Consider the following 144,179-nt stretch of genomic DNA (forward strand, 5'->3'; position numbering starts at 1 on the left):
AGCTCTCAGGATCAAACCAATTTTATCAAGGAATATCTCTCCTGAACAATTTGGGTTCCTGAACGGAAGACAAATTCATGAGGCAATTGGGGTGGCTCAGGAGGTCCTTCACAGTGTTAAGATGAAAAACAAGAGGGGAGCGGTGATTAAAATTGACCTTTCAAAGGCCTATGACAGGATAAACTGGACATATATCCGCATGCTCCTAACGCACCTAGGTTTCAAAGTGGACTTCATCAGATGGATCATGGGGTGTATAACGGATATCAGCTATGCTATCCTCATCAACGGAGCCGCTACCTCTTTCTTCAAAGGACAGAGAGGGCTGAGGCAAGGCTGCCCCCTGTCCCCTCTGTTATTTCTCCTAGTGGCTGAAGGTCTAAGTCAGCTGATTCATAAGAGCAAAAGGGAAGGTAAGATAAACGGTATAGAGGCAGCAGTAAATCTGTTCATTTCTCATTTACTCTTTGTAGACGATATCCTGATTTTTACTAACGGCTCCCCCAATGAACTTAAGGAATTAAAAATCATCCTTGAGCTATTTCTGAAAGCTACAGGAATGCAGATCAACTCCAGGAAATCTCAAATTATTGAAGAAGGCTTAAACAGATTTGAAAAGGAGCAGTTCAGTCTTCTCTTCCCATATGATATGTGCAACATGGGCTCTCCTTTCAAGTACCTGGGGTTCTGGCTGAAGCCAAATGATTATAGAAAGGAGGATTGGTCTTGGTTAATTGCAAAGATTGAAGCAAGAATTAGTCATTGGAGCTTCAAATGGCTATCCAGAGCAGGGCGCCTGACTTTAATAAAATCTGTGCTTCTTGCCATCCCAGTTTACTGGGCAGCTTTAACCTGGGTTCCAAAAGGAGTTCTGGAGAAAATCAGGAGAATATGTAGCAGATTTCTGTGGGCAGGGACCAAAGAAAACTCGACTCTCCCTTGGGTTGCATGGGAGAAAGTGGCGAGACCAAAGGATTGGGGTGGTTGGGGGATTAAAAGCCTCCCAGATTTCAGACTTTCTTTGGCTGCCAAATCAGGTTGGCGCCTTATAAAGTTGGAAAACCTCTGGACAAGAACGGTAAAAAGAAAATATATCGATCCAACCCCACTGGAAGACTGGATCAGGAACCCAATCAAGACCCAAAAGAATGTTTCTGCAATTTGGAAAGCCACTTTGGAGTCTTTTAAGGTGGTTGAGCAAGGTTTAGCTTGGAAGATCGGGAATGGTGAAAAGGTAAAGATTGGGAAGGACCCCTGGGTTGGCTGTAATGGCAACTATGCCCTCTCCCCTGAACTGGTTCAGCACATGGAAGAAAAAGGTCTCCGCTTCCTCAGCCAAGTGGAGAAACCAGGTTTCTCAACCATTTGGGGGCAAGCCTGGAAGAATGGAGAAGAGCTGGAATTGGAGCAAAGATGGTGGATTGATTGGAATGCCTTCACTCAGGAACTCTTCAGGTCCAATGTAAGGCTAAGCGACAGGCAAGATGAGCTCATCTGGGCCCATGCAGACACAGGGGAATACTCACCAAAGAATGGGTACACTTTCCTTATGACAAGGAAAGGTTGGGGAGATCCGGAGTGGTGGTCGAAACAGCTTTGGAAGCTTAAGAGCCCCCCAAAATCTAAAATCCTTTTCTGGTGCATCTTAAGGCGCAAGATCCCAACTTGGGATATTCTGCAGTCCAGATTCATGCACGGGCCTGGGAGATGCACCTTATGTAAAACAGAAGATGAATCCATTAATCATCTTTTTCTTAAATGCCCTGAAGCACTAAAGATATGGTGTGAGACTGGAATTTTACTGAACAAGAAGCTCGTTTGGGAAGGCAACAATATTCAAGAAGCATGGCAGAAGTGGTGGAACGAGCATCCGGATGGGAACCTGCGCAACCTCCCCCTAATCATCAGTTGGGGGATTTGGATAGCTAGAAATAGGAGCATCTTCCAAGACAAAGATACCCCTATTGCACTCACTGCAGTTCAGGGAGCTGCCATATTTTCTAGCATTCCAGAACCTAAGGAATCCTCCTCCCAAAGAACTGTCCCCGAAGTACAGATCTCAGAAGGAATCCCTTGGGCCTTTTTCGATGGTGCTTCTCAAAATAACAAAGCAGGAGCGGGACTTGTCATCCATGAATCCCCATCATTCTCTCTAAAAGCTTCTGTGGGGTTAGGAACAGGCTCCAATAATTTTGCAGAACTGCTTGCCCTTAAACTCCTCTTATGTTGGCTCATCCAAAGGCACATTCTCTCTATTCAAATTTTTGGGGACTCCCAAAACGTGATCAGATGGGTAAACGGTCAAAGTACATGCAGCAATCAAATCTTAAAACAAATTCTGGGAGAAATTCAAAGACTGAAATCAAGCTTTAACAGTTTTTCCATAAGTCACATCTACAGGGAAAGAAACGACATGGCGGATAAGCTCTCAAAAGATGGTCTACAACAGGATCTGGGCTGCTGGCAAATAGTAGAAGACGATCATGGACAAATCAGCAGATCGATCCAGCCCCCTTATCATCCTATCTGAGTTCTGTGGTAAGAAATTGTTGGTTTTATCAAACAGAAAATGCGTAAATCCCCAAATTCTACAGCTACGATTCTGTGGCTTTTTTAAATCTTTTCAGGACGTTTCTGTGGCTGGCGTTTTGTTTTCCTCAATTCCGAGGAGTTCCTTTTCAGTTTTGCTCTCTTATACGTTCTTTTCTATAGCCTATATGTATGTACACCCGGCTTTAAAGAAACACGGGTCAGCTCAATTCAGAGACATTCACAGTTTTTAAACGGATCAGTTCAGCAGGCTTAAGGCAGAAGATTTTGCATTTCAGTTTTGAAAGAACTCAGAATGAACAGCGATGCTTTGGCATTTACAATGTAAACTTTTTATATTCTTAATAAAAAGTTTTGTTTTTTTCCTTGGAAAAAAACAAATATTGGAGAAAAATTAAATCAAATTAATATGTGAAAGATTAAGGAATCTTATCAAGTCAAATTATTCTCAGTCAATCAAATGTGCCAGTGTAATAAATGCAATGAAAAATAAGAATAAAATTAAATAAGAAACGAAATAGAAAATTGGTTTTTATGGCATTCAAGTCCAATGGGCAAGTAACCCTAGATAACATGTTTTATTAGCATTTAAACCTCCAACAAATAAACCTGAATCTGATTAAAAAATAAATGAATTAATTAATTTTAAAAAAAACAAACAAAAAAACAAAAAACAAAAAACAAAAACAAAAAACAAAAAATAAAAAACCCTTAATATCATGTATTCAAAACATTTAAATGATTTATGCATCCAATATTTTTTTATAATCATGTTATATCAACGATATTGCACAATAAACCTATAACTATAAACCTTAAGTGAAGGAAAACTCATAGAAATAAAATTAAAGGAAATAATCATGATATATAAGTCAAAACCTCATAGTCATAATGAGAAAAACCACTGCAACAATTTGTTGGAAGAATCACCGCACTTCTATAGAATCCGTAATTTCCACCCTGGGGATCCTAGTTACTGGCTTGTAATGTTTACCAACACCTGCGGGTTTTGGTGTAACGGCAAACCTCCACATGGTATTAGAGCTTGGACCCGGGTTCAATTTCCCCAAGTTGCATTTGAGGGGGGGTGTTGGAAGAATCACCGCACCTCTATAGAATCCGTAATTTCCACCCTGGGGATCCTAGTTACTAGCTTGTAATGTTTACCAACACCTGCGGATTTTGGTGTAATGGCAAACCTCCACACAATTGCATTATGGCTAAAAAAATAGTCATCATCTCTAACACGTTATTATCTAATCCGTCCTCTGAAATTGACCCCAAAGGAATGCTTTCTTCTTTTTTATGTTGTTGAAAATTAGTTTCCCATAACTATTTATTTATGTTGTTGAAAATTAGTTTTCCATAACTATTTAAATAAAATTATATTAATAATAGCTATTTCAATAAAATTATATTAATAATAACTATTTTAACTAAACGAAATATCTGTTTCATCCTTTGTATTAATTTTCGCTCAAATCTTACTTCAATAATCGTTTAGAGCATTTGTTATTTATTCTCTACATAAAATAGAAAAGAATAAAATCAGTTTAAACATAAATGAAATTGCAATCAAATAAATCTTTGCTCCTCTATGAATTTGTTCTCAAAAATTCATTTCATGTATCACATATTAATTTCCAGTTTTGGTATGCATATATAAACTTTTAGATTTTATATATAGATTCATATGAACCAAATTATATATATATACTTTGTTTAAAACATATGGAACAAATAAATATATATATACTTTGTTTAAAACATATAGAACAAATTTCATACGATATTGGACACGTGGAGGAGAAAAATCTAATCAACAAGAGACACGTGGACGACTTTTATTGGTATCATGTGGTAAAATGTCTCTTGGTTAAACTTTAACTTCGGTTCGAAAGCCTTACATATGTGCGATGTAATACAGTTTAGGTTTTAATTGTTTGTGGGACAAAGCATAGAAAACAACAATTAAAAATATGTTGTCGACCCACGAAATATGTTTAAGAAATGAAATTTTTCGTCGAGTCATAACTTTGAATTCGTGGAAGGGGAGGTCACATCTGAGCTCATAGTTATATGTTTGAAGTAACATCTATATCAATTCATGTTCACATTAAAGGTAATGTAATTCACGTTAATTCTGAGTGGAAATATATGTTATTTGGATATTTGTTTATTTAATATATTTAATTTTTTTTTTTTGGGTTTAATTTTAATTTGATTTTTTATTTTTTATTTTATTTTATTATTTTTAGTGCTTTAAAGTTATTAAAATTTTATTTTTATTTGCTGTTTTATAATTTATTTATTTTTTGTAGTCCAGAGGAATTTTTGGGGGATTACGATATGTCTTCTTCTCCATAGTCCTGGTCACAATAGGGGATTTGAACTTGGGTCTTTTGAGTTTCAACGATTTTACATTTATCGTATTAACCAATTGAGTTCCCCCTCCCCCTCCTTGTATTAACCAATTGAGTTCCCCCTACCCCTCCCCCTGCCCCTCACCCCGTGGAATTATTATTTATGATTAGAATTTTAATTATAGATTTAATATAATAATTATTTTAAATAATAATAATAATAATTCCAACGTTATGGATATAAGCATTTTAGGCTATGAAGATTCAAGCACGAAATTTTGATCATAGGAATATCATAGGGAGTCATATGGTCAGGGAAACACAAGGCAAAACCCATAGAAAGAGCCCAGTTCTAAAGGGGGTTGAGTTTAGCGACAACATGATTACAATGCAATATTTCTTGGAGTGTTATTGTTTATTAAAATACACACATCAAAACCTCATGTACAAGTTTAAAGTTGAAAATGATTTCTTGGAGTATTATATGATAAGAGAAGAAGTAAATGAACTATTGGAGCAGTGTTTCGAGGATACGGCATTAGTAATTTTCAAAGACTTTCTTTTAGCTAAGGGGCCTTCAAAATTGGATCTTTGATATGCAGACCTTCGGGTTGAGGAGACTTTGATTGAAGAAGGCTTAATTATGGACATTTTATTCCTTCTCTACCATGAAGCAGTTCATATTTGTGCAATTGATAGATGGAAAAGTTTACTTGGTGTTTTTAAGGACATTATATCTAGTTGTAAAAACATTGAAAAACTTGTTGTGACATAAGAAGAGCAGAAATATGCAAGAAAATGTATATAAAATGTAAATACAAAATGTAAATTCAAATGATATGTGATGTAAATGAAGTAAATTCGAATTTGTAATGGAGGGAAAAGGTGTTGGGAGATATTTTTAAGGAACATTAAAGTAATGCCTCCAGCTTATAGGGTTAGGTATTATGTAAGAGGGTGGAAGTAAGGATTCGAGAGAGTCTTTTTGGGTATCTTTAGAAAGTGTGTTGCAAAAGGGCTTTTGGGAGGAAGTAAGAAGCTTGGGAGGCTATATAATCTCCCTCATGCCATCGAAGGGAGGGTTGTCTACAATGTAAATTAATTTTTTTAATGGAGGAATTTGAATTATGGTCTTTAGCTACTTGCAGTGGTCTATTTTGTGCTTCATATATTGTTCCCTTTTATCGTTCTTCATTCGGGTTGTTTTAATTGTAGCAATGTGGTGTTAATGAGTTTTCTTTCCTATTTTGTTATTCATTCACTTGTCATTTTATAGCAGGGCCATAGTCAACTAGTTGCAACAGTTGTATTTGTTTCAGCAATTTATCATCTTGTGCCATGGTTCTATTTACAGAAATGTGCAATTGCAATTTCCTGTGATTATGGTATTATATGGTTTCGGTTGCAGTGATTTCCTGTGTGTTTTGTGTAGTATTTTGTGAAATATGGCTTGCTGGGGTTATGTAGTTCTATGTAAATTATGTTGATAGTATCGTTTTGATGCCTCGGCATTTCTACATCTAATTTTTGTGTTTGTAATTAGGTTTAAAGTACAACAACATTATGTGAATAAATTTGGTCTATTGTGTCTATTAGTAGTAGAAAACCCTAGTCATTTGTAGCCATTTGGGTCATTTTCTGTAAATGTTATGCTTTTCTAGTGTTGGCTTTTTTTAAGAACAATGGTGTATTCCATGTTTCTAGCATTGTTGGTGCACACCACTGTTGGTGCAGGGTACTATCAGTGCATGGTATTGTCAATGTGCAGTGAAAGCACTAGCAGTGACAGCATTGTTTGTGTTGTTTCCACAGTATGGGTAGCATGTTTGGGGTTTTGCAGTCGTGTTAGTGTCCATGTGTTGAATTTATTTTGTTCTTGTCTTTTCAATATATATTTTCTCTATGCTAGCCCTCCTAGACAGACTGTCTCAACAATGTGCACCAGTCAGGAAAAGCATGGTACCCATCTCTAGTCGAGTGGTAGCAATGATGGACGAACTTGTGGTTTGAGGGAGGTTGTGGCCCTGACCAGCCTGCAAATTCAAGAACAACACTAGTTTCTTGGTTACAAATTGTGTAAAGAATTGTGTCGAAGGAGCTACAACCCAATCCAGAGTATGCATCATCCAAATGGGATCTGGGACAAATATATGGGTAGTCTTCTTTAAGACCCCCAACAAGTGATGCTAATTGGTCCTGCACAAACCAATCAGCACAATGTACTTTCAGTGGTCCTTGAGAAGCAAAAAATGTAGAAAGAGAGACAAATTTTTGCAGTAAAGACCCTAGCCCAACATAATTAAAGATATCCAACAACACCGGCAAGTGACAACAGATAGAGTATCTGAGCAGGTGCATCGGACAAGGATACTATAACAAGGGAGAGTAACATGGAGCTAATTGTAGGCTACAATAGGGAACAAAGTAAAGTAGAGAAGGAGAAATGAATAGGGTCTTGCGAGCTAGAGGTTGGAACACACAAAAAGGAAGCAGTGCGCAAGGAGGATGCATAGAGTAGATTAGAGTTCAGGAGCAGTTTGTAGTTCATCATTCAAAGGAGGATTTCGATCGTGCAATAGTGCAAGTCACCATGGATATTTGTCTGTAGCTAGCTTGTGGACAAGCCAGGATTTTGTATCGAGGGCCTGTTGGAGCCCAAATGCAACTTTGGGTTAATTTTGGAAATTTAATGTAAATGTAATTGTAAAATCCAAATGTAAATGTGAAATGGAAATAAAATGTTAAACACACACATGGCAAAAAGAGTATGAAAGATAAAACATGAGAGTACATTTTTTATTAACAAATGATAGACATTTATAGTACATTATGTGACCCTTGGGTTCCACATCCCAAGGTCTCTTGGACTTCCTTAGTCTATTTCGCTTCCACACTAACCCATAGAGGATTAGGCGTCCAACATTCCCCCCTTAATCCGAAGGGTTATGTATGAGTCCAAGAAGAGATTTGTAATACAAAATGTGCAAAAATGCATGGCAGCACTAGGCTGAATGTGCTCTCTGAAATGTTGGTGTAAAGGGCAGTGGTTTAAGGATGACCACCAACACTGGAATGCTTAGTGCAATTCCTAAAACTCTTCCAAAAACTGGCAAGAAGCTGAAGTCTTTTGCTAGAGGAAGTGCTCTTGATGTTTTGAAGTGGGAAATCTTCAACCATGAAAGGGAGGTCTCACCCCGCATAAAAGGGAGAACTTCAACCTGAAAAGGGAAGTCTCAACCTGTGATGGTTTAAGGATGACCAACAAATCTAGAATGCTTAATGCAATTCCTGGAACTCTTCCAAAACTGGCAAGAAGCTGAACTCTTCTGCTAGAGGAAGTGTCCCCAATTCTATTCCTAAAATTCTTCCGAAATTGGCAAGAAGCTTAAGTCTTCTGCTAGAGGAAGTGCCCCAGATTACCATCTGAAGGCATTTTAGGGGCATCTTTGTCTCTGGATACAACTCTGAAACTGGTGTGGCAGTTTGTGGCTCAGGCTCACTTGATGTGATTTTTAAGCTTGTAAATGACCATCATTTCCCCCCCTGTCAGATACAAGGTGAGATGATGGAGAAAACTCAACTGCAAGACTGTTCAATACTCTGGAACAAGTTCTGACATGTGACTGGAATATCTTCTTGGTTGTTGATGCCCATTGCCAAGAAGCAATCCATCCAAGATGAATCTTTGTTCTTGTAGGAGGTTTGTTTCTGAAGCATCTGTTTGAAGAATGGCTGGTTTTATGATAGTGCTTACATGGATGAAGATCAAAACAATGATCTTTCATATGGCCAACTCGATCACAGTGTTGGCATTTCACAATCTATTGTGGCTGTTGTGGAAGAGAACCAGGATCTGAAACAGCTGAAGGAGAACTGTCATGAGGAGTAGGTGAAGATGAACTGTCATGAAGAAATCCAACACTTTGAAATTGGACTAGTTTGGAGTAGTCTGGAATATGAAAGGACACATCCTTGTCATATCCAAGACCAATTTTGTGCTTGTTGTGGACAAGCTCTTCCCAAGGTCCGATGATGGGCTTGGGAAGTGCAAGCTAAACGTTTGCATCTGCATGTAATCTTGTTGCTTTATTGGGTACTAAATCTGAACGAACTGTAACATTATTGACTTGTTGTTGATGGGTTGTTGTCTCAATGTTTTGAACAGAAACAGGGTCAGAATGATGATTCCTCTGTTTTAATTCTTCTTGCTGAAGCTAAGATTCAAGCTGTAAAAAGTCAATCTTTTCATGTACATCTTGTAAACAACTATGAATATTGGTGAGAAAATCCTTGTTGATTTTGATTGTATTATCCATAGTAGAGAGTATTAGATTGTCTAGTAACTCTAATATTGCACCAATTGGAGCCATTTTTAACCTCAAAAAATAGTAAATCAATGAGGAAAAAATGAACACCAATTGCTCTTTTATATAAACTTATGGCAGCAACTTCAAATCAATCTCTGATATGAACAACCTTTAAGAAAATACACCAATTCAATCTACAAAGGATAGTCTTACCCTGAAAAAATTTCCACTGAACTCCTAAATAATGCCAAATTGTTGTAACTTTAAAGAATATTAACAGTCCCCAATTTTTCACATAACAGGTGGCTTACAAACATGTACATAATCTCATAAACTGCAAAGTTGAAAGCACATAAGAAGTGCCTTACATTTGCCAATTTTGAAACGGCAGATGATGAAGTGCTTACCTCCGAAACCCTGGGTGAAACTTTGTTACAAGTTTAAGTGCTTACAATATCATCAACTTCTTCATATAAAATAAGCAAGACTATAGTGAATGGCAGAACTCGAAAAACATGCATCCTAAGTACAAAAACTTAGCACATTCGGGAGGCCATCATTGATAAGTTTTGGGTAGCAGAGGCCCCGCGTAACGGTTTTGGGGCTCAAAGCCTGCAATTTTGGGTAAAGGTATGGTAAAGACTCTGTGAGATGCACGGAGCGCGAAGAATAATGAGTCAAGTCAAAGGGTTGTCTACCCAAAAATAATGTAAAATAAGTCGGCCTGCCCATGATCCGCGAACCATGGAAGTGTATAAATAGAGCAAGGCTCTAGGGTTAGAAGTCAGTTTTTGGTATGTATTTTGGATCTCGAATGTAATGGGTTTATGAAGGGAGAAGTCTTGAAGCATGTGTAAGTCCGAGTCAAGGGTGTTGATAGATAGATAGTGGCTCTACAGTTGTGTGGGCAGAGGCCTGGTAGAGTCCGCAGCTATGTGTACAGACCCCTGCAGCTGAGTGCGTAAGGCAAATATGGTTGTATTGACGAAAGAGTTGAATAAAGATAAGTTGATTCTGAAATACTATGTTGATTCTGAAATATTGTGGATCTGGTTAATTTCTGGTTTATATCTCCGTTTGATCTGTGCGCTTATGCTTATATTTTGAGTTTAGGAAAATCTATAACATTTATGGGTGTGCACATTGGTTATCTCTATTAAATGTTTGCTTAAAGATTGTAAGAAGTAGATCTGATCTATAACAAACTCAGTATTAATAAGTAGTAAGGATTTGCCTTGGTCTGGATCTACGTGGACGTAGAGTGGCGTGAGGCCACAGAACAGTGAGCGAACCCTCCAGACCACATTAAGACATCCCAAGGGTGTGGAAACCTGGTTCCAGTACCCTCCCCTACTACCTCAGGTGAGACCTCAATCCGCGCTCCGCAAACTATTGTCCAAAGGGCCGGTAGCTGCAGGATTTGTTTGGCTAATAACTCTTCCAAACCTGGGTCAGGCCCCAATAAGCCAACAAATGGTTTCGTTGCCGGGACCGAGAACTACCTAAGGGATGTCTAATGTCGAAACACTGGAACCCTACAAAGAAAGAGCTTGAATATTGGTTGGATCAGAAGCTTCATGAATTCGTGGTTCAGGAAAACAGGAATCCGCGGATATCGGAAGAAAGGTGGCTGGATCGTTACATATACACAGAGATCCACGAGATATTCTTCGTGTCATTCTCAATAGAGTTGTATGAGTGGATCGCGAGGTTAGCTAACAACGTGGAAAGGTGTAGACTAGACCAACCTATTGTGTGGATGCCGGAATTGGTGCGCAAGCTAGAAGCATTTGAAGACAAAATCGCACGCGCAGTAGATCACTAGTTGGATCGGATAATAAGAGGGTTTATTACCGAGTTCGCGATAGACACAACTGTGAGTTATAGTGAAGCAAAAAGGCGCTTTCTCCAAGGACTGTGGGATAAGTATATCAAATCATTGAATACTTAGATTAAAATGTTGTTGTGTGAAAAACAAATAATGTGAATTCATTAATGTTTGGTCTAACGTGGAGTGGAAGAGGCTACCAAGGAACTAAAGGATTAGAGAACAGTCCTTTGATTTCTATTTCGTGAGAAAGTGAGGAAGAATTTGCAGGGTTCTCTCCAAGAAGTGCAGTCTAGTTGATTAAGCAGTGCATTCCACTGATACCACCACCATCCACGCCATCACCTACTTCGCCTACATCAAATCCATCTTCACCAACCCCTCCTCCGCCACCACCGAAGGTTGGAATGGCGAGTGTAGTCAAGTTGCCAGTATTTAAGGGTGTAGGAAATGAGGAACCAGGTCAGAACTAGTTTGTGGTCAAGACTATATGGGAAGCCCAAGGCATAACGGATGATAACATCAAAAAGGCTACTTTGGTTAGCACGTTGTAGGACCATGCGTTGACATGGTATATAAAGTACTCAAGCGATCATCCGAATGCAGGAATAGTGGTGATCTAAGATGCGTTGAACAGGGAATTTAGTCGGCCAAAATCAGAGATGCAGTCGGTCATTGGGTTCAAGGAGATCGCGATGCCTGTGCAAACCCGTGGGATCTGGACCAGAGATTGAAAAGCACAATCTGTGAGGCTAAAATGACGTTGATGGATGCGCAGCGCTGCATGTGGTTTGTGGTGTTGTTGAGACCACATCTGAGGACAGTGCTATCACAACAAAATATCTCAACCCAAGCCAAAGCATTAGATATAGCAATGAGGTTGCATGAAACTCCAATATAGGATCCGGAGTTGGGAGTTCATCAAATCCACGCACAAATACAAAACCTGTGCTTAGAAATGCAAAGCTTGAAGTAAGAAAGGGCACCCCGACCGGAGGCACGTACAGAGGTAGGGTGCATTAAATGAAAAATTCAAGGACACGACAAGGACCACTGCCCCATCTTTGTGAACTATCTGGCAGGAGGGGGCCCGATGCCATTAAAGGTGGAGGTACAAGCAGGGCCAAGTGTGGCACCCGCGCTTTGGTGCGTCATTTGTCAAGTAGGGGGAAAACACACAACAGGCAACTGCCACCTGTTGCAAAAGTATACCCAGACCCTGCAGCAGCTGTATTGCAACTTTTGTATATCAGTGGGTCACGACGAGCGAACGTGTTGAAGTTACGATTTAATGATGGAAAGGACCCTAGCATATCGAGTGCAAACTGAAGTCATTGGGCCACGCGGGGGATTTCAAGGACGCAGACAAGGAAGAGGAATGGGGCCTGGGCCAGGGCACAGATAGCTGATATGTTATAACTATAGAGGGCTGGGGAACTACGCTCATGACTGTACAAATCCAACGAGGATATCTTGTCCATACTGTGAGCAGTTTGACCATGAAATGGTAGAATGTCTGACGCTTATTGCCCAGATGCACGAGAAGGGGGTATTGCAGCCTGCTCCGACTCAAAATGTCCAAATGATGAGGTCAGAACCCCGTGAAGAGGATCCCAACATAAATATGGTACTAAGGAGCAGCTCAACCATAGGAGGAGATGCGAGGAAATAGCTTGGAGATGATGGGAAGGGTTATGATGCTCTTATAGGGAACTTGACTTGGAAACAGAACAAGTGAGAGGGACGTCTAAAGAAGCTCATAAGGGCTTCACGGAAGTCTCTACTCTAGGTAATAGGGATCCAGTTGATCTGGGAATGGATCCCTCTATGCTTACCACCTTTCTAGATACATGTATGAAGTTGTTACACGACAACAAAGCAGTTAAAGGACTGCAAGAGCTGATCACTAGGTGCGCAAGATCAGGGGAGCCGCACGTCATCTGGAAACTGAGAAAACACACCTTGTGCACTGGACGGGAGATGTGAATGATGGTGCAAATCAGTGAGTACGAGATGGATCAGGTCATTCTGGATTTAGGATCGGATGCGAACGTGTTTCCTAAGCAAACGTGGGAATGCATGGGTAGGCCTACACTACAGTGGTCTCCAATTCAACTACGGATGGCCAACCAGTAGAAGATCTTACCGATGGGAAGATTGCAAGGGGTAACAGTGGACATTGAAGGCCTTGGTACACAAACAGACTTTGAGGTGATAGAAATTGTTGATGACAGCAATCCCTACCCTACATTGCTAGGGATAGATTGGGTCATGAACATGAATGGGGTCATTAACTTAAAGAGATGAAGGATGACATTCGAGAAATAGTCTCTACGTGTAGTAGTTCCATTGGACCCCGCTGAAGGTGCGCGCTACACAGAACCTGTGTGCGAGGAGGACAGCGATGATGAACTGGACTACATCTACCAGATAACAGCGCAAGACCAGGTGAATCCAACAGCGGTCGAGAGGATCTCATGGGAACGCGACAGTTCCTGCACATTAGATTCTGATGAAGAAACCAAGTGGTGGTAGAACCAACTACAGGAGGTCACGACATTAAATTGTAATATGATGATTAGATCACTGCGAAATGTAACATCCCAAATAAGGGAACTGCCTATCGAAGGGGGCACTGCGCGCACGAAGGAAGCTATAGATCACTGTGAAGAGATGCGACTGGAAGGGACACGGCCCAACACACTGTGCGCGACAGTTGCACTAGGGTGGAATACACATCAGGAAACTCAAAGGGCTGGGCGCGAATATAGAAGACGGTCGCATGTACAAGTTAAAGGAAAAAACATTTGGCGGTCGCAGGAGGTGCAGATACAGGTTGTGCGAATACCCACCCAATCAAGAACTAAAACTCTGAGTCGGCCGTGACAGCAGGAGAAGCGATGCATTCCAGTTGTTCACACCTACGCGATCGGGACTGTTGGGTGTGGAGCCTGATTATCTTCTGTATTCAAAGGTCTCAACCGGATGTATACCCCAAGAAGACTATACACCCCTCCAAACGGGGGGGTGCGGGGGGGACTTGTCCCCCCCGCGGGGGTTCAGGGGGGGGGCTAATCCCCCCCGACTGGGGGGTCCAGGGGCCAGTGGTCCCTCGGCAGGGGTTCAGGGGCAGCACCCCTAAAGCTAAAAATAGATGTAAAATTGCCTTGTAAAAGTCTAGTAATTTCTAGTCAATCTAGGTCGTTCATTAGGCAGATGATCTAATGGTAGAAGTTATGTTTAATTTAGGGTTTTCTGCCATAGAAGGCAACCCCTCACTATATATGAGGCCATTGTATTGCGTCTATGTATATCTGTATTTTGAGTGAAGAGGAGAGAGGAGATTGAGAGCGAAGAGGGTGTTACAGCGGATCTGTTGTAGGTTGTATCTCTTCAGTTTGCTGGATAATATAATAAAAGAAGGACTGGTTGTTTCTCCATGGATGTAGCCCAAAGTGGGTGAACCACGTATATCTATGTCTCTCTTGTTTTAAGCATTTTCGATTTTTATATTTCTGCAATATTTTATGTGTTCCATTGCTCTGTAATATATAATTTTCTAACAGGGACAATAGTGGGAAGTAGGTGCAGCATTCGCACATGAAGACAAGCCCGTGAGATGAAAAGGGTTCGATGGAATTATCAAACCAGTAGCAAACAAGGGAGGGTGAAGGTGATGCGAAGGGATGAAACGTAACAGACTGAAGCAACTTCCCTGATTGAGGTCATAAACAAAGCAATTCGAGGGTTGCTTGAGGCCATTCAACACGGAAAAATGAGACTTCGTGAGTTAGAGGAAGCAGGGGCCAGGCTAAGAAAGAAAAGTGCAAGGCTAGATGAAGAAATTGACACAATAAAATTAGGAGTCACACAAACAGACCACGCGAAAGAGCCACTGAGGGGATTGGACCTGGCCGGCTCTCCTACACTACTAGAATAGGTCGTGACCCTACTATCATGGTTGCGGCTGCACCCTAGGGCACAAGGGAGCACAGACTGTAATACGCTACTGGACTCAGCGGAACATGCAGGGTGCCTGAAACCCAGGCTAGTAGGGAAGAGGAAGGCTTGCACGAGGGGTGCAACCACCTAACTATCTGTAGGAGGCCCAGTCTCAGTGCTCCACGCAGTTGAAAGAGGTTGCGGGACTATAAAACAGGCTGTAGGAAAGCTGCGTGATTTGGCCATGGCGCACAAGGCCAGTCAAACGCATAGGACACATCAGCATACCAAGGGCTACGCTGTCGCAGGGGAAGGATGGAAGGCGACCGTTGCAGGTACTGTTCATGATAAGATGTCCCATTTAAGACACCGAGGAGCAAGCGATGGGAAATTAAGGCATAGGGGTAACCACCAAGATCGCATTAATGAGCCATGAATAGGGCGAAAGGATGAATTTGAATTTGAAATTGTATATAACAAGCAAGGGAAGCGGCACACCACAAAGCCTGATCATTCGAAGAATAGGATGCCCTAGGTTCAAGCCGAGATGGATGACACGCCAATGGAAGAAAGCCCGTGGTTTCAGGCAATGCCAAAGGAATTGCGAGAGGCATTCCTCAGGTCGATAACCACCAAGGAGGTTCCACAGAATCCTACACCACAGGCAGCCAAAATCCCTAAATCACCTAGGATGTCGCGGACCAAGAAGGACCCCCAGATACCAGGACCAGTAAGGAGGTTACCATGACATCTGCGATTTAGCAAGCTCACAATGGAAGAAAAGGGCAAAGCTGTTACAATTGAAAGCGACGAGGAGGAAGAGGGACCTCCGACCTATGTCGAAGAAATAGACCCAGACGAGGAAGGTGAAGCAAATATCCAGCTAGTCCAACGACCCAAGTATGTTCCTCCAAGCAAAGGGAAGGCTAAGGTCCCTACAAATCTAGATGACGTTGAAAACATACTCATCACCTCGTCTCTTCCAAAAGGGGTTTCACTTGAAGGCACAGTGACTAGCCGTATTTCGACGATGAAATTTGAAGACTGGGACCTTGCAGATACAGAAAAATTTCCCCATTTGGCGACTAGCGAACTGATGGAGCAAAGCACGGAAGGGACAGTTACGACACTTCAGCTAAAGGAATGGTTGCGAAAGGTGGAGGAAGCCAGGGTGCTCTATCTTTTGTCCATCCCCCACTTTCTTCGTCCCCCTATTACAATATTGGTCATCAGACAACTGCTCTGTCTGGTACACGATGGATACTTATGGATAGATAAACCCATCCACATCACGGCAGAACTCATTCATAGGATCTCATAGCTCCCCTGTGAAGGAAGAGACCCCAGGGAAATCATTGATAAGAGTGGCGATGTGACAATGACAGAAACCCTGAAAAAGAAATACAAGCTGGAGAAAGGGCAGCGAGGGTATACTATTGATAGTATTTCGGACAAAGCGGTCTGCATTGCTACCCAGTTGTTGGCAGGCAAAGTGATGTGGAAATGTCGTAGCAACGAGGTTCCAATGATAGTCGTTGCACTAGCTGAGCAATGCGCAGCAGGGGAACGATTCAATTGGGCGCAATTCCTCTATGACGAGTTTTTGACCAAATGTAAGTAGGTCCAAGAGGAGGGAAAGACCTTTCACTATGCGTGGCTGTTGTTGTCCATCGTGCTAGTTATCAGTGAATTACCCAAAGATAGCCAATTTCCCTCTTTGGACCAGGATTGGCCAGAAGCCGCCAAATATGCGTCACTCTGGGTGACCAAGGATGCTGCAAGAATCCAGGGCATCAAGATTTTCTGGATACTAATGGACGCCAACGTCTGACAATGGATCACCCAGCAACCCCGTCTGTCCAACGAAATATATGACAGTGTGAAGCACATCACCGAGTTTAAAGCAGACATGCACTTTGTCTACATCCGGGCATGCAAGGACCCCGACCAGACGTGGACCACACTTCCTTTCATTTCCATTGAAGCTATCGATGCGGTATTGGATACCTGGCCACCAGAATGGCGCATACCAGATGCGGTGGGGTGCGATGAGGCCGCTATCCAAAAACAAAAGGTTGAAGCTAAGCACACAACACAACAAAAGAGGAACGAATAGCATGCTACAAAAGTACAGGTGGCCAGGGAGGCGGCACAAACTTCGCAAGGCAAGGCACCAGCAGGAGGGTCTGTAATGACAAAGGATGGAAGTGGTCTGAAGGTGCCCACTGAGACGACCACGAATACAGGGATGGAAGAAACACCGCCAACCACCACGGGTGTGCCCTTAAAATGGCCATAGCCGACAGAATAGACAAAGTCGCGGAAGAAGGCCAAGGCATCTAAGGGGGACGGAGGAATGACCACATTGACTGAGGGAAACCTAGGTGACATAGGGGACACAGTTCGCAAAGTCACCCGGGAAGCAATCGACGAGGCCATGTTGGAGCAACAGATTGTGTTGGGGGTGCTCCACGTGCAGATACAGGAACTTGGGACACGGGCATCGCAGCCAAGAACCATCGCTACTCATGGACTTATGGGTATGTCAACCACTGAGCATCTGCTAAAGGCCCAAATGGCTCATACTATCACGATCCCAGTAGGAGCATTGATCACAGAAAATGCAGCGGACAAAGCTGTGCTGGGCCAGCTTATGGGGCTTGGATTAAATTTTTCTGCCCTCCTGGGTGAAAGATTGTACTAGCTCCAGGACAACACAATGATGAAGCTTCGCACCAGGGAAGGATGCATGGAACAGGTACTCAGTGAATAGAGAATTAATATAGAACAATTGAGCCTCCAACGGGACGAAGTCGTCGTATAGAGTTAGCAGTTGGAGCAACTTGTAGAGGAAGCATGTTCGCGGGCCCCCGAACTGGAGATTGCGGCCGAGTTGCCTATTGGCATACGAGTCCACAAGCTAGCTAGTGGGTTCCATGAAGCAAAGGAGGAGGCCACGAGGATTCATTTGGAGCTCAGCTTGTAGATCGCAGAGCTGAAACTACAAGTACAGCTTTCGACGCCACCAGAGCAGCACAAAGGGATCATTAAATCCGGGAGGGAAACGATCACACGTGCCATGAAGGAATGTGCCGACTTGTTGGATTAGTCGCTTATTACGCTCACTTCACGCTAGGAGGATCCAACCTTACAGCGACTGGACATGGAGGTAAGGGAGCTCCAACAAGCCTATGATAATGTCAGAGGAACCGCGCAAACGGTTGCTATTACACAGTTCTTGGCTAAGATGAGGGAGGCCCAGGTCCTAAAGATACAAGCTGATGTTGCTCGACAGAAGGAAGCAGTGATTAAAGAATGTCTCCAGCCATGGCTTGATGAGGCATTCACGGTTTCCACCACTATCTAGCACAAGGTGGCACACATGCAGGAAGAATATGCACCCGGTGATGCAGCTGAAAAAGAGACTGATATCTCGATGGCCCGCGTCGAATAGGTATAGTGGATGGCGGAAGAGTTTGTTGCAAGTACAAGTGAAGTGCAGAAGTTGCTGACCGACCTCTACGTGAAGATTGTCACACCAGCCGAGTGACTCGAGACGAGTCATGATGATTGTGTTGGGGGACTGTTGGGTAGAAGAGGCCCCGCGTAACAGTTTTGGGGCTCAAAGCCCGCAATTTTGCGTAAAGGTATGGTAAAGACTCCGCGAGATGCATGGAGTGTGAAAAATAATGAGTCAAGTCAAAGGTTTGTCCACCCAAAAATAATGTAAAATAAGCCGGCTTGCCCATGGTCCACGGACCATGGAGGTGTATAAATAGAGCAAGGCTCTAGTGTTAGAAGAAAGTTTTTGGTATGTATTTTTGGATCTCGGATGTAATGGGTTTATGAAGAGAGAAGTCTTAAAGCATCTATAATTCTAAGTCAAGGGTGTTGGTAGATAGATAGTGGGTCTACCGCTATGTGCATAGAGGCCTGGTAGAGTCCGCAGCTATGTGCGTGGACCCCTGCAGCTGAGTGCACAGGGAAGATCTTGTTGTATTGGCGAAAGAGTTGAATAAAGGTAAGTTGATTCTGAAATATTGTGGATCTGGTTAATTTCTGGTTTATATCTCTGTTTGATCTATGCGCTTATGCTTATATTCTGAGTTTATGCAATTCTATAACATTTCTAGGTGCGCGCATTGGTTATCTCTATTAAATGTTTGCTTAAAGACTGTAAGAAGTAGATCTTATCTATAACAAACTAAGTATTAATAAGTAGTAAGGATTTGCCTTGGTCTGGATCTATGCGGACGCATAGTGGCGCAAGGCCACAAAATGGTGTGTGAACCCTCCAGACCACATCAAGACATCCCAAGGATGCGAAAACCTGGTTCCAGTACCCTCCCCTGCTACCTCGGGTGAGACCTCAGTCTGCGCTCCGCGAACTTTTGCTAAAAGGTCCGGTCACTGCGGGATTTGTTTGGCTAATAACTCTTCCGAACCTGGGTCAAGCCAACAATAAGTGCTTCTTGTGGTGTCTCTGTTAGCCCTTATAGGAAATAATCATCTTTTCTCCACGAAATTAAACTATTGATCTTTTGTCCAAGAACATTTATTTTAAGCGCATTTTCACAATAGCAGAGAGCATTTTATATACCTCATTTTTAACATATTCATGACATTGATACCTTCCAAAATTGCTTGTAATGGTATATCAGGATCTGATTTGAGCTTCCTTTCTTCAATTAATCAGAGTAGAAGCCAAAACTAACCAACAAAATATGCACTGCCATTGTAAGATAAATCTCACTAGCAAACATTATGCGTGGATGTGTGGATTATTGCTACCAAGCCCAGCACAATGATATGCCAAAAATACCCATCTGTACCATTTAAAAAACTGTAAACTATGCAACCAGCTTAACCTGCTTCACTAGTCAGTAAACTTCTCAATGGAATAGGAAAGTTCTAGAAGCTGCTTTGGATCAACTCTTGATGGTGTTTTTGTCAGAGAACATTGTGTTGTAGTTGTCTTTGGAAATGCAATAACATCTCTGATAGAGATTTCACCAGCCAAAAGCATAACCAACCGATCAAGCCCATAGGCAATACCTCCGTGAGGTGGAGCACCAAAATCAAGAGCTTCAAGTAAATAGCCAAACTTTAACACACTGAGCTATTAACACCAACACATGAATCAATACACAATACAAAGGGTCTGACTGCTTTGACTCAACGCATATATGACCAGCATATAATTATCAAAAGTAACTCAACGCACAACATATAGTTTCAGAGAATGCCCAGGTTCGACAACAGACACAAAGAATAAGCATGAGGCAATGCAGCACATGCTCAAATAGAGTTGGTGTGGAGCATTATATGCCGGGAGGATGTAACTAGGGAAACACAGTTGAAACAATATCAAAAGTTTGAAGCAGAGACAATGTTATAATTTTAAAGACAATGAAATTATGAAACAATATAATGGATATCATCGTTCTATGAGGCTTGTATATGAAGACCATGGAGCACCACGCACAAGGACTATGCATCGATGCGCTATTCGGTACTGGCAGAGAAGGCGAAGAGAGGTCCATCGATGATGTGCATTGCCCCGTGCGAGGTGGTGGGAGGGTCCAAAGAGCAGGTTCTGCTGACAACTTGTGCACTGGAGATGGTTCACACCACTTCCCTCATACACGATGACTTGCCATGCATGGACTATCGATGGTTCAATACCATACACAGTTCGATGGACTATCGATGGTTCAATGGTTCGATGGACTATCGATGGTTCAATCGCACGGCTTCCACAGTTCAATACCATACACAGGACTCAAGAGTTCAATGCAGCATTCAATGCATTACAAGAGTGAATTAGCACATACCAATTGCATCCTCCGGTGTAGCCTACAAACCACCAAAGCAACTTATGAGAAACGCTTCAAAACGCTTCATTTCCTTCACAAATTATTCCTCTTCCCAATTTCACCAGCTATGTTCTTTAGGGTTGATAAGTCCTGAGATGCCTGCAATGAAATCCTTGTAATAAGTTCACTTGTTGTCATGTCCAGAGGAGAATCATACTCATCATGTCCAAAAAGCTCGTTGCTTGATATGCCCGATGACCTAGAAAACTTCTGCAAGCAGACATGAGTTTCTGTATCGACTGTATTCTTGTTCTCGCCAAAGAATTGCGAAGATGATATTGACTTGGTATTTGCAAATTTCTGCCTTGCCTCATTACTTTCAAGCAACCAGTAGCTCTGCTGAAGTCCCTACCAAAAAGGTGAAGACAACCCGCAACAAGAGCGATGAAAGTTTAATGGCGCACACACTATAAATTGGTTATCACAGAGAAATGGCTGAGTGAAACAACTGAGCATATTCAGAATGGCAGGACAGAAATGGCACAAATAACGCTGAGTGAAGGAGTGTTTCTCTGCGCAGCAATGAAATTGGGGAATATATGGACCAGAAGGTCAGAACTAATTGGCAGTGTGGCAGAGAAGGCACAGATACGTTATGCAAAGGATTATCAGACCTCAATCAACTCACATGAAGGTTGTCCAACTCGACGTTGAGCTTTAATAGCAGGCAGCTTTAATCATAGTTTTCGATGCATTCAACGCACAAACGAAGAGCACCATTTAACACCAATATAACTCCAAGTCAGCACACAAATGAATCATTGAGCCATACACAAAACCAATTTCTTTTCTACAATAGAGCCTTAATCTTCAGCACATACAACACACATATTAAGAGCAACAACCATCACAAAAAGTAATGACCCTTCCAACCAACGCTCAAGTCTGACAAACACAGAGAAAGACCACAAAAATTTGTGGCTCAAATATGAGCATGGCAGGATATCGTCTGCTATGATACCATGTTAAGCACACACATGGCAGAAAGAGTATGAAAGATAAAAAACGAGAGTACATTTTTATTAACAAATGATATACATTTATAGTACATTATGTGACCCTTGGGTTCCACATCCCAAGGTCTCTTGGACTTCCTTAGTCTATTCTGCTTCGACACTAACCCATAGAGGATTAGGTGTCCAACATTAAATGTAGATGAAGTGTAAATGCAGAATGCAAATGCAAATGGCATGTGATGTAAATGAAGTAAATTTGAATTTGTCATCGAGGGAAAAGGTGTTGGAATATATTTTTGGGAAACATTAAAATTATTCTTCCAACTCATAAGGGTGGGGATTATGTAAGAGGGTGGAATTAAGGATTTGAGAGATACTTTTTGGGTCTCTTTGGAGAGTGTGCTTAAAAAGGGATTTTGGGAGGAATTAAGAATCTTAAGGAGGCTACACAGCTTCCCTGACACCATGGAAAGGAGGGCTCCCTACGATGCAAATTCTTTTTGTTAATGGAGGAATTCAAATTCCAGTCTTTAGCTACTTGCAGCTATCTATTTTATGCTTCATATATTGTTCCCTTTTATCTTTGTGTAACCCAATCTTATGATAATTTTTCAGTTATGATGCAGTCCAATTCATGGCCCTCCTTCAAATGATATGCATTTTGCACACTATGACAATTCCTGACATCAATTTTTGGTAATGAAGATGAGAAACACATAGTCTTTTCGTATTCTACTCTTCAACCGTGCATTTTCTCTGATCATCCAACTCGCATAGCACACAACTAGAGTCTTTTTCCCATTATAAAGTTGATTATAATATTACTTTTGGCATCACAGTCATTTCCTGCTAGTTGTAGAGCATTAGAATGGATCCCTAGTCTGTGCTTAACGCCTAGATTATATGTTCATTATAAAAGTCATAAATGTTATGTGTTTTCCATGATTGTGTGTTGAATTCCCTAATTGAAGACGATGTGAATATGAAGCCTGAGCATATATTTTGCGTGTTGTTGGAGGCATAAATATTTTGAACATTGTGTTGAAGAACGTGTGTGAGTTGTGCGTTAAGACCGTGGGCTCTCTTTGACGGCCTAGCCCATGCTTCTTTATATGTGCATTTACAGGAACGTTAAAACTCTGGTTGTCATTGTTTATAGAGTTTTGGGTTAGATTTGTGGTGTATTCATTCATTTATTTCACAAAGTTTGTTATATATATCTCATTCTCTTTCCATTGACAACCTCGAAATCGTTGTCTCCAACTGAATCACAAATAATGAACACTATGCATGCTCAAATATGAAGAATTGGATGTTGGATTTCTTAGCGTGTAGCAGAAGAAGCATTTAGAAATCACCATCACAATTAATGTGAAGTCCACATGGAAGATATCAAGAAATGGAAGGAATCGATCCATGAACTTGCAAGGATTACTGGTTTACTTTTCAAACCAAATATAAAACCTAATCTTTCTCTCTCACCAAGATTCCAACGATTTGGAGCTTTGGACACCTAATCCTTCATAACAGTAGACGCCAAAGAAACTCATAGCCAAATAGTGCATTGATTAAAACTAGTAGTACATTGTGAATGGATTGTTGAATGTGTATGTACCTGAGAATGAGTTGAAGCAACATTGAACACTCTTCAAACCCTGCATCGATTATGGTTTATGCACTATGACTACATTGAACAAGAATTAGGGTCATTCTTTTGAACCACTAAACCATCTAGGATTATTTGAGTTGGAGTTCAAGTTCAACAAATTAGTCGATGGTGTTTCCATTCCACCTGTTATCACTTAGAACTAAAAACTGATACATGTAATTTTCTATCCTAGCCCGATGACAAAGGTCTGTGCTAGTTTAATTTCGTTTTAATTTTCTTCCCGTAGGATTTGGAGTTTTTAAAAGAGTTTTTAACTCAAGTTGTTCTCAACTCCCATTGGTTCCCCTCTACCCATCATTGTTCTATAGCCACCTCTTGTTTTATGTGAGTCACCGTGCCTTTTCGTGATTTCGCAGCGCTATTCCAATTCGCCAATTTCGCAGCGCAATCATAACTAGGCAGTTTCGCAGCACTTCATGATTAGGCAGTTTCGCAGCGCATCATTAAAATTCAAAACTAACAGCGCTGTGAAATCATGGATTCGTACATTCCGCAACGAATCTTTCCCGAAATGTCAAGTCCGTTAGGTGAGTCGTCAGCCATGTCTTCTCATGTCAGCTCATATACCTTTCTTATCACATTTTAACGCTCATTGCCACTATCACCACCACTAGATCTGTTGATATGCACCAATTATTACTCCCAAGAAATTTTACCGTGCATAAACCATAATGATGGCCGTAAGTCCTGCATGAATGACAAATCTGCAAGATTATATCTTGAAAGGTTTTAAACGAAAGAGTTTAAAATTCAAGCGAGGCTGATAATTCAAGCGAGGCTGATAATTCAAGCGAGGCTGATAATTCAAGCGAGGCTGATAATCAAGCGAGGCTGATAATCAAGCGAGGCCGAATTAAAAAAGAAGCTGAATCACAATTCCAACCGGAGCTGGTAGTCTTTGTGTGTGAAGATTTGGAAGGATCCATGGAGAAAAAAGAGCACAGATCCGGCAAATGTCTAAGGACTGAACCCGAAGGCCTGGATATAACGCTGAGAAATGAAGAGGTGAAGAAAGCGTTTAAAAAGGCCGGGTGCTGGAACTTTTGCAAAAAGTTACAAGGAGGACATGCACAGGTAACTAAGGAATTTTCACTTAACTTCACTGGTTTGAATTCAAAGGTAGCCATGTTAGAAGTGCAGGTTTCTCCAGAAGTGATATCTGCTATGACAGAGATCCCAAGAGGACAAGAGGAATGGTTCAAAAATTTCAAATTTGACATGAATCCTTGCAAGGAGTTTTTGAAGGATGATTATGTAAATGAAGATTTAAGTAAGGCAGTGCCCAGGAATTATGTCAAAGAACATTATGCTCTCTTACTCACCTGCATACAGAAATATTTGACTTGTGAAGGAAGGTATAACAAGGTTTATTCTTACCATTTCAAGCTACTTTTGCATTTCACCGGGAAAGTCTCCATAGACTTACCTTTTTATCTGTTTCGTAGTTTGAGTAAGATGTGTGATAAGGTACAACTGAGGAAAGAGGACTGTGAAACCTCTTTGTTTCATCATGGTTTGATTAAACTACTGGTTTTAGATGGGCTCCAAAAGATAGACAGGGATTGGAATTCATTCATTTTTATGGCTGGCTTCAAAATCCAGACTGGCCTCACTCCTCAACCTGTTAGAGAGGCTACAACAGCTGAGCTCCAAACAGAAGTAAGAGCTAAAAGAGTTCCAAAGTCACAAGTAAGAAAACAAGTGAAGCCACTCATCATCCAAGATCAACCTCAGCAATCAACTAAGGAAAAAGTTCATGGTAAAAAGACTGTACCTGAAACAAGCACATCTGGAGTAGTCTCGAGGGTAAGAGCAAGAAGCCAGATAAATAAGGAGAAAGGTAAAGCTATAGCAGTCGAAGAAAGTCCAGTGTCCAAGGCAAGTTTAAATGATTTATTACAGGCTATTGAATTCGAGCAGTCTCTACCAGTTCAAATCGAATTGATGCAGTCAGAACAAGAAAGCACCAAGAAATCCAAGGCCTCAAAAAAGCTTAAATTTGATGTGCCAGCTGAAGAATTCGTTTTTAAACCTAGAAGACCTATGACAAGGAGATTCTAGCAAGTACAGGAAGCACTGCCAAGAACAGAGGAAACAGGGGAAGAGACACAGAAAAACGCAAGCAAAACAGTCATCACATCTCAAGGAGATAATATAGTAGCCATAAAGAGCCAATTAGAATCAGCTAAATATGAGATTGCCAAATTGAAGAAAGCCGCTAGAAAACATGCAGTTATACACGCAAAGTATTATAAAGCTCTATGGAAAGGGAATGAAACCCTAGAAGCCCAGTTGAATTCAGTGGTTGATGGCCATTCACAGTTTCACACATGGACAGTACCAGCAATCAAAGAAGCCAAGTACATCAGAAGGATTAATATGCAACTGAGAGCTGGGAATAAGGCTATGAAGAAACAAATTGAAGATTTGAAGGCACAGCTAAGCCAGCTACCAGCTAAATGAGTTTTCATTTCAAGTAAGGTTTTGTTTCCAAAATTTTGACAAATTTTCTTAAACTTATCTTTCTGAGCAAATATAAATCCCTGTTCGACATGTGGAAAGTTTAAGGGAATTTTTGGCAATCAAATACTCGGCTAATAAAGGTCTCGGGTCAAAAGCAAGCTGTTTTAAAAAAAAAAAAAAAAAAAAAAACTCAGCAGTTTCGTAGCGCGCTACGAAACTGCTGAAGGTGATGATTTTTACGCAATTCAAGCAGTTTGAATTATAAGCGGGAATTTTGGAAGGAAAACGTCTAAAGGGCATGCAAGACATCATCTGAAGCTGTCAACAGTCAATTATGTCAAGACAGGTGGACGCTTAAAAAAGGTTTAATATTCAAATCCAATTTTTGTCGTAAAGTGAACACCTTTACCACAGTTCAGGATATATCAAACGGTTTGCCTGCAAGAAACTTTTGCCTGCACACATGTTCATGGGAAAAGCTTACAACGCATCAAGGACGTGGCAGTCTTCTACATTTTGGGGTAATTAAAGGCTAAAGGTCATGCTTCTGTGCATTCGAATATTTTGGGGAAAACTGAAGCCGAGAAGCAAGGGTAATCTCCTAATATTTCTGAGCAGTTAAAAAGATTCAGCATCCAAGGTCAACATGGAGCATTAAACACCCATCTCAGCTAAACTGAAAGAGGGCCAGATGTCAAAGAACGAGGAGAAGCCATCATACATACAATATGGAGTTAGAGTCATAGTTGATTTAAATCTCTAAAAAAACTCCAGTCAGCACTTTGTTGTATTTATTAGTTAGTTAAATGGTTGATAGGTGTCATTAGAAATAGTTTTCGAATTCCCCTCATGCTGGAGGAGGAATCTCGATCAGTTAGAATAAGAGTTCTATATATAGCTGAAACAGCAATGTAATGAGGGTTGGAAAACTTTATAACAGAGCATAGTATTTGGCTTATGTAAAGACTCACTTTCAGTAATATAATTTTGATTTTACTTCTCAGGATTCATGAAGGATTTCTTATATTCAGAATGTGTGATGTTTTCCTTTTCTTAGTTTTGTTTACAGTGGTATGGATGTATAATCACTCAGAATTCATTGAATGTGGTCTGATTTCCTGTATGCATCTGTAAACTGTGTGGTTCCATATGAGTGTATGTTCTGAATATTCAAATGCTGAATGCCCTGACTTCCATGTAAGGTCGAGATCTTTGTTATATTGAGGTGTTGTTGACTCCATAGGCCCAATGGATACTTTTTTAATGTATTTCCAGCATTCATGTTTGTCGCAGTTGTTCTACAAGAGTTAGCCATCTTATTTTTTAATCAAAATCATTATTATACCCAGAGAGAGCCCTCTCAGGTTGAGGAGGCTAAGCCTCAGCCTAAAGTAGGTTTGAAATAGTTACTTAGAGTCAACCTGACCAGTAGCCTATCAGGGTCTGATTTTGAGATAACACCACCAATTGCATCCTAGCATTGACATTGTAGTATGAAGGAAGCGAAAAATTACTAAAGTTGCTCTCACACCTTGAACTCTTCAAATGAACTTGTTTGATGACATAGAATAGAGAAGTGTGTGTTTTTTCAAGTCCATCTTTTGTGGAGGAATTTATTTGTCAGCCGACATATAGGAGAATCATTTTTCAAGGACAATATTTATTGCTTGTAAAGGACTATTGATTGAGTAGATTTCCTTCTTATTATTAGGAACATTTTATTTTTGAATAAAATTGCATTGCGAGCTATCTACCCTTATAAGTACATTCATAGTCATTTGTTGACCTGAGCTGATTGAATAATGACGAAAATTCATGGCCTATTAAAGTTACTGAAAACTCTAATCATGTCCAATGCTGGCAACATACTCAAAATTAATAAAGTCTCTCTTGCTGACATTCAGAACTGTTTACAATATGCACAAGAAAAGATTGATTTCTTGTAGCTTAAATCACAGCTACAACAAGATGAATTACAAGAGAAAATAAATCACTCTGAATTGTTTTCTTTTTGGAACAATCCAATGTTTGAGTTTGAGATAGATTCCCTTCAGGTGCCAAAAACTAATCAAGTGATTGAAAGAGCGGATTTGCATGCAAGTGTAGAAATTCAACCTAGACTTCCTAAGCCCATCATCAAAACTTGGGAAGGGATTGCTGAAAACAAGCATAAAACTAGTCTTGGATGTGATAAGGAGTCATCCTTTCATACTCCAGACTACTCAAAACCCATCAAATTTTAGAGTGATGGATTAATTCAAGATGGTTCATATTCACCTGTTCCTGCTCCTCCTCCACAACAATAGATTGTGAAATGCCAACATTGTGACAAAGTTGGTCATGTGAAAAATCATTGTTTTGATCTTCACCCGTGCAAGCATTGTGTTCAGTGTACTCATTCTTCACACAAATGCTTCAAAAACAAACCTCCTACAAGGACAAAGATTCACCTTGGATGGATTGCTTCTTGGTAATGGGCTTCAACAACCAAGAAGATATTTCAGTCAAATGTCAGAATTTATTCTAGAGTATTGAAAATTCTTGCAGTTGAGTTCTCTTCATCTTCTCACCTTGTATTTGACAGGGGGAAGTGATGGTCATATACAAGTTTCAAAGATGCATCAAGCGAGCCTGAGCCATAACTTGAACTTGCTGCCTAAGCATACAACCAAAGATAACCATACCCAAATTTAGAGTTGTAGATAGAGACACAGAAGCCCCTAAGCATGCCTTTGGTTGATGGCCTTCCCTAACCACCATAGGTTGCAGGTCTCCCTCTCCAAAGCATTAAGGAGAAATTCCTCTAGCACAAGACTTCATCCTCTCGCCAGATTTGGAATAGTATAGGAATCACACTAAGCGTTCCTTTGGTTGGTGGTCTTCCTTAAACCATCACAGTTTATAGACCTCCCTTTTTCCAGGTTGAAGGTTTCCCTCTTCAAACCATTAAGGAACACTTCCTCTAGCATAAGACTTCAACTTCTTGCTAGATTTGGAAGAGTTCTAGGAACTGCACTAAGCATTTCAGTGTCAATGGTCATCCTTAAAACACCACCAATTGAGACTTCGAGTTCTCCCACCTTATGCCATATTTTCAGAGAGCACATTCAGCTTATTGTTTTCATGCATTGTTTTATTTTTGTATTATAGCTCTCTTCTTAGACTTGTATATACCCCTTCAAATTAAGGGGGGGAATGTTGGACACCTAATCCGCTAAGGGTTATGGTGTGAAAGTTGAAGAGTCAAAGGGAGTCTAAGAAACCTTGGAAGACAAGTCCAAGAGTCACACCAATCTATTATAAATGTACATATTTTGAATAATAAATAAAATTCATGATTTTAACACGTAGGTATTTCTAATTGTCTTTGAAGGAACAACCTCTCTTGCTCTCAATATGTCGGGATCCCTCTTCCACCTTGGTGATGTGAATATTGATAAATTCCAATGAACATATTCAAATAAAATAAAATAAAAGATGTAAGAGATAAAGGTTTCCTACGCTTAGAGGTGAATCAAGTAATTTCGTCGGGGTACTGACTATCCTCATTGACAGTGAAGCAATGCTTGTGTTCTTGTTGTGACTTTGTCGAGGTATTGAACAAGCTCGCTTGTAGCAAAGCAACACCAGATATGAAAACAAAGACTCTATTTATCTTAAACTTGTAATTACATATTACCCTTCTCTTAGATCAAAACAAATGCAATATGGCAAGCTTTGTGAATGTGTTCAATAGAGAAAGGGAATAAAGGAGATTATATATATATAACCAGGTCAAATTGGGAAGCCATGGAAATCAACACAATGAATCAATACTTCCTGAAGGACTAATATTTTGTGCTCAAAGGTTGACCTAAGCAAAGAAGTTGGAGTTCATCCGGTGTTTCGCCAAGTGTTGGCGCTGTGACAAACACTCTCAAAAAATTTTCCTCCATTAGAATTTTGGAGCCTACGTGTGATCCCATGGTTTGTCACCCCAAGTTGTTCATGTTCAATTCATGATTGGTTGACATTTTTCTTAGTTTTAAATAATATTTCTAACACATTATTAGCCTTTGATGCATTCATGAGTGCACTTGTTTCAACAAGCTTGAAAGTCAATGCCTACCCTTGCAAATAGACATTGGGAAATTCTCCATAACATTGTTTGCACAATCCCTAGAAGCAATGGTTGGGTAGTCTTTAGAGATAGTGCATTGTGCGCTCCTTCAGGACCATGCACTATGCAATCCATGTTGATAGACAATGCGCAGCTTCAGTCGACATATTCTTCATTCTTAGTTGCAATTGTACCATTACTCGGATGAGTTTTCTCAATTGTGGTTTATGTGCTCTTTTTCTTTCACAAGTGTCGCTTTCACTTTTGCAACTAACATTTATTCTTGCTTTCACTTTAACAAGTGTCACTTTTGTGTTCTCTTCGCTATAACATGTGTCACTTTCACTTTGTTTAGCTTTTACAAGTGTTGTTTTCATTATTTCTCACTATCGCAATTATGTTTGTATTTTTACGTGTGTTACATTTTAGTGCACCACTAGAGACCCCTCTAGCACATTCTTCTGGATTATTTGATCATATATATCATAAGAATATGTGTTAGACGTTCTTCCGCATCTTAGCGCACTTTTTGGTTACAGTCGGCACTCTTGTAGTAACTTGTATTCTAAGTGTCACAATGAGATGTTTCAATTCTAACACTTAGAAATACATGTCACTTTGTTGTCGTTTCAAGGTATGCATGTGGTTTCAAGTTTTTGTATCCTCTTGGTGTGTGTTTTTTTTTATCTGAGTGTGAGATCACCGTTTTAGGACTTGTTTGCAAGTTTCATCCTCTCTTGCCTAACTGGTCCAACACTTAGCCATTTTGGAGCTTTCACTCTCTTCGCAACCTACTCAATCTTTGACCAATATTCCTACCCTTTGGAATTGCACATTGCACAGTCCTAAGCCAAAGTGAAACATCCCCTACATTTTGAAACTGTGCACTGTGCAGTCCTAGAGGGTAGTCTCTCTCAATCAACATATTGAGCAACCTTGAAGCCCAAGCCATCAATTTAGTTTCCTAACCTTGACAACTGTGCAATTCTTGTTCTCTCTTGCCCTAAATTGTGCATTACAAAGTTGCAATGGGCTGTGAGGCCTCTCTATGCCACTGAATTGTAGGTTTTAACCTTGTACAGAAATTACTCGCAGATGAATTCTAAAAATAAAAATAAACAATGACGAGAATATAAAACAAATAACATATATTTTCTCCAGGATCCCAAAACTGGGACTACCAGATTGATTTTCATTATATTCCTTTCAATGTTACAATACATATATATACATGTCAAAGCATTCATAAAACCCAATCCATTAACCCTGGATTAGAACATAATTATAGTTCCCTTGACAAGATCTACAAAATACCATGGGCAGAGAACATCATGCCCAAAACCATGTTCAAAACCCATGCAAAAAACCATGGGTAGGTCCGCACACCTAATACAGGGTCCAAAGATTAAGTTCCAAGGTGCTACCCTAGACATCATACAGGTGGGATGCGCCCCCTTCTAAGACCCCGCTGCTATGCCAGACGCAACGAACATGGGGGTTTGTAGCCCCCCCACAGGTGTGATTAGTTTTGGAAAGAATATAACACACGCCCAAGATAGCTTTCCCAATTTTGTAGTTTCTTAAGCCCTCCCTACAGTCATTGCACAATTCCAATGATAAATCTTGCCTTCTTGTCTCTCTAAGTTGCCCAACTGCAAAGTTCTCTTCATCAAGTGAGCCTATTAGAAGGCATTACATAGTTCTAGTGAGAAAGGGATCATCTCTATGTCACTAAAGTTCTCAACTGCACAATCCACTGAGCCTATCCCTCAATCACTATGTATTGCATAATTACTGTGACTAATCATGCTCCTCATGTTGACTGAGATCCCTCACTGCGCAATGATTTTTCCTAACTTGGACCATACTATGCATTGTGTAGTTCCAGTGTATAGTGGAGCCTTCCTTCAGTCCTTGTGATGCCAAAATACGCAATCCATGTCTCTTCCTTCTTGGGCACTCCTCACAACAATTCATCAATCAGCAAGCTCAAGACCTTTCCTCGTGGACCCCCTCATTGGACAAGAATATTTGTCCTGCCATATGGAATTTCATATTGCGCAGTTCCAGTCAGTAGTGAGGCATAAATCAGCCCCTACAACCCTCAACTGTGCAATTCCCAACCTCCATCTCTCAAAATCCTTTCATGTTGTCTCATCTCAATCAACATCTTCCATGCGTAAGAAGAGGTAGAGTAGGTGATTTTTGGACTAATGTTTGATTTTCATGAGTGTTCAAGATCTGCAAGTATCATCATCACAACATGACAGGGTGATGCTTAAGATAGATCATCGAGGAGGGGCCACCAAGTAGAGGCTACAAGAGAATACTTGTAAAGAAGTAACAGAGGAAGAACCATCATGAAGAACACAAAGGAACCTTGGATCGAGACAAAGAAGCTGACTTGGAAGGTTTCAAAATTCACCTATACCCTTTGGAGGGTGAAAATGAAGAACAAGCAAATATATATAATGAATAAGTCAAAGTCAAAGTAGTAGAGAGAGCAGCTTGGCATTGCCATATCATCATGAATTTCCATGTCACCATTAGAAAGGCATGGCTTGCACAAGTGTCATAACAATGTCATTTATGTCAATGTATCACCAAATCATTTATGGATGTAATGATGTAATCTCAAATATGAGAAAATGTAAATATGTGGAAGTCCAAGAGTTGCATGTGGACAAAAGATTCACTAAGAAATGTCCAAGAGTCTTGTAGAAATTCAAGGGGCACTTGGAAGTCCAAGGTTCATGAGGGAAGCTCAAGAGTCATGGGGATATGAAAGGTCATTCCTCTTGTTATAAATACACCATCATAACTCAAGAAAATGGATTTTGGAGGCTTGGACTTTTGAGGGCTAGCCTTGGTTCCTCTAGTTTGATATAGGGGAGAAGATCTTTCTTTGGAGGAGTAAGTAGTGACTTAATGTTCCACTATTGGGGCTAGTGTGGCAACATCGTAATTGCATATCTTGGCACTTTCACTTAATATATGAAGCTCTTTGAGCCTATGCACTTTCTTGCATATGCCATGAATGATTGTGATACTATTATTTCATTGTTTACGGTGTATGTTTATGTTAACACATACTATTGAAAATGAACTATTTCGTTGGCTTTGGTATGTATCTTGTTAAATGTGCATTGAAACTTACTCTTATGATAATTTTTATATTGTGAACTACTTTGCAGGTTAACTAACGATACTATTATGCTATCATGTGTCTCTTTTAGGATAATACTATTAATTTTCTTCTAGAGGAACACTCTCTCTATCCTAGCCGTGAAAGCACCTTATATACATTTCAATTGTATACCTCATAATGTCAACTTAACTTTAATTCAAAGATTGTTTGTATAATCTCTTATGTTGATAATTGAAGCCAAGGCAAACATTTGAGTTATAGTGGCTAGGCCAATACTCTAGATGGGGCTCCTACTCCAAATGGTGCGAGGTTTAGTTGGGACTTCATATAGGGGAGACCCGCTACTATTGGTGGAATCCAGCATCATCAGTAGATTTGACGCTAGAAAGAGGGCCAGACAACAAGCTGAGCCCCTTGAGTCTGCTTTGAATCTTTCATCTTGAATGTCTCATTCCTAAATCATAATCTCAAGGTGTTTTTCTAAAAGATTAGATCTTAAAATCCCCGCGAGAATAAACAATAACTTGCCTCAATTTAAGTTTGATGGCGAGGGTGAAGTAACTGCCCTTGGACACTTCTTTCAATTAATTCATTTTTTTCTCTCTGATGGAATTCATTGTAAATGTGTTCAGAGATGTTTGTTCATCCTTGCCCTTGAATGTCTTATCAAAAAATGGTGTCATACATTACCAGTCACTTCCATCCATTCCTTGAAACAACTTGTTAAGGTGCTTCGTGAAGACTTTGATAGGCATGTTTATAAATATGTATATGACATGATCAATCAACTTAGAATGAAATCAGATGAAATATTAGAGGTTTTCATGATCGATTTCTTCATATTTGAGATGTGGATTGGGATTTCATGGCTAAAAACTTTTAGTATTTGGTTCAAATCTCTTTGAAACAATTCAAATCAAAATCCCTGGATGATTTTTCTCTTCCAATTTATATCAATCATGACACATCTCTAATCTCAGAGGAGGAACCTACCACTCCTTTTATTCCCTCTCCTCCTCCTTTCGATGTTGGCATTGGGAAACATGAAAATCGAATTGTTTATTCATTTATCCTACCTATATTTTCTTATTATGGTCAAGGTAACATCCAGGGAAACTTTGAATGTTATATTAATCCCATGAAACCTAGTTTGAAGGTTGATCCCTTGATTTCCCTAAACCACTTTAATGTACATAACCAAAATATGAGATATAACATCATTAAAAATGTTATTTCTTCAAGGGGCACTTGTCATCTGTTATCATCTACATCTCATGGCCCTTTATACCTTGATTCACTTGATCAATCTGCTCCACCATCTAGTCCCTTAGATACTTCTGATTTTCAATATGTTGGTTCCAATTGTGATAAGATATAAAATGATCATATTTCATAGGTAGAGGAGCATAAAGGTGAATATACTTTTGATCTCTCTTCCTTGTTTCAAATCCTCCATGTCAAAATGATGTTCCTTCATTCTCGGCTATTTTAGAACTTATTCATCTCGAAAGTTAATCAAATGAGATCCAAAAACTTAACTAGGAGAAAGCCTCAGGAAAGTATCATTATGATGGTCATCATTCCATCTATATACATGGTGATGATTGCCTAGGTACATCGGTCAATCTTTCGATTTATCAAGAATATTTTCTTATGGGCACCTCTTCTTCAACCTGCCATTCCTTGTGTCCTGCTTGTAATTAATTAACCTCTAATCAAGACATGCATTACTTTTCAAATCTACAATATGATGAGCAAGATTTTGAATTGACACAAGGTTGTGAGACCACACCTGATGAAGACGAGAACAATCAAATAATTTAGCGTCCATCCCATTCCTTGCAATCTCCTATTTTGAATGAATACAACTCTTCAAATTAGGTTGCTCATGAGATTTATTCGATTTACACATATCTAGATTTCAATCAAAAGAGTCTTATGACTTGAGTAATTTGTTTGTTGAGGTTGTAAAATCTGATCAAACCAGTAATGTATATGGTTGTCATCTGGATAATAGTGACCTTTTTTATTTAACTGATAGTAATTGTCCACATGCAATTTTCAATCTAACTCTTATCGCACTTTTCAAAGTTTTAAAACTTCTCAAGGAATCGAGACACTTCAACTTTCATTTATGGTTATGTCAAGTTCTTACAATCCTGATGAGATCCCCAAACTATGTCAAATCTAGATTTCCTCACAAAACTCTTTCCTTCATATTATTTCACTAGATGCAAACTCATTCTTGATGGATTTTGGGTTTATTAGAGACATTTTTTCTAACCCTTCAAGATTGGGATTTCAATCAGATAAAGGATTTTTCTATAATTAATTCATCTTCATGTATGCCTCTTGCATTTAACTCGGGATTGGAATGTATATATTTCATGGATGCACACAACTATGAAGACTATCATCTTATTTATCATGATAAATACCATCATTGGCCAAAGAGTTCGTATCTGTTAAGTGAATTTATGAACGATCAACTCCTAATATTTATTGTGAATGTCGTGAAGCTAATTAATTTTGTCCTAGCCCCATAAATCCTTTTAAGTAGCATTCAGTGCTTGAATCATTTAGTGGATCAAAACCCCCAAGTTGATATGGATATTATATTTTATTTGACATATTCTTCTAATATTTTGTCTGCATGTTGTTTTAATCAGTTTCCCAGATTTACAAGGCCAACAATTGCTTTTAATTCCCCAATCATTCATATTACTAGTCTAATATGGAATTGGATATAAAGGGAACTGATTGAGAATCAAGGATCTTGTATGTCAATCCACAAACCTAATCATAACACTGGGTCTAACAACTATCATTTTTATAATAATTTTCCCACTAGTATATTAGATGATAGTTACTTCATATCGATTGATATTGTTCAATCCATTGTTCTTTGTGATTTACCATTTCACTATTAAGATACTTGTCAAACAGTCGAGGCACTTCAACCTTTGCTAATGGTTATGTTGGCTTCTCACTATCTTGACAAGGTTTCTGAATGAGATTAGACTATCTTTTCCTTGCAATATTCTTCCCATGATTCAGATGTATTGGTTGAAAGTTCATTATCCCAAGAGTTTCAGGTTTTTCAAAAGGATTGTTTTGGATTTCATGATTGAATCTATGATTGGCAGGAAACTGTTGAAAAGTGTGCAACAAGAAATGCTTGTTGAGAATGCAACAAGATGATGGAGCTTAGTGGAAAGGAGTCGCCTTCACTAAGTGGTCTCGCAGGCAAGTTTCGGCGCAAAGTATATTTTTAGACATATGGATCATGGTCTATGAGTTGCAGTTTGTTGTTTATGAATGATTGGTCATGTTGGGAAAAATAGATGGACTTCTATTTTTGGATCACAGCAAGAGTGATCAGAGTCTATATTTAGACTTCTAGTCAAAAATAGAAAAGTCAAATATTATTGTCTCATAATAATATTTAGACTATAAACTTTATCTTATCCTCTTGGAGCACTTCAGTTTGAGCTACAAATGTGGCACATGCATCTGTCAGGAGGAAATACGCTTTCTTTATGGGTCAGTTGAGCTATTGCATGCAGGACATCAGTTAGAACTCATGTGGTTGAGTTCTGTGGCGTTGGATGTGGAGTTGATGGAGTTGTGTTCAGTTTGACTTAGTTGAACTAGTTGTATTTAGTCTAACTGGCCAATATACTAAGTGATGGGTTGTGTGAATTAGTAATTAATTAACTCACTAATTATTAACTCATAATGCAACTGAAGAATACATCAGTTAACTCAGTGCATGTACAGTTCAGTGGAGACAGGTGTTAGAGGTTGAGATTGCTATCAGTTGTGCATGAGATTGTGCACATGCATGGGATTGAGTTATGCCAATGATCTCTACGTAGTGTGGGCCAATACCAAGTGAAATATAGCTTTTTCTCACGTGATTTACAGTGTGGGTGATTTTCACAAGGTAAATAGGAGTTTGGATCAGCCATTCTCATTCATTCTCTTGCAAGATTGTGCAGTGGAGGCAGGCAAAGCAGCGGGGGAGATTTGGAGATCAGATCTGAGCTGTATTGTGTGTAACAGGTGGAGATAGTGTTGGATACTTGTGAGGAGTATTATACTATGTAATGTTACATGTTCTCAATCATTAATATACAGATAGTGTGGGGTTTTCAGCTGTAAGTTTTCCCCGGGTTACATACTGTGTTAATGTGTGCATGCGATTGATGTTTCATTGTTTTTGATGCTGCTAAATTGATGATCAACATAGAGGAGGTTATGTATTATGCATGTATTCCGCAATAGTGTATAATTGGGATAATCTCTGTGAATAAGTGTTTCATTATTCAAAATTTCTACAGAAACGCCCTACATAGCAAGCTTTATCACTAATAATACACTTCAATATTTCTTGATGTTTGCTAATAAGGACAACACATATAAAGGTACATTGACGAGAAGCCTCCAAGGTTTATTTGGTTGTTGTTCTAATAAAAAAGGAAAAGTTGCAATTTGGTTAAAGATAGTTGTTACAGCTCATCTTTATGCTAATAGGAAAGACCTTCGATCTTTTGTGAAATCTATTCAAGTTCTTATCTTATCTTTTGCACATTGTTTTATATCAGTTTTAATTCCTCATATCTTTCTGTTTGTAGGTTGGGAGAAACTTTTATGGCTACATTGGAAATTTCACTATACTTAACCCTAACCTTCTAATTGGTTATATTAGGAGCAAGTTTGGTTGCATTGTAGTTTTCTTTTACATTGCGTTCATCTTCCATTTTTCCCCACATATAATTTTTATATTTTCTTTGCCTTTGCTTCCCATCTTGCATGTTTCTTTTCTTTTGAGTCCCACATTTGCTTATTATTTTTGCTTTTGTCCCTCTTTCCTTATCATGTCTTTTCTTTTAGTTTTGTTCAATAAGACCATGCATGAAAATTGCTCTCGTTTGGCTCAAAATATGATGTGGAAAAGTTTTGAAAAGGCATTTGTAATGGCAAGAAACTCTTAGATAATATGTCTTCCTCTTCTTTGTTTGAGGCTACACATATTTTAAGGTCAATGGTGTCTAAATGGAAAATACGATCAATTCAAATGAAAAGCCTTAAGGAGAACTATGATGCCCACATCCATTTTAACATATTCACTCCTTGACTCAATATGGTAGTTCAATGGTGTTTTCTTGCCGATTCAACCTATAGAGAAGGGAAAGGGGAAAATCAATAGCAAACATATCAATTTCAAATGTATATCTAATTGTCTATGAAGGAACAACCTCTCTTACTCTAAATAAGTCAGGATCCCTCTTCCACCTTGGCGATATGAATGTCTATAAAATGTCAATGTGTTGTGCAGGCAATCCTTTCTACAAATAGAAACGATCTCTCTATTCTTATGGGAGGATCTAGCAACAAAAGAAGACAAATATATGTAATATTTCCTAGTTTATACCATAAAACACAAAGGATGATAGATGACCTACCTCACTCTGATGCTAACATTTGTTAGTGTCGCCTTGATTATTTCATTTCCAAGCTCAATCTCCTCTTCACTTATGGATGAATACCTGCAAAGAAAATCACGTGGAGACAAAAAAATGCATACATAGCAAAATTCATTCCAATATAAACCATGGAACATATCAAGGAGTATTACACTAAATGAGCAATAATTGACACATTTATGGAAATAAAACACATAATGTATTATTAATACATGGTAAAGGGAGCATTACAACCACTTGAGCTTTAATGTTGGAAGCCTCCTTTAGGTGAGTTTCAAAGTCCTAGCCTTAACTTTCAAGCACTCCTTTCTCCTTAGCAAAATGGGCAGCAATTGGGCATAGTTCAACAATAAGAAGGAAACCAATCATTAGCCAACCATTAGTGGACGGTGGGAAATTCATTTATAGGGAAGGAGAAGGAGTTGAGGATCCATGAAAAGAGGGAGGAGTTCCACATATCAAGGGAGAGATCCATGGAAATAGGATCTAGGGCCAGGAATGGGAGGTCTCATTCCAATCTTCATCTACTTGAAACCACATCATTGTTCTCAAGCTTTCTAGTAAGAGAAGCTTCTCCTCCAATTTGGGAAAAACTACCTCAAGAGGACTAGCACGATTTTTCTTGATAAAAGTAGTGATGGCAACACGAGTCATGTGTAATTCCAAAGGTAATGACATGTGTACCAGCACGGATTTACCTGATAAAAGTAGCGTTGGGCTTGCAAAACAAGGTTTTTGACAAGCTCTTCAAAATGATTTCAAGGCAAGTTTTCTTCCTTTTCTTCAAGGATGTTCCAAACATGTTTCATGGTGAATACATTGTTTGCGACAACTTTCATCACTTTGTGACATTGACGACACAAAGTTCGACACTTCAGGATATGAGACTGGGAGTGTGACAAAATACTATATAATAGATGCCCCCTAAAGCATGAAGTCAGAACGGGAAGTGATGGATGAAGTGCTTTACAAGCAAAGGCAAGGACTTAGAGAACCACCATCAGGAGACCTACAAATCACACATAATACAATATATCTGACATCTCTGATGTAAGTATGCTTAAAGTGTAAGCATCTAAAAATACATGGATCCACGACATGGACACAACCATCTGTATAAAAAGGATCATGTTTACAATCATGAATAATTAATAACTCCACGTAACCTGGATTTATCAAATGAAACCCAGGGTCTTCATCTTTGTCTTGATCCAACCAAAGTACGAATCTCACCATGCGAATAAATGGGTTGTAGGCAAACATGTTAGAAACCACCTGATTACTGGCCAATGATGTAAATTGTTAACAGGCACGAGAGAAACCACCAATGATGATGATGATGGCTCTCAAGGTACACCAACACAATCCACGAGTGTGAACAATGAAGCTAAATTCAAACACCCGCAAAATCATTCGATCGAAGGCTAGTGATGTGAACCAATCGTCGAATGCGAAGAACCTGCCATTGAGGCATGCAAGCTCAAAGGTACTGAAAGGAATTTTCTAGATCATCTTACTAGATAATAAGTTTGAGTCGATAGGAAGTGATCTATCGAAGGAGGGCCATAATGTTTCCCACATCATTGACACGAAACATAGGATTTTGAAAAGTTGGAAAGAGTGAATCAGGATTGATGCAGAGAAATTCAAATGGGATATAAGTGGTTTGAACTTGCAGGTGGGACTTCTATTGAACATATCGGCAACATGACTCCAGAATTTGGCTGCATTTGACTTGAAATAGGATCAGAGGCCATGGTGACAATAAGGTATAATCATATGAGAGGCAAATGGACCCCCCAAAGTCAGGAAGACAAGTGACAAAGTGAGGATGTCCCAAACTCAACATGAGATACAGATAAGTGTCATGTTCAAGTGTGACTTGTTTCCTTTCATATAAAGTACAGGATATATGTTTCTTTCCATTTCCCCCCACTATTTCTAGCGAGTACCTCTTTATTTTTAATCTCAAGATTGAAGAGGATACCATATGCTTGTCATATAATTTCATCCTTCGAATGAATCCATCCTAGTATTTTTAACGAGTCCTAGGAAGGAGTAGCTCGGTCTCGTCATGGTGACAAGTCCTCCATCATTTTGGTTTTACGAGTCCGATGGAGGGGTAACTCCACATCTTTTTCATGTTTAGAGAGTTTGAAAAAGAGATGAAAAGAAAACTCCATATGTCCCTTTTCGTAGATAGTCTCTTAAGTCCAAAAAGGTAGAAAGCAATACTCAAGAGAACCTCTTAGCCACTTTCGACTAAGGTATTCCTTTTTCGTAGCTAGTCTATCTCAGTCCGGAAAAGGGTTAAACTTATACTAAGTATATGTCTTTTCATTTACTTTTACGAGTTTGAAATGACAAGTGCTTAAAAATATTTTCACATTTTTGTAGTCTGAAAATAGTTGAAAGGGGGCTCCACCTAAAGGTATGAGTGGTATAAAAGGATAGTAATTGGTTTTAGTCATGATGGAACTGCTCAAAACATGTAAAGATAAAGAGGTTGGCTAATAAGACCACTCATCGCAGATGTTCCTCAGGAAAAAACAACCAAGTGGAAGTGTATGATTGGTCAAAGAGATGGTGATGATGGAATGAAAAACAAAGGCTCATCTAGCAAAAACAGGCTGATAAAAACGAAAATCACGAGAGATAAAGTGGGAATGGTTTAATTTTTTCACAAGTTTGAAACATGGGAAACTATGCTTGATGATACTTGGAGATGGTTTCATTTTTCTACAAGCTTTAAACATGAGAAAAAACTATGCTTGGATTTGGTTTCATTTTTACACAAGCTTGAAACGGAGACAAACTATGCTTGAGATTAGTTTCATTTTTACACAATCTTGAAACAAAGAAAAACTATGCTTGAGATACGTTTGCATGCCCCCAGCATAATGAATCAATTTGGGGCACATGCCCCCCAAGCTTCATTTCATTCACCTAAGTAGAACTAGTTACTAACATGTGGATGGAATGAAGGTCCACTTATGAGATCAAGTGAAAGACTTGACAGGGAATAAACGATATCTAATCAAACACTCGAATTAGAAGGGGATTTGTTTAATTTTTTTAAGAGATTTACATGGGAAAAGAACCATGCTCATGACACCTTGTTTCATTTTTTAAAGAGCTTGACACAAGTAAAGGAACTCTCCTCTGAAAACATTGATTCATTTTTTAAGGAGATTGACACAAGACAAGGAACTCTTCTTCGAGAAATTGATCATGGACCATAAGAGGCCATGGATTCCAAGAGGTTCTCATGAGGTGGGAGAACAACACTTAACAAGCAATACCTGTCAATGGATCTAATGGAAAGAGTAGGCTCTAATACCCCTGATACATGATTCTCTATATCACTGACTAGATCATTAGTAGAAGCAGGCATGGAATAGGTGACCACATAATTAACCTATGGTGGGGAAGATACCACTTACATATAAGGACCATTTAGGGAATATGGTTGATTCAGAGTCAAATTAGGACCAACGAATGAAAGTTGATCAATGGTCGTGATCCTTCCTTCATGCAAGAAACATATCACACGAAAGGGAGAAGAGGCAAGAGCTCCCATGACATAAACATAGTCATGACCAAGGAGTAAATTAAAATTTGAAGGGCCTTAGACAATCATGACATCAATATAGATGATTTTTCCTCCCAAAGTAATAGGAAACTTAGGAAGGATCCCTAACAGTTGATTGGTTCCTTTGTTAAAAGCCAATAGATTCTTGGTAACAGGGACAAGCTGCGGAGAACCTAAAGTTTGCCAAGTAGTTGAGGACAGAATACTAATCGATGTGCCTTCATCTATGATTTTGCTAGGTACAAGTATATTATAATCTTGTACTACGAAAGGGCACGTAAGAAGGAAGATGTTATCCTGCCAGTCGACTCCAATCAAAGGAAATGGCCATACTACTTGGAGGGGGTGTCATGGGAATGGGAGAATTTCCCCCTTATGTTATGGAAATGGGAGAATTTCCCCCTTGTGTTATGGGAATGGAGAATTTCCCCCTTGTAACATTGGAATGAGAGGATTGTCCCCCAATTCATCAGAATATGAATAAACAAAAAGAACCTAAGTGGTATGAAGTTCACTCTCTACCAGAAAGGAACGATCAACTGAAGGTGGAATCGAGTCAACCATTTTCTCAACCAATGGTTGGTTAGGAATGGGCTCATGGGATTCAAATTTAGAGAGAGTGGGATTGACTAGAGATGAATTATGATGAATCATTTGATCAACTAGTGGAGGATCAGGGGAAAGCTTTCAATAACTAGTCGGAAGATGAGGCTGAGAAGTTGTAAGGTTATCCAACACTTTTGAGGCTTTATCCATATAAGTAAAAAGGTGAATAAGATGATTCCTTCACATAACCTACACGGAAATTTGAATTTGCCCTTTTTCCCATGGACCTTACTATCACTAGTTGAGGGCTTATCACCAACATGATCTCTAGAGGATGATGACAAAGGTTGATGTGAGATTGTGGACCACACTTCTAAAACCTTAGGAATACTAGTACAATCTCTAAGAAGGTGGTCACACTTACATAACCTGCAAGGGAACTTCACTTTGTGGGTTCCATTGGAAGGTTTATCCACACTAGTTGCATCCATAACAATGGTTTCTTGGTTGGTCCCTTACTTATTTTTCTTCTTCTTAATATTCCTTTTCTTCTTCTTCTTCTTATCCACCTAGTTAATAAGTTATAGGCTTTTACCAAACGAAGAGGAAGAAGGCCGAAAAGGTGAAGAAGGCAGACAGTCGACTTTAGGATCAACATGAGGTTGAGGTTGTTCAAGTGGAGGAGAACTTGGTTGAAAAGTAATTTGGATATTCAGAACCGTAGGGGTTGAAAACAACCAAACTAGCAAACCAATGGTAAATCTGAGAAGGGACAACATTTCCATATAAGGAGCACCAACATTCCAAAAACAAGGAAAAGGACCAGGATTCTTGTCATAGGGGTTTCCTTAACTGGTAGACTCAAGAACTATTGCTATTAGCCTCAACCTAAGATCTACTAAGGAGTTATTTCCACAGGAAGGATGTTGTTCTGCGGTCAATTAATTGATTTTAGAAATTAAAGACACAAAAAAATAAAGAGGGGTAACTAGGAAAAAGGGTTTTCCAAGCAACCGTGAATTGCAATATACACCTTGGCAAACCAAGGACTTAACGTACGACAACCAATCTCCCTTAATAATGTGTTCAGTGTATCATGATATACAAGGCGACAAACTCGATTACCTATGAATGGATAGAAACCTATAGGCGACTCCCAAAATATACTCAATGGTATCCGGGAGTGCAATCTGTAGTAGTGTTGTCTAATGCGTAACTGTTCGATGAGATCATTCCCATATACTTTTCATTTGTGTAGCATCGTTCGATATACCTGAAGGTACGTGGAGAACGATCTAATACACTTCCATACGTGGAACAAGATTTCAACCCTAGGATGCAACGCTAGCAAACAATGACAACTCCTATGTTTAACGACGTTGGAACACATCTCTAGCCTAGACCTCTAGATGTTTTCGTTAATGTTCCAAATGCTCCTTAGGTTAATTGAGATAATTTTAAAGTTGATCTTGAATTATGTTTCGGTTTCAAGGCTCAAAAATCGATGTCACCTGAACACACCTATGATGCAACTAATATGAAAAAAAGACTCTTTTCATTTTTTATGAAAGCTATCTAGTGTAGGGAAGAAGTGCAAACATTGATGCAACAATCAAATATGCAACCAACAATAGCTTCCTAACTAGATCTTTCAATTCCACAATTCCAATGCAACAACCAAAAAGTAAATGAATTTTAATTTACTAAAATTCACCTACATGAATTTTTTCTTTTAAAATGAATGAAGATGCACTTATCAACTTTCAACACCAAGCAATGTAATCTATGCTCAATGACAATCTCAAAAACAACTTTCCAGTGCAATGTAACCTAATGCAATTTCTAGAAGTAATGTTTAGTTTTGAGATGACGACTTATCTAATGCAAATGTGATTTCTTTTTAGTTTCCAAAAGGACTAAAATGCTTATCAGACAACAAAATAGTAACTAAAGAACTAAATATTTAACTAAAGTTTGTTTTCACTACTTAAACATGTAACGGACTTTTTCAAACCACAAATAATCTAACAACAATAAGTCAAAATTCTATGCACACAGAGCAGGAGAAAGACTTTAGAGATCAAGACATTCCGGGTCTTATGTCAAAAACCCTAAAAAATCTCATTTTTTTGGATCGGCGCTACTGTAATGGTCAAAATCCGCGCTGACAGGGTCTTCAACGCTACTGTAATGAGCAAAATTCGTGCTGGCAACGCTCTTTTTTATATAAAAAAATTTGTGCTGGGAGAGAAAAATTTAGGAGAAAACAAAGAAAGATGAACAGAGACCTAGATTTGACACTCTAAACCACACACCACTCGAAAATGTGGATCCACAACCTATCAAATTTATAGACCACTAAGAGGTTGGCCAAACTTATAAAACAAGACCAAAAACAAAAGGAGGTTTGAAGGGTTATCTATTCCCCAGCGGAGTCGCCATTTTAATGTGCAGGATTTTTGTGAACAAAAATGATCCCTTTAGTCATATGGGAGGATATATCAACAAACAAAGCCAAATATATGTAAACTTTCCTAGTTTATACCAGAAAACACAAAGGAGGATAGATGACCTGCCTCACTCTGATGCTAACATCCATTGGTGTCATCCTTGATTCTTTCGTTTCCAAGCTCAATCTCCTCTTCACCGTTATGGATGAATAGCTGCAAGGAAGACCATGTGGAGACAACAAACACATACATAGAAAAATTCATTCCAATATAAACCATGTAACAGATCAAGGAGTATTACACTAAATAAACAATAATTGACACATTTATGGAAAGCAAACACATAAAGTATTATTAATAGATGGTAACAGAAGCATTACAACCACTTAATCTTTGATGTTGGAAGCCTCCTTTAGGTGAGTTTCCAAGTCCTAGCCTTAATCTTAAAGCACTCCTTTCTCCTTAGCGAATTGGGCAGCAATTGGGCACAATTCAGCATTAGGAAGGCAACCAATCATTAGCCAACCATTAGTGGATGGTGGGAAATTCATTTATAGGGAAGGAGAGGGAGTTGATGATCCATGGAAAGAGGGAGGACTTCCACATCTCAAGGGATAGATCCATGGAAAGAGGATCTAGGGCCAGAAATGGGAGGTCCCATTCCAATATTCATCTACTTGAAACCACGTTGCTGTTATCGAGATTTCTAGTAAGAGAAGCTTCTCCTCCATTTTGGGAAAAACTGCCTAAAGAGGACCAGAGCAGATTTTCCTAATAAAAGTAGTGCTGACAGAACAAGTCATGTATAATGCCAGAGGTAATGACATGTGTACCAATGCGAATTTACCTAATAAAAGTAGAATTGGGCTTGCAAAACAAGGTTTTTGACAAGCTCTTCAGAATGATTTCAAGGCAAGTTTTCTTCCTTTTCTTCAGGGATGTTGCAAACATGTTTCATGGTGAATACATTATTTGTGACAACTTCCATCACTTTGTGACACTTGAGACATTGACAACACAAAGTTCGGCACTTCAGGATACGAGACTGGTATTGTGACAAAACACTATATAATGTAATGAGCATATTGAAATAAAATAAAATAAAAGGTGTAAGAAGAGAAAGGCTTCCTACGCGTAGAGGTGAAGCATGCAACTTCATTGGGGTACTAACTAGTCTCATTGGCAATGAAGCAATGCTTGTGTTCTTGTAGTGACTCTGTCGAGGTACTGAATAGGCTCATTTGCATCGGAACAACACCAGAGATGAAAACTAAGACTCAAATTATCTTGAACTTGCAATTACATAGTACCCTTCTCCTAGATCGAAACAATTGCAATATGGAGAGCTTTGTGATTGTGTTCAACTAAGAAAGGAAATAAAGGAGACTATATCTTTAACTAGGTCAAGTGGGGAAGCCAAGGTAATCCACACGATGAATCAATACTTCCTGAAGGACTAAGACTTTATGCTCAAAGGTAGACATAAGCAGATAAGTAGGAGTTCTTCCAATGTGTCGCCAAGTGTTATCGTTGTGGCAAACACCCTCCAAAATTTTGCCTACATTAGAATTTTGGAGCCTACATATGATCCCATGATTTGTCACCCTAAGTTGTTCATGGTAACTTTGTGATTGGTGGATGTTTTTGTGAGTGTTAAAGCCACTTTATAACACATGCTCAACCTTTGATACATTCATGAACGCACTTGTTTCAACAAGCTTGGAAGTCAATGCCTACCCTTGGAAACAGACATTGCACAGTTCTCCAAAACAATGTTTCCACAATCCCTAGAAGTAGTCTTTGCATAGTCTTTAAAGACAGTGCATTGCACACTCCTTCTAAACCATTCACTACGCAATCCATGCCAACAATAAGTGTGCATCTTCAGTCCACAAATTTTATCATTCTTGGTTGCAATTGTACCATTACCCGGATAAGTTTTCTCAACTGTGATTTTGCGCACTTTTTATTTCACAAGTGTCGCTTTTGCTTTTGCGACTATTTTTTTATGATTTATTTCACTTTAACAAGTGTGAATTTTGTTTTCTCTTCACTATAGCATGTGTCACTTTCACTTTCTTTAGATTTTGCAAGTGTTGTTTTCACTTTTTTCTTACTATCGCAACTATCACTTTAATTGTTTGTACTTTTACACGTGTTTCATTTTAGCGCATCACTGAGGCCCCTCTAACACATTCTTCTAGACTAGTTTATCACATATATCATAATAATATGCACTAGATGCTCTCCCATAGCTTAACGCACTTTCTGGTTGCAATCAACACTCCTATCATAACTTGTATTCTAAGTGTTGCAATGTGACGTTTCAATTGTCACACTTAGGAATAAGTGTTGCTTTGTTGTTGATTCAAGATATGCATGTATATTTCAAGTCTATGTATCCTCTTGGTGTGAGTTGTTGTTATTTGAGTTTCAAATCACCATTTCAAGAATTGTTTGCATGTTTCATCCTCTCTTGCCTAACTAGTCCCACACATAGCCATTTTGGAGCTTTCATTGTCTTTGCAACTTGCTCAAAATTTGACCAATATTCCTGTCCCTTGGAATTGTGCATTGCATAGTCCTAAGCCACAATGAAGCATCCCATACCTCTTGAAACTGCACATTACACAGTCCTAGAGGGAAATGTCCCTCTATCAACACACTAAGCAACCTCGAAGCCTAGGCCATCAACCTAGCTGCCTAACCCTAACTGTTGTGCAATTCTTGTTCTCTCTTATCCTAAATTATGCATTGTGCAGTTACAGTGGGAAGTGAGGCCTCTTTGTGTCACTAATTTTCCCAACTGCGGAATTGTCTAACCCTTCCCTTCAGTCATTACGCATTGCACAATTCTAGTGAGTAATCCTACGTCATGATATCTCTAAGTTTCCCAACTCCACATTTCTCTTCATTAGGTGAGACTCTTGCTACGCATTGTGTAGTTTTAGTGAGTAAGGGATCATATCTATGTCACTAAAGTCCTCAACTGTGGAATCCACTGAGCCTGTCTGTTAATCACTGTATCTTGCACAATTACAGTGACTAGTCATGATCCTCATGTTGATTGAGATCCCTCACTACACAATCCTTTGTCCTGACTTGCTCCCTACTATGCATTACATAGTTCCAGTGGACAATGAGGCGTTCCTTCAGTCCTTGTGATGCCTAACTACGCAATCCTTGTCTCTTCCTTCTTGGGAACTCCTCACTGCACATCATCAGTCAACAAGCTCAGTACCTTACCTCCTGGACTCCCTCACTACACAAGAAGATTTGTCATGCCCTCCTGTACTGCACATTGCGTAGTTCCTTTCAATAGTGAGGCATCTTTGAGCCCCTACAACCCTCAACTGTGCAATTCCTAGCCTCCTGCTCTCAAAACCCTTGCATGTTGTCTCATATCAATCAACATCTTCCATGAGTAAGAAGAGGTATAATAGGTGATTTCTGGACTGATGTTGGCTTGTCATGAGTGGTCACCATCTGTAGGTATCATCATCAAAACATGTCAAGGTAATGATTAAGAGAGATCATCAAGGAGAGGCTACAAAAGAATACTTGTAAAGGAGCACAAGAAGAATCATCATGAAGAACACAAAGGAACCTTGGATCGAGACAAAGAAGCTGACTTGGAAAGTTTCATCATTCACCTAGACCCTTTGGAGGGTGAAAATGAAGAACAAGAAAATATATTTCATGAAGAAGTCAAAGTCAAAGCAGTAGAGAGAGAAGCTTGGCATTGCCATATCATCATGAAGTTCCATGTCATCATTAGAAAGGCATGGCTTGCACAAGTGTCATAACAATGTCATTTGTGTCAATGTGTCTCACCACATGATTTTTGGATGTAATGAGTGTAGAGCTGTAACAAGGGTCTCTTTCACCTCTAGTTATGCCACATTAATAAGTCAATCCGGGAACGCTTTGTTATTGCAAAGAGTAACTCAATCCGAGGTTATTCGTCAGAGTAATGCTTAGTAGTACAGTGCCTAGAAAATACAAGAGTAAACGGATGCTAAACTTATGACTAAATTGCTCTAAAAGAATAAAATCACACAAAGCATCTTATCAGTCAAGGGTACGGAAGCGATAACCCATCCCTCTAGAAACTGATGGAAAGGAAATTAGAGCATGGACCATAGGTCTGGGAGCTAGGCAGCGACTGCTGAGGCTCACTACAGCCTTAGACCTTCTCTCACACCAAGACAGCAAATGCAAGTAAATGGAACAGCAGGAAGTGAAATGGAACAGCAAACAGGAAATGGAACAGCAAATCTGAAATGGAACAGCAGTAAATGGAACAGCAATAAATGGAACTAAACCTCGCGAGTCCGAACTAAACTTGTTCTATTGAACCAAACTCACACTCTGTAATAAAATAGCAGTCTCCTCTCTTAAAGCAATTTCGATGGATTATACTTTATGGAACAGTATTCACAAATGAATTATGGAACAGCAATCATCAACCATATATACACAACACGCTTAATATAGCAATCTGATGATTAACGCGAATATGACTATGCTTCCAAATAGAATAACATTACTTCTGGATTTCAATAATTGAGATTTCAAATGAATCCAATACAGCAATATTCAATATGAAGGCTCTGTAATAGAAACAGTTGGCTTAGATTGTTAACATGCAATCAACTCTGAAAAGATTCACTCATACAATGCAGAGTCACTACATAAATCTCTTGAAAGAAAACATTAACGAATTAATCGTAATAGAGCATGGAATAGCATATGAAAAACATGTCAGATTACCAAACTAAAAAGATAAACAAACCACACAGAAACCAAATTATCATGATACAAAAGCGAGTGTCCTTCGGAGCCGGGCCCTTAGCTTCCAACGGTACACTGCCTTAGATTACTCCAGACGCGGAGATGAAATGAACACCAAGTCTTTTATATTAATGCATCAACAAATGTACATCAAGACAAGTCTTAGTGAGAGTCGATGATCAAAGTTGAGTCTAAAATTCACAGTTACATATATGAAAAAAGGTCCCTTTTGCTTAACGATGTTGTCCCTTTTTATAAAAGTAACGGCGGAGGTATCTAGGTAGCAAAAATAAGCAAAACAGCGATCCCTCGGGATCAAAGATCCTGAGGGATTCGCCAAGCCGTTAATCCTTTACTTTTCTTCCCCTGTTCTGCCGAATCGATAACCCTTCTTTCTTTTCAGGGTCGTTCTGCTTCAATCTGTTCGATCTCGTTCGCATCTGGTTCCCTTCTAAAGGGACAACAATTATTCCTCCTTTGTCTTTTCCTTTCGAATGGCAGCCCTTCGTTTCCACCCTTTCCTGCATGGAAAAATAACAATTATCAGCGATTAAGCTTTCCATACTAATTCTTGCACATTCTATTAAAATTCTTTATTTCTTTAAGTTCATTATGCAGAAAGGGTTACAATTGTTACTGAAAAGTCACTAAATTGTTCGTCAAAAACATACCTTTCCAGTGCTCCACACACCCCCCTGCTTACCCTATTTCATGCCCTCATGAAAACATTATAGTTGACATGCAAGGCGGTAAGAGAATAGGCTGGAGAGGGAACCTCGTGTGGAGGCCTACAGCCGTGATGAGCAACTAGATCATCAAAGAACTGATTTGTTTGACCTTCAGGCATTTCATACAAGGCCTGATATCCGGGTGCAGGGTGCCAAATAATTGGACTACGAAATCGATACCCTAACCAGGATGGCCCTGCTTGCAAAATATGCTCACCATAAAGGTTCAATCGGCTGGCAGCTAGCTCAAAATTTTCATATCTGAACGGTTCCCTGAGCTGGATGTTTGGGTTCGAAGTCTGGTATCGGAATTTTGCAGCATCGATGGCGAGGTCTTTAATAGTCAGAAAATATTCCAGATTTTGTCGGATTAGGTCCTCGTGCATGGGTCCTAATGTCTCCATAACACCCGGGGTTCTCATAAGGTTCCTATGTGCTCTCCATAACAGTACTGGGTCTCTAGGCTCGGCTCTTACCCACAAGTCTAGGCTATTTTCCTGTCTCTGAAAAGTGTTATAAGCCCTGAGCCATTTTAGCTGATTAACCCCGAATGAAACGAAGGCTTGCAATTGGATGTCCCCAACAAAAGGGCCAGGATTTAAATCAGTTTCCTGGTCTAGCACGAGGTTATGCAAGTAAAATTCACATAATAATCTTTGAACCTTAATTCCATAATGCTTGCAACAATCTATGAAATCATTAACAGTATTGATTTGTATAGGGGCACCTGCCCTGACAGCTTTTATCTTTAATCGTAAATATCATTCAAGCAAAAATAAAGCATAGTTTTTAGCAGGGGTCCTACAGGCCAGAACGTCATTATACAAAGAACACACAATGTCCATCTGCCTAACAACAATATCTAATCGATGAGTTACCTTTGCAACCTTTTCTTGCTCCTTTTGCCGACCTTCGAAGGCCTGGCTCTCGGACTGACTAATATCTCGAAGTTGTTGTTGCAACTCTTCATATTTCTCCCGGGGGACTGTTTGTTCCCTCAACTGTTCGGCTTCTTGCTGAGCTTGCTTCATCATCTTGTGCAAGGTTCTTGTTTTTGGATCCTTTTTCCATAGGGCCGTAGAGGCCGGGAGTTTTACCTGAACCTTTTTGTTATACTGTTTGGAGTTCAGAACCCGGATCACCCCTGAGGGCGGTGCCTCTGTTTGGATCTCCTTATTCTCCTTTTCTTTCTTAACACGAATGAAAGGTTGTTGTGGTTCCTCTGTTAATGGAACGTCATCATGTCCCTCTGCCCCAATTGGAACGGCAGTCTGTTCTTCATTATCAATTGGAACAACAGTCTGTTCCTCATTGTCAATTGGAACAACAGTCTGTTCTTCAGTGACAATTGGAACAGCAGTTTGTTCCTCAGCATCATTTGGAACAGCAGTCTGTTCTTCAGTGACAATTGGAACAGCAGTTTGTTCCTCAGCATCATTTGGAACAGCAGCAGGTCTTCCAGCCGGGTTTTGACCAACAGGGCGACTATAAGTCCTTCGTCTTCTTGTTCTACGGGATTTTGCTGCAGTGGTCCTCTTTCTTTTCCTTGTGGTCCTTCGTATCCTCAGACTGGCTTTCAGAATCCGAATTTGCTGTCGGAGCCGGGCTATAGTGTTCAGCAGCCTCTGCTGTTTAGTCCTTAATTTCTTGATTTCCCTTGCCTCAGCAGAGGGTTTACGACTGGCCCTTAAATCTGCTCCTACTCTATCTAGAGTTTCTTCTGGTGCCTCGAGAACAGATTGTTCCCAGTTGGTGTCCCTTATTTCTTCCTCGTGAACGGGCGGGTTTTCTTCTCCTTCCTTTTCTGCATGTAAATTCTCAGGTATGTCTTCCTCTAGAGGTCCATCGGGAGGACCTGTTGGGCTGGAGGGTTGGCCATATTCCCCCATACTGGCCAGGATTGCGGCCAATTCTTCTTCGCCCACAGGGTCTCGCAGCGGGCTGCTTTCTGGCTGTACTACTTCTTCCTCCCGATTGTCCTGCTCAGTGACTGCCTTGGAGTGTTCAGCTTCGGAGTGCACTTCTCTCTCCTCACCTCCTTCTCCGGCTTGCTCAGTCTCGCCCCCAGATTGTCCAGCATTTCCTTCGGAAGGTCCTCCTTCTGGTTCTGGAGGTTCGTCTATAATCTCAATTGGTTGGCTGGTGCTTTCCCAAATCTTTTCCAGCCTCCCTCGTATTCGAGCTAGCCGGACTGATTTTCTTGGTTTCTCAGGTTGTTCAGGTGTACAAGCAACAGGTTTTTCTGCTATCACTTCTCTGTGTTTTTCTGGTCGCTCCGGTGTACTTGAAGAATGCTTACGTTTTGGAGCAACACGCTTTCCTGCTGCCACTTCTCTGCGTTTCTCTGATCGTTCTGGTGTGCTAGAGGAATGTTTAGGTTTTGGGGGTGGTGCAGCCAATCTCCCCTCAATCAATGCAACGAGCTCCTCCCAGCTGCTTTGCTGTTGAGTGAGACTATGGCTCACTATCAATCGAATCAATCCATGGTGGCTAACAACTGCTTCTACGTGCTGTGTCGTTTTCAGGCTTCGGGCCGCATCATGCAAAAGTGAATTTAAAAGTGCAGGCAGATTTACAGAACATTTTTCTTTCAAAACAGCTAAGAGTTTAAGATGGCGTGGTCTTACCACGTCCTTCCTTCCTTCGCAAGTAATGTAGCTCTGTACTATCCTTGCTAGTTCGGTCCAGGGTTCTCCTAACGTTGCTGGCAGAACTCCCTTCCCCTTCACTGTCAAGCTTTGGCCTTCATCCTGAAAAATCTCCATAATCTTTTGTAGTCTTTCTTTCCTCAGCGTCCATACAGGTCCGGTGGCTGGTAGTCCTGAGACTTCTGCAATTACATCGTCAGTGACCGCTATCCGCCTTTCTCTCACTATGGAGTAGTCCTCCTGCAAGTTTTGTAGAAATTCCAACGCCACTGTCTCGTTTGATTCTTGTAGGCGACTGAAATAATTCAGCCATCCAGCCTTTTCCAAGATCTCCCGGGCAGCAGCAGAGACTGTCAATTCCTGAGGTTCGCTTCGGACTGCCTTTCCTCCCATGGTTCTACTAAGGATTTCCAATGGAACAGCAACTGCCTGTGCTGTTTTGAGACGCAGAGAAGGTGATCGTTGCGAAAAAAAACAGAGTATGCAACAAAAATGGATTGTGGATGGCAACTTTGCGTAAAATAGAATTATCATACCGTTAAACCATGCCATACCTTCGTACACTATCTACCCCGAATGGTGTGCTGACACGTAACTCGTGGAGTAATGAGATTACCTTCCCCCCCGCAATGTGATAGGCTGCCCCAGCCGTCAAATAGAGGAGCAACAACCATCGTGTAACCAGTCATAAAAGAACAGCATATAAAATTACGCCATGTTTTAGATAGACAACGAAATACCGAAATCGAGGCAAAAAGGTGGATCGCGTTTTACATAAGAGCCTGCGTAATATGATGCGAGGTCGGAGGATGGGACGTCTGTCAATCGTATGAAGTCTCCAGAGGTCATTGTCAGTTCCTTTGCCATGATTGCTAGTAATGAGTGTTCATGCGATATGTTCATCGGGAAATAAAATATGAATTATTCATAGGATAGAAGAGACAAAGAGGTATTAATATCATCCCTGTTGGTGTATCCATTATGACTTCGATACCATTAATAGAGCTCTGTTGCCGCCAGGTGTCCATAACCTTGGCAGAGTTGTTTATTTCACCCCCGGAACCATGATCCTTTGTGTGTATAAAAGTATTTTGTCAAAATGCAGGCCATTATGCTGGCTTGGTAACCAGGTAGCCATAATGCCATTCACAAGGAAGGTGCGAAACGTGGACAGGCCGGCTCATGATGAGACCCCCTGTTCCAAGGTCTGTTTATTTAGTGTACCTTTTGGACCATATCCCTGGTGTGGTGGCCATACTGGGAATGCCACTTCGCTTCCAACCTGATGATCATGGTAGGCTGGCTCTTGATGAGACCCCCTATCCTGCATTTGACAATTAATATTCCATATTCATCATCATTTTTTTCTCTTTTTTTCTCTTTTGCAAAGCACTTTCTCTTATATATTTACACATAAGGGTGGTTCAGCACTCCTTAAGAGTGGGAATGGTGGAAGAAGTCTTATCATCCCAACAGGAAGATATAAATCCTCTGTTCTTATTCCTGAGTAATAATCAGATTTTTTTTTTAGGGAAATCGTCATGATAAAGATAACCAACCAAAACAATGGGAATAAGTAAATGACAACGAAGATGAGAAGTAAGTATGTCCCTCCTCTTGTCCTCTTATCAATACTAGGCTCTATAAAGATAGCAATCTTATGATCTGCTGACTTCGGCATGTCGTAATTTATGTTCATTGCATAAGTGCATAGCTATATCTTAAAGACTGGAGAGAACATGGGCGAAAGCATCCTCAATATGAATTATCACAGAGAGCAAAAACATGGTTATAGTGTTCTTTTTGAAAAAAAAAAGGAACAATCAGAGAAGAATCCATGCAAGCAAATAATTGAGATGCCGTTCTTTGAGAAGGAACAGCAAAAACCCAAAAATGTTGTTCGTTTTGAAAAGGAACAACAAAAACCCAAAAATGCTGTTCCTTTTGGAAAGGAACAGCAAAGACTCAAAAATGTTGTTCCTTTTGGAAAGGAACAGCAAAGACTCACATATGTTGTTCCTTTTGAAAAGGAACAAAAAAAACTCACAAACGCTGTTCCTTTTGAAAAGGAACAGCAAAAACTCACAAACGCTGTTCCTTTTGAAAATGAACAACAAAAACCCAAAAAATGTTGTTCCTTTTGAAAAGGAACAGCAAAGACTCACAAATGTTGTTCCTTTTGAAAAGGAACAGCAAAACCTCGCGAATGTTGTTCCTTTTTCCTTTTGAAAAGGAACAACAAAAACTCATGAATGCTGTTCCTTTTGAAAATGAACAGCAAAAACTCAGAGATGTTGTTCCTTTTGAAAAGGAACAGCAAAAACTCACGAATGCTGTTCCTTTTGAAAAGGAACAGCAAAAACTCAGAGATGCTGTTCCTTTTGAAAAGGAACAGCAAAAACTCACGAATGCTGTTCCTTTTGAAAAGGAACAGCAAAAACTCAGAAATGTTGTTCCTTTTGAAAAGGAACAGCAAAAACTCACGAATGTTGTTCCTTTTGAAAAGGAACAGCAAAAACTCAGAAATGTTGTTCCTTTTGAAAAAAAGGAACAACAAAAACACGAAAACAAGCAACTGTTGTTCCTTTTGGAAAAGGAACAGCAAAGACATGCTGACTGTAAAAAGAAAAATAAAAAAAAAGAAAGATCAAAGAAATGTTAAGAAAACATATATACAAGAACTTATGTACAAGTCAAAAAAATGAGTTCCTTACTGAATTATAGGTGAGGAAGATTTTACTTCCTCTCCTAAAATTTCCATGTCAGTGTCTTGACGTATCTGCTGATAGAAGGATTCCCGAGTGAGTGGCCTGCGATAGAGACGAACTCGGTGGCCATTTACCTTGAATGCATATCCAGAACCATCGATTGTGATGAGAGTAAGGGTCCCATTATCATGTACTTTCTAGATTTTGTATGGCCCCAAACAACGAGTCTGCAGTTTCCCCGGAAAATCCTGAAACCGAGAGTCATATAACAGTGCCCAGTCTCCTTCACGAAAGACTTTGTTCTTGATAAGTGCATCATCCCATTTAGCTCACTGCTGCTGAATAAGTGCTGTATTTTGTAATGCAGCGAGCCTTATTTCGTCCAATTCATTAATCTGCTGTAGTCGATTGATTTGTGCCTCACTTAAATCTAGGCCAACTTCCTGTGCAGTTCGTAGCGTTTGGATTTCAAATTCTATGGGGAAAATAGGTTGTTTCCCAAACACTAATTGATAGGGTGAATAACCAGTGGTACTTCTCCAGGTGGTTCTATAAGCCCAGAGTGCTTCAGGTAGTCGGGCGGCCCAATCACGCCTATGTGAAGCAATGGTTTTTGTTAAAATTGATTATATTACCTTATTGCTACTTTCTACTTGCCCATTCGCCTGCGGGTGATATGGGGTAGTAATTTTATGCTGGACGTGATAATTGTTAAGTGTTGCAGCTAATTTGTTTCTGGCAAATTGTGGTCCTCCATCTATAATTATTTCTCTCGGAATGCCATATCGTACAAACAAATGGAACAGGAACTGTATTACCGAATCTTCTGTAGCTCTAGGCAACGCTTCGGCCTCAACCCATTTGGTAACATATTCTGTGGCTACCAAGATATATGTTCTCTGATTTGATGATGGGTTGATGGGTCCAACGAAATCAAGAGCCCATCGTTCAAATGGTTCAATGACTAATTGTGGCCTCAGAGGCATTTCGTCGGCTTGACCAGGTCGTCCTGCTCGCTGGCAGCTGTCACAGGCTTGAACGAATTTCTTCGAATCCTTAAAAATTGTAGGCCAGTAGTATCCCGTCTGCAATACTTTATGTGTTGTTCTTTTCTCGGCAAAGTGTCCCCCACATGGTCCGTTATGACAAGCTTTTAAGATGTCAAAAATTTCATCTTCGCGAATACACCTCCTAATTTGCATGTCTGCCCCTGTGTGGAACAAATAACCCCCGATCCACGAAAACCGAGTACTCTTCTGAACAATTTGCTTACGTTCATTAGGGGTTAAGTGTTTTGGTAGCTTACCTACTGCAAGGTAATTGGCAACATCCACATACCAGGGTGTTTGAACAGCAACAACAAACATGTGCTCATCCAGAAATTGATCTTCCACTGCTGCTGCCTCAATTGATTTTGGTATTCGTGAGAGAAAATCAGCTACAGGGTTTTCCTTGCCGGATCTATCCTTGATTTTGATATCGAACTCCTGCAATAAGATCACCCATCTCGTTATTCTAGCATTTGTAACAGGCTTATTCGCTAAATATTTGATAGCAGAATGATCTGTATATAAAACAACGGGATAGCCTGTAATATAATGTCTAAACTTATTGACAGCATGGATTACAGCGAGGAATTCTTTTTCTGTGACAGTGTAATTTAATTCAGCAGGGGATAAATTTTTGCTGATATAATAAATAGCATATGGTTTTTTATCCTCCTCCTGCCCAAGGACTACACCGATTGCTGTGTCTGAGGCATCAGATGAGATTTGGAATGGTAAATTCCAGTTTGGTCCTCGAAGGACTGGAGCTGTTGATACAAGCTTCTTTAATTCCTGGAAAGAGCGGTCACATTTCTCTGTCCACGTGAAATCAACATTACCAGTTAGTGCATATAGAGGTGCAACAATGTGTGAATAATGTTCTATAAATCGTCTATAATACCCAGAAAATCCAAGAAAGCTGCGTACCTCTGTCTGAGTAGTGGGGGTGGGGATAAGCAAAAGTATTTGAATTTTGGCTGGATCTACCTGAATGCCAGTTGCTGAGACAAAATGTCCTAGAATAAGCCCTTCAGTCATCATCATATAACATTTTTCGTGGCTTAAACAAAGCCTGGTAGCAATGCAACGCTGTAGGACTTTTTCTAGAGTGTCCAAAGCTGGATCAAAATCATCTCCATATGGTGTAAAGTCGTCCATGTACACTTCAAGTCCATCATTTATTAAATCTGCAAAGATGCTAAGAACAGCCCTTTGGAATGTGGCAGGAGCATTACATAGGCCAAAGGGTAGAACTCTATAGGCGAACGTTCCCCAAGGACAAGTAAAGGTAGTTTTATCCTGGTCTTCAGGGGCAATCTGAATCTGATTGTATCCACTGAAGCCATCCAGGAAAGAAAAGAATTTCTTTCCTGCTAAAGTGTCCAATACTTGGTCTATGAATGGGAGGGGAAAATGGTCTTTTTGTGTGGCTTTGTTTAACTCTCTATAATCCACGCAAATCCTCCATTTCCCATTCTTCTTGGGTACAACCACAAGTGGAGAGACCCACTTACTATCAGAAATAGGATAGATAAAATTAACATCTAAAAGCTTCTGAAGTTCTGCTTTCACAACATCTTTTAGATGGGGATTGAGTCTTCTTTGCGGTTGACGGACAGGTCTTGCATCTTTTTCTATATAAATATGGTGGGTGCACAATTGGGGGTCAATCCCTTTCATATCAGGGTAATCCCACGCAAATGCTTCTTGATGCTTCCGTAACAGATGGATGAGTTTTATTTCTTGGTCCGGTGTAAGATTGGCATTGATATTTAGAGTTTTTCCCGGTTCAATTTCCACTACTTTACTATTGGCGACAGAAGTCACAGGTATCGTTTGGTCATGTGTATCTTTCAGGGGATCTTCTTCTAGTTCACTATCGAATGCAACTTCTATCATGAAACACTGTGTATGAGGTCTAGATTCAGTTTGACTAATGAAGTTATTGATAGCATCATCTTCTGTTTGGTCTTTAAAGTCTAGGGCCTTTTGTATAGTCAAGGGTGATCTGATATTGTCAGTAAGGTACGATATAGGGTGCTGGTTAGTTTTTATCATTGTAAGACTTGGCTGTGCTGGAGGGTATAGAACTAGATTTTTAATATCTGGTCCTCTGGTTATGGTCATATTCCCCTGCCAGCAACCAATGTAAGCATCGGCGGTAGCAAGCCAAGGTCTACCTAAAATTAGCGGGTGTCCATCCAGTCGGGTTTTTGGATTAATTACCAGGAAATCAGTTGGGTATTCCCAAGAATCTATAGAGACCATGACATCGTATAGAGTTCCTTCTGGTTGAACTACAGATCGGTCAGCCAATTCTAACAAAGTAGAAGTGGGTTCTATCGATGTAATGGTGAGCTTTTGGCAAGTAGAAGTTGTCAAAATATTAATTGCAGCTCCTAAATCAACTAAAGCATTGGTCAGAGTCTGACCATAGATTTGGACAGTTACGATTAGATTTCCTGGATCTTCATATTTAATAGGTGTTCCTGATAACAGGTCAGATAAAGTACCGACTACTTGAACTCTTGGGTTAGTGGTTACATTCCTCCTTGGTTTTTTTATGCACAATTCTTTTATAGTTTTTTCATATATAGGGATGTCTTGAATGGCTTGGAGGAAAGGAATTCTTATGTGCAGGTTTTGTAACTCTCCCAGAATGTCAAAGTCTAGATATTGTACAGGTCGTGGTATGACTAATCGTTCTGGGAAGGGAGGAGAGGGTGTATTTGCTTGATGATGAATCTGCTCCTTATTTGCACCCTCTTGTTGTAACGGATGTTCTATTGGTAACTGATCTTCAATGTGAACTGTTTTATCTCCCTCTGTTTCTATTATACGTCCAGATCTTAACTGAAGATCATTGCACTCCCTTAGTTCAGGTCCGATTTCTGTTGATTCTATAATTTGGAGGGATTGGACCGACTTATTGTTAGGATTAGGATTGGGTTGGGCTGGGAGTTGCGGTCTCAGATTAGACTGGGGGTTTTGTTGCAAAGCTGGCAGAGTCGGTTGAGGGAGTGGAATAGTTCCTGTTGGCTGATATGTCGATCTTGGCCAATTTGTCTGCCAGGGTGAACCTTGTGAAGTAGGGGGGGTCCATTGTGGAGGATATGAGTTATTCTGCCAATATGGTGGGGCGCAAGGAAAATTCGGCCAACCAAATTGGCTTGGCTGATTCATCCATGGATTTGGAGAAGGAAACGGTGGTGATGACCAGTTTGGAAATGGGGATTGAGATTGGTTTTGCCACATACTATATTGTTGAGCGTTATACTGTGGAGGCTGAAAAGAAGAAGTTGGGTCTGAAAACATACCTGATTGCCTTGGTTGCCATTGGCGACACTAGTTAACGAAGTATGCTAATTCTGGCTCTTCTTTTGCTTCCTTATATACTGCCTTCAATCCAGGAAGTGAGGGGCAACTCTCAGTAAGATGATCTTTTGTACAGATAGCACATGTTTGAACTGCATCCAGTGGACATTCCTTGTGGCTATGTTTTCTTCTACATCGGGGGCAGAAGATTGCCAAATTCTGTTCTGCCTCTATCTGCTTCTGTTTAGCCTGCACAATATCAAGTTGTGTAGTCAATGTCCCCAAAATATCAGTTTTAAAATTTTCTAATAAATTCCCAAGTTCTACACGTGTTACTCCTTCTGTTGATATTTTGTTGTCTCTGACAAACCGATCATATTCTGCTGGTTTTATCCTTGTGCTACCTCTCGAGCTCCTGATACATAAATCGATGATGTCAGCAAAATTCTCTTGATAAATATCCCCTTTTCCCATGATATTTAATGTTTCAATCCACTGTTCCTTCATGCCTCTAATCAATGCTGTTTTTAACACATTATCAGGCAGAGGAAGTGATGCATATGGAGATCTTTGTAAATTATACTGAAAACGTTCTACATATTCTTCTAATGTTTAATTTGATCTAGCTGTCATCTGAAATATTTCATCTTTCAGTTCTCTAGACCTACAGTAATCTTGATATTTCTTTAGGAAAGATTCTTTCATTTGCTCCCAGTTATTTATAACCCCACCACCTAAACCCATAAACCATCTTAAAGCTGCTCCTTTCAAAGTGGAGGGGAACAACTTTAATTTCTGGGGGTCAGTGGTGTAATCATATCCCCTGCATAATACATCAAATTCAAATAAGAATGCATCGGGGTCCTCTGATGTAAGTCCGTGAAATGTAGGAATGTGTTGAAGGGGAATTGCTTTCATAGGAGCATTTGCTGCGGAATCCACTATAGGATATTGCAATGTAGAAGTTTGAGTGTTTGGCTGATTCTGTGCCATGGGATCGAATATGTGCCAGTAACCTTCCGGGATTTCTAAGAGGGTATTCTTAGGCAGAGAAGGAACGGCCTTAACAGGGATTGTTTTAATAGCACTTCCTTCGTCTGGAATAACGAGAGTCCCTATTGCTCGAGGGGATTGAATTCCTTCAACAATGGTTTTTGCAGCGCTTCCCTTATCTGGGCTTTTTAATGGCTGAATTATCCTAGGAGGAGATCTTGGCTCCTCAACTTCTCCTGTTTCCCCTACTCCTTCACAAAGATTGCTTAGATTCCCTTCCTGCAGTCGTTCTGGAATAGAATTTTCAATTTCTTGAAAATCATGTTCATCAGTCTGACTATGCACCTCAACGAAGGCTACAAATGGTGATCCTGCGGCCTGAAGGGAGCTAGTAGGTTGTTTAGAATTGGTTTTTCTGAACCCTACTAATGGCTGAGATTCAGTTTTCTTATAGATTTTGTCTATGAAGGTTGTTCGGCCAAGGGTCACCGACCCTTTGGCTTTTTCGGGTTTGAACAGAGCTTTGATAATTTTTTCTGGCTTTTTCTGCTTAGTCATGCACTCTATAAACTACCAAATTCTATTCAACCCTCAATTCTGCCAGGAAAGCAGACGGTGGAGCAGGGCTTTTACATGCTCCGTACGCAGGTTCTTACCTTCCGTTTTTAAAATCCAACTCTCCCCTAGCAGATTCGTACACTACTCTGTGAAAGACAAATGGCTATACTCTTTCCCCGGCAACGGCGCCAAAATGTAGAGCTGTAACAAGGGTCTCTTTCACCTCTAGTTATGCCACATTAATAAGTCAATCCGGGAACGCTTTGTTGTTGCAAAGAGTAACTCAATCCGAGGCTATTCGTCAGAGTAATGCTTAGTAGTACAGTGCCTAGAAAATACAAGAGTAAACGGATGCTAAACTTATGACTAAATTGCTCTAAAAGAATAAAATCACACAAAGCAGCTTATCAGTCAAGGGTACGGAAGCGATAACCCATCCCTCTAGAAACTGATGGAAAGGAAATTAGAGCATGGACCATAGGTCTGGGAGCTAGGCAGTGACTGTTGAGGCTCACTACAACCTTAGACCTTCTCTCACACCAAGACAACAAATGCAAGTAAATGGAACAGCAGGAAGTGAAATGGAACAGCAACAGGAAATGGAACATCAAATCTGAAATGGAACATCAGTAAATGGAACAGCAATAAATGGAACTAAACCTCGCGAGTCCGAACTAAACTTGTTCTATTGAACCAAACTCACACTCTGTAATAAAATAGCAGTCTCCTCTCTTAAAGCAGTTTCGATGGATTATACTTTATGGAACAGTATTCACAAATGAATTATGGAACAGCAATCATCAACCATATATACACAACACGCTTAATATAGCAATCTGATGATTAACGCGAATATGACTATGCTTGCAAATAGAATAACATTACTTCCGGATTTCAATAATTGAGATTTCAAATGAATCCAATACAACAATATTCAATATGAAGGCTCTGTAATAGAAACAGCTGGCTTAGATTGTTAACATGCAATCAACTTTGAAAAGATTCACTCATACAATGCAGAGTCACTACATAAATCTCTTGAAAGAAACCATTAACGAATTAATGGTAACAGAGCATGGAATAGCATATGAAAAACATGTCAGATTACCAAACTAAAAAGATAAACAAACCACACAGAAACCAAATTATAATGATACAAAAGCGAGTGTCCTTCGGAGCCGGGCCCTTAGCTTCCAACGGTACACCGCCTTAGATTACTCCAGACGCAAAGATGAAATGAACACCAAGTCTTTTATATTAATGCATCAACAAATGTACAGCAAGACAAGTCTTAGTGAGACTCGATGATCAAAGTTGAGTCTGAAATTCACAGTTACATATATGAAAAAAGGTCCCTTTTGCTTAACGATGCTGTCCCTTTTTATAAAATTAACGGCGAAGGTATCTAGGTAGCAAAAATAAGCAAAACAACGATCCCTCAGGATCAAAGATCCTGAGGGATTCGCTAAGCCGTTAATCCTTTACTTTTCTTCCCTTGTTCTGCCGAATCGATAACCCTTCTTTCTTTTCAGGGTCGTTCTGCTTCGATCTGTTCGATCTCATTCGCATCCGGTTCCCTTCTAAAGGGACAGCAGTTATTCCTCCTTTGTCTTTTCCTTTCGAATGGCAGCCCTTCGTTTCCACCCTTTCCTGCATGGAAAAATAACAATTATCAGCGATTAAGCTTTCCATACTAATTCTCGCACATTCTATTAAAATTCTTTATTTCTTTAAGTTCATTATGCAGAAAGGGTTACAATTGTTACTGAAAAGTCACTAAATTGTTTGTCAAAAACATACCTTTCCAGTGCTCCACAATGAGTAATTGTTATGAAACCAGCTCACAAAAAGATAGAAAAGAGAGATCCACGCCTTAGAATTTAGCCTCTTCGAGGGGGAAACCTCCTTTACATTACATAAATGAACAATTCTTGGATGACTCAAATGACAAAACCTCCTTTCTATATATAGGAGTCTATGGAGTCACAATATAATCCAGCCGACCTAACAATAATAATATAAAGCCACAAAAATAAAAATAGAGGGATTCTATGGGCACATTAATAACAATATGGGGGTAATGGGGGCACAACAATATAAATAAGGGGTATAACTACAATAGTAATGGGGTAATCACTAGTATTATAGGGACCCAACATGCCCCTCTCCTTCAAAAAAGTGTTGTCCTCAACGCTTGAGTAGTTCTGGATACTTCTGCATAAAATTCTCATCCTCCCATGTGGAATCTTCAGCGGATAAGTTCTTCCACTTGATAAGGTACTCTGAAATTGATCGATTTCGTAGCTGTCGAGTTCTTGTTTCTGTGACTGCTTCCGGTTCCAATATAATTTTTCCTTCCTCGTCAAGTTCTGGCAATATTGTTTGAACTGGGAGCTTGTCGCCTATAACCTTCTTTAAACATGAAACATGGAAAACTGGGTGCAATCGAGAAGCTGCAGGAAGCTCCAATTTGTATGCCATAGTACCAATCTTTTGCAACACCTTGTACGGACCATAATACTTTGGTGATAATTTATTATCCTTCTTAGCTTGCTTGAGGGACATTTGCTTATATGGTTGTAGCCGTAGGAATACCCAATCACCTACATCAAAACTTCTTTCACTGCGATGTTGATCTGCCTGTTGTTTCATTCTATTCTGTGCCAACACGAGGTTATCCTTTAAGAGTTGGAGGACTTGTTGTTGATGTTCGATGTGATGTTCCACTGCCTGAACCTTAGAATTTTCTCTTAAATATGATGTGATGGATGGTGGTTGATACCCATAAAGTGCCATAAATGGGGTCATTTTTGTTGCTGTATGAAAGGAAGTGTTATACCACCATTCAGCCAGAGGCAACCATTTGACCCATTGTGTCTGTTTATCAGATACAAAGCAACGAAGATATCCTTCCAAACATTTGTTTACTATCTCAGTTTGCCCATCAGATTGAGGATGATAAGATGAGCTATGAGCTAACTGAGTACCAAGACAAGAAAATAATTCTGTCCAAAAATTTCCAGTGAAAATGGGATCTCTGTCACTTACAATAATCTTTGGGTTTCCATGTAGCTTTTGAATTGTTTCCATAAATGCAGTAGAAACTGTACTGGCTTTAAATGGATGTGATAATGCACAAAAGTGTGCATACTTGGTAAGTCTGTCAACTACCACCATGATGACACTCTTTCCCTCAGACTTGGGTAAACCTGTGATAAAATCCATTGAAACCTCCTCCCAACGTTGGCTTGGAATGGATAAAGGTTGTAATAGACCCGGTGTCTTAATTGTTTCAACTTTATTTTGTTGGCAAACCAAACATTCTGCCACAAACTTTTGAATATCTGATTTAAGGCCATCCCAAAAAAATTCCTTCTTAACCCTGTGGTAAGTTTTTAAAAATCCTGAGTGCCCTCCTAAGGGAGAAGTGTGCAATTCCATAAGAATCTTTTGTTTTAGCTGGGAATTCTTACAGAGGTATAAGCGATCTTTGTACCATAACGAATCATTTTTCCAGCTAAATGTATCAGACGTACTGGAATCTTGTTGTAACTTTCGAATAAGTGCCCACACTTCTTCGTCATTCTTCCATTCCTCCCTTGCTTCATTTATCCAATCTGGTTGGATAATAGAAATGGCGCACAACAATGCTTCCACATCCTCATCCTTTCTTGAGAGTGCATCTGCCACCACATTTTGCTTCCCTTTTTTGTAGATGATTTCAAAGTCATAACCCAACATCTTTGTGACCCACTTTTGTTGCTCTTCAGAGGATAATCTTTGTTCTAAAAAGTATTTAAGGCTATCATGATCCGTTTTTACCTTGAAGTGTCTTCCCATTAGGTAGGGTCGCCATTTCTTAAGTGCATGGAGTATTGCCAACATTTCCTTCTCATAAATAGCTTTGCTTAAAAACTTTCCCTTGATTGGACGACTTTCAAAAGCAATGGGTCTTTCATCTTGCATTAGAACAGCACCAATTCCATTTCCTGAAGCATCACATTCCACAATAAAGGTTTTTGTGAAGTCCGGTGTAGCTAAGACCGGTGCTTGGCACATTGCCTCTTTAAGATGTTCAAAGGCCTTTGTTGCTTCCGGAGTCCATGAAAATGCATCTTTCTTCAATAATGTTGTTAGAGGTGCTGCTATTCTCCCATAATTCTTAACAAACTTGCGATAATACCCTGTCAACCCAAGAAATCCTCGCAGATGCTTTATGGATGTGGGGATTTTCCATTCCTTAATGGCTTTAATTTTGCTAGGGTCTACCTTAACTCCTTCATGAGATACAATATGACCCAAATATTCCACCTCCTGGACTCCAAAGAAACATTTGGATCTTTTTGCATATAATTGTTTCTCCTCCAATAGTTGTAGCACCCTGTCAACATGATCCTTCCAAGACTTGCTGTAGATTAGTATATCATCAAAAAATACTAACACAAATTTTCTAAGGAATGGTTTGAAAATTGAATTCATCAAACCTTGAAATGTTGAAGGTGCATTGGTAAGGCCAAAAGGCATGACCAAAAATTCATAATGACCCTCATGAGTTCTAAATGTCGTTTTCGGAATGTCTTCAATCTTCATTCTGATTTGATGATATCCTGAACGAAGATCCAACTTGGTGAAGTAAATTGATCCATGCAATTCATCCAGTAATTCATCAATGACAGGAATGGGGAACTTATCTTTAATAGTGAGCTTGTTGAGCTCCCTATAATCCGGACACATGCGCCATGATCCATCCTTCTTGTGCACCAATACTACTGGAGCAGAGAAAGAACTTTGACTCGGTTGAATTATACCAGCCTCTAGCATTTCTGCAACCATACGTTCAATTTCACTTTTTTGGACATAGGGATATCTGTACGGCCTGATGTTTGGAGGAACACTTCCTGGAATCAGATGAATAGCATGATCATGATCACGCATAGGTGGGAGACCTTTGGGAGTCTCAAATACCTTGGAATGATTGTCCAAGACTTTTTGGAGATCTGGAGAAATAGATGATTCCAATGTGGAAACATCTAGCGAACATAATTGTGCAATTACACCTCTTTGCTCCTTTTTTAGAAGCTTTGTCATACCATTAGAGCTGATTATCTTTCCTGGTTTCCCTGCAATACCCCTTAATTCAACTTCCTTTCCTTCCACAGAAAATTTGATGAAAAGTTCTTGAAAATTAAAAGCTATTGTACCCAAGGATTGTAGCCATTGGACTCCTAGTACAACATCAGCACCTCCCATTGGAATGGAAAGCATTGGGCTAGTCAATACATATTCTCCCATGGATAGCTTGATATTATGGCACTTTCCAGAGCAATTTATTGTTCCTCCATTTGCAATCATCACTTGACACTCTGGTGCTGGATATAGGAAGCAATTCAATTCTTTTGCTACCCTACAATGAATAAAATTGTGGGTGCTTCCTGAATCAATCAACACTATTACCTTTTTCTTCTTGATTTGTCCTTCTATCTTGATGGTTTGAGGAGTGGTAATTCCCGCCAATGCATTACAAGATATGGTCGGATTTATTTGTTCTTCATCTAGGCTTTGTTCCTGGAGTATATCTTCTTCTTTTGACCTTTCTTGCTCCTTTTCTTCTTCCTCTTCACAATCTATGTAGAATAATTTCTTCTCAGCACACTTATGACCTTTAGTGTATTTGCTATCACAACTGTAACAAAGCCCTTTTGCTCTTTTTTCTTCCAATTGTTGTGGTGTCAACCTTATAGGTTGTGGAAGACTAGGGGCAACAACACTTCCGTCTTTATAGTTGTGAGTGGTATGCTTCCTGGTTGCCATAATTTTGCTTTCCATTTTTCTTGCTAACCTGAATGCCTTCTCTAATGAATCAGGTTCCCAAAGGCGAACATCATGTTGGATATTATCCTTTAAAGACCCTATGAACACATCAATCCTATGCTCCTCTGGAATATCTTTTACCCTTATGTTCAATTTTTGGAACTCCTCAATGTGCTCCATTATTGAACCCTTTTGTTTGAGACTTATCAATTGGCTAAAAAAAGTGTTGCTTTTTGTATCCTCATAATGTGCTATCAATTCTTCCGTAAAAATTGCCCAAGTGATAAATTGTTTACGAGAGCAAAGCCATTGATACCATACAAACTGATTTGGTTCCAAATATAAAGTTGCCATACGTACCTTTTGTGTGTTTTGCACATTATTGAGATCGAAGAATTGCTCCATCTGTAATATCCATGTGGCGGGATCCTTGCCATCAAACTTCCTCATATCGATTTTTGGAATATGGTGGGTCTTCGATCCAACATTAGAGTCTATGGAATCATGATTAACATTTCTTTTGTTCACATCATGAGTTTCCTTTACAACCTTTTCACCATTAGTAAGTATTTCTTGTAGAAAATTTGTCAAATCTGTCTTCAAATCTGCCATGTCTGTCTTCAAATCTGTCTTCAAATTTGCCATGTATTTCTTCAAATTTGTCTTCAAATCTATCTTCAAATCGTCCATCTTAGCTTCCATGCCCTTTATCTTAGATTCCACGCCATTTATCTTAGCATCTGTTAGCTTTTGTGAGCGTGACATTTGTTGCACTTGTTCTTGTAATTTTGATATATCATGTAGCATTTCTTCCTCTTCTTCATGAGTCATGCTAGAGCTTTCAGGTTCCTTACTAGGTGTTTGCATTTTCTTTCCTCGGGGCATCAGTTACCGATAATAATGCTTTACTATGCCCTTTGAATTCCTTCAAACCAAGCTTATGCAAAAATAAAAAAAAAAACTACACACCTTTTTTTACTTTGTAGAAGCCTGATATTGAATCTGATGTATCTCTGTAATTTCGAATCATCCAGTTCTAAAATTGTGACCTGTAGTAGCCTTCTCTGTCCTCTTTCCAATGCCACAAGTCTGAACCAAATTGGATTCTCCAAGAAAGAGTTATGCACAATCTCCCGCAGTGACCTGATTATAGACTAGTTCAGTAGAGCGAACTTGTATGAAGTGCCACGTGTCACTGTTTCAACCTTTGACTCTGAAAAATACATAAAAAAAAACTACAGTCCGTCCTCTTTCTGTACCTTCTTACGAAATTTCAATCCGATGCTCAGAAAGAAAGTTATGACGATTTTCCCCAGGTCACCTGTTTTGAATGTAATTCAGGAGTCTGCAAAAAGACCAACTTCCTCAGATCATATCTCCGCAAATATCGCGCGAAAAGCTCTGAAATTCGACCCAAGGTTCAGCGTGATTTCTTCTCAAATGGGTTTTTTTTGCGACTTCTGAAACGTCACAGAAAAAAAGTTATAGCGAAAATTCCACGATGACCTGTTTGGAGCAGCGAAACCCTAGAATCCAAAGCTCTGATACCAAATGTTATGAAACCAGCTCACAAAAAGATAGAAAAGAGAGATCCACGCCTTAGAATTCAGCCTCTTCGAGGGGGCAACCTCCTTTACATTACATAAATGAACAATTCTTGGATGATCAAATGACAAAACCTCCTTTCTATATATAGGAGTCTATGGAGTCACAATATAATCCAGCCGACCTAACAATAATAATATAAAGCCACAAAAATAAAAATAGAGGGATTCTATGGGCACATTAATAACAATATGGGGGTAATGGGGGCACAACAATATAAATAAGGGGTATAACTACAATAGTAATGGGGTAATCACTAGTATTATAGGGACCCAACAGTAATCTTCAAAATGAGAGAATGTAAATATGTGGAAGTATAAGATTCACATGTGGACAAAAGAGTCACTAACAAAAGTCCAAGAGTCTTGTAGAAATTCAAGGATCACTTGGAAGTCCAAGAGTCATGAGGGAAGCTCAAGAGTCATGGGTATATGAAAGGTCATTCATCGTGTTATAAATACACCCTTTTAAGTCAAGCAAATGGATTTTGGAGGCTTGGACTTTTTAGAGTTAGCCTTAGCTCCTCTAGCTTGGCATAGGGAAGAAGATATTTCTTTAGAGGAGCAAGTAGTGACTTAATGTTCCACTATTGGGGCTAGTGTGGCAGCATTGTAATTGTATATCTTGCACTTTCACTTAATATATGAAGCTCTTTGAGCCAACACACTTTCATGCATATGTCGTGAATGATTGTGAGACTATTCTTTCATTGTTTACGATGCATGTTTATGTTAACACATACTAATGAAAATGCACTATTTCATTGTGTTTGGTATGAATCTTGTTAAAGGATCCTTGTTACTTGCTTCTATGATCCTTGTTATCTTTTGAACTACTTTGCAGGTTAACTAACGATCCTCTTATATTCTTGTGTGTCTCTTTTAGGATCTAATACTATTACTTTTCTTTTAAAGGCTTAATTTTTTTTTCCCAGTCGTGAAAGCACCTTATGTACATTGCAATCGTATACCTCAGGGTGTCAACTTAGTTGCTTAATTTAAAGATTGTTTGTATAATCTCTTATGTTGATAATTGAAGCCAAGGCAAACCTTTGAGTTATGGTGGGTGGGCTGATACTCCGGATGGAGCTACTACTCCAAACAGTGTGAGGTCTAGTTGGGACTTCATAACAGGGAGACCCCCTATGGTTGGCGTAATTTGGCACCATCAACACCACCCAAAACTGACTGCACCCTTCTAGACCTTAAGACATCCATGACAGATAGATGAACACCAAGAGAGTGCACTTCCTCACCTAGACTTTCAATTGATTTTCCATTTTTTCCTGACATTTGAGCATGTTTGCTTCCAATAAAAGCTAGAACACATTCCTCTTCCTTTCGACCATATCTTCTAGCTTGTAGATGGAGACTAACAGAACCTGAGATGCTTCCATGAGCCTATCAAGCACATGGTTGGCATCAAAATTATTCAAGGTGGCAGGAGAATTTTCCATCACATATTGTAAACTAAACGCCCAACTATATAACCCGCTGACAAGGCAAATACTCGCTTCTAGACTAGGATGAGGCGAGAACTCATAGCTATTATGAGGAACCAAATAATTCAATATATATGCATGATCATAACCGTTACACCGACAATAAATCTAGAGTCATGTACCAAATATTAACCAGATGGGGAATGCTAGTTGAGGAATGACATAAGACGACTTACTTAACTCCACTATTCTACTCGAGAGCCTCGACTCCATAGTCGAGACAATTGACCCTTGATCCCACCTAAGGTGGATTAAACAAATATGACACCCTACCTTTGATTCAAATGAAAAGACATGCCACTCGTTAACTGAATTAAAGAACTAAGGAGGGAACATAAAGACCCATGGTCAGAAATGATCAAGTCGTTGGAACCTAACTCCCACCTTGCGCTGAAAACAAGCCACTTTGCTAGTCTATGGTATAGATGCTGGCTACATTTTAAATTCATAAAATTTGCCATGATTATGTGAATCCTAAGACCACTGTTTGTTTTTTTCCACTGGAAAAATCCGTAATATTTCATTATAATATGAAAAATTACATATGTAGATGCTTTGAAAGCATATGCCAACTGTTCTGTACCTTTTTTCAAAAATAGCAGTTCAATGCTATATATCTGTCTGTTACATTTACAAAAATTGTGCAAGATAGGTGCCATTTTTGGCAATCCGCAATCTATTGCAAGATATATCATGATGTGCAGTCAAAAAACATATAAAAACTGTTTTATTATATCGCCCCTTGACCCGCAGTAGGATATGTCGGGTCTATATAAGGCCGGTGGTAGTACTTCTGCTCCTGCTGATCCAAAAATTCTGTGATTTCCCATAATCCATGCTCCATCACCGCGGCCTCCTTGGAAAGCTTGTCAGCAGTCTGGTTATGTTCTCTGTATATATGAGAGATGTGAAATAAATTAAAAGCTTCCTTTAGAATAAATACTTCATCAAGCAGTACATTTAGGGTGTGTGAGTGACATGTGGTAACTCTATTGACCCAGTTAACGACAATCTGTGAATCGCCCAAAATGTTGATGTTGGTGCATTGGTGACTGAGTGCAAAATGTAGCAAATGACGAAGAGAAATGAGCTCAGAGTAATTGTTTGTGCCATCCCCCAATCCAACTTTGATGTGGTAGAAGTGCCTCGAGGATTTGTGGATAATGATGCCCGCTCCGCAGCCATGTTCGTTTGCAGCCCCATCGAAGAAGGCCCATGGCGAGCTCATGTCGATGGTGGGAGGAGGGGTCGATCGTCGCTGTTTTAAGAGAGGAGGATTTGGTAATTCGTTAAAAGCTGTAATGATTCCAGCTTCAACGAGAGGCCACCTGGCCTCCCATCCATCAAAGATCATTCGGTTCCTGACCTTCCAAATAGTCCAGTTAACTATGATCGGAAGGTTTACAGCTTTCGAGCCACTGTGTTTGTTTCCCCAGTCGATCCAAGCGTCGATGAGGTCTGTACCAGACCAATCCCCAGAGAACTGAATATGGAGTTTGATGTTATGCCATATTTGAAGAACAATGGGGCATCTTAAGAATAAGTGTTCGGTGGTCTCTGAGTCTGTTTTGCATAGTACACATCGCGAGGGGCTGGATACAGCTCTGCGCTTTAGGTGTTCATCAGTGGGAATGCGATTGCGTAGGACACACCAAGAGAATAATTTTGACCTGGGCGATGCATTTAGCTTCCAAATCTGGTGCCACCATCGATCAAGCACTTCCGGCTTCCTGTGGGAGATGATGACTTTATATCCTTCACGAGGAGAGTATATCCCACTGTCAGCCAACTGCCAGATGAGTTCATCCGGCCCTTCCACAATTCTGATATGGGATTCTGAGAGGGCATCGCAGTATGCTTTCCAAGGTTCGTGCCATCTGATAGGGATGTCTAATTGGGTGCCCGATTTCCAAGCCTGATGTAATATGTCAGAGCCCTCAGTATCAGCGATCTGAGCAAGCACCCTAATGCCTCGGGAGTTTAGGAGGGCAATCAGGTCTGGAGGAAGCCTGTGTCTACCTCCACACCCGCTCCATGGGTCCATACCTATGCGCACTTTGTTTCCACTCTTGATACGCCATACGATATTGCTTCTGAGGAGGGGGAGGGAGTGAAGGAGGGCTTTCCATATGGAAGAGATGCCCGTTCTGTTCCAGCTTGGGAGTCTAGCCCAATCGATGATGTCAAGAGGCCAGATGTACTTATGGTATGTAATGTCAGTCCATAAACTGTGGGAAGTCAACAGCGCCCAACCCATCTTTGCAGCAAGTGCTTTTGCAAAAGATGCCAGATCCTTTAATCCCCATCCCCCCCATTTCTTGGGGAGAGCAATCTTGTTCCAGGAGATCCAAGCAAAGGTGCGCTTCTCTTCCTTTCCAGCCCACAGATATCTGTTGCATAGTCTCTGAATCTTAGAGAGGATGTTCCGGGGTATCCATGCTAGAGCCATCCAAAAAACAGGGGTCGCTTCCAGCACGGATTTGATCAGAGTTAATCTGCCTGCTCTGGAGAGATATCTGAAGTACCAACATGATATTTTCTTCTCAATCTTGGTGACAAGCCACACCCAGTCAGCTATCTTTTGGGCTGTAGGCTTTAGCCAGTATCCAAGGTATTTAAGACCTCGATCCAGAGGTTGAGTGATAAAAGGGAAGGCCCGCATAGCTGATTGAGATTCAGCTGCAGAAGTACCAACCAGAGTGATGGAAGACTTCTCATGGTTTACCACCATCCCTGTGGCATGAGAAAAAAGATTTAGGATTCTGTTGAAGGATGAGGTATCCCTGATGCTTCCATCAAGGAGAATAAGGACATCATCCACGAACAGAAGGTGAGTTAGGAAACAAGCATCTGAGATCTTTAAGCCTCGGATGGTGCCATCCCTCCTTGCGGAAATGATGAGTCGACTGAGCGCTTCAGTTACCAATAGGAACAAGAGGGGGGAAAGGGGGCATCCCTGACGAAGTCCTCTTTCAGAGTGGAAGAAATGGGATGCAGCTCCGTTAATCAGAATACTATAAGTAGGTGAGGTGATGCATGCCATAATCCAAGTGATAAGCTGATGAGGGAAGCCCAGGTGGATGAGAATCATTTTGATGTAGAGCCAGCTGACTCTATCAAACGCTTTTGAGAGGTCAATTTTGAGAAGAATGCTCTTGAGGTGCTTGGACCAAATAGAGTGAATGGCTTCCTGAGCAGAGCCAATGGCTTCATGAATCTGCCTATTTTCCAAGAAAGCGAACTGCTGAGGAGCGATGTGTTTGGATAGGATGGGTCTGATCCTATTGGCAATAATCTTGGATATGATCTTATAGAGAACATTGCAGAGCGAAATGGGACGAAAATCAGCGAAGGATGATGGAGAGTCTGACTTGGGAATGAGAGCGATGAAGGTGGTATTTATGGCATGATAGATCTGTCCAGAAGTTCTGCTCTCCTCCACCACCTTTAAAATGTCTTCACCAATGATGTCATAAAAGGCCAGATAAAATTCAATGGTCCATCCATCAGGACCAGGGCTCTTTTCCTTCTGGAACCATTTTATGGTGTTCTCCAATTCATTCATGGTGACCGGTGCATTGAGATCCTCCAAGTCTTCATTGTTAACGAACCTCGGGAAATGGGAAGCTACACGAATGATCTCAGCAAGGTTGGTTCCCTCAGGGCATTTGAAGATACCTTTGAAATAGGAGGTGCCAAGTCTGGAGAGTTTGTTGAAGGAGTCTGCCAGACCCCCATCAGGATAGGGTAGGTTCCAGATGGTATTTGCCACCCTCCTCCCATTTGCATAATTATGGAAGAATCTAGAGTTTTCATCCCCTGCCTTTAGCCAAGTGGCTCTACTCCTCAGCCTGATCGATTCCTCTCTGAACTTGAGAATGCTGTGCTTCTGCTTTTCTAGATCGACCAGCCTGTTTTTACTTTCCACAGAATTAAAGCCCAGGTTTTGTTCATCCAACAGAGCGTGTATGTCAGCTTCTATCGAGATGAGCAGTTCATCTTCCTTGGCCTTTTTCATCTTAGCCCATTCGATCACAATATGTTTGAGTTCCGTCAGATTTTTGACAAAACCCCTAGCCAAAGAGGATTCTCTGTCAATAGGGTGAGCAACCCAAAAGTCCGTGACCAGTTTAGAGAATTCAGGGTCCTGCAACCAATGATGATTGAATTTGAAAGGAGCTTTTGGTTTAGGTTGGGGGCCCAAAATTTCCATCAGGATGGGAGAGTGATCCGAAATTCCCCCCGAACTCACCCACTGTTTATAGCGTTGGAGATGACGAAGCAGCGGTCCCTTGATCAAAAAACGATCAAGTCTGCGAGCCAAAGCTGCTGACCCGATCCTCCGGTTCCTCCAGGTGGGGAGAGGATGATTCATAGGGATATCGATGAGGTCATGCTGTTCGAGCAGGTTCCTCATGAAGTCTGATATGGGATCTGCTTGAGCAGATGAGCCCCAAGATTCACTATATCCCAAGGAGAAATTTAGGTCGCCACCTATGATCAGGTTTTCCGCTTGCATCAAAGATCGATCAAGGAGGGTGCTCCAGAAACCTTCTCTCTGCTGACAGGGTCCATATATATTGATGATGCGCAGTTGCAGCCCAAGGTCTTTTGAAAAAATGTCAGCTCCCAAATATCCAGGCCCTCCCCAAGAAGAGTCCAATCTGATGGAATAGGGATTTAGTCCAATGGCCATACCACCCGAACGGCCCATAGCATCCAACCCTATGAACTGCCACCTAGGCGCAATCGATTTTAAGGCGAGAGATATGGTTTCTGCAGAACCCAGAGTCTCTTGAAGGAGGATGATGTCAGGAGATTCGACCTGAAAAAGTCGTTTTAGGGCTAGCTTTTTGGGGGAGCTAGCTAAACCCCTGCAGTTGAAGGAAAGGCACTTCATGGGGGACCCCGCTGTGGGGGGATTGTAGCTCTAAGGGCCCCGACAATGGTGGATTGACGTCCCGAAGCAACTTCAGCCCCAGCACGCCTAATGGCTTTGTTCAGATTGGATTTTCGACCCCTGGCTGAGGTGTGACCAGGTTCAGGGGGAATAATGCATAACCCCGAGGTACCATCAGATACAGATTGAGAGGGACGGGGCCGAAGAGAATAATGGTGAGGGGGTTTTGATTCAGGATGAGACACATAAGGGCGAGATGGGGACAGGGAGTGATCAATGGTAAGGGAAGGAGGGATAGAGGCAGTAGTAGGAGGGGGCGGCGGAATTGAGCATTGTGCCTTAGATACAGAGATAGAGTTAAAGCAATCAGATGAAAGGGAAAGAGAAAGAGTTGAATGAGGAAGATCAGTACCCGATTTCTGAATTGCTGCAGCTGCTGCTCTTGTCCTTGTCATGGGAGGAGTGAATGTGCCCTCAGCAGAAGACGGTGCATGATGAAGCCCTCCATGAGGATTCGATGAAACCTTCTGAGGCGGGGAGATCTGAGGCGCAGATCTTCGAGGAACAATAGGAGTAACTTTTGGAGGGCTGTCTCCACGATTATTGAGAGGGCAATCCTTATAGAGATGCCCTACCTGGTGGCACCGATTGCACCGAAATGGGACACCCTCATAGTCCAGTATCTGGATGCGCTTGTGCCTTCCCCATTGCAGAGTGATGTCCTCCTCCAACCCTTCCCTGGTGTCAAGATGTACCAGGATGCGAGCCATGGTTCTTCTCCGAGTGTCTACATAAGAGCGGTCATGATCCAAGTACCTCCCCAGAGCGTTTCCAATTTTGATGAAAGCCTCTTCATTCCAATATTGCCTAGGGAGTCCGGGTAGCCTTACCCACAGAGGTCCAGCAGCGATCTGCTCCCTTTCAGGATCGAATAACGGAGTCCATCGCTTCAAGAGTACTGGAGCGGTCTCTATGTGCCAATAGTGCTCAAGTACAATGTTCGTGTGATCTTCTTTCGCGAATTGGAGAGTGAACCATCCCCGTGGGAGAACCTCAACCTCAGGGAGCGTAGGGAGCAGAGAGCCCCAAATCTCCTTAACCCATCGAAGTAAGCGATCTGCCGAGAATGTGCGTCCTCGCACGTGACCAACTAGGACGGTGCATGCGAGCGCCATGGTTTCCTCGAAACTTGTCGAATTCCCAAATGTGACAGTGGTGTCCTTTCTGATAGCCCTAACACATCTTGCCTTGAGCTTCTTTGTTCTCGGGGCGCAAGGGTGGTCTGAAAGGGGGTTTGAGGTGCCCGCCGAGCTAGGCCCCGGAGCACTTGTATTTACCACTGGAGTGCCGAAACATCCGGAGGGCTTTGGCCCAATAGACGCAGAGGGGGTAGCCGGGTTCGTCTGCGGGGGCACATAAACCCTAGGATCCGAGAGCGAGGAAGGAATGACAATCGGAGCGGAAGGTATATCTTCAAGAGTCAGAGCCTCAGGGTATGAAGACGCGAGCAAGGAAGCGGTCCCGGGAGATAACGGCGGAGCCTCAAGACCCTGTTCTGTTGGGGTATTAGGCGTCAAGTAAACCCTAGCCTGTAGTTCCTGAGCAGTATCAGATGTCAAAACCGAAGATGAGAAAATGGGGTCGGTGAACACCGCCTGTCCAGATAGCGGATCCTCGGAATAATCCACGAGGTCCGTTAACGGAAAGTCCTCCATGTCGAAAACTGCTACCGTCGCCGTCGCGCTGTCACCAGTTCCGAAAAACCCTATCTCCCGACAGAATCTACCGTTCTGTGGTCCTGCAGCCGATGCAAGTTGATTTCATCCGAAACCGTCGCGGTCTTCTGCGGAGCGCGGTTTCAGAGCCTCCATCCGTCACCCCTCCTCCCTAAGACCACTGTTTGTTATACAGAGAGCTCGTTGAATGATAATGTTGGGGAGGAAAAATGCCCCCTTTCATCTAGCTAAGATTTAATCCTTCGATTGTCATTAGGGAATTAGAGAGAAGTTGAATCTATTGTCCATTTCCAAACTACCTTGTTCAATAGTGGAGCCATTTTTTTGGCTAAAATACCATTTGTCGAATTTAAATGCCTGAATATATGATATAATTCTAGATTTTCAAATCGAGAGGCAAAAATGAGAACTCTTTGATTCATTGGAGGGGAATTTGAACATATTGCTTCCTTGGCCTTCGTTATTTGTCGAATGACAAGCACTGAATCTCCAAAAACTAACAGGCTAGTTATTTTGTTTTCCATGGCCATTTCTAGACCTTTCCATAATGTAAGGTATTCCACCAAATTGTTGGTCACTTTACCTAGACCCTAAGAAACTTGCATCATTATTTTTCCATCAAGGCTATATTGAACACCTCCCGCTCCTGCCTCCCCCGTGATGATGGAATTTTTGAATAATAAATACACTTTTATTTAAAATATAAATATAAATAAATATCTAATTTAATATCATAGTATATCCACATGTCAAATTTAAGTATGAACCCCTTTATTTATGGGTTAATAAACACTCTCTACACATCAATTTAATTACTTAGTTTGGGAGGGTGTACATATTGTACCCATAACCAATAAGTAAACTAAAGTTCACATGCCAATCACAATAAGATGACATCATACTTCTTGATAAGAGGTGGATGTTTGACACACAAAGTACAGAAACAAAACAACTTATACTAATTTCCATTTTGCAAGAAACAACATGTCTATGTACTAAGTTGTCACTTATTCATCATAACTCATATTTTTCCTTTATTTTTATAATGATGAATCTTTGAAACAACAAGAGTATGTTTGTTTTTGTGTAAAATAATAACAACAATAATAATCTAATTTAGGGTCATAGTCTAACAAAGTACAAAAACAAAACAACTTATACTAATTTCCATTTTGCAAGAAACAACATGTCTATATACTAAGTTGTCACTTATTCATCATAACTCATATTTTTCCTTTATTTTTATAATGATGAATCTTTGAAACAACAAGAGCATGTTTGTTTTTGTGTAAAATAATAACAACAATAATAATCTAATTTAGGGTCATAGTCTAACTAGATGTCAATTTTGGAATATTAATAATAAATAATAATAATCTAAATTTAAGGCCATGGCCAAGTCAAACACCAAGTCTAGTTTGTTTTTTGTTTTTTTCACCAAGGAAAAAAATCTTTCTCCTTCCAAGTTAAAGGCAAGAGTGAGGTTGTTGGTACCAAGCCAACCCACAATTATACTCACTTAAGAGTGCTTAGGTTCGAAGCCATTGCAATAACATTTTTCAAGGCATCAAAGCTCAACATGTTACTGACTGGGTTTCCAACGTGGGTGGGTGCGATAACATTCATTCAACTCAACCACTTGAACTAACCCCAATTAACAAGCCAAACACCAAGTTGGTGTATGAAAACCACCTTGTTTGTGGGACAAATGCCTCTTGCACAACGATTTCACTGCTAATGTTTACATACTCTACCCCACTTCGTTTTTGAACCTGTGATATCTTAGAATAAAAAGCCCCTTATATAAAACAGTTTGACTAAACCTACATACATGTACACATAGTATCACCCTTTAGATTCAAACTTATGATCTTTAATGAATAAACACATATTCTTAAACATTAAAACTATTTATAAAACATAATATATATATATATATATATATATATTTTTTTTTAATAATAATATAGATTAACGATTTATTTTAAAAACTTACAAATAAATTTGTGTATATGTAAAAATAGAAAATAAACCATAAATATTAAATATCATAATAAACTATTAGAAAAACATATTCGAAATTTTTGGAATGGTCATTATAACTTGAAAATGATCATTTCTTATATTATCTCACATTATTTGTTGTGAGATCTCAGAAATAACATCATATAAATTGTAAAACATTTAACTAATAACTTTTTTATTATAAGGAAGTAATGTTTCTTTTATAATAATAAACTAAATTAATTGGTTTTTACTCTATAATTTGTGAATGAAAACATACACACAAAGTTGAACTCTTGTCATCATCACTATAGTTGGGCCGTAGCTATACATGGTTGAGTGAAATAATGTTTCTAGAAAGAGGCCATAATCTTTCAAAGTTATTTATATGTTAGGGCCACCAATGAGCACGTTTAAAAGTGGCAATATGTAATTAATTATTTGGGACTTCTTTAGGTCACACAAATATGGTGTTAAAGTATTAAAGTTTCAAGTGGCCAATCTACATCATGGAAAAGACACATACCAAATATAATTTAATAAGTGCAGAATTCACATTTCACCCAAAATGTCACCATATTGAATTTAAAGTAAATCGAAATTCAAAACCTTAATGATTTGTGATCATTAAAAACAACAAATCTAACCGAGAGGTCTCGTACTTGAAAATTACAAAAATCCAAACTTTATGAGTTTTCAAAAAGAATCCTGCCAATGACTCCATGAAAATACACAAGTATGAGGAATCCAAGTTATGTTACAAGATATGTAGCTACAAATTTAAACCAAGCATACCACTTTTTCAAGTAAGTGTGATAAGCCATGCCGCTTCCACATAAATCTGCGTGACTCCTATATCCAATCTTATACCGCTTCCACATAAATCTGTGTGACTCCTATATCCAATCTTATAGTAAAGTTAATGCGGCCTGACATGGCAGTTCGATATCCAGATATAACATGCGCGGTGATGATTAGGGAAAAAAAAATGGCGTGTTATATTGGACTATCGAACGGCCATGTCAGGCCGCATTAACTTTGTTATAGAATTGGAAATAGCATTTCCCATAAATCTAAATATTTTGAGAAATTTGATTTTAATCTTTTTTGGTTTGGAAATTTTCACCTTTTTCGGTTTTTAATTCTTAAATTTAATATTTTAAATAAATGACCACACCAATGTCACTAAGTCATGTTATTTCCACATAAATTTAAATGTTTTGAATTTTTTTTATCTAAGATACTTTACTATAACTTCTAATTTTTAAACAATTCAATATTTCACATAATACTATGGAAGTACCATTATTATTAGACCATGCAACTTCCACAAAAATCCAAGTATATCCATAAAAAAATTGATTTGAGTTTTTAGTTGAGAGAACTTACATAACCGTATCGAGTTACCACCTCATTCTGGTTTGTTCTTACATGTAAGGGTTTAACGATAGTTAAAATTGTAAGATTTGATAACTATTTTTTATTAATTTATAGATAAGGGTTCATTTTGAAATGTTATTGTATTAAAATTTTGTTAATTTAGTTAAAGTATAGTTTTTTTTGGTTGGATTAAAGTGGGTAGCTAATATAATTTTCACTAAGTTTCAGGTCTTGTTGATAATATATAGTGTTTGTGTTTGTGTCGACATATGTAACAATGGTGATGTTGGTTGCAAATTACATATAACGTTCATTAGGGTTTGATTAAAGTGAGTACCTAATATAATCTTCATTGGGGTTCAAGTCTTGTTAATGATATGTAGTGCTTGTGTTTATTTGTCAACACGTGCAACAACGGTGGTGTCTAGTTGCAAGTTACATTTTATTATTTTTATTATCCAATTTTAAAGTCACGCCTAGCTAGACCTCACATTAGACCCCCTTGTTTGTGGGATAAGGGGCCCAATGTTTTAATTGCTAAGTCTACAAAGGCATACATACTCTAGCCTCCTCTCGTTTTTGAACCTGTAACCTCTTAGGAGGAAACACATGCTCTTAACCATTAGACCCACTCAAGTTGTATTAATTTCATTGAATTAAATACTCATCACTTATGATTGCCTAGTAAAGAAGCAATCAAATTTAATTGCGTAAATAGATCTAGTAATACTAAATATTGGAGTGTTAGTCTTAATTGTAATAAAAGGAGACTTATTAAAAAAAAAACTTTATTAATGAGGAAGTTAAAAAATTACTCTGATGAAATCCTTAATTATTTTAATACTAATATTATCATCAATTTTGATATCATATTTATGATTTTTTTGAATTTATGATCGATATTCATAATAATCTCAAATCTTATCTCTATGTCCTTATTTTATCTCCATATAAATGCTCTCTTTTATCCTCTCCATAAACACTAAACAAAACCCTGTGAAATTATTTGACTTTTATTGAAATCTAAAATATAAATTTTATACACACTTAAAATTTTAAAGTTAGAATGACTATTTTTTGCACCACCTCGCAATTTCTCTTTTTACAAATCATAACATGTAATAAAATCCCATGGCACCACATCATTCTCTTCCCAATGTGTCAACAAAGGTAAGGGCCAAGCTATTAACCTAATTTTTAATTAGTTGTAGGTTGAGCATGTGTGTTTGTTGAGCTCCCCCCTCACATGGCATGTTGTTTTTATAAATGCTTGCTTATAAAAATAAGCAAGATAATAAATAATGAAATACACCATGTTTCATGTTTTAAGTAATTTTATGGTTTTATAATTTTTTATTTTTTCACTTAAAATATAATATATAAAATTTAATGTTTAAAAGATCATTTTTATTTTTATTTTTATTTTTTTCAATTATTTAATTGAATTATTTGAAAAAGAAAGAAAGAAAATAAAGTAGTATTTTTGTAATTTTATTTCTAGAAATAAAGTTTATGATTTAAAGACAACTCAAGTCAAATTGAAAATATTGAACACTGAAATTTAGCTTGATTAATCACAGAAATATATGTGAGAAACACAACTAAATCTACCCCCACGATGGGTGTCAATTTGCTTGACACATCATAATCATGATAAGGACGTTTGGTCCATATGGCCACATAGTTCCCCTCATGCTTTCGATCGCATGAAGCTGCTTTGTGATTTATTCTCGCATGCAAAGCAATCTCATATAGTTCAGGTGGTGGTATGCCTCTCCATAGCAAGTTTGTTGGGAATTTATGGCAGATAATCATTTATGGTTATGGTTTCTTGTGTGCATGGCGAGAGGAGAATAATGAGGGTGGTGGTGCTCTTCTTTGGACCCACCCTAGTTCCTGGCTAGTTCCTCTGCCATACTGCAATTCTTGTTCGCCACACTCATGTTCGTTAGTCATGTCGTTGCTAATCACAAGCGCTACACTCGGTGGTTGGCCCGACGCTTTGTGTATATTGGCTCACGGGACATTGGCAGATTGGCTTCTCTCTGGTTTTAACAATGGTTCCTCTTTCCCTCCTTACAGTTGCATGGTCTCTCTGGGGCTTCAAGTGGCCAACTCGACTCCTTATAATGGCTCGACTCTTCCATCGCATAATTTGTTTCTTATTAGTTTGTCAGTGGGTTTAATTCACCAGTGTGGAGGCATTTGGCACAAACTTGCATTTTTGGTAGTCAAATATGGAAGTTTTACGTACTTTGGTCTATTTTCAAGTCCTCTTTAGTTTCCAACCGAGCAATTGGAGCCTCTTCTCATCTATATAGTCTGTGCTAAGATGGGTTGGGGACTTTGAGAGAAATTGGGCTCATGGGAGTGTTTGATAGCTCGCACTGATGGTATCGAGTGTTTGGGTGAGTTTTAATATTGAAATATTGAATGGAAGAACAATTTATTCATGAGTGAGATTTTGTCACCAAGATCATGTGCAAGATTTTGGAGCTTATTTCCCTTATAAACCATTCCTAACATCAACCGCTCTTTATGACATTTGAATTAAGACGTGATGTAAATTAAACCCCATACAAATTGAACTAATTATTTTACTCCTATGCTTAATGTCCTTTTTATCTTTTAAATAAAATTTAAATAATATGGATTTGTTGAAATCACACATTTAGATGGAGTTGTCTTTAGTGCCACTTTTTAGACTTTCTGGTGCCGGAATCCCGTGGAAAATCTTGATTTGTGTGATTGTATATATGGATTAAGCACTCTAAAAAACCCCAACAAAAAGCTTCCAAAAAATCTCACTAAAAACAACTCGCATTTAAATTATGAAATTTACAAAATCAAATTTAAAGTATTGAATTTATTCATCTACACAAAAACACATTTTAAATAATATATAACCATAATTTTACCAAACATTTTATTGCCAAAATCCAAACTTAAAAAAAATTAAACTACAAATTTATATAATAAAAATTCTTAATATATTTTAATTGTAACTTCATTTTTTTTATTATAAACATATACCATATATATATATATTATATTTTTTTTTTTAACATAAACCATATATAATTTCACTAATTAGAATACTTCTCTCTCTTAAATATACATATCACTTATTCTCATATATATATATATATATGGTATTATTTTGGAAAGGAAGCTGAACATATGGCTTAAAAGTGAAGGTAAGCGGGCTAAAGACCAAGTGAGTTTTAGAAAGCAGCACTCAACAACAGACCATCTCGTTACGCTTAGGATCATTGTGGAGGAATGCCGCAATGATAAATGCAATCTCTTTTGTTGCTTTGTGGACTTTAGAAAGGCTTTCAATATGGTTCCTAGAAACAACATTTGGAACAAATTAGAAGAGCTAAAGGTTCCTTTTGAGTTGAGAGTTGTCGCTATAAGGTTATACAAGAATGTAATTGCCAAGTTAAAGAGAAATGAGTGGTGGTCGAAAGATATTAAGTGTAATATCGGAGTTAAACAAGGTTGTCCCCTCTCCCCTACCCTATTTGGCATTTACATCGACAAGCTAGAAGGTTGTTTAGAGGAAGTAGGATGTGTTGGCACGATCTTAGCTGGGATAGTCATCATCCTTCTTCTCTACGCTGACGATATTGTTCTTCTCGCAAGGTGCCCATCTGATCTTGATAAGCAACTTATACTTCTTAAGGATTTCTGCTCTACCATGGGTATGATTGTTAACACTGACAAAACAAAAGTTATGATTATCAAATCCAAGAAGGACACTTACGCTAATTTTATGTATGACAATAGTAACTTGGAGGAAGTGTCTTCCTACAAGTACCTAGGAATTGATATTCATCACAAGCTCAACTGGAACTATAGCATTGAGAAAATGATTAATGGGGGATGGAAAGCTTATTTTGGTCTTGAAAATAATTGTAAAACGACAAACCTCATAATGTGGGATAGAAAGAAGTTCCTCTTTGAAACTTTAGTCACTCTGGTTATCTTATATGGATGTGAGGTTTGGGGTTGTAGCATCTCTAGAGAATCCCGGAGAAAGATTGAGCAAATCCAGAAGCGTTTTATAACGTATAACCTCAAAACTAAAAGCAACACAGCCTATCCTATTCTCCTTATAGAAGTGGTTCTTTCCCCTATCGAGAGCCTAGCTATGACTAGGCTTTTGTTGTACAAGCACAAACTCAATAACATATGAGACCATAGACTTCCTAAGCTAGCTTTAAATTCCAGCCAAAACCATCTAAGGCTCAAACAAGTTTGGTATAAAGACACCAGGGCCTGGTTAAACCATTGGGAGATCGACGGGAATGTTGCATTGCAAAACATTAATAACATAAAAAATATTGTTACTTCTAAGTTCAAAGAAAAAATGTGGTGTAAGAAAGATTTAACAACTAAAAGAAAATTAAGATATTATAAGGAAGTCATCAACCCCACCCTAGAAGATCAAAAGTATCTCTCTGTTTTAACTAGCTCAAAGAAGAAAATTAATATAGCCAAGATTAGAACGAACTCTGATGAGCTCCATAGTGAAACGGATCATTGGGCAGTTCCTAAAACACCATGGATGGAAAGGTTCTGCCATCTTTGTGAGAATACAAACATTGAGGATGAAAATCACTTCCTCTTAGAGTGCTCCGCGTACAACCACATTAGATCTCAGTTTCAAAATCTTTGTTGCAACACTGACCTTCCTAGCCTTTTAAGTTGTCAAAATTACAGTGAGCTCGGGAGGCTTATCTCCAAGCTTTTTAGGCATAGGAATAAAATCTTAAATCAGACTAATAATTTGTTTCTTTAGGTCCGATAGACCAAAGTTTGGTCTTAGTGGATGTTAACCATCATCAATAAAAATCACTTCATATATAAATAATTTTATAAATATGATGTATATAATAATATCTGGTGTATATATATTAATAATAAAAATCACTTCATATATATATATAATTTTTTTTATAAATATGATGTATAAAATAATAGTTGGTGTATATATATTAAAATAAGATTCAGTGAATGGTTATAAAAAAATAAATTAACAATTAAAAATAAAATATATTAAATGATAATGAAAACAAATATAATAAATAGTAATAAAAGAACCACAAATTAAAAATAGAGTTGTCTCCGTGACTTTTTGGAAGCTTTTTCAGTGTAATTTCTCTAAAATCCGGAATTTATTGAAATTACAAGTTTGATGGTAACCCCTATACAATCGAAGTGCCCTAAGGGGAATTCATATATATAGTCAAACCACTTTAAATAACACAAATTAAAATTTCACCTCAATTTATTTTTGGGAAAATCTAAAAAATCACATTATAAACGAATCCATTAAAAATAAAATATAGTAAATGATAATTAAAAACCCATTATTCCAACTTTTTGAAAATAAGGCTTCATAAATGGTAATAAAAAGTCCATTATTCCAACTTGGCTTACCCTCACACAAGGTTTAAATTCAACCACAACCATAGAAAAAGCCCAATATGATGGTTAAAACGGTCATTCTTGTCATTTTTTTTTTATAAACAATTACCTGGAACCTTATAAACTCAATCTGCAATCTTATTAAAATTTCAATCATTGATAGCCACCTGGAAATTCGTTCAAACAGCACGAAATTCTCTGCCACCGTCCACACCCGGTCATGCCAACCGGACTAGCCTGTGACGTCGGCGCCCCGCTTGACCATACGAAGCGCTGGAACCTTTTTCCATGCGCGACTCCGGATGCATAGAGACCCTGAGGGTTTCTAGAAAACTTTATGACAGATACTCTCAAATTTGCGTCCTGATCGTCATCTCGACCTCCAGTTGTATATACAGACCACGCAGATCGCTCCAGACGTCTCCTATTCTACCGGCATCCGTGCATTTTTCCGTTTATTCAAAATCAGACCAAGGTTGGGGTAATGATTTCACCTAGTTTCGTTTAATTCCTTTTTGGAGGGCTCCTCTTATTCTCATCATAAAGAGTCTGTATTGTAGTGGAAATAGGGGATTAATACTGCGAATTTGGTTTATTCGCAGTCATTAATTGGGGTTTCGAACCCGCAACTTAGCGTTGGATTGGCAATTCTTCCTGTGTATACCCTGGTAATTATATGGCCCCGTTGAATGGTTCGATCTCGTTTATTTTTCGAAAATTTCTGCTTTTAAGGGTTTTGTTGCTGGGATTTATAATTTTGCTACGGCCTTCTGTTATAGTTTGAATCTGGTGCATCTTTAATAAGATTTAACCTGAATAGACTGTTCTGCTGATATAAATCTTAAAAATCTTAGTAGCGGTCCTTCAGATCAGTTCCGTAGCAAAGAATTTGATTGAAGATATCAATATGTTGGAATTGGCCCTTATTTAATTCATGGCTAGTTTACTTCTCAGAGGAAAACAGATGGCAAGCAGAATGAAGGAAGACGAGAGGAATGAGAAGATTATACGGAGTCTTCTAAAGCTTCCTCCCAATCGAAAATGTATTAACTGCAACAGCCTCGTAAGTTCCAGATTTCCATTTTATTTATTGCTTTTCTGCGTGAAAGGTGCTTAGAGAACGCTTCATAGGGTCATGAATGCCGTAGCCCTTGGATGCAATTGCCGGTGGCCTGGTGTTGCAATCTATGCATTTAAGATTTTTTTCCTTATTTAATTTATTAAATTTGGAATTATGCTTCTAATGTTCTGCAGACCTCGGTGTAATTATGGTAATTAAATATTTTACAGTTGATGTATTCCTCTTTTGAAATACTGTTACTGGCTACGATGAAGATTGTTATTTCCTATTTGTTGTCTCGTCGAACAGATTAGTACTAGTTTATGTCTAAAAGTTGTCCTACACTTGAAAAGATAAAATGGCCACACCGTAAAATGAAATGTCCAGAACAGCTAGTCCACACCCTGAATTGAAATGTCCAGGACGGCTGGATTCAATTGTAAATAAAATTTGGGTTTTTTATTCAAATGAATCATTGAGTCATTGTATTTTGTTAATATTAAAATTTTAATAATTATTTATTATGTTGTTTTGCACGAATTGAAAGTTTTGGCTTTCTTTTTTCGAATTTTATATTTTTTGTTTGAAATTTGTAACCGGTTGAACCCTTTTGGCTAAGCGTTCCTAGCTAAACATCAGATCTACCCTGCATTCGCCACGTTTTCATTAATTTAACGAACCTGGTGCTAATTTTCATAAATTTGCTGTGCCTGCCATTTATATAGTCCAACCATTAACTAGTTAGTTTATTAGGACTTGTTTGTTGTTACTGCCAAAACATGATGCCTCATTTACTTCAATTTTGATTTGACATATTACAAATGCTTGCAAACCTTTATCCCGTACATCCATTCTTCATCATACCATACTGGGTTAACCAATGTCTATTTACTCTTTTTTATTTAGATCCCTGGGAAATTTCTGGGACTTTCCCTCGTTTTGAAGATGGTACCTGGTGTAAAGTGGCCTGTGTAGAAATAGTGTACCTGCCCCAGTTGGAACACCAGGGCGAGGTCCACAATACCAGATACTTCACAGAGGCAGCGAGCCTGGTTACTTGACCCCAAGACCTCCTGCTTGTAATTCACTGCGCTCAACCACTTGAGCTAGCTCATTGGGCTAGGTTAACTAGTGTTTGATGTGAGTTTCTCTCAAATTTTAGTGTTAGAAGTTCTAACTACTAGATTGTCGTTTTATCTGCTGTTGCATCTCCACCAAGTACTAGATATGCCTCTCTCATCTAAATAACTGCGTGGTTCAACCTCTTTCTTAGATCTCCAGCAATTCAACTGTGTTAAGTGTATAGTGTATAATAATAGGGAGAACAAGGTTGCTTTGGATGTACATTCATTCATGCAACAATAAATATGGCTAACTAGATTGTTGTCGCTTCATATTGTTACCCCCATCTGACAAGTTGATCAATTTCGATACATTTGTGCATTGATCCTGTCAAATATGCACCTTCTGTTACAGTGAAAGATTCTTAGTCTATTATGGTTACTTGCTAATTTAATCAACAATTTTTTATTTTTCTTATGATTGTAAAAGTTCATCTCTGTTATTCCTAAATCGGTTGCAATGATTTTACACAATGCCTTATTTTATTTTAAGTTACCGTACTTTAATTGTTTACTGCCCATTATTACCGTTAAGATCATCAAATTTATTATTAAATTTTTAGTTTCTTATAAATTTCTGGTTTTCAGGGACCCCAATACGTGTGTACAAATTTCTGGACATTTGTTTGCACGACTTGCAGTGGGATCCAGTAAGTGAATATTTTTTGCTTTTTTGTTGTAAATAATTTTTGATTTTATTTTTTGATGGTGTTAATTCTTTAAAAACAACAGAGGAAAATAAGTTTTAAAACATGATTTGATTTTTGGTGAATCATGAAATTTCTTGTATTTTTAATTCCTTGCTAGATCTAGATAATGGATCTTAACAGTTAGTGGCTTACTAATTTGACCTTTTATTAATGAATTGGCAGTCGGGAGTTCACACATCGAGTGAAATCAGTATCCATGGCTAAATTCACTTCTCAAGAAGTGACTTCTCTTCAACAAGGTGGCAATCAGGTATATAGTGTCCTGTAGACAAACCACCATTCTGCAAAAAATTTAAGATAGAGTGAATCTCTTTAACCTTGTTTGAGAATGATGTGGTTAAGAAATCAAATTTTCAGATAGCCTTCTAAATAGTCATTTACCCTCTTCCATCTTGCAGAAAGCAAAAGAAATATATTTCAAAGACTTTGATCCACAACGTCATCAACTCCCAGACAGCAGGTAACAAATTGTTCATTTTGCAATATATGCACTGAGAGTGCATTTCATTTCAATTTTCATATGCCTGGGAGGCCAACATTCTTTCTTTTGACAATTATTTGTTTGCAGCAATGTTGATAGGCTTCGGGACTTTATAAAGCATGTATATGTTGACAAGAGGTATAGTGGTGATAAAGGCGGTGATAGACCTCCACGAGGAAAAACGGTATGCACTTGATCAGCTAATGCTTGCAAATATTTCCTGTCCGTTTTTTCTCATACTAGAACGTTCCTTATACTTGGAAATCTCTACTTGAAGTGTCATTTATCTTTTTGTGTATTTAAAAAAGAGATTAGAAAGGTATTTCAGATTTGAAGGATTAGCATGCATATTTTCGTAGGGTGATAGAGATGATACCTCTGAAAGTAGGAGACCGGATTCATTTCGGTCAGATTCCCGTAGCCCTCCATACGAAGACGAATATGGAGATCGTCGTTATGGTGATCGTTTTGGATCCGGTGCTCGAAAATTTGATTATGACCGAAGTCGTTATGATGATCGAGGATATGAAGATAGAAGATATGGTTATGATGAGAGAAGAAGTCCGGGTCAATATGAATCTGAGCGAAGCAGATATGATAGAAATGTTCAAGACAATCGACGATATGATGATACCTACAAGAGAAGTCCTACTAATTTTGAAAGTGGCAGTGATAAACGCTTTGATGACAGGTCTGGCAATGGTAGTCAAAACAGGAGATTTGAAGATCGTCGTTATCCTGACACACCTGATAGACGCAGGCCTGAAGAACAGTCACCAAATTATCAGAGAGATTATGATATCAATAGCCCTCCTCCAATCCGTCCAGTGAGGGATATTTTGGGTGATGATGTTCCAACTCTTAGAGTCAGTGATTTTCCTCGAGCAAATGGCAGTAGGGATATTGAAGGATCTACACGTTCACTGGTAAGAATTGATTTCAGTGCTCAGTGACTAGTTTTACCTGATCTTTAATATTTATAAGAATTTTTTGGCTGTTCTATTCCATTTTTCCCACTAATTGAAAATTCCAATCTATAATTATTTTCCTTGAAAATTGCCAAAAACACTATAAAGAATATAAACTCTATTGAAACTTGTAAATTTAAAAAATAAAAGTACTTTCTATAATCTTTTTAGAAACTTTTAGGGGATAATATTCACCATTTGGATGTTCTATTCCAAGTTTTTCTTTGCTAATTGAAAATCCCATTCTATAATTATTTTCCATGAAAATTGCCAAAAATCCTAAAATCATTCAAACTTAATATTTATAAGAATATTTTGGCTGTTCTATTCCAATTTTTTTCCACTAATTGAAAATTCCATTCTATAATTATTTTCCTTGAAAATTGCCAAAAACACTATAAAGAATACAAACTCTATTGAAGCATGTAAATTAAAAAAATAAAAGTACTTTCTATAATCTTTTTAGAAACTTTTAGGGGATAATATTCACCATTTGGATGTTCTATTCCAAGTTTTTCTCTGCTACTTGAAAATCCCATTCTATAATTATTTTCCATGAAAATTGCCAAAAATTCTAAAATCATTTCAAACTTCTAAATTTAAAAAAAAATATAGTTTCTATAAAATATAAAAAATTTTGTGTGGTATAAAATGATTATAAGTTTAGCTTAGTCGTAAAACATTTTGAGGATTTAAAAGATTTGTCAAGGTTTCAGACTTGTTACAAAAACATGATTCCTTAAATTTTTTCCTGTCGATCTTTTAGAAAGTTAAGGTTAAACTGGACACATTTTGCTGTCTAGTTTTGCATTTCTGATGTTTGGCATCTCTAGTCAAATGTGTGAATCCTGGAAATGACAATGCTTTTAATCTGATTAATCAGCCTGAAGCCCGTAGAGAATTCCGGGGCCAGAGAACTGCATCTTCAAGTAGCATGGGATCAGTTGAAGGTAATTCTCCAAACCTGAACAGGGTTAATTCAGGAAGTTTGATAGATTTTAGTGCAGAACCTGAACCTGCCACAGCAACTGCACAACAAGATCCATTTGGAGTGTCTTCAATTACACAACCCTCTACAGCCACCACACAACAAGATCTATTTTCAGTTTCTTCAGTTAAACAGCAATCTACTGCGGCACAACAGGATCCCTTTGTCGTTTCTTCAGTCTCAAAGCAATCTTCAGCTGTACCACAAGTTATTTCGGCAGTTTCACAGCCATCTGGAGCTTCTGCTTCAAACAATGGTGGATGGGCAACATTTGATTTTGCCGCTCCTGCTGCAGCTCCAGTCCCAGTACAATCCCTAGCACCAGTGCCTGCAGCGGCAGCAGCACCAGTACCTGCAGCGACAGCAGCACCAGTGGGGCCAATTGCTGGACAATCAGCAGGGATTATTGATTCTTTCGGAAATGTAAGTAATGCTGGACAGTGGTCAGCACAGTGGTCTGCTACTCCTCAGGTGCAGGGTCCAGCAACATCTGTTTCTGGTGGCAATAACTGGTCTGCATTTCCCCAGTCTGTTCAACCATCCAGTGGTGTATCAGACTCTCTGGTAAGAAGCTCAAACTTTGTGCCCTGCTTTTCTATGGCTCAAGCTTTGGGATGATGATGTTATAAGTCCCTTTTGATTGACCGAGAAAATATGCATTGCAGTCATGGAATACTTTGTTGTCTTCTGCTGCTCCTGCTCCTCCGAAGTCATCCCAAAATGTGCAACCAACTCAACCTGCAACTAAGCCGCCTCTTCAGGGACAAGGGCAGGGACAGCACCCATCAGGAAGCACACAGAATGGAAGGAATGAATTACCAGAGGTTTAAATTCTATAAAAATATGGATACATATTTGTTTGCTGTTCAAACTGATCATGTCTTCCAATCTGACAGTGTTTAATACTTAGATGCTAATTTCTAAATTGCAGGACTTATTTAAGTTACCATATCCAGAACCAGTTTTACATAACACGGGTTTTCAATTGGGATCCCAGTTTGGTGGGGTTTCTGGAGTGCAATATCCTTCAGTAGGAGTGTCTTTGCCGGTATGTAATGTGCGAATTAAGCAAAGATATAGTCATGGCACAATTTGGCATTTAGGGGTCCCTATCTTTGAGAAATCTATTATGATGATGTCAATGATATTTTATGTTTAGTTGCTCTTTGTTTGAATCCATATGGATAATTTTATGATAATTTTATGCAACCAATATTTTTTTTGTGCTACAGGGTCCAGTGCCATATTATAATCCACCTTCGAAATCCACAAACCCATTTGATATTGCAGGCGAACTACCTGCAACACAAGGAAGCACGGTATGTATTTTGTATCTTTTGTGCATCATTGTCATCATTGGATGGCTTTCTGTTGTGTATTTAGGTAATATGCAGAAGAATGCTATATTGTGCTACATGACTTAGTTTCTTTTGCAAGCCATCGCATTTTAAATGTAAAAAACTTGTTGTCCTATGCTGCACTAAAGAGCTGAATGATCCTGGATTTGAATTAGTACTTGTACATGGGCGTGCTTCTAGATCTTGAATTGGTACTTGCATAAAGGACATGCCTTTATTTTTTTGAATTGCTAAGTCACCTGGTCTGAGTTCGTGTTTGAGGTTGGTAACCTTGAAGTTTGACACAAATTCGACAGTAAAATTAAGTGATAAAATGTGATATTAAGTTGTCTATATATATGATAGTAAATTATATGTTTTTGTATTATAACTTTTATAAAATAAGTAAGATATTTAATAAGTTTAGAATTAATTATATATTATAATTTTTCTAAATATAAAAATCAAATTCTTAATATTTATAACTTATAAATATGTCAGAATTTATATATTATTATCACAAGTTATATACATATAAGTTATAATTATAAACAATGGTAGTTGTGTTTATATTATATATACTGTATATTATATTGACAGCCTATGACTTTGAATTCAAGTCTCTGTGTGGAGAACACTAAGTCTCTGCCCTCTTTTGGTGTTTGGAATTGATTTGCAAGTAGTCCCACCCGTGTTCTGCTTGATACAGTATACCTGCCAACTGTGCAGTGTTAGCCTACCAGGTTTTGAGATCTCAGCAAAGTCACTGCTGCAAACTGAGGGTAATTGACTACATCACCCTGGAAAAGGATAAAAACAAATTAGCCCAAACAAAAGGCCTGTTTACAGTGATTTTGCACATTCTTTACAATGTACATCCATAGACAGCCAAACCAAAGCAAACAAAGTATGTCATACGGATGGCTATTCTCTCAGCTTCTCAGCATACAGACTTATTGGATGAGTCATGACACAGGAATTGATGGACGTGAGGTGCAGCAAAGAAGAAATCGAAGTGGAATGTCTCACTGGATGAGTCATGACACAGGAATTGATGGACTTGAGCTGCAGCAAAGAAGAAATGGAAGTGGAATGTAGGTGGCAACTTAGAAGTTTAGAACTTAGGTTTTAAATTAAACCCTAGCTGAACCTAATTGAACAGAAACCAAATTCAAATGAGTTTAATTGAATTCTTAAGGTTTGTGTTGGCCTTGAAGTTCACTTTAAGTGCGGTGAACCTCTACCGAATAATTTCAATTTGGTTTTGAGTTCCAGCAAATATCAAACTTCAATGTTGAAATTTGCCAAAACTGGTGACGTAGATAGGGGGCATGCTTCTAGTGTTATGAATATGGTAAGGAGCCTTGGGGTAAAGTATATTGTTGTAAATGATTTGCTTCATTCTTTTCTAATAGTAATTTTGAATATTTGAAGCAATGGAGATGTATACAAGTTTTCCCTTGGGCCCCCACTGTTCTGTCCTCTCTCAGTAGGCATTGGAGATGAAATGTTGTAACTTGTAACCATTGGCTCCTTTGGAGTGAAATACCATTTTTACACTGGGCCTCCATATGTTCTCAGAACCTCTCTCAGTTTTCATTTGAAGAAATGTTGTAACTTGTAACCATTGGCTCATTTGGAGAGAAATACCAGTTTTTCCCCTAGCCCTTTTATGTTTTCCTAACTTCTCTCAGTTGGCACTGGGAGATGAAATGATGTAAGCAGCTTCTCATTTGGATAGCATATAGCTGGAGTTTTTTGGTTATCTCATTTAGTAGTTGCTTTTCTGTTAGTAACTCATTTCTTGGAAGAGAAGATTTGACATTGGCCATTCAGGTCTGTATTATCTTTCCATCTATTTTCTGTCTTTTGCTTTTTCTTTCTCTTGGACATATTGAGTCGTCCCTTTCTTGTAGTCGCTGAGCTTGCTAGTTTTCAATGAGCTGTATTAGATGGTTGGCCTTACCATGCCTTCTCCGCAAAAGCTTAACCAGAATCATTGGATTTAACAGTTTTATTTTCTAGCCAAGAGGTCATATTTTCACCCTAATTAAATATACCACTTGAGCTCCTGAAGATTTGTAATATTTCAGAGTTCTGCTGTTTGAAAATAAATGAAATTTCTTTGGGGATCAAACTAGATATATTTCCATTAGAGTAATAGGGGAATATAAATTTTATTTGAACAATTAGAACTGGTGATGAGTCTGATTGTTCCTGCAGATTTATGACTTTCCAAAGGATTACTGTTGGATTTGGACAAAATTGAATTTTCTGTAGGGTTCGACCTTTGGAACGTTACAGTTAGTAAGATTAATCTGATTGTATTTTTATGCATTGTCTCAACAGTGGTTCTTTTGTGATCTGAAACCTGGTTGAGTCAATGAAATGATTATGCATTTTTATCCTAGTCAAGTGTTTTATGGGAATAGCGGACAATATTCTTACTCTTTCTGCTTTGGATTTTGTCTTTTCCAAATATTGAGAAATATTATTTATTTTCTAACTATTGTTAATGCTAGGATTTGTCATGCTTCATGTGCTGAGATTGCTTGGTGTCTAAAACTGTTATGCAGTTTCCAAGCATGGGATCGTTGCAAGCTGCTTTGCCGATTTCTAACACAGCTCCTTTGGCTGCACCTGGTTCTGGTCACGGGGCCTTTAATACCCAATGGACGCCATCTATGGCACCAAGTCCCTATCAACCAGCTGCTTCTGGTAGGTTATCCCTGTGTTATTTTTTATTTGTTTAAATTAAATCTTGTCAAATATTCAATGCTCTATGCAGTGCAATTGTACTCTTACTTTTGATTCATATCTTAAATTCAAGAGTGTTTTAGGCAGTTATATTAATTTAATATCGTCCCAAGCTTTACCTCTTTTTATTTGACTAATTGTATGATGGTTCCTGGGTTTGAATTTGTATGCAAAAACAGTATTTCCATGTTGAAGTGCCAACCTAGAGACGGAATACTTTCTATTTGTTTAATGCATTTGTAGATCATTTTTATTTCATGGCTAAAGACCCAGATGCAGGAAAAACCAATTAAAATTTAATGGATTTAAATTTGTTTGATAGGGTCTTATGTACTTGAAGTTGGTGGATTTAGTCTTCTGGGGTCTGTTTTTGTTGCCAGCTATGGTATAGTGTATGAAGTGTTCTGCCCTTCAGGCAGTTGGTTTTGTTGAAGTATCTGATTGGTGATTGTTGCTTTTTTATTTTTATTTTTTATTCTCTGTTCTGTATAGCAAACCACAGATTCGATTAGGATACCCCCTGTTATATATATGAAAAATGGATCTATAATAGTATGTACTATGTATTTCCTCCTAACTAACTAGCTAATATAAAAATGGATTTGTATTACTTTAGTTTTATGACCTCCTTTACTGAAAAGTTTGTTCTAGTCCTTATATTTTACAAGTTTCAACTTTCCATTTTATTTTTTTGTTCTAATTCAAGCAGATTGTTTTATTCCTATCATATATTGAGATATAGACTACACAGGACCATATTATTATATGATGATAATCCATTCATTCAGTTGAATTTTCTAGGTCAATTAGGCATCAACTTTCTTGTAGAATTAGCATAGCTTTGATCTCCTTTGGTAAATTAACCAAGTTCATTTGTTGTGTTATAGGATGCGAACATAGGAAAAGGGTTTTTATTTTTGTTGTGGATTTGAGGATGCCTATTTGCATTTGGTTGTAGATGGTCTCCCCCAATCTACATCATGTTAATGTCTACCAAAATAATCAAGTTCATTTGTTGCGCCTTATAGGATGCAAACTTAGGAAAAGGATGCATTTTTTGTCTTTGTTGTGGATTTGAGGATGCCTATTTGCATTTGGTTGTAGATGATGCCCCCAATCTATATCATGTAATGTCTACCTTTCCCCTTAGTGTGAAACAAACAATGTCCTCTTAAGAAAGAATAAAAACTAGTTGATATATATAATATATTACACTCTATCAATGATTTTAAAAAATATGAATGCCCATTATTCTTGTATAAGATATAGTATAATAGTTAGATCTCTCTCTCTCTCTCTCTCTCTCTCTATATATATATATATATATATATATTTTTTTTTTTTTTTATTCGATCTGAATTATCTTTATATTCCATATGAGGAATATGCATGTTTCGACGCTTGATGGAATTTGTTAGAAAAAATACTCATATGAGCTCAACATGTCACATGTAGAAATTGAACCTAGGTGGGTAGGACGACAACATATTTATTGTATTAAGCCTTCTGTGATCCATATCAGAATTTTTGAGAAAAGTTTTTGGCAATAATCACATCAAAATTCATTTGTCGATGCGTTTCGAACCATCAAGTGTGGTTCATTGTCAGGACAAGATAAAGAATCAGATCATGGTAACCAGTTAAATAGAGAGACCGACCATTCAAACCGCTATTTTTTACCTAAATAAACGGCTACATTTGACTGCGCTTCAACAGCAAAAGACTGGATCAGGAGAGAGGGAGATAAGTTTATTTATTTATTTTTATTTTTATTATTCATTTATTTATTTGTTTATTTATTTATTTTCTATTTTTTAACTAAATCGTTTATCTAGTTTAATATAAAACCATATTTGTTCTAAATTCTATGTTTAATAAAAACAAATTAAAGAACTATTAGTTAAAAGATATATATATATATATATATATATATATAAAAGAATATACATGCTTACAAAGAAAATCTTATATTTCTCAACCACCCAAGTTAGACCCAATTGACAACTCTCTCTCTCTCTACACACACACAACCCCCAAGGGATTGCTTAATTGGCTTGATCCTTTTTGCCTAGGTCACGAGACACATTCTCACTGAATCTTGTGAGGCTACTTCTTGTTATTGTGGCTGATAGTTAATACTACGTAGGGAAGAGAGGAAATTAGTAGAATGGTGTTGGAAAGGTTTCAAATTCCTAGGTACAGTAGGCCTACTTAGTTTTTTTGGTTTTCTAGTTACACTAATTAGGAAAGATGTTGACCAATGCCTAGTGTACCATAAATAAGGGATTGAGAAAAGGTGTTTTTAGGTTTCAAAAGACTTTCAAACTCTAACCAACCAGGTTGGTAACTTAGGCAAGTGTCTATGTTCTATTAAGCCTAATGTTGATAGGGAGCCTATGGCTTAGCCATTAATATGCATGGATGAAACTGTATTTAGAAGAGTTATTCTAGAAGAATGATTGATACAGTCATTGTTCTTGTGCTTCCACTCTTATGTTGGGTTTTAATACTTAAATGGGAGAGAGTTTGCAATGAGGCATTCATTTTTATCAACAGTAAAATTGTACGAGCCCTTCAATTTCAAAATTTCCTTAATTGTTCTTTGGATATCGAATCCTTATGTTCCAAGGAAAAAATTTCTTGAATCATCTTGGTGCCTAACTTGAATAACCTCAAGATTGGTAACCAAGGATTATCTACCCATGTCGGGAGGGGGGGGGTTGACATTATTAGTGAAACTAGGAGATTGTCATAACAAATGCTCATTCTAAAGAGGTTGAACCTAAGTCTAACAAAAAATGTGTTCCGAAATGATTCCTTAATCATCTTAGGAGCTGGAATGATTAGCATATATTGAAGGTTAATGCCATCTCAACGCTTCTTCCAAAGGGAGAACCTCTAAGTGAATATTGTTCCTCGGGGATTTTCAAAGCCTTGTATCTCTCAAAAGGAAATTATGATTCATTTTCCAGGCAAATCTGTCCCTTGGTTATGGACATCATTTATCCCCATGCCTTCCCCATCTTATGTCTGGCAACACAAGTCCCAATCATAGTTATCAGAGCTGGACCAGTCATTGAACCGGTAGAACCCTTAGACCTGGAACCGGTCAGAACCGTACGAAAACTGGTAAAACAACTGGATCAAAAAACCAGTCAACCTAGAACACATAAAATATTCAAATTTTAAAGAAAACCATATATATTCATGTGCATCCATATGAATCCAAACCATTTAGACACAAATAACCAAAAGTTCCCATTTATATAGCATGTCAGGGTGCACATAACCAAAATAGCACCGAGTGCAATCCATTTCTAAACCAAAAATACATCAGCAAACAAGCTCCACATGGCCTATAGCATTCAAAAAAAACTATGCTACAATAAATACCTACATATCATCAAAATCATTGCTTATATTGGGATCTCCCTCATCAATATCACCTTCTAAGTATTAAAATAAGATACAAAAATCATAGCATGTTAAGTCAAGATTTTGTTTGAGTGATGAGTATTTTTTAGTAGGCTCATGATAGAGGAGTTCAACAACCAATGCCTCTAACTTCAAGGTACATAGAGGGCTTGGTGCTCTTGATTAAATACTAGTTCCATACCTTCGTACATGAGAAAATCCAACGTAGCGTTGCAAACCCTAATCCCCCCAATCCTAAAATCCTGGAAAATTGTTAAGTCTGCTGGATTTTGAGTGAGATCTAAAATTCTACTTTTTCCATATGAAATCCAATGAGGTCAAAACCACTTTCAAACATCCGGAGGCATTTCATGGTAATGTTAAAAATTTAAGTAAAATGATGAAAATGAAAGATAAAGGAGAATGTAAATTTAACTGACATTCTCCTTTATCTTTCATTTTCATCCTTTTATTCTAAGAATTTAACTTTACCATGAAATGCATAGCAATAGTAGGGCCATATGCTTGAATGTTAAGTAGCTTCTGGCTAGTGCCCAACTAAGACAAACATTAAAAGAAAAAAGAAACAAAAAAAGCAAAAAAAGCCCTACATGGCCTTATTGTACTGAATCGGACAAAATTGGTTCAAGTCACTGGTTCGAACCAGTTTTTGCCTCAAAACCTGAACCGGCCGGTCCGGTTCGGTCCTCATAACATTGCTTTATACTTGAATATGATTTTTATAGGAGCAACGTTGCACATCAACTTTCATTGCCTTTCACCTATTTGTGTTCAATAGTTGGACATTAATAAAATTATCTTATCTTGGCAATGTTTTTGACAACCTCAAATTCCTATATTCAATGAACTAAAACTATGTGCTTTAGGAAAATTTGCAGGGAGCCCCTAAACTTGGTTTGACAATTTTTCGGTGATCTTCGATACAACTAGACCAAATATTCAAATTATTTAAAATCCCATTTACCTATCAAGCTTACCAAGCAGCTTTGACAATGGGTACCTTAGAGACTATAAAAAAAGAACTATATATGGATCTCCTAATCGATGTTTTTTGCTGCTCAAAATTGAATATCTACTTTATTCCTGACTTTAAACACCACCTATAGGCACGCAGAAGAGACTCCCATAGCATTTCTCTCGGCCAATTTTAAAGGAAAGAGGCCTTCACATAGTTAATTGGGAGTCTAAAGTAGATTCAAACTATTCTTTGATAGATAAGATCTATGGCCCAAAACCATGAAACAGAGTAGTGCAATGGTAATGGGAGTCTAAAGTAGATTCAAACTATGCTTTGATAGATAAGATCTATAGCCTAAAACCATGAAACGGAGTAGTGCAATGGTAATGTATAAACATGAAAGCACTGCTGAGAACATTAATAAAAAAATTTCCAGTGGGGGCAGGCACAACTGGGGATTTTGAATGACTTGTGATCCTCCTTAATGGTAAGAAAATAGTCCAACAAAATGCCCATTTGTAATCTACCCTTCATTTGGTTCAAGAAATGGGATGCCTATGATCTTTCGCTTTGCTGACCTTGCATTCTATAGATAGCCGTTTGCCTATGCCACCATGACATATTAAGCTGGTGAGTGAATGTATCAATAATGTCATATTTCCTAAAGTTCGACTAGAAATGAAGAAAAATGCCCTACATTCTAGTCTCATATTGCTTCCATCCAACTAATTAATGTGTCTTACCTTAACCAACCAATTTTTGCTTTATTGTACTAAGGTTTACTACTATGGTGAAGGTTAACCACATAAGAATAACATTTTATGGCACTTCAAAGGGTCAACTAGTCAGTGCCGACTCAATCAGGCCAACACAAGAGCAGGTTGTGGGACCTTACCTGCTCCATCATTTGTTCTAAGACCTTTCAAGACCTTTGCTGCCAAAGGTTTGAATTTGTTAACTGTCAGGCATGTGAGGGCATTGACAAAAAGGGTCTCCACTGTTCTCAGGAAATATGGGCCAAATCATGATGCTTATAGCATGGCCGAAATGAATGGCCATTTCACATGGTTGTATAGGACTTTTTGAAGTCGCTTTCAATAAAATATAGTTTTGGTCGATGACTCTAGCCCATTCCTAGACAATAATAATATTGTGAACGATTTATTGACTGTGGATTAATCTTTTCTGTTCTGGCCTAATGATTTGGGTGAATAAGTGTCTGTCATATAAGGTCAATGCTGTGGCTAGGATCTTGTAGGAGACATTAGAAATAACAGTTGGTCTTCAATTGGAGTCGAGCTCATGGGTGAATTTGATATTGCCTATGTTAATTAACTCCCTTGAGAGAATGCTTTGTGATGTTTTTTTTGTTAACTTGGAAGAGGCCGAGCCCTGTAATCCAAAATGGCCATATAGAACTCAAATAGGAAATTCTCTAGATCCAAAGTCTTGTCATTGGCCAACTTCGACAAGGCTGGATATAGTGTGTTCAAAGTTGGCAATCATCGTGCATGAAATTTTGGGGCTTTGACAACATACAATGCATTTCAGTGCATGGACACGCTATGTGCTTTAGTTAGTCCTTTGAATAAAACACAATATTATAATGGTTGACAAATTCCTTATCTAGTTTGTCCTGGCTGCTTGTATTATCCAGGTTTTTAGTAGAATCTTGAAAGCAAAAATATTCTGCCTTGAGATAATTCTTTGTGATGGTTTTTTTTGTTAACTTGCAAGAGGCCGAGCCCTGTAATCCCAAGTGGCCTAATAGAACTCATATAGGAAATTCTGTAGATCCAAAGATTTGTCATTGGCCAACTTCGACAAGGCTGGATATAGTGCGTTCACAGTTGGCAATCATCACGATGAAATTTTGGGGCTTTGACAACATACAATGCATGTCAGTGCATGGATACGCTATGTGCTTTAGTTAGTCCTTTGAATAAAACAGAATATCATAATGGTTGACAAATTCCTTATCTAGTTTGTCCTGGCTGCTTGTATTATCCAGGCTTCTTGCAATAGAAACTTGAAAGCAAAAAATATTCTGCATTGAGACAATGGTTTTGCTCCTTAAAATACTCTATTTGCCTTTGTAGAAGTTGGATGATGAGAAGTCCAGGTTAGAGGAGTATAGTTTTGTGCATGTTGGGATCATGCAGATTGAGTTTGAACTGTCTATTTGGCTGCATATTTTTAACATCGGCTGACTATGTTGTTATTTTGCAGGATTATACATGGGCCAGCAGGTGTCAAATGCTTTTTTGCCAAAAGCGTAAGTCTTTCCTTCAAGGCCTGGTGGAATGAGATCTCATGTTAGGATGATTTTCAAGTTTTTGGTGAAGTGTTTCAACTTTATCACGTATATCATCTGGTTATAATGTTTTTTGTTAATAAAATGTGACCTCAAACATTCATAATTTTTACAGGCAATCTGGGGCAACACCTCCAATTACTAGTTTTCCGTCTGGTTCATTTCCCAGCGATGACCTCTTCTTCAATCTTGGAGCTTCTCGGCTGTCTTCTCAAAGTTCACTCCCTTCAGTTGGTGGTAACCCATTTGGTTAGAATCATGGTGGAGACATGGAGTTTTTTTTCCTTGGAATGGAAATATAAATGGGTTGGACAACTTGCTGCTACTTTCCTGTTGCGAGGACCATGAGATTTTTGTATTAATGATTGCACCTAGGCGATTCCCCAAGTAGAGTTACTCTGAATTTTGCGCCATTTGGGAAGTCTTGAGGTGAAATTCGATCTGAATGCAAGCAGGGGTGGAAATCATATAAGATTTTGCAGTGTGCAATCATTTGTTCCATTCAAGGCATTGGTCCAAATGTTTGCATATATTTCATCCCGATTCAAATACAGTATATATGAATAATTTGTTTAGTTCTCGTGGAGTTACATGTTGTACCTAATGGCATTAGAAGATGCAAACAAATCGAGAGAATATTATTTAGCCTAAACATATATATTCATTTGTATTGGCAGGCCTCAGATTCAGGCCTACCCATTGCCCGCTAAATGGTATTAGGGTACACTCTGAGGCGTGTGTGTACAATCGTCTGTTTTTTATAGGTTATTGACGTGAATTTGTTAGATGGAGCAGTATTTTCACTTGGCCGTGTGGCATTTGGAGGCTAAGGTTTTTTAGCCAATCATTACTGTTTGCTTGTATTTAGTCTTTTAACGTTTCTTCAAATATTTTTTTAATGCTTTGTACTTGTTTGAATAATGTCCATCTGGTGTATATTTTATACGTGGCTTGCTGTGCAAGTTTGGACATTTATCTATCCTGTGAATGTTTTCGCCACTTGCAGATCTGGCTTCTGTTTCTGATAGTCTGGTGGTGTTCTGTGGTTAAATTCTGAACTTCTTTACCCTCCATAAAAGTAATACTCTGAATTGTTTGGGAACGGATGACTTCATTATTCACATTTTGTATATTACAATAGGTTAAGACAACTACTTGGAGTCCAACATTTATTTATCTCAGGGTTTGTGTCATTTGCACATGGTGCTGTTTGAATCTATTGAAAAAAGTTATAGTTTGAATCCTTTTTCAATTAAAATCGTACAAATATAATCTAGCCTTATTTTACAACATTGGGCAGACTGGCTTGTGCCCTTGTCAGTCTTGATGCCAATTTGTATGCGGATTCCCATGGAGCATGTATTGTGTTGTATTTCTGAGTTACAAGGATCACAATGATCACTTCCACATGACTCTATGTCGAGGCCACTTTCTCACTGAATATTTTATTATTTCGTCTTTCCTTCCTGTAGCAACTCGGTGGTTGAACTTACTGAGCATTTTCTTTTAATTATGAAAATGTTTATTTGTTGATTAGCATTCTAGCTCTATGTTGATCAGATATTCAGCAATTGTCCCTGCTAAATTCCGTAGGACCCTCGTCGGAGCAATATTTGTGGGAAATTGCAAAATAATAAACGATTTTGAAAGATAACAAAAACCAAAATGCTAGTACATGTTTACGGAACCTTTAACTTAGTAGATTCCTCTTGTTGTGTAGGCTAGATATTCAATCGTTTTCATTTTATTTTTATTTTAATATTTGCAGAAATTGTAATATAATAAACAATTCTGACAGAACAAAACCAAAGTGTCAGTACATATTTGCGGAACTTTCAACTCGTTAGATTCCTCTCGCTCTGCAAGGCTAGATGTTCAGTCATTTTCATTTTATTTTTATTTTGATATAATAAACTATTTTGAAAGATAACCAAAATGTCAGACCATATTTGCGGAACCTTTTTAAACTTCTGTGCAGGCTCTAGATGTTCAATGATTTTCAATGGATGAATAGTTTTTATTTTATGCGCATTCACATTGTCATTTTATTTTTATTTGTTAGTGGATGCATCCAGTATGTTTTTTTTTTCTCTGTAAAAACTATCTAAGTAATATATTATATGTACAAAAAGATTACAAACTGCATGACATGCCCTCCAGAGCCTGAAGAGTAGCCCTGGGACTCCTGACTGTAAACCTTATAGCTCCCTCGCAGGGGCAGCTTCTCCAAAACCAAACTGAATTATCCATGAAAACACAAAACCCATACAGGGGCAGCAACGAACCAAACTCTTAAGACAATAAACTAGACACATGATTGCCCACGCAGGGGCTAGCAGCGGAGATAGTCTGACCTTTGTATCTGACAAATGTAAGCGTGACTGTGTTACTGATGTCAGCTATCCAATTTGACTTCCCAATAATGAGGCAAGACCATAGACATGACCAAAGACTCAGAATTAACCAGGACCAAGAAGTAAGAAGCGAATGCCAAAAGACTGAGACAGAGGAAGCAAAAGCCAGAGGACCAAAAGACAAAATCAAGACGTTACCCGCCACAGCTTCAATCTTGGGGACGAACTGAAGATGGCTGGATGGACGCGAAGTATGCATCTGCCGCCTCAGCCAGGCTCGGATCTTCCACGACATAAGCCCACCCGTCACCTTCCGCGCGCCCTTCCCACATTTTCCGCCATGTATCTTCTTCCACCCTTGGAGGAGGTGGCCCCATCGGAGGGAAGCGGTCTTGCAGACTTGATTCCCCCTTGCTTCCAACAACAGACGCTGGAAGCACCTCAGCAGCGTTCTTTTCCACAGACGAGTGTTCTTTTCCAAGACTGATCTCTCTGCCCGAGTCTTCCAGTTGTTTTTCCTGCGGGTCCTGGAGATGTTCTTCATCTGGAATTTTTGTAAACATGATGGAGATGTGGGCGTTAACGCCTGCATTATCCTCGGTGCTTGGCAAGGTGAAAACCGCGGAACCGAAAGCCGGGAGCTCCGTTTTCCTTTCACAGGAACCCCCAACCTCCACATATTGTCGAATGGGAAGCGGGGTTGCTCTAGCTCTCCTGTGACAGTAGCAGCAGCAGCAGTGGTGGTGCTCATCTGCTGCAGGTGATCTTGAGGAGGACCCTCTAGATGGGCCTCTTCTGCATGGCTGTCGTTCGCGAAGTTTAGCCATTGTAAGTCTAAAGCTACCTCTGTATACTCGATGGTGAACCTGGAATTGGTAGCAGCAGCAGTTTCCTTCCAATTCACTCTCAGATGCCCAGCTTTCCCCTTGGTTACCTTCGCTTGAGAGCCAACAATTTCTTTTCCAGACTTGATGCTGCAAAGCATCAAATTGCCATCTCCTCCCAACCCAGCAACCAGAATGGCCACCAAGACAATTCTCCAGGCTGCAGGGGAATGAAACGGTGCTTGGCCGGAGCTTGCTATGCTTCCACGACCGCCAACTTTCCTCAGGCCAATATGCCTTGAACGAGCCATCAAACCTGTGATATTTTCCCCCAAATTCTCGTTGCAGGTGCACATTAATGCCGCCCAGCTCCTCCATCTACCCCGCCTCTTCTTCATTGAATGCATTATCAACTTGGGTGGCTTAATTGCCATACGACGACCTCCATCGGGGAGCTAAAGGATTTACACGAGGCAGCCCATGCGCTGCATGTGGCGTGCCTGTACTTCTCGACTCGACACCCGCATCCGGGGGATGCATCCAGTATGTTAAGAAAGGATTAAAGATGATTTACCTTTTAGTGTTTTTAATAGATGGTTGGGTTTTCTTTTATAGATTTTTGGAAAGGGTGTAAGATGACTTGTAAAAGTAAATTTCAAGGTTAATTTTAGATACGGTGGATTTGAGCATCTAGCTTTTAAAGTTTGCAATCATGAATGTTTTCGTAGATGATTGGTTTTGCTTTTATAGTCCTTTGGAAAGAGTGGTAGAAAGGATAGAAGATGACTTAAATTTTATATAAGTGGAGTGTGGTAGAAAGGATCGAAGATGAGTTTCAAAATGTGGTAGAAAGGATCATATATCAGAGGATGAGTTTCAGAATGTGGTAGAAAGGATCATATATCAGAGGCAAATTTTAGGCAAGTGGAGTCACATGTGTGTAGAAAGGATCGAAGATGAGTTTCAAAATGTAGTAGAAAGGATCATATATCAGAGGCAAATTTTAGATAAGTGGAGTAACATGTGTGTAGAAAGGATCGAAGATGAATTTCAAAATGGGGTAGAATGTGGTAGAAAGGATGAAAGATGAGTTTCAAAATTTTAGGTAAGCGGACTTATATTTATATTTATGGTAGAGTTGGACTTATATTTATATTTATGGTAGAGTTGTAAAGTGAAGTGAAATGAAAGTTGTGGAAAATAAGCAAAGTTGTGGAATGAAAAGGGGTGTTTTTTGTTTTTAAAGGGGATATTGTATTTATTGTAGTGTAATAAAGAGTTAAAAGAAAATATATATTGCATGATAATTGTGAAAATAATTTTACATTTAAAAAATGAATAATTTTCTTATAAATGATGAATAATTTTGTTATAAATGTAAGTGGACATTTAAAAAAAAGCAAATGAATAAATTGAGATTTTAAAAAATGTATTCTATTATAAATGTAAATTGATATTTTAAAAAATGGGAATTCTTTCATAAATATGGAATATGTAAAATATTGTTTAATTATTTTTTTAAAATTAATTTAATTATTATTACTACAAATATAATGTGAATTAGATAGAATATTGAAATTCAGTAATATAAAGGAATTTTAATTATTCTTTACTATGTGATTTAGTTATTATTTTTTACTATGTGATTTAGTTATAATTATTCTTTACTATGTGATTTAGTTATAATTTTTTACTATGCGATTTAGTTATATTTTTTACTATGCGATTTAGTTATTGTATTGTTTTTTAAAATATTATTTGTCATGGTATTTAAGTCATTGCTTTGCTTTTTTTTTTTATTTCCAAAATTTTCTGGAGTGACACAAATTTAATTGTAATAAAACTTGAATATGCTTTAATGGGTAACAACTTTGATGCTTAAAATTTGAGATTCAACTCATATGAATGATAGTTTGAATAATTAAACTTTTATTTGCAAATTGATTATTATAATCGATTTTAATGTGTTTTAATTAGATTTTTATGAAGGTATATTGTCTACTTCACCATTACAAGAATTTTTTAATAGGTCTTGAATAAATATTTGTTTAAACCTATTCAAGAAAGAGAGCGGTGTCCTTTGGTGTTCTATGAATTAGGCTGTTTAAAAAAAAACAGTTCTGAAAATGTCTTCCGGATGAGGAAGTTATGACTTTTTGAAGAAAACTTGATGAAGACGCCGACGAAGTGCGGGAATGTGCGGAAATGAAAAATCTGCCCCCACAAAAAGGAGACTTGAATTCAAGACCTCTACTTTCATAAGTTAGCTTTGGACCAAGTGAGCTATACAAAAAGTTTGAGAGAGAGGGGGGGGGGGGGGTTGAAGCTTTGGGTTGCGTGCTTGCTTTGAGAAAGCTCTTTTTCCCTACAAAACAAAAAACACAAAACCCAACACGGACATACAAAAAAAAGGAACCTTGCGGCTCGAAGTTAGCTTTAGTTGGAAACTAAATATTTTCTTCAATGTTTCTGATTTTCTGAGATCACACTAAGGCGCAGCGGAAAAGAGCATACACATGAGAAAAAATCCTTCCTTTCTGTTTCTGATTTGCCCAGATCGCACATAGTCGCGGGGTAAAGTGCATACGCAGAAATGAAAGGTATAGATCCGGTAATAAAAAAACGCTAAATAAACCGAAACCGAAATAAACAGAGAGAAAATAATTGTAAACTGCAAATAAACACTGTATACCTCTAGATCGTAAAAATGATGTAGCTAGGGCTACTGGAAAACTTTTCGCATGAAACGAAAGGGGTTCTTCACTGGAACAGATGCTCCCAACACAATAGAGCAGTCCTCTCGTCTCGAAAGTAGTAAGAAACAATAGATCTAGGAAACGACAGTCGGATGCAGTTCTATCGGCTTCAGATTTGGATCACCAACGGGCGCGGCCCTCAAATAGCTCTGATACCATGTGGAGGTTTGCCATTACACCAAAACCAGTAGGTGTTGGTGAACATTCCAAACCAGTAACTAGGATCCCAAGATTCCATAGAGGTGTGGTGATTCTTCCATAGAGGACACTACTCACACATAGATCACAGATCAATACACTAGTGTTTTGACGTGGTTAAAACTCTCAAAGAGGGAAACAGTGCACGGCCTGAGCCAACGCGGCCACTTCAGGCAATTTATTAATAAAATAATGAAAATTTACATAAGCTTCTCTCATGGACGGTTAACCTACAAATGACCCTCCATGCGCTTTAAATAGAGATCATGGACCAATCAGGTGTTAAGCCATGGATCAAGTGTCGGTAATACTGAGGAGAGAATGAACCATCGGATCACTGCATATCGTGACCGTCGGATTGTAAGTTACAAAATGCACATAGTAAAGAAACACACTTTACCTAACTCTATACTAGACCAACTTATACTTAACTATTTCCTATGTGTCGGAATATCCTAACATCCCCCCTTAAGAACAACTTGGGATATGATTGAAGGATTTACAAATATGACACAATAGGAGAAGGAAGGAGGCACTAGAGCCTATCCCCCCTTAGTGACAACTTCCTGAACTCCAACCATAAATTGAAGTTTAGTAAACTTCGCCTCTGTGAGAGCCTTTGTAAAGATGTCTGCAACTTGATCATCTGATGAACAATATTGCACTTCAAGAACATGGTCGTGAATGAGCTTTCTGATGGAGTGCATGTGCAGTGCAATGTGTTTGTTGTGTTGATGTTGGACTGGATCTTTGCATAGTTGAATGGCACTTTGATTATCACACCTAAGTGTAGTCGGATGTTGCTGCTGAAAGCCAAACTCTGATAGGATTTGATGAAGCCACAAGGCTTCCTTACTGGCTTCTACAACACCACGATACTCTGCTTCTGCTGAAGAAAGAGAAATGGCACCTTGTTTCTTGCAAGCCCATGTAATAGGTCCTGAACCAAGAGTGAACACATAACCTGCAGTAGACTTCTGATCATCAGGGTCACCAGCCTAATCAGAATTAGTGAAACCAACCAATAGAGGAGATGTTTCGGCACTGTAATGAATCCCAAACTGAACTGTACCTCGAACATAACGAAGTATTCTTTTCGCTGCTTTTCAATGACTTTCACGTGGGTTTTGCATAAACCGAGCAATAAGGCCAACAACAAAGGAAAGGTCAGGACGAGTATGGGTTAGATACAAAAGTTTTCCTACAAGTTGACGGTATAAGGTAGCATCAACTTCAGGAGAAGTACAAGTGACTGAAAGTTTGACTCCAGACTGAAAGGGAGAAGGGGCTGGCTTACAGTCTTCCATGTGAAAATGGCGTAGAATATCACAGGGATACTTGGACTGGGAAAGGGAAATACCTTCCTTGGATTGCAAGACTTGAAGACCAAGAAAATAATGTAAGTGTCCTAAGTCTGTCATTTCAAACTTCCTTTTAAGGCTAGACTTCACATGGTTTATAAGGTTGGGATCACTACTAGTCAGGATAAGATCATCAACATAAAGAGCAAGAATGATAAGGGACTTGCCCACTTTCTTGGTGTAGACAGTATTGTCAGAATGACACCTAGAAAAGCCAGATTCTAAAAGAAAGCTATCCATTTTGGCATACCAAGCCCGAGGAGCTTGCTTGAGACCATAAAGGGATTTCTTAAGCCGACATACAAGACTGGACTCTGTTTGTATAAAGCCAATAGGTTGTTCCATATAGATTTCTTCATGCAAATCCCCATGCAAGAAGGCGGATTTAACATCCATCTGATGGACTTCCCATTTGAAAGAGGCAGCAAGGGAAAGAACAAGGCGGATAGAGTTCATTTTGGCAACAAGGGAGAAGGTTTCAGTGTAGTCAATGCCTTCAACTTGTGAAAAACCCTTAGCAACAAGACGAGCTTTATGTTTATCAACTTTCCCATCTGGTCCATACTTGGTTTTGTAAACCCATTTGCTTTTAACAAGTTTTCGTCCCTTTGGTAGAGGAACAAGATCCCATGTATCATTTGCCAATAATGAATGATATTCTTCATTCATAGCTGCTTCCCAATCTGGATGGCCTGAAGCTTCTGCAAAGGTGTGAGGATCATAATTCACTGAAGCTTGAGCCAGTGAAGAAGAGGCTCTATCAAACTGAGAACGTGTACGTCGTTGATCTGTAGGATCACCGACAAGATCACCTGCTGCATCTCGAGTAGCACAGACCCATTTTGGAAGCTGAGGAGCTGAAGGAGGATCCTGAGAAGGTGGGGGAGGATTTTCATCCTCGCTTTCATCATCTGAAGAAGAAATATTTTCAAAAGTAGAAGAGATAGGGAGAAATGGCACATCCGCCGAACTAGGCTCGTAGGCCGATATATTTTCAGCAAACTTTACATCTCTTCTAATGATAACATTTTTGGACTTAAGTGGAATAAGTCTATATCTTTTGACATCTTCAAAATATCCAACAAAAATACATTTTTCACTCTTAGGTTCTAAAGCTTTATGTTTCTCATCTGGGATATGGGCCCATGCTTCACTTCCAAAACCACGAAAGTGATTTACATCTGGTTTAATTGAGCTCCATGCTTCTTCTGGAGTAATATTCTTTAAAACCTTAGTAGGAGTGCGATTTATTATGTAATTTGCACAGTTAATTGCTTCTGCCCAATAATTAAGACTAAGTCTTTTAGATTGAAGCATACAATTAGCCATTTCCTTTAAGGTGCGATTCTTCCTTTCAGCGACACCATTTTGTTGTGGAGTATATGGAACAGTATGTTGCATTTGAATTCCATTCTCAGTGCAAAAGTTGATGAATTTGTTGTTAACATATTCTCCGCCATTATCAGATCTTAGCTTAAGAATTTGATGTCCAGATTGTTTTTCAACAAAGGCCTTAAAGGCCAAGAACATGTTAAATACTTCACTCTTGAGTTTTAAGAAGCATACCCAAGTGCGTCTGGAGAAATCATCAATGAAAGTTAAGAAATACTTGTAGCTAGAGAATGAAACCACTGGAAGTGGACCACATAAATCACTATGCACGAGCTGTAAAGGGGCTGAGGCGTGCCAAGAGGCACGTTTTTCAAAACTATTCCGATGATGTTTTCTGAGTACACATCCGGAACAAACACCATCTCTGCAAGATACCATTGGAAGACCTGTCACCATATTTTCTTTACATAGATTCTGAAGGGAGCGATAGTTTAAGTGACCAAATCGCTCATGCCAAAGTTTGCTCACTTCATCGTTATGAGCAACAAATACCGAGGGAAGATTTGATGACCCAAAGTTGTGAAACTTATACAACCTCATAGAATCATCAACAATCCAAGTAGCTAAAATCTGTCTAGGATTTCTTAGGTCTTTAATTACAACATCGTGAGGTGAAAATTCAACGATTTTACCTTCACCTGAATGAGTCATCTGATATACAGATAGAAAGTTGCAGGATAAGGTTGGAACACATAATACATCATTAAATTGACCATTGTCTATATGAACAGTGCTAGTCCCTACAACACTAAGAGATCTATCATCACCAACATATATATTTTTGGTGTTACAATCATTTAAAGAAGAAAACATAGCTTTGTTTTTGGCCATGTGATAAGAAGCTCTAGAATCAATGAGCCACTTATGAGAATGAGAAGAAGAAGATACATTTAGTGCATAGCCAGATTGAGATGCTTGACAACCACATGCAGAAAGTGCCATTCCTGAAGATGAAGTTGAAGTTGAAGGGTGCTTCAAATGGATGTTATGCTTCTTCATTGCTGCTTCCAAGGCTTCCATCTTCTTAAAGCATTTGGATTCTAAGTGGCCATCTCGATTACAAAAGTTGCAATGTCTATCAGTCTTCTTCCCTTTGTTTTTATTTGTCTTATCATTTTGTTGAAATGATTTTTCATTTTGAAGTTGAGATTGCTTAGGACCCTTGTTTGGTTTAGGACCATTCCTTTTAGGATACAACTTCTTAGGATTCTTTGGATTTGGTTGCTGCTGGGCGGCTAACGCTTTCTTGGAAGAGTTTCCAAGATTAAGAAGACCAAGGTGTAAGAGTTTTTCTTGTTCTCTTATTAAAGAATCACAAAAAGAATCAAAGGAATGGGACTTGTAGTCTTGTCCTTGAGAAATGAAGGCTTCTCTTGTAGAATGGAAGGTGGAAACAAACACAGAGTAGGCTAGTCCCAACTTAGTAAGAATGGAATAGATAAGGTTACTATCTTCTTTCTTAACCTTAACACCTTCCAAGAGAAGTAGGGTCTTGAACTTGGACAAAAAATCTTCAATGCAAGAAAAATTATTGGGGTCCAATGTAAGCAACTCATTTTCAAGTTGATGGGCTCTAAGTTCATTTTTGATTCCAAAGACTTTAGTAATCTGTTTCAATGCTTCACCAGGAGTATCAAGCTCTGCAATATGGAATCTAAGATCTGGAGAACTAGAAATCCCTATCAACCCACGTGTTTGATCTTGCCTATTTTCCCATTTGGTTACCTTATCTTCATCTTTCGGTTTGGTTTCTTGGCCTGAGGCTATTCTGTAGAGACCTTTACTTCTAAGTAAATCTACAATGTAGGACCACCATTGGAAGTAGTTGGTGCTGTCAATAATAACTTGGCATGGACTTTCCATTTTAACAGAAACTGAAGCTATAGACGCTGAAACTAAGTGTTCCAATGGAAAGATCTCGAAAAATTAGATTGTTTTAAAAAAACAGTTCTGAAAACGGCTTCTAGATGAAGAAGTTATGGCTTTTTGAAGAAAATTTGATGAACTCAAGACCTCTACTATCATAAATTAGCTTTGGACCAAGTGAGCTATACAAAAAGTTTGAGAGAGAGAGAGAGAGGGGGATGGGGTTGAAGCTTTGGGTTGCGTGCTTGCTTTGAGAAAGCTCTTTTTCCCTACAAAACAAAAAACACAAAACCCAACACGGACATACAAAAAAAATGAACCTTGCGGCTCGAAGTTAGCTTTAGCCGGAAACTAAATATTTTTCTCAATGTTTCTGGTTTTCCGAGATCACATTAAGGCGCAGCGGAAAAGAGCATACGCATGAGAAAAAATCCTTCCTTTTTGTTTCTGATTTGCCCAGATCGCACAGAGTCGCGGGTTGAAGTTTTGGGTTGCGTGCTTGCTTTGAGAAAGCTCTTTTTCCCTACAAAACAAAAAACACAAAACCCAACACGGACATACAAAAAAAACGAACCTTGCGGCTCGAAGTTAGCTTTAGCCGGAAATTAAATATTTTCCTCAATGTTTTTGATTTTCCGAGATCACACTAAGGCGTAGCGGAAAAGAGCATACGCATGAGAAAAAATCATTCCTTTCTGTTTCTGATTTGCCCAGATTGCACAGAGTCGCGGGGTAAAGAGCATACACAGAAATGAAAGGTATAGATCCGGTAATAAAAAAAGGCTAAATAAACCGAAACCGAAATAAACAGAGAGAAAATAACTGTAAACTGCAAATAAAGACTGTATACCTCCAGATCTTAAAAATGACGTAGCTAGGGCTATCAGAAACCTTTTCGCATGAAACGAAAGGGGTTCCTCACTGGAACAGGTGCTCCCAACACAATATAGCAGTCCTCTCGGCCCGAAAGTAGTCAGAAACAGTTGATCTAGGAAACGACAGTCGGATGCAGTTCTATCGGCTTCAGATTTGGATCACCAATGGACGCGACCCTCAAATAGCGCTGATACCATGTAGGAATTTACAGGGTAATTTCCTCAGACAGAACACCAAAGGACACCGCTCACACACAGATCACAGGTCAATACACCAGTATTTTGACGTGGTTAAAACGCTCAAAGAGGGAAACAGTGCACGGCCTGAGCCAATGCGGCCACTTTAGGCAATTTATTAATAAAAGAATGAAAATTTACATAAGCTTCTCTCATGGACGGTTAACCTACAAATGACCCTCCATGCTCTTTAAATAGAGATCATGGACCAATCGGGTGTTAAGCCACGGATCAAGTGTCGGTAATACCGAGGAGAGAATGAATCGTCAGATCACTACATATCGTGACCGTCGGATTGTAAGTTACAAAATGTACATAGTAAAGAAACAAACTTTACCTAACTCCATACTAGACCAAGTTATACTTAACTATTTCCTATGTGTCGGAATATCTTAACAAAGTGAAGTTGTGAAATGAAAATTGTGGAAAAATAGCAAAGTTGTGAAATGAAAAGGGGTGTTTTTCGTTTTTAGAGGGGATATTATATTTATTATAGTGTAATAAAGAGTTAAAAGAAAATATATATTGCATGACAATTGTGAAAATAGTTTTACATTTAAAAAAATGAATAATTTTCTTATAAATGATGAATAATTTTGTTATAAATGTAAGTGCACATTTAAAAAAAGCAAATGAATAAATTGAGAGTTTAAAAAATGTAAATTGATATTTTAAAAAATGTGAATTCTTTCATAAATATGAAATCTGTAAAATATTGTTTAATTATTTTTTTAAAAATTAATTTAATTATCATTATTACAAATATAATGTGAATTAAATAGAATATTGAAATTAAGTAATATAAAGGAATTTTAATTATTCTTTACTATGTGATTTAGTTATTATTTTTTACTATGTGATTTAGTTATATTTTTTATTATGCGATTTAGTTATTGTATTGTTTTTTAAAATATTATTTGTCATGGTATTCAAGTCATTGCTTTGCTTTTTTTTTACCAAAATTTTCTGGAGTGATACAAATTTAATTGTAATAAAACTTGAATATGCTTTAATGGGTAACAACTTTGATTCTTAAAATTTGAGATTCAACTAATATGAATGATAGTTTGAATAATTAAACTTTTATTTGCAAATTGATTATTATAATCGATTTTAATGTGTTTTAATTAGATTTTTATGAAGGTATATTGTCTACTTTACCATTACAAGAATTTTTTAATAGGCCTTGAATAAATATATATATATATATATATATATATTTTTTTTTTTTTTTTGCTTTTTTTTTTTTCACGTGGTTCACGGATACCCATGGTCAATCGGCAGCCGCTACGTCCACGGTAAGAACTGGGTAGCTCATACCCCGAAGGGGAGCACACCCCTCGGCCTATGCTGACCTGACCCCAAGAGCTTTCGGGAATTGACCCTGTGACCTCCCGATTGGCGAGACACTGATTGACCGATTGAGCTAACTCTTGGGGCTAAAAGGTAGTGGGCTTGGCCCGGTTTAGACTAACTACTCGCACGACGAGCTACGACCTTGCTCGGGATTGAACACAAGACCGGTCCGTCATGATGAGGCCGACTTTACCACTACACCGCCTCCACGACCTTCCTTGAATAAATATTTGTTTAAACCTATTAAGAAAATAGTTGGTGTTTAACTTGTATATAAATTCCATAATCTATTCTCATTTAATTTAATTAAAAAATCAGTAAAATTATATTGCTTATTTTACCACTATGGTCCTAGTGACTTTTGAATATAAGGACGTTCAAACATCTTCAAGGAAATATTTCCATTTAATAATGAATTTTTATATAATAAATATTTAAAATTTATAAATATTAATTTAAAATTTTTAAAATGTGTGATAAATATAATACTTGTTTAGGTTTTCAATTTTTAGGAGGAATTGAGAGCAAATAGATATTCCATGAGCAAATAAAAAATCAAATATTATGATAGTAGTTGTATCAAAGTAATTTAGGGTTCATAAACATAATCAAGAGCAATGTGCATGTATGAGTGCAAATCTAATGGGTTAAGAGAATTAACAAATTTATTATAATAGCCCTAGCAATTTCTTAGATGCTTATTAAGAGGTAAGATGGGCCATTTAACCCACTATTAGCAGTGTTGGATGAGGTGATTATGGAAGCACAAAGAACAAGGTGAAGGGCAAAATACTCACACAATGTTAAATGGGTTGATGTTCCAAAGATCAGAGTCAAGTGTTGTCATGTGATAATTTGTGGATCCCAAAAGGGTTCTAACACACGATATTAATGGTAATATAGCAAGATTTTCTAAGGTATTGCTTTTAATTGTGTTCAATAATATTTACAATAAAGAGCAAATTTTCTAGAAAATGCCATGGTTTCTTTTATACATATACAACATGAGTTGATCATTGTTGTTGTATGTAAAAGGAACAATTTGCCCACAAAAAAATGTCCTCATCATTTGTATACAACAATGATTACTCATGTTATAATTGATGCATATGATGATAATTGCTCATGCTAGAATTGATCCATGTGTACACTTTAATATAAAATTTGATCCAGCTTTAACTTATGGTTCATAAATCTCGCATAAAATAATATTTTTCCATTGGCAATATAACTAATGTGGCAAATAACAAGGTCAATGGGGTTGTAATAACACAAGGACCAAGGTTTGAAATCTCGAGTGCTTGTAGATAACACTTGGTAAAAGTCATGGGCGGTTGTGATGATAAAGAAATGCTTGTCATTGTGCAAAATCTTTGCTTAAGGATGATTAGAAGTTATTTAAGCAACATTTCAAAAGATGTCACACAACTATTTTAACTCTATTTTGGAACTTAACTTTTTAAGCACGCATAAAATTTATTCTAGTATTCAAGGACTAGAATTTAATTGGGGTCAAACAACCAAATAGAGTGTGGATACTCAAGACATTAAAAATTTGTTGTATGCACTGGAAATATTTTATTACAACAAAATAATAATAATAATAATAATTTAGTGCAAAGGGGAAATTGTTACTATAACACACTATCATTTATACCACTAGAGATTGAATTGCATTGTTGCCACTATAACCCTTTGGCTCGATATAATAGCTCGTAAACCTTACTGGGAAATTTAGCCATGATTGAAATCGTGGTGGGTGGCATTAAGACTGTTAATCCCAACCACTCAAGCTACCTTTAAGAGGCAAGACATTAAATATTTTACTATAAGTTAAATGCCATTTCTTTTTCCACGTTGCATTGTTTACTACTATATTATGTAGTTGTATTTTTTGCTAATTACCCTTTGTGAAATACACATCTTGGGAAACCTCAAATGGAAGATGGTATCTATGGTAAATTCGATTTTGCAAAAGTTCGACCATTTTTTTTCTACTGTTACGCCTTTAGGGAAACTAGACCAATAACATAAGTATAGAGTCTTGAGGTTGCTAAGACCTCATCTAACAAGAACATCTCGTAAATAGAGACACATAAAAATACGCTGGCTATGCTAGACCTTGACATACATTGAAATAAGAAGACAATTTGAGGGAGGCAGAAGACAACTAATTAGAGATACAAAATACAAAATACATACACTGCGATTCAAGTATTTGAGGCCATAATGATCATTGAGTTTTTTGAAGTCTGTTCTTCCTTTTTTTTTGAATGTTAGTCCATCTCGAGAAATTGTTGGGAGTAGATGGTGTGGAGACAATGACTGCATTTCCTTGAGGCATTTCCATTTCTAAAGGATCTACAACAATGGTTGCTTCCTTATCACAATCTGAGTGATTTGATTCATGAAGACATGTATACTCGCTCATGAACGAAGCTAGGATCATGGTTGTATTTCTTTCTTCTCCATTTGAGGGATCTAGATGAGAGAGAGAAGATGGTGGAGGAAGGGGATGAGTTGAGGTTTAAGGACTAGATTTGGCTGCAAATGATTTTTGTTGTTGCATGTTGTCTTGCTTGTGAGCTCAGAAATTCTTAGATACTTTTGGGTCTTGCCATCCTTGATTATTTTTCTTGGCATAAGGAGGATGAGAATTCCCTTGAGAGGAAGGTTAAACATTATGTAGATGACTTGGCTGTTGGTAGGACCTACAACGAAAAGCCGTGTTTTTGTAATCCACCAGCTTCGAAAAAGTTATGCCATTCCAATTGATCAAGATCCTATCATGTAGTCCTTTGCTGAGATCTATTTCAACATAGATGCATGCAAATGTTATGATACCCCTCCCAAGCCTACTTGTATATATATTAATAAAACATAATAGAGAGTTTCCTATATAAGCTAAGATATTCAAAGTTAGCAAATGAATGGACATATTAGGAAGTCTTACAAAAATTGGAGTGGCTAGAGATGTCATGGATAAAGGATTGAATTCAAGAAACCATGGCTGAAAGGAGAGCCCAGAACACCTCAAAACCAGGGTCCTTGATAAACAAACTCTTTGATGATCCTTTTTGTTTTTGAAATAAACCTTAAAGAATCCATTCGAATAGAAATAGAGATTAGTAATCAAGGACTAGGTTTGATGCACCCATTCGCGGAGCGCATATGATGATGGCCAAAGCCCATTAAAACAATAGATTACGACATTCCACTCATAGGCTAAGTTGAGAAGAGCAGATTGGGGGTATTCCACCTCTAGAACTGGAATATATTCTGCTTGTTCTACAATGAAGGCCAGTCCTGAGAGATCTTTGGGAGTCACTTGCGAGAGCCCTAGCTTTAAAGAATCCTTAAAAGGTCTTGGCTAAAAGGAAAAGGGCACACTCCATCCTTTGGCTCCTCCATTCAGTGTTGAGTTTAGGAGGATTAAGGTATTATTTGCTATAAAATCCCTTCCCGAAGTTGCCTAACCCCATGTAGGAGCCACATTGAGATGGAAGGGATTCCTGTTTGATCTTGGACTCTGGATATGAGTGTAGAGACAAAGTCGGTGGCTTTTGCTTGCAGATAGAGGGTACCTCTTGAGAGCGTCCTCTTGAAGATGAAAAAGCTCAAGTAATATGAAGCGATGACATTACCTAGAAGAGGGAGGAACTCCACGACAAAAGAAATTCCTCACAGTTTAACAAATTTTTAGTGATGGAACCAAAATGATGGAGCTTCAGATGAAGGGAAGAATCTTGAAACTGAAAATCCCCCAAATGCATGGAACGGCTAAAGGCTTTAGGGTTTCTATCACAATCTATTCCTCTGGACCACAATAAATTAAAATTTTGAAAAACCTCAAATTATTTTTTTATAACATAAAATAGCTTGAACACTACATTAGTCAAGTTGCCTCCATTAGTTAACAAATACACAAATTTGTCATCAATGTCTGTCTATCAAACCCTTGACATATTGAAAGTTTTATATTAGACAAATTAAGCAGATATTTTGAGAACAAACCCTTGACATATTGAAAGTTTTATATTAGACAAATTAAGCAGATATTTTGATATTCCAATATATTTTCCGGTGGTCATGAGGTACTAAGGTGTAGCGACTAAAAGCTGAGTGCTTTCAACATACCACCATATTAGCATTTCTATCAAAAAGGTGCAAGATAGTGGAATCATTGATATCACGTTACACCCCAGTTCACAAGGCACTAAGGTGTAGCATCTAAGGGCTAAGCACCGTCCACATATCGAAATATTGGCACATTATAAATATTCATAGATTTGTCAATATCCTAGTACCCAGTGAGTCTAAGGTCCTAGCACTTGCTCGTGGGTGGTTAGGTTAGCACTTGAGGGCTAAGGACCCCTGGCATATCGTCGTTTTGATGAAGCCTTAGAATTCGCTAATATCGAGTATAACACCCTTTCTCAACACTGGGTTATGACCCATCAGAAATAAAGAAGACACAGATAAGGCAGAGGCAATAGATAGAGCAATGGCCATTGATTTTGCCTTCCGTTCCGTTCCGTTCCAAGGCGTTCAAGACATTTGCCTTCCGTTCCGTTCCAAGGCGTTCCATGTCTTGAGGAAGACTGAAGAGGTGCGGAGTCATATTAATATTTATGAACGAGAGTGTCCGGATCCTTTTCATGCCCCCAAAAATCCCCTTCTCTGATTGAATAATACGTCGGAGCAACCATATATTTAACTTGTCATACTAAGTGTTGAACAAGGGTCAATTTTCTGAGATCTTTCAATTGCAAGGCTTTGACTTTGGCATAGGCATGGGCATCGAATAGAGTACCTCTCAATTTCAAGTCTGGAGATGGCAGAGTTCATTGCCCCGACTTGATTCAGAAGGCTCAAAGTAGTAGCTTTCCAGTCATTGGGAAGCCGTCTACATCTTGCCAAAGATGCTCCTATTGCTTTGATGGCCAAGGGCAACCCACAACATTGTTCTAAATTCTTCAGCTCCTCTTCTGGGTGGTCTCCGGCAGAATGATTGAAGAACAATTTTCTGCTATCGTCTTTCAGATAAACGATTTAGCTCGTAGGTGTGAGCATATCCCAAAACATATGCAACATTCCTATCACGGCTGCTGATTAGGATATTATGTTTGTTTTTGATTGGTAACAGAATCTGATCAAGTAGCTGAACTAGAGCATCTCTGTCCCACACATCATTGAAAACAAATAGACAGTCCCGTTTTCCTGCTGAATCAAGAAAGCACTCCATATTTTCCTTCCTCATATCCCTATTTGGTTGAGCACATTCTCGAAATCCAATTTCGGAGATATTACCACCCAAAAACGATGGTGAAAACGCTGATTAACACTATTCTGGTTAAAACACTTTGGGCCAGAAGAGTTTTGCGCTGCTCTCCCAGAAGAGTATTTTTTTAAAGCGAATCCGGCAAAGCCGTTGCAACCCTTTTTTATGACAGGTGGTGATAACAATCTTGTGATTGTTGTGGATGGATGACGAGTGGCTCACATAGACCATCTCTATCGAAAATAAACAGGCAACATTTTCTTTTTAAATCAAGAAAGCAGTCTTCGATATTTTTCTTCCCGTTATCCATTTGGTTGAAAACATTCTCCACATCCAATTTCTAAATTACTACCCAAAAATGGCAACCCCGCGACCCTTATCCCGATTGCAGATTCCCTAAATATTTTAGTGGCTACTAGGGCCACCTCTCCGTCTCTGTTTACTTAAAGGGACGTTGGTTCATCACTAATTGTACTTTTTATTATGTTAAACGTCTTTTTATTGTGTTAAACGTGTGACATGTTATATTAGTGCATTGTGGAGTCGTCTATTGAGGTGAAGGAATTGGTTAGACAGCCAAAAGTGGCTGGAATATGGGCAAAAAAATTTCAAATTTTTTTGTAGAGGCAGTGTTTGAATCATGTTTTTGATGGTGGAAATGGATTCAGCACCATCAAAAACGTCTAGGACACCTAAAATTTTGAGGTTTAACAACTATAACTTAGATTTACAAAAATCTTTGCCCGATTTTCTCTAAATATGACCGGAATTTCCATAACTTTGGGGCAATTCCTCCGGCTAGTTAGACTATGGTGTTATTGTACTGGTCTGCCTAATGTGGAAATCGAGGTAGGGGATGGAATGTCGTTTTACCAACACTGTCATTAGCAATAGTAGATCAAGGTAGGGGATGGAATGTCATTTTACCAACGCTGTTATTAGTAATAGTAATTTATTCTGTATAGTCATAATTAATGTTTTCTATGGAAATTTTGGCAAGATTTTGATAAAATCTACAGTGGTCAAGTTTTAAGATTTTGGTTGCTCCATAAATTTTTGATGGTGCTGAATCTATTTTCACCATCAAAAACTTTCTGGAAGATTTTTTGAATTTTTTTATCTTTCTTCTGTACCATTCTCATTTAATTGAATTATTTTCCCTCCATTATTAATATTAAAAAATTATCTTTACAAATTGGTTTTAATAAAATAATAACTACATATGTAATTTTGAAAAATAAAATTTGAGTGATGCATTTAATAATTAGTAATACATATGAAAATGTTTGAAAAATCATATATGTTGAATATTTAATTGATTGTTGAAAAATAATAATAACTAATAAATATAAAATAAAACTAGTAACTATATTGCCATAATGAACTTCTTCTATCCGTGAATTTTAATAAATCAAAACTTCTTAACAATACAATGGGAAGCTCGAAGTTCATATCTAAATATTTTGGAACTAAGCCAACTATATATTTTTGTTTGTTTTGTTTTGCTTTTAATCAAATTGCAGTGAAAATATCAAACATGATCATAGCTTTTATGATATAAGTTTTATAAAAAGTTCTAAATGTAACCAATCAAATTCTAAATGAATTCAAATTTTAAATTCATAAAATATTTTTCAATGACCAAACCTCTTTAGCATACAATTCTGTTGGCATTATGGTCCACGTGTTGTATTTGATGGCAACCCACTCATAGAAGAACATCTCACTTATATACATCTACAGAAGAGATAAATAGAGAAAACAGGGCATATCGGACAAGAAGAGCCAAGAGGAGACAAGAGGAGCCATTTACATATGTTTATATAAAAAAGAAGCAGTTATTGGGAGCCATTGAGCCATTGGGAGCTTATCAGAGCAATAAAGGCTTTTTCTCATATATATGCATGCTAAATCTTTATCGGGAGTACTCAGGCCACATATGCATGTATTAACGTTATAGGGAGGTGTTTGGGTGCTTAAAACCCATACATGTATTCATTATCACTATCGGGAGCTATCGGGCTTACTAAAACCCATATATGCATGCATTTATATTATCGGGAGTTGGTTGGGTGCGTAAAACCCATATATATGCATTATATCCCCTTTCGGCGGTTACATGAATAATATAATTGCGGCATCGAAGTTTCGGCATATCGCATATCAATTATATATATATATATATGTTTCGGCATATCGGCGCAATGGTGTTTCGGCTGTGTGACCCGGAAGCATATCGCAATGGACCCGATGGTGGCATTAACTTTGGTTTATATTAATATCGCATCCATGCGCGTCGGGGGTCCGACTAAGTGACTTGTTGAAACCTCCGATTGGGAGCGGACCCGATGAAGGCATCAAATCATGGTTTATAAAAATATCGCGTCCGCAGTATATCGGAATACATAAAGGGTCACCCACCCCAATCCTCCGATTGCGAGCGGACCCGATGGTGGTATCAAACATGGCTTATAATAATATCGCATCCGGCTATGTGACTTTGGTGAAATCCTCCGATTGCGATAAGAGGGGTCAGACTCGATGAAGGAATTAAAAGCATTTCATATTAAATCACATCCGCGGTGTTCGCCCATAAGCCTCCCACTTCAAATCGCCGAAAGCGATGAAAGGAGCGGACCCGATATATTAATAAAGGCTGGTTAATGGGGCATATCGCATCCGATCCATCGGATCGGACGTCGGGCATGTATTGTTAGCGATGAGGAGCGGACCCGGTATATGTATATATATATAAGGGCTGGTTAATGGGGCATATCGCATCCGATCCATCAGATCGGACATCGGGCATGTATTGTTAGCGATGAGGAGTGGACCCAATATATAAATAAAGGCTGGTTAATGGGGCATGTCGCATCCGATCCATCGGATTGGACGTCCGGAATAAACCATGAGATGGGTAGGCGCCGATAGCAATAAGGATTGGACCCGATATATTATTATTTTGGATGCATTAAGTTAAAAGCCCGCCTTTTGTGGTTTTGGACCGCTATCATAGTTTTCCCGCTTAAGCCTTCTCTTAAGAGAATTGGTCAAAACAGTTGCGCCTCAGGTTTTGGATCCTCTGGTTTCGATTCATGGTATTATCAAAAGCATGACTATATAAAGAAAAAGGGGATCCGGTGGCAAGGGAGCGATTATGAATTGAAGATCTTAAGGAAACTGTGCAGCCGCAGACACGCAAAAGACAGAAGTCTCTTCGGGTGTGGAGAATCGCTATTCAGGAGGTGATGTGGGAGCGGTCACCCACAGGTTCTTTTTAACAAAGCTACAATCGTTTCTTATATATGCTCTAGCCGCTTCTGCTGTTTACTAAAGGGTTCTAAGTGCGCAATATTAAGTTTTTTCTTGTTTAGCCTCCGGGTGTGCAGCAGTATGTAAATCCTCTGTTTGGGTCTTGATATCAGCCTCTGTTGACTAAATCGGGTGATAACTGTCATGTATATGGATCTGATGCTTGGGTAACTAGATTTGATTGCGATCATACATACTATCCTTGTAAAGTGTATTGATCTGGTGATTGGGTGATTCAAAAGAATTATGTGCTTCAATGATATTAAAGGGTCCAGTATGAAAATTGGATGAAACCTGGCCTTTCAGATTATGTATTGAACTTCAGGTGTATCCAGTCTGAAAATGTATGAAACATGGTACCCGGAAGAGAGAAGATTGTAGGCTGGCACCTACGCACTAGTATCTTAGCTAGTACAAGAGCTAAGGGGGTAGTAGCTCCCTTCTAGTAGCAGTTGAGAACTTTGGAGCATTGTAGTAGGTAGCAGCCTGCGTACTAGTACATCGGCTAGTACAAGAGAAAAGGGGGTCGTAGCTCCCTTCCAGGAGAGTCTGGAGAACGAGAGGAGGGTTGTAGCTCTCTGCAGGTAGAAGCCTGCGTACTGGTATAAGACTGCACCAGTACATAAATATTGTAAAAGGATTTTCTTATTAAGAAGAAGATTGAGATGACTTGCAGCAGGTGGTTTTCTCCCACATTGGGTTTCCACCTTATATCATGGTGTTCATGTGTGTGACTTATGTGTGATGATCTGTTCTATTTTACTGCACCAGTTTACTGTTAATATGGTTGATAATGTTCTAATGCACTCATTAAGGATCAACTAACTGAATCATAAGAAGTTGTGGAAGTAGCATATATGAATCTGAATATGGAAATGAAAAAGTTTTATTAATGTGATAATACTGATTCACCCCCCCTCTCAGTATTATTTCCAACAATTGGTATCAGAGCAGGTCCTTTGGTAGAAGCTTGATCGCTTGAAGGAGATCCGTGGAACAATGGGAAAGAAGCTTAAGAAGAAAGCTCATAAGAAGAAGAAGACATCTCAGAAGAACTATGACAGTGGGAGAATCGATTGGGGATTAGGTATAAGAAGCTCTTCAGATTCAGATTCAGATTCGAAATCATTTCAGAATGAAGATGAACTATTAGGTATGAATTTGCTATTCTCTGATGTTCCAGCTGTTATCACTCAGGTTGCTCTTAAAGCTCCTTAAAGGATACGACCGAGGTAACCACAAACCAATCTTTGGACTGCAGGTCCTAGCCTACCTGCAATCAGAGAGGGCTCTTTCTTTATAATTTAGCTTTGTTTTGGGTTGATTTTAGACTAGTTATGATTTTCTTGGGTTTTTTTTTGATTTTGGTGGGATGGAGGATTCTTTCAAACAGAGTTGGGATGCATAGTGTGAGAAGTTCAAACCATTGGGCATGGAGTCGTGGATTAGGCTTGCTGTTACGTTTTCTTGGTCACAAGAGGAATACAGAGCGGGATAGCTACACATAAAACAATATCTAGCTAGAATAAAATGGAACGAAGATCAGTGAATGAAAGACAACTAAGTAGCTCTCATTATGCTAACAGAGGGAAGGTGAATGAACATTTATATAGGAGCAATCAAGGATTCCTAAACAACATTCATATATGAAGGAACTAGTGTAAATATGAGCAAATCAATATTCATATTCAGGACTAATTCAGAGGAAAACATAGATAAATCACAGAAATTGAGAACAGAATACAACTAAGTGAGCTCTGAACTATTCTTTCTTTCTGCTATTTAGATAGTGAAACCATGATGGCATAAAACATATAAACTGTAAACAGAGATAAGAAACACTTATTGGGCTATGTAGAAGCGTTAGGATTCCATAGTCACTCTTCAGACATTAAAACACAACAGTCAGTTCATCTCCCAAACATTCCAGCGATCTTTGATTATAGAGACTCTCAGAAAAAACAATGCAAGTCTAGAGGAAGTTATCGACCAACCAACCCTTAAAACAGTGCAGAGGGTGGTTTAAATAGAAAATATTTACAAACATCAGATCTGGGATAGATCTCCTCAAATAAATGCCTTTAACCTAATTTGTACAGAAGTAAATGGCATAAATATCTATCTAACAACTGCGCTGGGGTAACTGGCATCTCAAAATATCTATTACAGCAGATCTTAGGCAGATCTGAGGAAAATGAGTGCTTTAATCTATTTTATCTTGAAGTAAATGCTTAAAACATTTATCTAAGTGCTGCGCTGGGGCAGCTGCCTCAAAAATGGATCAAAAGAGTTCCTTGAGCCACGCGCTGTCCTTTGTGTGATAACTGTGCATTTAAGGAAGCAACGCTGCTCCAAAAATATGACTGGGAACAATATCTCTGCAATAACTCTGCCTTGAAAGGCTTCATCTATGCCTTTAGGTGGCTTTAAAGCAACAAAAGAAGTGTTGGTGAGCCTTAATGGCCGAATGATGCTTTGTTGACTTTGCTGGGCTTGCTTTGCTTTCATCTGCTTTGAAAAACTGGACTGATACTCTTTGCCGCATCCTGATATACTTTGGCACTGAATCTGGGCCTTTTCTCACCACTGATACTCTTTAGACTGTCCCATCACCCCTTTATCTGCCAATTAAATGCAAAAATAACTGCTGCTAATGTCCTCCGTGGCCTTTGGGTGCAATCGGCGCTTGGCCGAACAAAACTAGTATTAAACTCTGAAGAAATGCCGCAAAAAGGAGGAATTGCATGCTGCTGATCGCGCTGAGGCCGAGACTGGCTCCTGGAGCTAAACAGGGCTTTGGAGCAATCCATAATGGCTTAAGGATGCATGAATTTATTTAACTGGAGCCGGGCGCAGGCGTTAGAAGAAACCCTGTGAAAAATGGCCGTTTTCCTTTTATAAGGCAAAAATGCCTTAAAACATGAAATTTTACCACAACTAGGGCGGGAGCGATCACTGTTCATTAGATTAAATCATAGCCGTTGGATTTGGCGCGGGCCGATCCAACGGCTGGCGTTAACTCGCATCGGGGCGGACCATTGGTCCCAACGCATAAAACCTCCGAATTGTCGCGGACCCGAAATGCTTTGAGGCTGCCCTTTATAACTTTTCGGCTCCGCCATATCGGAGCCTTCCCTTTTCGCTGTACAAAGGATCCTTACGGACCCGAAATCCTTATTCTGCCACGCTATAATTTATTTCGGCTCCGCCAGTAGGACATGGGGAGAGCCGCGAACAGATCATGTCTGTTGATCTGGGAGGGCGATCCGACGACTGACGCTAAATCGCATCGGGGCGGACCGGGGGGCGGTACATAAACAATCGCCGAAAGCGCAGACCTGAAATGCTTATAGGCCCTTTCTTTATTTGAATCGGGTCCGGCCCATCGGCGATGTCAATTGGCGGATTTAATAAAAAAGGGTTAGCAGACCCGAAATCTATATATGCTGCAGTTTATTATATTTCGGCTCGGCCCCGTCGGAGCCTTCCCTTTTTGCTGTGCAACGTCCCCTTACGGACCCAAAATCCTTTATACGCCGCGCCTTAATTTTATTTCGGCTCCGTTAGTCGGAGCCATATACATGGGGTGACCGTCGATTACATATGGGCCGTTGATTTGGGGCCCAAAAATGGATGGCTGTGATTAATTCGGCAATTCTCTATCGGCGGGGTCATGGGGATGCCACATAGAAACGCCGAAATGTGGCAGACCCGATATGCTTTTACCAGTCCATTTTATATGTTTTCAGGTCCGGCCCATCGGCATTATGCCCCATGCCTTGAGACTTAGCCATTTCGCTTATATATGCCACTGCCCCCTCCCGATAGCGATATCGCATCGGAGGGGGATCAAATAGATCCTTTTCTCATCGGGGCATGCATTTTATTAAAATGCAAAGGAAACATGAATTCGGAGGAGTTATATATGGTGTTTGAACATATGATTGCCCCCTCTCGATAGCAATATCGCATCGGAGGGGGACCCAAAGGACCCATTTCTCATCGGAGCCATTGTTTATTCAAAAATGCAAGTCTTTTGAATTCGGAGGGGGTAACCTTTATGCTTTTGCTTGGATTCTAAGGCATCGGAAGGGGTCCGATAGCCAAAAAAGGGAGGATTTTATCATTTTTTGAAGGTTTTTCATGGTTTTTGCATGGTTTGCATATTCTTATGCCTTGGAAGAAGTCCAAAGGCATTTAGGAGGAATGTGATTTGTTTTGAGAGGGTTTAGTGGCCAAAGAGGGTTTCATGCCTTATAAAGGCAAACCAAGGCCAAAGGGATGATTTTTATATATATGAAGGTAAACTATGCAAAGGAATGAGTCCTTTTGCATTTGGAAGATGGTTAGAGGGGTCAATGAGGGTTCTTGCTGAGTTTCAGATAAACTTAGCAATTCCCGAGGATATATATGGTTATTTTTCAACCAAGGGGAAGGGATAAGTATACAGGGGAGTTATATACATAGTTTTAGTAGGGGAAGGGGAAATAGATAGGGAGTTACATAGTAGTGTTAGTAGTTAATATGACAATGATGAGAAAAGCGCTAAGTATGATGTCTTAGGCTATTAATGGCGAAAAATGACTGATAGAAGAAGTGTGAACATTCCTTGAGTGAAGCAGATCTTCACCAAGGCAAATGATATGAAAAATGATGAAATTAAGAGGTAGCAAGCAGATCTTGACCTCTTTAGGGAAAGTTAGTGAGTGATTTGGGGAAAGGGGAAGAAGGGGAAGTTAGTCATGCCTCGCTTGAAGTCCTTTAAATGGAAAACTGCCTCAAACTTGTGATATGATAGATATAACACTTGACAATATGAAATGGATCACAAGCCATGATTCTGCAACCATAAAGCTACCTACCCGACCTACTTGCCTAGCATTTTCTCTTCTTTTTGGTTTGGGTGCACTTGAACTAGCATACCCAGCTTTTCATTCTTTTCTTCTTGCTTGTGCTCCTATCTACAACTACACTTATTGCATCCAGGGGCTCAGATTAAGCTGTTGAGCACCCTTGTTTCTCTACCTATCTACAAATCTGCCAAGATTAAGCTGTTTGGACAGATGTTCATTCTATATTCTACAACAGGAAATTGAAACCTAGGGAGACCAAGATTAAGCTGTTTGGACCTCCCTTAGCTGAAAAACTCATCAAAAATGGATCAACTCATCAAAAATGATACACAGCAGTGGCATTTAGACTAGCACACTCTCATGGATACTTCTCTGGCCATCTGTAGCAAATATGGAGCATTGCAGCAAGCAAAGTATGACATATTTGGCATGTAAAAATGTCGATCATGAAAGATGATTAACCTGCTGTAGCAGGAGGCTAACAGTGGCTCCACTTGGGGATGGCTTTTCCTTGTGACAAGCCAAGAACAGCAGGTCAGAATGCCTTGATTCTTTGTAGTTGCTGTTAATTGAAAATTTCTTCTGTGCTAATTTCTGAATGACTAGAACTTTAACTTCTGAATGCAGCACTCCTCCTTATCTGAAACACTATGAAAAATAAAGCATCGCCTGCTTTCTTCTGCGTGCTTGATATTGCATACACTTTTGCTTTAGCACTGCCTTGTGAAATAAACACAAAAAAGAGAATAAAACTGGAGCTCTTCTTTTCTTGTCTTTGAAAGGGTGCTGAAATAAACTGCAAATCCTCCTTTCTTTTTGATACTGTTGACTTGAAGACTACAAGCTGCAAACAACTTCTCTTTAACATAAATCACTGTGATATGATAGTGTTATAGACATTTTTGTGCCTTACAGCTATAAGCATGAAATGTCCATAATTCAAGGGATCCAAAGTCCCTAAAGATGTTGTTACAGCTCCTAAAAGAACAAGGTCAACCAATGACAGCTTCTCCCAGAAGTTCTCCACCAAAAACCACTCAGAAATAGTCAATTCAGGATCAATTCAGAGGCTCCACTAGCTGCCTGCGTTGAAATGCAGAGACTACACTGGCTAGGTGCACTGCAACGCAGGTGGAAGCACTACCAGGGTGCGCTGAGCGGGAAATGACAAATGGCAAGCTCATTCAACGAGGTGGAAAGACCCTGGAAGCTTCCAGAATCTTCTCCAATGACACTTGCCTCAATGAATTCGACTAGTGATGAGTAAGAGGCTCTCAACCTCCAAGTGGAAGCAAGAACTGACAGAGAGAAGCCACAAGTCAAAACATAAGCTGACTCATCCTCTCTGCTTACATCTATATATGGATCTCTCACCCAGAGGTTCAAGAGGCTGGAATTTTGTACTTTGCAGAGAATTGCTGTTGGTTTGAGATTGAGATTAGTACATTGGGTGATTTATGCTTTGTTGGAGGAGAGGAAGGGATTCCTTTGCTGGGAGGTAGATGCTGGATCGGAACTCACTTGGTTGTATCTCCTCTTGGACTTTATTATCATATCAATAAACTATTTGAGTTTCTCCTACATGCTGTGTACCAATGATGTTTTGTTATGCTTACATGTTTAGCTTAATCTGACCTTGAGCTTTTTATGAATGTATATCTGTATCTTCGTGTAGTTTCTTTCTCTTGTGATCTTGCAGGAATTCGGTGAAGCTGGGCCGGTGAAGGAGCAGGAAGCTGGGAGCTACTGAAGAGAGGAGTGATTTGGATCGACAAACTAGCGGAAGACATAGGTTAGTTAGATCCTTCTTCCTCATTTACATTTCATAAAGAAGAATACTCAATTAGTTTACCTCGTTTGTTGCTAAGGCACTATCACACCTTAGAGTGGGATAGGGGCATTCCGAATTGGATACTTTTCCCAACAACAAATTGGCGACTCCGCTGGGGAGAGTATCTTGTTAGTTTATTTGTGTTTCTATTGTTGTTCTTCTCATAAACTCAGGAGTGCCGAATCGAAATGCATTTGCCATTTTCAAATGCAAAGTAGAGATCTGCCACTCTAGTCCACTCACTGGGCCTGTTTTTATGATCTGAACAAACTGATCCACAAGTGCTCTAACAGCCCTTTGTGATAGATCTTAGTCCTCCTTTAAATCATCCTCCTAATTGTACCTAATTGATAGCTTTGATCCGGCCAAAAACTGTAGATTTAACTGCAAACCGTGACCTAAAACCTAGAAACAACTCTCGTTTCTGCTTCAGCGCAGACCCTGTGAAGAGGTTCTGCATTTCAAAGCAGGTCCCGTGAAGGATACCTGCGCTGAAGTTCAGTTTCTCTGTGCTGAGAGTGCGCTGATCAGCCTTTGCCTTGTGTAGCTGTGGTTCCCTGCTTCCTTTTGCTCAGTTTTATCTCTGTTTTTTGCAGCCTGTTATCAGTCAGTGTACCTATCTGAAACCCCTTTTCTTTGCCTCAATTCCGCCTCAGTTGTATAAAGAAACTGTATTTGTTCTTTGTGTATTTGTTACATCATTTGCAGTTTCCCATTACAAAAGTAAACTAGTCATACTGTCGCCCTTAGATCTAGACCTGTCATAAGTGTCGTTTTGATCTTAGGAGTGAGTTTGTTTGCTGTTCACAATTGATTGAGCTTTTACTTTTGTCGTTTGGTTTGAATTTATGCATTTCTAGTGTCGAAACAAGTAAATCATAAAGTGTCGTAATCGTCTTTTTGATTTTGAAAAAGGAACTTGTTTATGTTTTCACTTGAAATCGAATTCAAATTTGTACAACAGCTTTCTTTTTAGGCATCAATATTAAGAAAGCGAAAACAAATACATGCATATGTGCATTTGCATTTTGATAGTTTGCATGCTTTGATTTAGGAAAAGTGCATTTACAGTGTGCTCTATGCTCTTTGAGAAAAGATTGTGTCTTTCTTTTCCCCTTGTAGCTAGGATTTTCATTGTTGAAAAGATATAAAAGCTTGCTTATCATCTTTAGACTGCATTTAGGAATTGTATCATACATCTCGTGGTGATCCAAAAAGGCAAACTTCTAAGAAAGATCAACCTAAAATAAATTGAATGAACTTAACAACGCTTTGTAACTTAACGCACAACATAGAGGTCTAGGCTAGAGACGTGTTCCGGCGTCGTAAAACCTGGTGACTGTCGATCTCGCTGATGGTTGGGTGATTCCTCCTGAGGGACGATAGCGCCAGTACGGATTGTGCTCCCACGTACCGTCGAGTATATATTGGGAGACCCCTATAGGCATAAAACCTTTATCCTTAGGAAGCCGTGTCGGCCGCCCTACTGATCGCAATGCACTGAACACAGCATTCGGGAAGATTGACCGCCCGTACCTTAAAAAGTATTCTGCGGTTTTGCGAAAAGTTTGGCACACCCTCTACCTAGAACTCCAGAGCAGTTCCTTTTGGCCTTTTTCAGACTCTATAACGGAAAAAGTCCATCCGAGCATTTGTCACTTCGGGCTCGTTAAAACATCGAAGGAGACTAGAGTCATCTTTAGCTTTTTCTCGACTCTTTAAAACTGAAAAAACAAGTTGTGTCTAAAGCGTCGTTAAAATTTATTTTAAACGGAACAATCACCCCTTTTTCCTGCGTTGATCTTTAGGTTGAGAAAATGGAACCCACCAACCAAGGAATTCCCCTTGGTGGAAATCCTAGTCCCTTCTCCTCTTGGGGAGATGTTGGTGCGCCCCATATGGCCACATTGTCGCTTCCAGGACTGACAATTGGCTTGCCGGTCTGGCTCTTCTCAACCAATGTCGTTCAGAACACCACTATTCCTGAACAGTCGAATCAACAGTTAGACCAGTCCAGAGTTGCCCACCAGCCTTCTACTTCCTCTAATTCTTCCTCTCCTCCTTCCTCTTCGCTTGACGGAACTGGTAAAACAAAAAACCAAGTTCCTAAGGAGAAGAAGGAAAAGAAGAAGAAAGAGAAGAAGAAGAAGGAGCCAAAAGCGACTGGGGGCAAACAAGTGTCGTCTGACAAAAATCCACACACAGCACTGACTAGGCCTAAATCGCCATGTGTCATATGCAAGGGAGACCACTTCCACAGAGATTGTCCCTGCATCCCTCGGATACTAAGGGACTGGTCTCCCCGTTTGCACAATCCGGTGGCATCAACCTCTGATAGCCATGTTGAATGCATACCGTCAACTAGCGAAAGTGAAGTCCTTGGACAAAAAGGGAGAGCTAGATCTCCCTGTAGACTGTGCGAAGGCGATCACGCCATCCACCGTTGTCCCTTCTTAGACGAAGCGAAAAGAGTTTTGGATGATCGTCCGGTTTCACCGTTACGACTTCCTCCTGGATATAAAAAACTCTTGCCGAGTCCTTCGTTAGTTGAAAATCCAGCTGGCCCGCTCAAGTGGTCAGCTGAAGCGCCGGTCATTGAAGATGAACCAGCTGAATCCATACCCGACGAAAGTCAAAAGGTCGAGGCGGCAGTTGACCCGGTCTTGCCTTCAGAGGATTTATCTTCGAATGATACAGTCACTGAAGAGGATAAAGATGACACCATCCAAATTCTCTTCATCAACACAGACTCCGACGAGCACGGGGGCACTCCCCCCATTCCTTTATCGCAGGAAGGAAGTTCGTCAGAGCGATACCCGGCCGTTTACTCGGTCCCACCACCAAGCAACCTAGTTGTCTCCTTCGACTGGAACCAACTAGGCAGACCCCGTTTGCCAGCAAGCATACCATTCAGAATTATCGTCCAAATATACAGAATGGTCATGGCTGGCACCATCATTGATGAAGGGGCATCTGTGAGTATCCTTTCCTCTACTGCTTGGAAAGCGCTTGGTTCGCCAGCGCTTTTGCCTGAAATGAGAAATCTGACAGGCTTTGATAAAGGAACCAGTCGACCTTTAGGGATCCTCCCCAATGTGCCTATCACATTGAAAGGGAAGACCGTTCAAATGAACGTGATGGTCGTTCAAGGACCCTTGGATTATAACCTACTCCTTGGACGAGACTATATATATTGCATGGGAGCCATCGTCTCCTCACTCTTTAGAGTAATGTGTTTTCCGCACGAAGGAAGAGTGGTCAAGCTCGTGGACCAGCTTTCATTTCCCGGATCACGCATCGCAAATAGTCATATACCATCCCTAAATGGTCTCTTCACGCAAGAAATGTCTCAACCCACGGTCCGTCCTCCCGATGAGCGCGAGTAATTCGGAGGGATATGACTGGAACCCAGGGGGCATGCGTCCTGGTCTGCTTCGGCAGGAAAACTTTGGGTATAGGGTAGGTTTCCGCGGGAGAATATGACTAGTCTGTACCCCGTCCGTCTTGGAAGAGGGGTTATTCTAGAATAAGATTCTTTTGTCAAAGTTATGTGTTTGGCGCTCGTTGTCACTCACCTTTGTCTATCTCGGTAGACATCGCCGAAGAAGTGTTTTGTTTGCTGCGCAAGTGAGACAATCTTTGGTAACCTGAAAGAGGTAGGCCTCTCCCGGTAAAACAAATGTTTTATTGGACTAAGAAGGGGTAACCTTGAAACCATACTTTATACCTGGGGGCATGCAAACCTTTTGGAGTGCAAGCAAGGGGCGACTATTTATTTTTTAAATTTTTAGGTCCTCCCTTTAAACCTGTAGGTCTAACCCTTTAAACTCGTAGGATTAGTCGTTTCCGAACTTGCATAACGAAAGGATGCGGGGCATAGCTTTGTAAGGCGCAAGCTCCATAAAAAATGGCATCTTACATGAGACATTCTTATCATATGACTGGATAATCGAGCAGTTTTAGCACATAGTTCATGCTCGTTAAAAAATAAACATAAGACCGAGCAATGTTTTTCCGCGTTTAAGCTCGTTAAAAAATGAACTACCCTCCGGTAAATAACCACCGTGAATGTAACATTATCAGCCATTAAAGCCTTGGTCGTGTTTGCACCGTCACCTCCACTTTTCCATTGGCCGATCATTCACCTCCATATGATTGTTTACCCATTTTGAGGAACAGCTGCGAAGAGTGATTTCACTAGCCATCCTTGTGACACTGCCGTGATTGGAAAATTCCAACCCTTACCTGGAATCAGCTGCTAACCCGTTTTATCACTCGTTCCTCAAAAGACGAGTCTTCTTTAAGCTCTTTTCATCTGACTCGTAAAATATGAAAAGATTGCCGAGTTTTGGCCTTCCAGCTCGTTAAAGCGACCGGAAGTGCTATCCCTCCTCTAGATTTTAATCTTTTTGGACCTGAGGGATTATTGCACAAAAAGATCGAGCGCTTGTTTTGTTCGGCTCGTTAAAACTATCGAAAATTCATCCCTTCTGTATTGTTTTATACTTTTTCGGACTTAAGGGATTAGATGACGAAAAAGGACTTTCGGAGTTGACTTTACGTACCTTTTCAGACTCTCTAAAAATGAAAAGGACCGAGTTATCTTTGTCGTTAGACTCGTTAAAAACATTAAATAGCGACAAACTTGTCTTTAGACGAGAACGAGTTTCACTATCGCTAGGCTCGTTAAAACATAGCGATGGGTTTGCCCGAAGGGCAAATTATAGAACAAGCATATGTTATCCTCCTCAAGCTTGACAAAAATAAAGAGGTACTGGTCAGCAATGACTGGGGAAAAATTGGGAAGAAACTCAAAGAACTTTATTGGTAGCAAGTCGCTCTTGAACATGACACTTCCACTCCGTGCCTGAGTCGGGTTGGGTTGTTTCATTCACCGGTCACATCACCATGGTCTCGCCATACCATCCACCTTTGGGGTAAATGCTACCAATCCATCACACAAGTGTCGCCGATATGTTCAAGAGAAGTCATCCAGAGAAGTCAACCGTGTCCCATCCACTACCATACATTATCCTTCATTCTTTCATGACCGCCACCCTGAACCATATATCATCAGATCGTTTTCACCTCCATCAAAATCATTTGCTCCGTTCCGTGTCACTGATGTGGGATACATTAAGGCCCTCCTTTGACGGATCGCTTCTTGTCGACATCAGCTCATTATCCAAGAAGTTGATCTAGGAACAACCCCTTCAGTACTTTGAAGCTTGCATGCCTCAATGGCAAGTTTCTCACTTCCGGCGACAGGTATACATCAATGACCTTCGACCGAAAGATTTTGCGTGGTGTTCGACGCCAAGTCCTTTATTCACACCACGTGAATTGTACTGCAGTACCTTGAGGGTCATTATCATTATCGGTGATTCCTCTCGCGCTTGTTAACGGTTTACCTCATTGACTGGTAATCAAGCGATGTCTTTCCATGTTCGACTTCAGAACATTTCTCACATGGATCGACTTGTACTTAGAGTGAAGATCGGACGAGATTGAAGACCCCGGATCTAGTTTCATCCATCCGGGCTGCGATATATATTCAGGAAAAATAAAGACATTGACATGTACAGCATTGCAGCACAGATAATCATCCTACCAAAGGATGATGATTTCAGCAGGATCATCAGTCTATCATCAGACAATTGTCTGTCCTATGTACATAAAAATGAATTTATAAAGCTGAGCATGGGAATGCCCGCCTCAGCTAGATCATGAAAACAGTATGAAAAATAATGTATTGTATTGTATCTTATTACAGGTCTCCTCCCAGCATTGAATGAACTTCGGATCCTCCTAATAAAGCATTTCACCCGATAAACGGCCTCATACTTTAGGGGGCAACTGTTATAGACATTTTTGTGCCTTACAGCTATAAGCATGAAATGTCCATAATTCAAGGGATCCAAAGTCCCTAAAGATGTTGTTACAGCTCCTAAAGGAACAAGGTCAACCAATGACAGCTTCTCCCAGAAGTTCTCCACCAAAAACCACTCAGAAATAGTCAATTTAGGATCAATTCAGAGGCTCCACTAGCTGCCTGCGTTGAAATGCAGAGACTACACTGGCTAGGTGCACTGCAACGCAGGTGGAAGCACTACCAGGGTGCGCTGAGCGGGAAATGACAAATGGCAAGCTCATTCAACGAGGTGGAAAGACCCTGGAAGCTTCCAGAATCTTCTCCAATGACACTTGCCTCAATGAATTCGACTAGTGATGAGTAAGAGGCTCTCAACCTCCAAGTGGAAGCAAGAACTGACAGAGAGAAGCCACAAGTCAAAACATAAGCTGACTCATCCTCTCTGCTTACATCTATATATGGATCTCTCACCCAGAGGTTCAAGAGGCTGGAATTTTGTACTTTGCAGAGAATTGCTGTTGGTTTGAGATTGAGATTAGTACATTGGGTGATTTATGCTTTGTTGGAGGAGAGGAAGGGATTCCTTTGCTGGGAGGTAGATGCTGGATCGGAACTCACTTGGTTGTATCTCCTCTTGGACTTTATTGTCATATCAATAAACTATTTGAGTTTCTCCTACATGCTGTGTACTAATGATGTTTTGTTATGCTTACATGTTTAGCTTAATTTGATCTTGAGCTTTTTATGAATGTATATCTGTATCTTCGTGTAGTTTCTTTCTCTTGTGATCTTGCAGGAATTCGGTGAAGCTGGGCCGGTGAAGGAGCAGGAAGCTGGGAGCTACTGAAGAGAGGAGCGATTTGGATCGACAAACTAGCGGAAGACACAGGTTAGTTAGATCCTTCTTCCTCATTTACATTTCATAAAGAAGAATACTCAATTAGTTTACCTCGTTTGTTGCTAAGGCACTATCACACCTTAGAGTGGGATAGGGGAATTCCGAATTGGATACTTTTCCCAACAACAGATAGCGCTGCTCTTGCTGTTTTGCTGAGATTACTGCAGAGACAGAGATTAAAAATAGAGGACTTGCATCGGCTGTGTCTTCACAAACTTTGTTGCTGCTCCTCTAACAATCGGACTGTTTATACAAAATAAAAACAAAAGTGCTGATATATACAAATATCAATGTACAAAGAGATATTTACAAAGTTGTGTTATGTTCAACAAAAGGGATCATGATAATGCTTCAGCATACGGCCATTTACAGGGCCTTCTTCAGCAGTGCTGCCCTCTACAGATTTGAGGAAATATGTGTTATTTCCCTGAACAACAGAAATAATGAATGGCCCTCTCCAAATGAAATCAAATTTTGCATGTTTTCCCTTGTCTTCTCTTCGTGAGTCCCACCTTAGAACTTTGTTGCCAACACAGAAATTCTCAGACTTAGTCCTCTTATCAAACATCCTTTTGAGCTTCTCTTGCATAATTCGAGCTCTGTCATAGACTTGCTCTCTTGTCTGCTGCAAATGAATTGTTTGGTTTATCCTCCTTTGTATATCATTTGGCTCAGCTTGAATCTCTTGCAGTAGCTTGATAATAGGAATGCCCAGTGATGAAGGAAATCTGGCCTCCATGCCATATACTAGCTCATAAGGGCTCATCCCAATGGATTTCTTGGTTGACAATCTGTCTGCCCATAGGGCATTTGTGAGCTTTCTATGCCAGTTCTTCTTGTTTTCTTCTAAGATCTTCTTGATAATACTGATCAGGTTCTTGTTAGATGACTCGGCTAAGCCATTACCTTGAGGGTAATAGGCTGTGGAATGGCCTGAAGTGATATGGAATTTATGGCAAAAATTGATCATCTTTTTGGATTTGAAAGCAGCGGCATTGTCAGTGATGATTTTCTCAGGGCAGCCAAATCTAGAAAGGATATTGCACTCAAGGAATTGGATAATGGTGGTGTCATTGGCCTGCCTGCATGGAATGGCTTCAATCCACTTGGTGAAATAGTCGGTGGCAGTTAGAATCCACTTATGCTGGCCTGAGGAAGAGGGATGGATTTCTCCAATGAAGTCAAGACCCCATTGTTGAAAGGCTTTTCGGTTGAGATGGGTTTCAGAGGCAAGGGCAAGAGCTTTCTTTTTCCCTCAAAGATTTGGCATTTGTGACATGAGATAGCAAACTTCTTTACATCTGCAAACAAAGTGGGCCAATAGAAACCAGCCCTTAAAATTTTATCAGCAGTGGACTTCCAATATAGATGTCCTCCACAGTCCCCTGCATGGAATTCTTTCATGACATTATTAGTTGCATTCATGGTCAAACAATTAAGCAATATGCCTTCATGATTCTTCCAAAATAAAGCACCATCTAAGACACAAAATTTCAAAGCCATCATTCTTAAAAATCTCTTCTTGGTCCTGGACAATCCTGGGGGAGCACACAGGTTTAACAATACAAAGCAAATATCAGCATACCATGTGGATTGCAAAAAGGTGTCACTGATCTGTGGAGTCGCCAGCTCCTGTTCATTGTCCAGTTGGTTGATGTCTAAGGCTTGAGAGTTTGTTTCGGACATCAGTTTAGCTAAACATTGTCCCTTTATCAGCTTGGTTGGTTTTATCTCTATGTCATACTCAAGAATGTTAGAAATCCACTTGCCTCTTTTGCCTTCTAATCCTTCTTGGGTTAATATGTCTTTTACAACAGCATTTGGGACATAGGCAATCACGTGTGAATATAAAATGTAAATTCTGAAGTCTTTGATTGCTTTAACAAGGGCATAGGCCTGCTTCTCCATGATTTGGTACTTCAGGGGTGCATCTCTTAAGGCTCGGCTGAAAAAAGGCAACTTTGATACTTTCAAATGCTTGCTTGGTTTCAAGAGACCATTTAACCTTGGCATCCTTCTTTAACATGTTGCTCAACAGTCTTATCAGCTCGGCTAGATTTGGGATGAATCTCCTTAGGAAATTGATCTTTCCTAGGAATGCTTGCAGCTCTTTTATGTTTCTTGGATATGGGATTTGGAGAATGGCTTGGATCCTTTCCGGATCAATTCTAATCCTGTCTTTTGAAATGATATGTCCAAGTAATTTGCCTTCTTCAAGGCCAAATAAAGATTTCTTTGGGTTCAAGGAAATGCCATATTTCCTACATGTTAGGAACACTTGTCTCAAATGTCTTAGGTGCTCTTGATCAGATTTGGAGAAAGGGGTAAGATCATCAAGATAGACAACCAAGAAATCATGGATTTCCTTGGCAAATGCAATGTCCATGGCCCTTTGAAAGGTGGCACCTGCGTTCTTTAGGCCGAAAGGCATTTTAACATACTTAAATGTTCCCCACGGTGTGGTAAAGGCTGTCTTGTCTTGGTCATCCGGGTGAACCAGTATTTGATTAAAACCTGAAAAGCCATCTAGCAAAGAGATTCTAGATGACCCCACTACTCTTTGTAGGATGTGGTCCATTTTGGGCAATGGGTAGTGGTCTTTAAGGGAGACTTGGTTTAAGTTTCTCAAATCTACACAAAGCCTAATCTCACCTGTTTTCTTTCTTGTGGGAACAAGATTGGATACCCATTCAGAAAATCTAATGGGTGCTATGATACCTGCTTCAAACATTCTTTTCACTTCTTTCTCAACTAAAGGGAGAAGCACAGGATTGGTTCTCCTCAGTTTCTGTTTGAAGGGCTTTTGATTTGGCTTTAAGGGAATGGTATGTTGAATAATTGAGGTGTCATAGGACTTCAAGTCCTCATAACTCCAAGCAAATACATCTTGGAATTCTTTGAACAAATCCACGTACTTGGGCTTTTGATCAGCTGGTAAATTTTTGGACAGTTTGATCATTTTCGGGTTCTCTGCTGTCCCAATGTTATGTTCTTCTATCTCAGTGTTTATGGGTTGCAATTTTGGTTTTCTGGGGACATCATTTGCATCAAACATGTCTTCTAGTGGAGTGAGGCCAACCGGGAGAAAATTGTCCTTTAGATCAATGATTTCGGCCTCTGTTTTGGCTATTTCCTCCAAATGCATCTGTTTCAGCTCTTCTATGTTTTCTTCATCAAAGGTGGTTGGCTGTAGCAATTTTCTAGCTGTTTCAGCTGTTACAGTTTGCTGGATTTGGTTTATTGCTTGCAGTGGATCATCCATGGCATCCATATCAATGTTTAGGCCTGAAAACTCATGCTGTAAGGTAAGAAAATTGTTGATTTGAGCATCATCCTCAAACACTTGCCAATCTTTAACATTGTTAGGGACAACAGGCCTGTGCTTTATCTCAGCAGTAAAGTGGTGATTGGACTCAAAAGGAAGCTTGCAAGTGCTAGCAAAAGTAGCTAGGCTGTGAGCATGCATGTTATTGTTTCTAGAAATCTTAGCAAGTTTGGATTCAATGAAGGTATCAAGTATTGCAGTGGCAACAGTCCTATAAGCTCTTAGCCTTCTATCATTGGTAACGAAGTTTCCTTTCATTTGTTGGATTACTAGGTCTGAGTCACCTAGAATGGAAACTTTGGCAGCTCCTAAAGCTTTGAGCAGCTTAAGGCCTAAAAGGAGAGCTTCATACTCTGCCATGTTGTTGGTACATTTGAAGTTAAGTCTGTAAGCATGACCCTCTGCATGGCTATTATGTGTATTGTGAATCCATATTCCTGCCCCTGCTCCTAGCTTATTAACAGAACCATCAAACTCTAAATACCATGTGATTTCTTGCTTGTGGTTGACATTAAGAGTTTCAGTCATTTTAGGATTGGGCAAACCTAGGTTTTGTGCTTCATGTGGTTCTTCTTGTATGCTGGTTGCATTGGCTGTTGTGACAGTCTCATGGGTATGTGCAACCGATTCTTCATTGATGCATGTTTCTTGTTCTAAAGGCAAAGGCCTTTGATTAGTTGGAGGACTTGTTTCATCATTAAACAAAATAAAAGAATCCATATCAGAATGGATTGAATAGATAGGGAAATTCTGGGGCTTTTCCTCACTACTTACCACATACTTCATCAATGTTTCTCTATACAGTCTCTTTGGTTGCCCAAAGACTGAAATAGTGGCATAGGAGAGGTCTAATTGGAGAGATCCTTGGAGTTTTGCCCCCCAAGATCTTGACAACAGCATGCCATACTTTGGTGGAATGTCAGCAACCACCACATCCATGAGGATTGTCTTGTTTGGGTATTGGACTAAGGAGACACACAAGTCTTTGATTAAGCCTAAACACTTGACCTGACTTGAGTCAAAGGAGAATAGATCTTTGTAGGGTCTTGTTACATCAAGGTTTAGCTTCTCCATTACAGCTTTGGGCATAAGGTTGTGTGAGGCACCTGAGTCAAACATTGCATTATGTAAAACTTTATCATGTATGTGCAGACTGACATAAAAGGGTAGAACAGCTCCATGTGCTGATTTGCCATCAACTTCTGGACCAAAAAGCAACTCAGGTGTATCATCTAAAACATTCACATCATCCTTATTCTCTGGAATTTGCAGTGATCTTTGGATTTGTTGCCTATACACATCATGCTTTGCAAGTTCAGATAAGGGGATGGAAATCTTAAGTTTGCTTATTTCTGCTTCTAAGTTGAATGGTTTCTCCAATGGAGTCTTTGTGTTGGCAATAGCAGATTTCCCCTTTTCAAGTGTATTTTCTGCGTTTTCCTCTTGATTATCAGTGTTATGGTGAGTGATACCTTGCGGTATTTCTATTTTGGGAAGGCTTTTAGGAGTGCTGTTCAAGTTCTCTTTCGAGGAAGAAGGTGGCAGAGGCTGATCAACAGAAGGCTGTATGTATGTTATGTCCTCTACAGTCACTTGGTGCGGGTTTGGGACAGTTATATCAGCTGTTTCTGTTATAATAGCCTTGCCTCTAATCTGGTTGGGCTGTTTGCCCTCCTTTGGTTTAACTTTTTCGGGCACATCTATGGTTCTTGTCCTCAGCTTATACTGTTTGTGGACTTCATAAATAGCTGAATCATAACCTTGTTTAAAGTCAAAAGACTCACCAGAGTTAGTCTGAAATTGATTTATCTCATGGTCATCTTGGTCTTGTTGAGTTAGGAAAATTTGTTGCTCACCCTTCAAATCCACCAAGTTCATGTGAGTGTCTTCTATGGGTTCATTAGAACTGGATGCCTCTGCGTAGTTTTCTTGAAAAGGAGGTCTTATATCATGGTCTGGGCTAGACCTACTAGCGTTTGGATTTTGATTTTTCCTTAAATTCGTGTTCCTGACAGTGTTAGCTTGCTGCTCATCCCATGATGATTTCCTCTCAACACTCTCTACTCTGTCTCCCAGCCTGTGCATGCCATTGATAATAACATCTAGCTTTTGATCTAAGGCTGAGGGCTCTTCCTTGAAGGTGGTTCTTCTCTCAGTTCTAGCTCTGTTTCTTTTGGCAATTAAATTTGCCTCCACAGTGACAGCCACGTTTTGCATGTCTGCAAGGCTGTTAGGGGCTCTTTCTTTTAACTGGTAGGCCATATCTGGGTCGAATCCATCAGGGAATTTATATAAGGCAAGGTCAGGTGGGGGCCTTAAGTTTTGTGGGATAGCATTATAAACGCTATTGAACCTTGCACAATAGTCCAAGACTGTTTCTTGTGGACCTCTTTTGATTGTATCATATTCAGCTAGTATGTGCAAGGGGTCTTTCTTTTTCTCCCATCTGTTGATAAATGACTGGTATAAGGCTTCTGGGTCTGCTATGGAATTAGCTGGGAGTGCTCTAAACCAAGTCTTGACATCGCCTGTCAAACTTTGGACAAAAATCTTCATTCTCACACTATCATCGTCAATCTCATAGCTTTCAAAGTAATCCTGCATTTTCTTTGTATGCTGAAGGGCTGTGCAGGCACTTGTGCCATCAAAATATGTGATTTTAGTTTGGTAATCCTGAGGCATAGCTCCAGGATTAGCAGGTAGCTATAAAGGTGCATATCTATTTGCCATGTTGGCAGGGATGAGTGGAACAACAGGGATAATAGGAGTAGTAGTGGTAGTATGTGCAGTGAATGGAGGTGTGGAAGGAGTGCTTTGAGAGGTGGATGAAGAACAAGGGGAACTAGGGTTTGAACGAAATAGAACTTTGACAGGGGTTGGGCCACAGTTTGGCTGAACTATCACAAGAGTAGAATCAACAAAATCCTCCTTTAGTTCTAATTTCCTGAGGTTTCTTTGGATCAAATTCAGATTTTCAAAGGCAGCTGTGGGATTTGGGTCTGGATTTGACCTTGTATA

The 144,179-nt window shown here is 39.0% G+C and overlaps 2 protein-coding genes across 4 annotated transcripts; one reads left to right on the forward strand and one right to left on the reverse strand.

Annotated features, from left to right (window-relative positions):
• Positions 1–19,866: 19,866 nt before the first annotated feature.
• LOC149210890 (uncharacterized) lies at positions 19,867–75,699 on the reverse strand. Its single transcript, XM_089399129.1, has 5 exons — positions 74,448–75,699; positions 71,983–73,718; positions 20,929–21,214; positions 20,825–20,846; positions 19,867–20,104 (listed from the first exon to the last, which is right to left on the reverse strand). The coding sequence occupies exons 1-5, from the start codon at positions 75,697–75,699 to the stop codon at positions 19,867–19,869; spliced, it is 3,534 nt and encodes a 1,177-aa protein (XP_089255255.1).
• Positions 75,700–86,723: 11,024 nt separating this feature from the next.
• On the forward strand, positions 86,724–103,355 carry LOC149210891 (uncharacterized). 3 transcript variants are annotated; one of them, XM_089396812.1, is made up of 15 exons: positions 86,724–86,922; positions 87,044–87,109; positions 87,396–87,504; positions 89,211–89,272; positions 89,495–89,582; positions 89,731–89,792; positions 89,901–89,997; positions 90,173–90,739; positions 91,665–92,333; positions 92,435–92,593; positions 92,701–92,817; positions 93,002–93,088; positions 95,683–95,824; positions 102,486–102,531; positions 102,686–103,355. In XM_089396812.1, exons 3-15 carry the CDS (start codon positions 87,406–87,408, stop codon positions 102,822–102,824), a joined length of 2,334 nt encoding a protein of 777 aa, XP_089252938.1. In that variant the 5' UTR covers positions 86,724–86,922; positions 87,044–87,109; positions 87,396–87,405; the 3' UTR covers positions 102,825–103,355. The 3 variants fall into 3 exon arrangements, with proteins under 3 accessions (XP_089252938.1, XP_089252939.1, XP_089252940.1); XM_089396813.1 differs by having other exon boundaries at positions 86,724–86,916; positions 87,002–87,109; XM_089396814.1 differs by having other exon boundaries at positions 86,724–86,916.
• The last annotated feature ends 40,824 nt before the right edge of the window (positions 103,356–144,179 follow it).

Source organism: Pinus tabuliformis, chromosome 1_2 (assembly GCF_031772625.1).
Source record: "Pinus tabuliformis cultivar Carrire ecotype Pingquan chromosome 1_2, CPIR1, whole genome shotgun sequence".
Lineage (NCBI taxonomy): Eukaryota > Viridiplantae > Streptophyta > Pinopsida > Pinales > Pinaceae > Pinus > Pinus tabuliformis.

Coding starts and splice junctions, on each gene's coding strand:
- LOC149210890 (XM_089399129.1), bottom strand. CDS start 75,699: ATGGGCCGTTCGGGTGGTATGGCCATTGGACTAAATCCCTATTCCATC. Junction 21,215..71,982: donor CACAGATTGTCGTTAACTGG/GTCAATAGAGTT, acceptor CCTTTTTGGTAG/GGACTTCAGCAGAGCTACTG. Junction 20,847..20,928: donor AACCCTAAAGAACATAGCTG/GTGAAATTGGGA, acceptor GGTGGTTTGTAG/GCTACACCGGAGGATGCAAT.
- LOC149210891 (XM_089396812.1), top strand. CDS start 87,406: ATGGCAAGCAGAATGAAGGAAGACGAGAGGAATGAGAAGATTATACGG. Junction 89,273..89,494: donor ACGACTTGCAGTGGGATCCA/GTAAGTGAATAT, acceptor ATGAATTGGCAG/TCGGGAGTTCACACATCGAG. Junction 93,089..95,682: donor CTGCAACACAAGGAAGCACG/GTATGTATTTTG, acceptor ACTGTTATGCAG/TTTCCAAGCATGGGATCGTT.